We start from the raw sequence: 107331 nt of genomic DNA on the forward strand, positions 1-107331 counted from the left end.
GCTGTCCATGGATGAAGCTTGAACGTTTTTTCCATCAGAAATCAGAGGGGTGTTATGGTCCTTGGCTCTGCACCCTTCCCCCAGGGCAGGTGGTATCAAACTGCACTCTCCAGCCAGGAATCCCCAAACCTCTCTGGGACTGCAGAGATAAAAGCAATCCTCTCTGTAATTAATCAGTTTGATAATTAGTGGGCAACCAGTTAACACCCAGGAGATGCAAGTGATGGCAGAAGTGGCTGAGGATGGCAGTGAGGGAGGGCTCAGAACAGGAGCCAAGCAGGGACTGGGCTGGGATAGGAACTGCTTGTAGCTCACAGGGCAGGTTCACTGGGGCTCCAGAAGAAAGGGGCAACTGAAAATCAACACCCCAAGAGCTGTAGCTGACATAAAAGGGTCCTGCTGCAGCACCAGCACTGCCAAAACCTTACAGCACGGGCAGCCAGCACCCCCCTGGTTGGGAGGCAGGGGAGAAACCTGACCAACAGCCCCAGGATGAGCTGCTGTCCCAGCCTCACTGCTCAGACTGGACAGCAGCTTCAGAAGCAGCTGTCGTGCTTTGTCCCTGACCAACAAAACCAGACCAGCCCTGCTCTGATCGAGCTTCTAGTTGGTGGCTGGCTAAATAAGTGTTAGCTGCTGGCCTCCTGATCATCTGGTGTCACATTTCCCCCTAGAACCAGCCCAGAGGAGCACATTTTAATTTGGGGGGGGGAAGGCAAATCTCTTGGTTGTGTTTGACCTAAAACTCCAGCTTGGCTGTAATTCACAGGGAAGGCTTTGTTGTCCCCTGCTCCCAGAGCAAGGGCCCAGCTCAGCAGCACAGCACAGCACGGCACAGCACAGCACGGCACAGCACGGCACAGCACGGCACAGCACGGCACAGCACAGCACAGCACGGCACAGCACAGCACAGCACGGCACAGCACAGCACTGCACAGCACGGCACGGCACGGCACAGCACAGCACGGCACGGCACGGCACGGCACGGCACGGCACGGCACGGCACGGCACGGCACGGCACGGCACGGCACTGCACGGCACGGCACGGCACGGCACGGCACGGCACGGCACGGCACGGCACAGCACGGCACAGCACTGCACAGCACGGCACAGCACGGCACAGCACGGCACGGCACAGCACGGCACAGCACAGCACAGCACGGCACAGCACTGCACGGCACAGCACGGCACAGCACAGCACTGCACAGCACAGCACGGCACAGCACAGCACTGCACAGCATGGCACAGCACTGCACAGCACAGCACAGCACAGCACAGCACAGCACAGCACGGCACAGCACAGCACGGCACGGCACGGCACGGCACAGCACGGCACAGCACGGCACGGCACGGCACAGCACGGCACAGCACAGCACGGCACGGCACAGCACGGCACAGCACAGCACAGCACAGCACAGCACGGCACGGCACAGCACAGCACAGCACAGCACGGCACAGCACGGCACAGCACAGCACGGCACAGCACAGCACAGCACAGCACAGCACGGCACAGCACGGCACAGCACAGCACAGCACAGCACGGCACAGCACAGCACGGCACAGCAGAGCACAGCACGGCACAGCACGGCACAGCACGGCACGGCACGGCACAGCACAGCCCTGCTCTCTCTGCAGGCATGACCCTCACGTGTGCCTGCCACTCTTGTGGGAGCCTGAGGGAATCAGGAAGGAGAATTGGGGGAAGCATCCATTCCAAGCCTTGACTTCTGGAGAGCACCACGGGCTGACCGATATCCTCACCCCAAGAGAGGGCAAACCCAGCTGTCCTGGCTTCTCTGTTCAGATTTTGCCTGTAACTCATTGAAACACAGAGGGCTTAGACTTCAGGAGCCCATAATGACTGGAGAGAGAAATAAACACATTGTACTACAAACTTACACACTTTTGAAGTGTTACAGTTTCTCTACCACACCCTACCAGTATCAGCAAACACTAGGAAAAGAGCAAGGAAATCATCCCTTTCGTTTAAAGTACTCTGAATAGCCAGACCTGGTCTTTGTTTAAGAGCTGCTGAAGTTGGAAAAGACCTTAAAATTCATCAAGTCCAGCCTTTGACTGAATACCACCATAGTACTGGAATTTTAACCTGAAAAGGAAGAAAGATGCTTTGACTGTGCTTGTTTCACTTGAGTGCTTTTTGTGCTGTGGTATCAGAACAAGGCAAGGGGAATCTGTGGGATGACTTGTGCCAAAGATGCCAGGCAGTCCTGTAGAAGTCTGTGTGCTAAATTTACAGACTCTGGACTCCCTCAGCAAGTGAGGCAATCTTTGTTTCTGCTAGCGTGGCAGAGAACTGCCCGTTGTGATGTCCCTGTGTCATGTTGGGGTTAAGAACATCCCTGAGTGACTTTTCTCTTCCCCCCCCCCCCCCCCCCCCCAATGTTGCTCTCAGGTTAACTCTCCCTTTCCTCATGTGAGCAAACAGACTGAAAACATTTCCTACAGCTCCCAACTGTGCTTGCTCTCAGTGAAACATCAATTCCAGGCTCTTTAGGAGCAGTTCCCCCTCCGTTTGCTCCTTCCCCTGCTCTCCCTTCTCCCCAGGCTGTGCCTGTGCTCCCTGCCCAGAGTCTCCCAGCCCTGGCACCGGGCCACCTCACACCCCAGATGGTGCCACCTGCTGCTCCTGCCAGGGGCTCAGGCTCCTCATTCCAGACACAAATCCAAATGTTGGGGAAGATGAAACAGGAAAGCCTTATGAATATGATTGCCTGGCAAAAGATTTGAGAATCTGGAAGCTATAAGTGAGATTGAAATGAAAGCAGCTCTGAGATTCCTCAGTTACTGAACACCTGGAAAACAATGGTGTGGCCAGCTGAAGGTAATGCCCTTTGATGGAACAACACCCTGTGCTTGCAGACAGCTCCAAGGGGCAGAGCAGACCCTGCTGGCTTGGCAGAAGGGCCCAAAGAGGAGTTTTTGGGGTTTCAAATGTAACACAGTGTGGTAATGTAATGATTCTTATAGGCTGTATGTAAATGCTCTAGGATTTGTATCTTGTACTGGATTGGTTAGTGAGAATTAGAATATTCAACAGAGAAGAAGATTTATGGCATTGGAACGGGAACCTCTCTCTCATCCTCTTTACCTCACTCTTGCCTTCTTTCTTGTCACTGTCTTATTTTCTGAAAAATCCCTTTGCCCAGGATTCTTCTCCTGGGAAGCTGAGAAGCCTCAGAGAGAAATGAAAACAATAATTATCTGTTTGCTCCTCCTGTGTTTGCTGCTTTGGAATGTGTTTGGAGATGGTTTACCAGCAGGTGAATGTTTGATTGGTTTCATGTGAATTGTTTTAACTTAATGGCCAATCACAGCCAGCTGTGCCAGACTCTGAGGAGTCAGTCAGGAGTTTTTCATTATCATTCTTGTTAAGCCTTCTGTCTGTATGGATGTAATGTAATGTAAATATAATATAATATAATATAATATAATATAATATAATATAATATAATATAATATAATATAATATAATATAATATAATATAATATAATATAATATAATATAATATAATATAATATAATATAATATAATAATATCCTTCTGAGAACATAGGGTCAGATTCACTCATCTCTCACCTCCTGGGGAACCCTGCAAACACCACACTTTCTCTTTACTTCTCCCTCTTTGGGGCTGCTCTGAGCTGTGGCTGGCAGCTCCCAGCAGGGCCCTGCACCCAGGCCCTTGGCAATAAATGCAATAAATCACAAGTTCCATGAGCTGACCCCAGAGATCTCTGTCTCTGTCCATCTGACTGTCCCACCCACTGTCCCTACAGCTCTTGACATCAGGGAATGGTGACACCAGGAGGACCTGCTCCCTGCTTCCCTCCTGAAGGATGCTCTGGGATTTCCAGGGTGCCCCATCGTGGGGAGGAAAGATGAATCTGACTCCATGTTCTTAGAAGGTTAATTTATTATTTTATGTTACTATACTGTATTAAAGAATGCTATGCAAAAACTATACTAAAGAATAGAGAAAGGATACAGACAGAAGGCTTAACAAGATACTAATGAAAAACTTGTGACTCTTTCTTAAGAGTCTGACACAGCCTGGCTGTGATTGGCCATTCACATGTTGGATAAACAATCTCCAACCACATTCCAAAGCAGCAAAACACAGGAGAAGCAAATGGCATAATATCATTTTCATTTTTCTCTGAAGCTTCTCAGCTTCCCAGGAGAAGAAATCCCGGTGAAGGGATTTTTCCAGGAAAGATGACAGTGACAGGATGCCTTCACCCCTCCTGAGGACATCTTTGTTTAGCAACATCTGAATCTGCTCAGGGCTCCCTGGCTGAGGCACGGAGCAGGCTGCTGCTCACAAAGATGTAGTTGCACCTCTCCTCCTTGCAGCTGCTGTCCTGGTGATGACGGTCACTTTGGGGCTGGTTATTCTGGTTTTATCCACCCCATGGGTTGTGGGTTTTTTCCAGCTGGTGTGGTGAACATAAAGGAACCAAAAGCTCTTTTGCCAGCTGGTGTGATGCAACTCTGCCAGCTTCTGAGGAGCTTGCTGGTGGTTGTGTGGAATGGTACTGCTCCACTCACATTGTGCTCTTTGTTTCAGTGCTCTAGAAATGTGGGTTTGGGGCTTTAGGTCTTGTAAGTTGTGATTTTGCTTATGGATCCCATGGTACCCTCTGGAGGCTTCACAGCACCAGAGATTCTGCAATAGGGCAGCCAAACCAATGGATACTTCACAGCAAAAAAGTTATCCTGGAATGTAGGCACACAGTTTGTGAGGATTGGGATGGGGCTGGCCCAGCCTCATCCCTAATTGGCTCCAGCTGTGAGCAGCAGGTGAGCAGCACTGACAGCACTGAGCCATGGAGTGCCCAGGTGTGCTGAGCAACCACCCAAGGGAGCAGAGGGCACACAGGTGCAGTGCATCAACATGAGGGGTGTAAAAGGCTGGGCTGAAGAACAAGGGCAGATGCCTGCAGCCTTCAGAGGTAGCATGGAGCTGCTCTGTGCATTGTGGATCTCTTGACTGTGGTGTTTGCTGCAACACTGGAACCAGTTCTTATTTTTGGGAGAGGAAATGGAGGTGTGTGCAAAGGTCAGTGCACGGGCATGTGTGTGCAGAGAGTCTAGAAAATGGTGCCACTTTCTGGGATGCCCACATCCAGCTGGATTGTGGCTAAGCTGGAGGGAGGAGTTCAGGTGGAGAGTAGCAAAGTTGAAAGTGTGATGGGTGATTGTTTCATATTAGCAAGTATAATTTGGGTTTGAGCTCTTCATTCCTTTGGGGCAAAGGGATGTAGAAGGTGTTTGGGAAATGTAAGACAGAGAACAATTATTATGCAAAGGAGAGGTTCAGAGAGCCCCTGAAGAGTCATAAGATAAAGCTGAGCTCTACCTCCTCTGTAACTTGAAGTTGGTTTGAGAAGCCAGAATTGGGAAAAGCCCAGGAGACTGTGTGTGCTCATCCTGGGACTTGTCCAGCTCCTGTCACTGTGGCAGAAACACAGGAATGCCACCTACCACAGCTGTGAGCTGTGCCCACCCTGTCACAGCCATGCTCCAACACCCCCTGACCCAAGATGACCCCTGCTCTGCAGCACACCCAATGTGTGCAGTGACACAGCTGCCATCCACAGCCTTCTAAATCCTGCAGTGGATTAGAAATGTATGTATAGGAGCTGAGATGAATATTAATAAGTAGTTCCTCCCTGAAATCTAAATGTCTCCTAAAATCACCAGCTTTTCAGCCAACATAAATTAGCATAAAACTCCTGCTAATCTCTGTCCTGGGTGAGGGGTTGGAAAGCAGCCCTGCAGCACAGCAACTCAGTCTAATTAAAAGCACCAGCTCAATCAGTAGTTCAGTGGATGGGATCTCCTGTCTATTAATTAGCAGGATGTTGCTGCAATCTCATCCCTCACCAGACAGATCACTCATATCCCCTTTAATGGCTCCAAGTGGTCACTACAAGTCCTTCTGGATGTGTTTGCCATAGCAGCTGCTTTGCCCTGTGGGGGGATAGTCCTCAGTTTGTCTCTTCTCAAGGAAACTCACATTGGTGAAGATGTGCCTGGGTTTGGGGTTTGCTCAAGTCCTGGGAAGCCTGAGCAGTCTTCTCCATTTCAGATCTAAATTCTCCACTTTGTAATGCAGAAGCACAGGTTTAAGAATAGTCTGGGCTGTAATCTGAGCAGATATCTCTCATATAAACCCACAATCACCAGACAGAGCCCACCCAATGTGCCTTTCTCAGCACAGAGCTGAGCCATTGACAGGAACATGAGGGAAAAGCACGTGGGCTGTGGCTTGTTAGAATTCCTGCTCCAGCTTCAGTCCTTGGGGTCCTGCTGTGTCCCTGGGCACCCTGGTCCTGTGGCTATGAGTGAGAATTGCTCCTTCAAAAGGGGCAGCACAGCAAGTCTGCAGGGAACATCAGACCTGCTCCCTGACAGCCTCTGAAAGTCCAGGAGGACTCTGCTTAAAGCACTACTGAAAATGTTTCTGCATCTAAACCCTAATCAGTTGTGGCTGGAGGAAGAGGGAAATATGAACAGCAGTTCACTGCATAAAGTAGGAGCTCTTCTAGAGCTGGCTGAAATGAATTCCTGGGCATGGGGATGTGAGAAGATGGGCTGAGGGCAGATGGATTTATGCTGAAATGCCAGAGTGTGTGAGATCAACGCTGTGCCTTGGACAGCACTGCTCAAAGGAAACCACCTGCACCCCGCCTGCAGGGGTGGGAGAGGAGAGGGACTCTGACCCTGCTAAATGACAGTGATCAGTGACTTCCTTGTGCCAGCACTGAGAGGCCAGCAACAATTCCATGGGATGAGTTAAAGGCCATTGACATAGGTAAGAATTCCATGGGATGAGTTAAAGGCCATTGACATAGGTAAGAATTCCATGGGATGAGTTAAAGGCTATTGACATAGGTAAGAATTCCATGGGATGAGTTAAAGGCCATTGACATAGGTAAGAATTCCATGGGATGAGTTAAAGGCCATTGAAATGGGTAAGAATTCCATGGGATGAGTTAAAGGCTATTGACATAGGTAAGAATTCCATGGGATGAGTTAAAGGCTATTGAAATGGGTAAGAATTCCATGGGATGAGTTAAAGGCTATTGACATAGGTAAGAATTCCATGGGATGAGTTAAAGGCTATTGAAATGGGTAAGAATTCCATGGGATGAGTTAAAGGCCCTTGAAATGGGTAAGAATTCCATGGGATGAGTTAAATACCCATTACTGAAATGGGTATTTTGGGGCATACCACAAAGGTGTGCTACTGCAGAGTGGTTGGCTGGAGTCTAAAACACACAGGTGTTGTCTTCAGCCTCTGAGCTCCTTCAGAGGTTTGGCTGCAGTGGCACAGTGTGGGGTCTTTGCTTCTTTTTTGCCAGGGTTGGGATTAAATGCCTGATGTGAGATGCTATTTCTTGTCAGGACTCAGATGTTTGTTAGTTCTTATCTCTGTCACAGTCTCACAAACCCTGAGTTCTACAGCACTTCACTCTAACAAACTAAAAATGGAGCCCCATCTTTCTCTACAAGGCCTTTTAAGGATAAACTGACCAATTAAGAAATGACACCTAAATAATTTTACTTTTATGTAAGGGGATAGAATATAGGAAAATAAAGATAGTGTAGAAAGTAATCTCACCCCTAAGGAGCTGCAGCTGGGCCAATTATCAAAGATTAGGAGCAGGCCTGACTTTACCAGGCCACAGCTGTAACCAAAGAGAAGAAGAGAGCTATAAAAGAGAGTGGTGGCTGGTTGAGAGGGGAACTGGGGTCAGTTGGCTGCTCTGTGAAGAAGAAAGAGTCAGTGCTTGGAGGAGCTGCCCAGGAGAAACACCAAGAAGATGTGAAACCTTTGGGATAAGGAGACAACAGTATGGAGCCCCTGCAATGAGATGACAACACTTCTAACCCGATAACCAACCACATGCAACGGGGACTTTTTAATCCAATTACACAAAATCACCCAAATCCCAGGAGAAGAAGGTGAAGAAGAAGAATCAGCCTGAAATCTGAAACTCTCAGCAGCCAGGGTTCCAGCAGAGCTTGCCCCCTCTGAGGCAGGGAAGGCAGCTGGTCCCCGTGGCTGTGGCAGCTGCTGGGAGCTCAAACCCTTCTTGGATTGCCATCTGCTGGCACCGCATTTAACTGCTGGGGACAGAGGGGACGCTGCAAACTGGGACAGCAGGTAAAGCCTCCTGGGACTCCTCCTGCTCGAGTGTCTTCGCTTGGGCTGACCCCGTAAGGTGCATTACAGCTGTTTCAATGCAATATTGACTGAGCCAAAACTCCATCTCTGGAGGTTTTTTCCCCTGAAATAGCTCAAATTATAAACTGGTGTAGCCTAAGGAAGGGCTGTTCTGCTTCTGATCCTGGCCTGAGTAACCATTCAGAATGGTTTGAGAGAAGCTGCACGGGGAGAAAGATGTGATGAAAGGCTCGTTGGAGAGATAAGGCCAGGGAGATCACTCAGCAATTACTGTCACGGGAAAAACAGATTCGTCCTGGGGAAATTAATTATTACAAATCAAATCAGAGCAGGGCAGCGAGAAATAAAAGCAAATAATGAAATACCTCACCCCCCATTCCTCCCTTCTTCCTGGGCTCAGCTTCTCTCCCCCTCTCCCACATCTCACTCCTCTCGGAGTGCTGATGGTGCTGTGCAGTTTTTGGGGTTTTTTCCCGTTTTCTATGTCGTTATCCCGGAGCTGGTGGTGCCGGTGTGTGCCGGTCCCCGCCGCGTGCAGGGCCAGCCCAGCGCTGTGGTGAGCGCTGCCAGCCCGAGCCGTGCCCGCTCCCCGCGGGGTGGCACCGCGGGGTGGCACCGCTGTCCCTGGCGCTGGCACCGCGGGGTGGCACCGCTGTCCCTGGCGCTGGCACCGCGGGGTGGCACCGCTGTCCCTGGCGCTGGCACCGCGGGGTGGCACCGCTGTCCCTGGCGCTGGCACCGCGGGGTGGCACCGCTGTCCCTGGCGCTGGCACCGCGGGTCCCTCCGGCTGCCCGGCCCGCCCGGACCCCGCTCCCAGGGCACAGAGCTCACAGGTATTGGTGCCTCAGCAGTGTCTCCTGTCCTTTCTCCCCGCCACAGGGACACGGCGTGCGCTCTGTCACTGTCTGGGAGCGGGGGGTTAAAGGATCACTGAAATGAGTTCTTTGGGGTGTGCCCCCAAGGTGTCTCTGCTGCAGAGTGGTTGGTTAGGGTCTAAAACACCCCGGTATTCTCTTTAGCTGGGGTGTGTGACATAACTATTTAACAGAGTAATTAATATTTAATATTAAATACACAAAACCACCCAAACCCATGGAGAAGAAGGACCAGCCTCTGCCCCAAAACTTCCATCTTATTTTATATATATTATCATATTCTAAAACCTTCAACTCTGAGTTTTGCACTGTGTGATGTCACACACTTCTATTCAAACTCCACACCCACACTCCCAGTTCTATCACTCAGTTTTGGAAGCCTTCTCCACAACCTCAGGTCAAATTATAAATAATATCAATAATAATAATATCATTAGTAATAGTATCAATAATAATAACAATAATTTAATATTATTTAATATAACTTAATAGAAATATATTTAATAATGGTTTAATATAAATTATTTAACACAATAATTTAGCCGGGGTATCTGACATAATGATTACAATTACCATGCAGAAATATTTTATTAATATTTATAAAGATATAATAATTAGCACTGCAGGGAGCACAACCAGACCTCCCTGCAGGTCCTTTCTCCATGGAAGAGGTGAAGAAGGAGACCTGGAATTGATGTCCTGTCCCACAGTGAAGCAAGGGCAATGTGCCATCAAGAAAAAAATGAAAGCATCTCTGGCTTGACCAGCCTGGAGATGGCTGGGCCTAAAAGTGAGACAAGCCCAGGCTTTGATAGCTCCCTGCCAGGGCTCTGGCCACAGCCTGAGCCCACACACTGGAGATCTGGGCTGGTCAGCAGAGCTGGGGCTGCAGGGTGAGCACAGTGGAGCCAGTCATGGCCATGGTCAGGGCTGTTCATGCTGGCTGGGCTCACACTTAAACTGGGTTTAACTGGGCAGAGTGCTCCCTGTGCAGGGCTGTTCATGCTGGGTGGGCTCACACTTAAACTGGGTTTAACTGGGCAGAGTGCTCCCTGTGCAGGGCTGTTTGTGCTGGCTGGGCTCACTCTTAAACTGGGTTTAACTGGGCAGAGTGCTCCCTGTGCAGGGCTGTTCATGCTGGCTGTGCCCAGAGTTAAGCTGGGTTTAACTGGGCAGAGTGCTCCCTGTGCTTGCAGGGCCCAGAATGTAAGGATCAAATGGAAAATATTTGTTGGGTTGCCTGGAGAGTGGAAGTCCCCTAATCCAAGAGGCAGTTTGGGTTTCTAATGGGAGGCAGAACAAAGCCTGGGCTCAGAGCAGCAGAGCATTTCATGGATGCAGAGCCAAAGAACGGCCTGTCAGTGTTTGTGGCTCACCCTGGCTCTGCACTGGGGCTGCACTCAGCTGAGCTGCCTTCTCTGGGAGTTAGAGCAAAGCAGGGGCTGGGCAAAAGCAGTGCCTGGAGCAATTCTGTAATAATAAACCATTATCCCGTGGTGCAGGGTGGGATGGGCACGTTCTGCTGGGGTTTAGTGTGCACCAGCACTGGGAGCTGAGGCTGCTGCTGCAGGAGAGCCCTTGCCTTTCAGTTTGGCTGCTCTAATGAAAGAGATGACTGTGGTTACAGCCCACAGGGCCCTGGGTAAAGTCAGGCTGCTGCTGATACCATTTGCTTGCAGCTAGCCAGGATTGAAAATTGTCTTTATCTTTTTTTTTTTTTCCACAACCACAGCATTTCAACAGTTGATTTTCTGGCCTGAGCCACTTGCCCTGTGCATCCCCTGTGGAGGCAGGGCTCAAACCCACACTGAGTGAATTTACACACTGCACAGTCAGTGGTTCTAGGGCTTGTTTCCCTGGAGTTTGGGGCCACAGGAAACAGCCCTATTCCCTTGTGATTCCTTGCAAGTAGCTTCTTCAGCTCTGTGGTGACTGATAACTGCTCAGAATGGATTTTAACTGGAAACCTGCTGGTTTTTGGTGCCTAAGCAGCTGCTGTCCTTGCTCAGTGTGTGTTTACAGAGCTGATGTTGGGTAACCCCTAGGAGAGCTCGTGGAATCAGAAATGTGCTTGACAGTCCCCTCAGAGGAGACCAGGGGCTTCTTCTTGACCTGGCTCTTCATCCAAACTTTGGGATCCCAATCCTGATGTTCTGATAGGGCTGTCATTCTCCTGTTCAGTTACTCTGTTGTTCACAATCAAATAATCTGTGAGTAGTGTGTGCCCCTCTGGGAGGGTTTCCTGATGAACAGAACCTGCCTAACCTGAAGACAGAATAGCATCAGAGCCCTCTCTGTGGAGTTTGTGGTGTTGGCTGCTTGTCCAGTAGCTCCTACAATCATCTCCTGCCCCCCTGCAATGCTAGGAAGGACTTTTCCAGCAAGCTGCAGATGTTCACAAGGTAAGAGGGTGCTACTTTTTTTCCCAAAAAGCTGAGTGCCAAAGTCATTGTCTCCCTGCTGGATGATGCTTCTCTCCAGTCATCTGTCCAGGGGCATTAATGATGCTCAGTGCTTATCTCTTGATGGTCCCACTGTAGACAGGGAGAACTCCTGCCTGCAGCCATCTCTCACCTCAGCACAGCTCTCTGCGTGGGGAGGGAGCAGGGGAAGAGCTGCACCAGTTCAGCTCCGAGTTTCAGTACTTGAAATAAAGCTATTTAGAAGGCAGAGCGTCCCACAATGTTTCCATACCTTAACCTTTGCTTTAAAGATTAAAAACACACAGGGTTCCACCTCTGCAGGTCTTCAGGAGGTGATTTAGAAATCTCTGGGTGCTTCAGGAGCTGCTTGGGTCAGGGATTTGGATGTCAGGATGTGTTTGGAACCTGCTTCCTTCCTGTGCTCGGGGCTGCCTTGTAAGCAGCAGGGTAATGCTGTGTGCCAGACCCAGGAGTTACAGGAGGAGAAAACCAGATTTGGTTCAGTTTGAGGCAGAGTTTGCAGTGCTGGCTCTCCCTGCTGGGGAAGGGGGGCTGAAGATGCTGACCTTGTACTCGGTGTTTAATTGTTCCTCCATCCTGTCAGACTGAGATTCTGCGTCTCTCTGGAGGGAGGGGCTGCAGCTCTGCAGACAGGAGACCTCCGTTCATTGATGTTTAAACAATGGTCTTTCAGCGTGCTCCTGATTTGCATGAGACTTCGGGCAGATAAGCTTTTCTTTTGATGTAGCTAAATGAGTTTTCTCATTGCTCTGTCTACCTCTAAATGCCAGTACAGATGCAAAGCAGCGGTTTTCAATAGTTTATTGTAGGTACATGGTATTTGTGCCTGAGGAACAATAGCAAAATAGCTGGGGAATATTTGCTGCCGTGACAAAAATCACCATTCGTTAGTGCTGTCTGTATTTTTAGGATAAAACAGATTGGAACCATTTCCTGAAAAGAGTAAAACAGGCACAAAAGCTTTCTTTACCTGCTCTCCTACCTCTTCATTCCTACTCTGCTGCCCTATACTGATACAGCAAATCCTGCAGCCTCTGCTGGGCTTGGTCTGGGATGACATCTACTGAGTGCACTGAGTGGCAGTCTCGTGGAAAACAACTTGTGAAATGCTCTGTTGTTGGGATTTCTATGCTTATAGGATGAGCTGCTCGGGTCTCTTTTACAAATGCTTCCCCAGTGTCACCTGACTTCACTGTCACTGCCTTCAGAGTGACAGAAAGGATCTGTGCTTGAGAGGAAACATCTTGTGCTTCCAACTTGAACGTGACGTGATCCCCCGTGATGGCTTTGATGGGATTTCCCTTTCTATCACTTAGAATTCCATCAGGAAAGTTCTTCAAGCCAATGTTGCACTCAGCAGGCATTTTGAGAGAGGCTGGCAATCAGGTATTCAGTTCCAATTACTGTAAAAAGGAAATTACCAAGAAGTTATTAAATTCTTGGTCACAAGTCTCCGAACTGCAATGCTGCAGCCCATGGGCAACCTTGGAAAAAGGAGACTTTGGAAGTTTTGCTGTTCCATTTGTCATGACCTTGGCTGGGGCTCACAGACCATGTACCATCCATGACTTGGTCAGCACAAATGTACTGACAAGCTCGGAGGGGCTCTGCACATCCCTGGGTATGAGCAGTGCGTGAGGCAGGCACAGCCATGGATTTCTGCAAGATTTGCACTTTGATTTTCAGGGAAAATGCTGCCACTGAGCTGCCACCAGAAACTGGCTCCTGGAACTCACTGGCTCTGGCAGAGTTCACCCAAAATACACAGGGGTGTGCTGGGGTGGGGTGCTTCCCTTCCTGCTGTCAGGGAATTTGTTTTCAGCTGGCAAAGATTTATTAATTGTGGTGGTTTGTTGTAGAAGGGAGGGGATTGAGCCAGAAGAGATCTAGTGCAGAAGGTATTTTTCTTTTGGATGAGTGCTGTGGGGTTTAATGCTTTGTTGTATCTGGATGTGTTTGGAATATCTTGAGTTCATTGAGCTGTGCAGTTTGCAGATACTCAGCACAGAAAATGGCCTTTTCCCTTTCAGCCTGCTTCCCCATGCTCCCTCAGAGAGCCCAGAGGGCCCTGGCTCCCAGATTTCAGAAATACCCAAAGCTGAAGTCACCTGCTGAGGTTGAGGCCATCAGCCACGGGTGTGCCAGGGCTGCCATGGCCAGGCTCAGCACAGCCTGTGGGTGTGGAGGAGTGGCAGGTCCCACCCAGGGGACACTGCTGCTGCTCTGGGCACTCCTTAGCACCCTCACACCGAGGTGACCTCGGAGCCCAGCTGCTTCTTCCACCCTGTCCTCCTTCTCACCCTGAAAACTTTGTCCCTGCTCCTCCCTGGAGGTCCCAGTGGTTGAAGGGTTCAGTCCTTCAGCCTCAAGACCTGAGCAGCCCCTGCAGATGTTCCCAAGGCTCACAGAGGGGGAGCTGCTCTGGAGGTGACCCTCCACCCTTCTCTCCCCAGTGGCTGGGCTGACTTTGGCTCTCCAGCTTTGGTATTTAAAAGACTTTCAGATGTGTGTGGTCCCTATAAAAATAAATCTCCAAAGGAAACCAATGTTATGTGGTGAAAGTCTGCCAAGTCCCCATTGCTTGTTAGCTCATAGTATTCTGTAGGAGGAATTTAGCTCTGTGGCCTGATATAGGATAACTCTCTGATGAACTCTCAGCTCTTTTGAAGATTCAGATTTAAAGGATTTTACTCTGTAGGGTCAAGACTGAGCCACTGACTTGATGGGATTTCAGCTGTGAGTGCCTTGACACACTTGTCAGGTCCTTAAAATAACAATTTGTCATTTCTGAGAGTTTTGGTGTTTAAGTTACATCAAGCAGAGCTTTGACAGCAGTGATCAGGGATGACAATTTCCAAACAGTCCAGAACCACAGAGGTTAAAGAAAGAAATGTAACTAAACACGTGCATCCAAATAGACTGACTTGGAGATGCTGATCCAAGGCTTCCTTCTAACCCAGTGATCATTTGATTTTTCTGTGATTCTTGGTACAGCCAGACCTTGGCTGCTTATCACCCTAACTTTTCTCCTGTTCAGACAATGTGCTGTGCCATCAGAGGCAATTTTTATAGTTGCATAGCAAAGCAACAGGGCATTGACACAGAGTATTTGAGACTGCAGCTCCTAGTGATGTTAAAACCTGGATTTTCTGGGTGGATGTGAAGAAGTTAGCACACAGCATCACACAACCCCTGTCACCTGCAGTCTTCCCTTTCCAAAGTGTCACAGTTGCTCAGCAATGTCAACAGACATGTATTTAAATGGATTTAGTTACACAGGCAAAAGTCTAAATATTGCCTTCCTGAAGGAAAGATGATTCACCTGATTTGAAGCAGATAATTTAATGGGAAGAGCTAAATTTATCTTTCCTTTGCAGCTAGATAAAATTATTGATGGGAAGTGGAATTTTCTTTCCAATTCTCAATCACTCACGCTGCCTAAAATTGTTTAGAGTATGATGTCTCAGAGGGTGAGTGTCTTCTGATGTAAACATGTTTTGACTGGCATTAACTCCTTAAGGCCAGGGAAAAAGCTCTGAAGAAGAAATGAAGTCAGGAGCAGGCCCTTGCTTTCCTCAAGAAACTGCTGCTTATTTCTGTGGTCTCTGTTCTCACTGGGAGAGAAGCAAATATGGTGTGATTTCACTGAGGACATGTGAAATCAGTCTGGCTCCAGGCCTCTTCACCTCTGGCTTGTGAGATCCTCCTGGTCTCGTGGAGGGATTAAAGGAGGTGTTCTGGAGCACTGGAGGTGTTCTAGGTACTGCTCAGGAGGAACTCGAGGTTTTACCCAAGGTGAACATGACCATGATTTGCTGTAGAAACCTTATCCTACAGTCAGAGACAAATTCCAGTTCTCTTGTTGGAGTATTTAGTTTAAAATGCTTTTCAAAGGAAGTGCCTGTGCTTCAAAAAGCTTCTGTCCCTGTCCTGAGCAGAGGTGTCCGTGCAGACACGCTCATCTCACAGCAGGTATGGGCTGGGGGCAGAAAGAAGAGCCATCTGTTAATGATGCTTGACCCCCTTTGCTGCCCTCACAACTTCCCACACAAGTCAAATCTGGGAGATTGACACTTTGTGGTACAATTCCACCTGGGTCTACATCATCCTGCCTGGTTTACTTTGGTGTAGTACCTGGATCCTGAGCCACCATCCCAAAAATCTCCCTCTTCTCTGCCAAAGCTTTGTGTGCCACTGAAGGCTGAATGAGGACACTCCTTTTCTCTGTTCTTGCTGCTGCTGTACTTGGCACATGCTGAATGATTTATATTTTTGGCAATTTTTAAAAAGCACGGGCAGATTTATATTTACAGCAGTATTGTGTTAAAGGAAAGAATTGTTAATTCTGGACAGATTAAGCTCATGGGGATGAACAGCCAGGAATTATCTAATTCAGAAAACTGGACCAAATGGGAAGGACAAGGTTTGAAGTCCCACATACCCCTTGCAACTGAATCCAGAGAAACAGACTGAAATACACCCTGGAGAGGACAGACCCTGTTCCTCCTCTCCAGGGGGATTCCTGAGGGAGGAGAGCAGCTCTGTCTCCTCTGCAGTGATCTGACCATGCACACAAGGGAGCAGCCAAAAGCTCCAGCAGAGGATGTGTGGGAGCCTTTGAATAAATGCTGGTTTCAGGGAATAAGAAACTTTTTACAAATGTCATGTGTGAGAGTTGCTGGCAGACAGAGAGGAGCTCTCAGTGGGTTTGTGTCAGTGTTGCCTGGACTATCATGCACAGGGCAGACAAAGCTGGAATAAATGCTAACTCCTTCTGTGTTAATGTGATACTGCTGTGATGTGCCAAAATGACAACATCTGATGTTTTCACTCGAAACAGACGTAGTGGTGTTAGGAAAGGCTTCCTTCTACAGATGGGAAAACTCTCCCATTTCCAAATCCCATTCTTTTCTAATGCAAAGATGAGGCCAGCACCAGTGGGGTTAGGAGCAGGGTTAGTGGTGCTGCAGCATGGGAATCTCCACCCAGAAAGCAGGTGAAAGATTTTGCTGTCCAAGTGAAAGAGCTCAGGACAGTTTTTTAACAGCTGGCTCCTCCTGTAATGGAATCAGAAAATAAACTTCTCTTACAGTGGGATATGAGCCACGCTGGGTCTGCTGGGTTTAGCTTGTGCTGATGACTCCATCCCAAAGCCCCTGGGGATTTGAATGAACTGGGATTCAGCGCTCTGGCTTTGGCTTGTGTCCAATGTTAACAGAGAAAAAGTATTCAGGGGCACCTCATGCAGAACCACCAAGTGAATTCTCCCTTTCTGCTTGCCAGTGTAAACCACAGATGCTGTGTAAAACCAGCACAGGAGCAGGACTGTGCCCAGTTCCACTGGTCAGAGATTTTCTCAGTTGCCTTCCTAACGCACAGGAGCCTTGTGCCAGCACTGTGCCAGCACTGTGCCACACTGTGGGACTGTGACTGTGACCCCCCTGTACTGCTGATCCTGTAGGATTGGGGCCATTATCCTTTTTTTCCTTTTTTTTTTTTTTTTTTTTCAGTTGAACCAGATGATTTCTTGGTACCACTGAATTCAAGGGGAAATTTGCATCCTTCCAAACACCACCACCAACCTTGCCCCTCTAAACCTTTTGTTTACTGATTTGCTGAGCTGTCCAGAGTTGGAATCAGCACTCGTTTCCCCCTCAAACACAGCCTGTGAGCAGACAGCTGATGGTGAGTGAGATCACTGAGGCAAAGTTACCGTGAGGGGATGGAACAAGGCACTAGGACCTAGGAGGCGTCTCATCCACCCTGGCAGGAATTTCTTGCTTGGAGCGCAGACAACAAAGGCAGAGTGAGCCTGCTTTTCTTTCTCTGAGCATCTCCACCCTGCACGCTGAAAACCGGTGAGTAGAGCTTTCCCGAGCGACTTGCATGCAGAAAAGTAACAGAAAGGAGGAATCATTTCTTGGTGCTTTACAGCAGCTGCAGTTCATTTTAAAATGAAAACCCCTGCATCCTCTGCTTCATTCCCGAAGTTGCTTGGCTGTTTCATTGTTCAGTGCATGACACCAGACTGAATCCACCCCGGCTGGCATCGTGGGGGGAACGTTCCCAACTTGGGGTTTCTGTGTGGAATGCCTGCATTGTCATTTGCCTCCCCGCAGCCTGGGGACAATGATTTTTTTCTTGCATGGGTCACGCTGACATTGTGAAATACAGGGAAGGAGCTTCATTCCGGCTAGTGTAAAGGGCGGGGATGAGATAGCAACAGCTTTTCCTGGATTTGTACCTGGCTGCCAAGCGCTGTAATTCCCCTTTCAGCCCCGTGTTAACATGAGAACCGCATACATGAGGTGCATGTGCCCGGTGCTGCTGGGGAGTGGAAGGGTCTCTATTGCAGCGCTGGGGGGATTCCTTCTCCTTTTGTGTTGGGGTTTGGTGCGGAGGAAAGGTTGTTCTCGAGCATAAACTATAGAGGCAGTGCAAAATTCCTGCTCGCCGGGTGTCAGCTCCAGCCTCGGCTTTGCAGTGCTGGAAGCCCCCATGCTCAGAACAATGAAAGGTGAGGAGCAGGGGCGGCGTGTCCCTGGGGCACGGGCACTTCCAGCTATTAAATCACTTAGGGCTGCGAGCGGGGGGTGGAAATAGCCCCTTCATTTTCTCCTCCTCTTTAAACGGGAGCAAAAACGCGATTCAGAGGAGGCTCGGGCTGAAAAGAGCTTACCGAAGCTGCGTTTCAATGACAGATTTTTCTTTGCAGTCATTTCTTCTTGGAGATGTAGGCTGGTCCTGGGAATTGATTGATGGGCGAGGAGGGGGCTGCGGATAGGGGGAAGGGTGGGCTGGATCTCATTGCTAACCCTTATTGAACAGGCTGTCACAAAGAAACTGCTTATTCCCCTGTGACCATTCTTTCATAAATGCCAGTTTATTCTAATGTTAAACATTCAGATGCTCTGGGTCCTTCCGTGATTCGACAGATTGAAGAGCCCTTGTTTTCTGTTGCCAAAGGAAACCTCACAGGGCTCGGAGGTTTAATTCATTGCCAACTGGTGTTTGGATGAGTTGTTTTGGGGCTGAGCTGAGATTGCCATGTATCCCTTTGGCCCCAGGTCCCAATTTGCTGCACTTTGAAAACTCCCAGGTGCAGGAGCAGGCAGCTCTCTGGAAACGTGTTCCCTGCCCCCAGTAGTTGGATCCCTTTCAAAATGCGAGGACCCCTCCTACTCTCAGTCCCCAGAATCGATACAAATCTGGGTCAGGGGAGGGGGCGCTTCCCAAATGCATCTGTCCTGCTCCAGACACAGCCTTAATGTGGTTTTGCTCTCCGGATTGCGGCTCTAACCCGTCCCTTTGCCCTCCTTCTCTCCCCATCTCCTTCCTGCCCAGCTTCAGATCTTTAGGGTTCACCAAAATATGGAACTTGATTTTGGACACTTTGACGAAAGAGACAAGGCGTCCAGAAACATGCGAGGCACACGGATGAACGGCTTGCCCAGCCCCACTCACAGCGCTCACTGTAGCTTCTACAGAACCCGGACCTTACAAGCGCTCAGTAACGAGAAGAAAGCCAAGAAGGTTCGTTTCTATCGCAACGGGGACCGCTACTTCAAGGGGATTGTATACGCCGTGTCCTCCGACCGCTTCCGAAGTTTTGATGCCCTCCTGGCGGACCTGACCCGGTCCCTGTCCGACAACATCAACCTGCCTCAGGGAGTGCGCTACATTTACACCATCGATGGCTCGCGGAAGATCGGCAGCATGGACGAGCTGGAGGAAGGTAACGAGCATCAGCATCCCTTGGTGCAGGGAGGAGGAGGAGGAGGGAGTGGGGAGGGGGCTGCACCACTCGGGGCTGCCCGCAAGGTCACCTTTCCCCGGCTCTGGGGGTGCCGAGCCCCGCTGTGCTCGGCCGGGCGGGGGGCGGTGCGGGTGCCACCCCCGCCGTGTCCCCAGCGCCGTGCAGGTGTCCGTGCGGCCGGAGGGGCGTGTCCGTGTGTCCGGCTGCTGGCCGTGTCTGTGTGTCCGGCTCACGGCCGTGCCCGTGTGTCCGGCTCCTGGCAGTGTCTGTGTGTCCGGCTGCTGGTCATGTCTGTGTGTTCGGCTCGCGGCTGGAGGGGCGTGTCCGGCTGCTGGCCGTGTCCGTGTGTCCGGCTGCTGGCCGTGTCCGTGTGTCCGGCTCCCGGCCGTGTCCGTGTGTCCGGCTGCTGGCCGTGTCTGTGTGTCCTGCTCACCGCCGTGTCCGTGTGTCCGGCTGCTGGCCGTGTCCGTGTGTCCGGCTGCTGGCTGTGCCCTTGCCTCGGGGGCTGCCTCAAGGTGTCCCCATGTCTGTCCGGGCTGGGTTTCCCAGTGGGCTGGGCGGGGATGAATGGAAAGGGAAGAGGAGATGGGGTGGGAAGGGTTTGTGCCCTCTGTGTAGGGGTTTTTGGGGTACGGCACACGCGGTATGTGTGCCCAGGGGTGTGGGATGGGCTGGGAAGGGTTTGTGCCCTCTGTGTCGGGGTTTTTGGGGTACGGCACACGCTGTGTGTGTGCCCAGGGGTGTGGGATGGGCTGGGAAGGGTTTGTGCCCTCTGTGTAGGGGTTTTTGGGGTACGGCACACGCTGTGTGTGTGCCCAGGGGTGTGGGATGGGCTGGGAAGGGTTTGTGCTCTCTGTGTAGGGGGTTTTGGGGTACGGCACACGCTGTGTGTGTGCCCAGGGGTGTGGGATGGGCTGGGAAGGGTTTGTGCCCTCTGTGTAGGGGTTTTTGGGGTACGGCACACGCGGTGTGTGTGCCCAGGGGTGCGGTCAGGGCCGGGCGGGCACCCTGGGGGTGTGGAGAGGGGTGCTGGGGTGCGAGGGGTGTTGGGAGGGCGCGGGGGTCTCTGTTTGGGGAGCGTGTGCAGGGGTGTGTTGGAAGTTCGCACAGCCTGATTAGAGAGGGGATTTAATGAGCGAGGCTTGTGAACAGAGAAGGGCTTGTTGGACAGGTCGCGCTTGGTGAAATTTGGGGTTTGTGAGGAGGGTTAATGACAGGGAGCTGGGGGGGGTTCTTAGCGCTGGGGTTTGTGCTCGGGGGTGTGTGGGGCTGTCTCTAAGGGGGTCTGGGGGTCTCTCAGAGATGTGCCCGGAGGGCACGGGGGGTTCATGCGCTGCACATGCAGGGGTCCGTGCGGGGGCTGTGTGCAAGGGAGCGCCTCGCTGCCTTTGGGGAGCGGTCGCTGCGGTGGCTCTGGGGCAGTGCGGGAGCATCCCGGGGGTGCTCGGGGCAGGGCCGAGCGTGTCGCCGTGTCCCCAGGGGGTGTGGCTGTGCCTGCTCCTCTGCGTGTCACTGCGGGGTGAGGGATGAGCCGAAAATCGATGCTGCTCGCAAGGGTGCCCTGGGGGAAGGTTTGCTTCCGCGGAGCTCAGCTGCCAGCCGTGGGGCGCTGCCCTGCTTGCTGCCTTTCCCGGCAGGGTCAGCGCAGCCCCTGGGAAGGGATTGCAGGGATGGATGGCCGGTCCTGCCTCCCTGCCCGGGGCAGGACCGCGGGGCAGCTCTGCCAGAGCAGAGTGGGGTGGAGAGAGGGCACCACAAACACGCTGCTTTTCTCCTCCCCGAGGAGGATTCTTTGTTCGGACCTGGAATATCCTGTTGCAGGAGGGGAGGTGCTCTTTCCTTTTCCTTGGTGTTTTTCTCCAAGCAGACATCCCTGGCCAGTTTGGTAACTCCCGCAAATCCACGAGGCTTTTGCCTTTAGCGAAAGACAATGGATGCGAGAGCGTGAGGCACGAACTGCAGGGGCAGCCTCGGCTGCGAGTCATTGTGTGACCTTGACTGAAGCAGCTCTCCCTCGAATTCCTTCTCCATCAGGCAGGATACTCATCTCCCCAAAATACTTTGCGGAGATAAGGACGTGGCATAAATCTTGGTTTCCATAGAGGAGTTTTCCTGGGAAGAAATAGCTGCCTTTCAGAGCTGTGATGCTTCCTGGTGGAGTTATTCTCAGCCCGTTTACAGCTGTCGAATGGAGGTGTGGCCTCTCTTAATTTTAGAGATTCTGCCATGTTTCATTCTGGTCTCTTGATATGGCCACAGCCTTTCTCTAATGGCAGCTCTCAGTCCTGCTTGTCCTAGGTTTTATGCAAATCTTCAGAAATAACTCCAGGAGAAAAGGCTGTTCTTTATTCTCTTTATACACTCTTCCTCCTATACTCTTCCTGCTTTTTGTCAGTTAAGAAAGCTTTAGTTGTTACACCTGCTTTAAATGGGTTTTGCTGCAGGTAAGGAGGTACCTACTTTATGAAAACACCTTTTTCTGGTTGAGGTACAGACAGGAGATGCTGGCATTTGGGTTCTGGCTTTGTTCTGCCAAAATGGCATCTGGAAACAGTACCAAAGAAGAGGCACTAAAACCAAAATGGGATTGTCTGTGTGGCTGCATCCTCAGCAGAGCATCCTCTGTGAAAATAAAACCTGAGCAGAGTGAAGACAAAGGAATCCATTTTTGACCATGCCAGAGTAGGTCTGCACGCTGCTATTGATCCCACGTTTCTAGGGGTGACCTACACTTCTGCTGTAGAAAAGCAATTTACAACACCGTGGTTATAACCAGCCCTTGTGGTGAACTCTGCCCTCAGCCTGGGTGTTTGCATAGTTCTGTACAAAATACCTGTGTGCCAAAATACCTGCATGAAAGCCAGAATCTGGGAGTAATTCTGCTGTGACACACAAGAACAGTGCACACACAGCCAGGGCATGTCTGCCTTATAAATTGGCTTTCTGCTTGGAGACTGAGGGTAACCAAACCAGTGCTTGTTGCTATAATGGGGCTAATTTATCATTGTAATCTCCAATAAACAAGTAGAATCTAGGAAAAGTCATTAAAGAGGCTCATCTCAGTGGTTTGATGGCAAAAAACTTGTGAATTACTGACAATATTTCACATCAAGTTCTTAGTACCTGATTACTTCTGATTTAAAAATGTACTTACATGGTGCAGCCTGAGTGTTCTTCTGGAGGGTAGAGAATGATATTGCACCAATATCTAGAGACAGACATTTCAGGTGAGCAAAACCCACGTGGTGTGCTGCTAATGAACTGGGGCTTGGAATCACCCTTTTGTTCTCCAGACCCAGAGTTCTTCCCTGGCACTGAAGGGTTCTCCCATAATGAGAACAAGTGACCTTTTTCACACTCTTTTTTCACTTTCCTTCCATCTGTTGGGCTGAGCCTCTTGGTCCTTTCCTGTACTGCACCCTAACATGTCACATTTTGGAAGCCCTCAGAGCTCTGTCACACAGGTGCCTCTTGCTGCCAGCTGAGTTCTCCCTTACTGGTCACGGGTTGCTTTTTCCATTCTTTTCCAGGGAGCTGTCTCATCTCCCAGTGACCTCCTCTCAAAATCCTACCACCTGATCCTTTTTTCTTCCCCTTTTCAGTCCTAGCAGCCATCTTCCATCACTGTAGGCATTGTCTCAATCCTCACTTCCTATTTTCAGCATTCACCTTTAATATAAATAAAAAAATCTAATAAATAATAATAATAAAATATGTAATGCAATAATATAAAAAAAGCTGTAATATAAATAAATAATGCACCTGCTGATGTTGCTTAGGACTGCATTCCTCCTTAACCTCTGTGCTGGTCAAGTGCAGGGCAGCATCCTGTTCCAGCTCATCCTTCCACTCATGTCCTGCTTCCTTGGCTGGGTCAGGAGTGGATGCTGGCCCAAGGTGCTGCTACTTGTCATGGCAGATGGATTTTTTGGAAAAGAGCACCATGTGGGCTTTATTCCCCTTCATATAGGATTGGTTCCAGTGGCCAGGGCTTTAGGAAGTTGATTTATGTAGCTGCATTTACTGGTGAGTCACTTGTAGCTGATAATTCTGTGCCTTGTGCTGTGATCAAACTTGCATATGAAAGATGCTAAAATAATCATGTGCCATCCTTTGCAGCTTTTTCATGATGAACATAGAGCAATTCACATTTCATCCAAGTTTCAGCTGAAATTTAGTTCCTTTGCTATCTGGATGTGGTGGTTTGGTTCATTTTGAGCCTCTTCTTGCAGACTGGATGTGATGAGAAGTTGTCCCACCTCAGCTCTGATTATTTTTGGTCCTTGAATGGAGGGCTGGGTAGAGGTGGAAGCTGATGTTGTGCACTGACTTCAGCAGCTTAAGTGGCTTAGGAAAAGCAGCTCTTGGCTACTTGTTCCAGCCCACACTGTCCCATAAATGAGTTCTTTGTGGGACAAAAGGGTTTTTTTTAGCCCTCTCCATAATTTTGCTGCTTTCCCATATTCAGCTTCCTGACATAATGAAATGGACAGTGAGGCACAACCTGGTAAGGAAGGCAAGGCACATCCCAAGGTGGATTTTATGCCCTGTCCTGGGCTGCTTGTTTGAAATTTGCCCTTGTTTCAAATCAAAGCTTAGAAAAGGCTGAGTAGGATTTGTTTTGCTCAGTGTGGTTTTATTGCAAATGTTCTTGGGCTGTGTGAGATATTCCACAAAGTGATTCCAAGCTTTTTGTATCCTGTCATGCCCTTGGGAATATTTTCCAAAATCTTGTCCAGGAGCATTTAAAGTAATCATAGGAGGGGCTCCACCCTGGAACTGAAGAGTCTGGTGTGTGCTGGGACTGAGGGGTTTATAGGAAGCAGCCTGGAATCTCCACCCAATGTGTGTGTTCCAGTTTGCCTGGAAAAGTGAAGTTCCTGAAGTTTCATACTGAAAGCTGTGGAATTGTTTTCTGTGGGTGTCTGTTGGCCTGATAACTCAGCCAATTCTATCCTGCAGAACAACATTTCTCCATGGGGCTCTGTTTTATTTGCTTGCTCACCCTGGCTGGGTGCAGCCAGGACTGGTGTGGTCCCAAAATTCTTTAGGGGCATCGTGTGGTTCTGAAGGTGATTTCTAATCAAGCATTTCTTCCACTTCTCCAGCAGAACAAGAGGTGCTTCTGTTCATGGAGGAGCCAAGGGAAGGGAGCTCTTCCAGGGCTCATTTTGCCATGCTGGAGTAGGTCTTTCTTTTTAACTGGAGTAGGTCTTTTTAACTCATGAAGCAGCAGCAAGTTGATGCATTTGAAACTCAAGGCCTCCTCTAACACCATATGGAATGAGCTCTGCAAGGTGTTAAGTCCACTTAATTCCTGCTGCAGCCCTGGTAAATTCCATGAAACACAAAAGCTGGGCACAGTAGCACATTCTCAACTTTGCAACTGCAGATCTAACAGCCAGAGTAATTGACTGCTGCCCACAGAGACTGTTCCTGGAATAACTGTTAACACTTAGACATTCAAAATGGCCTCAATCCAGCTTTCCTGATTTTTCTCAAAAGACTTCTGCCCGCAGTTCATTATCCTTGGAAAGTTGCTGGTGCATGCTGAGGAAGGATAACTTTTCCTGAAAGCACAGCCTGTCATTTTTGGTATTGTCACAGGGAGCTGCTGTAAGAGGGTTGGAGGATTAGCACTCATCTGGAGCTTAGGATTTTTCTAAGGAACCTTCTCCAAGGCAAACCTTATCTTTGCTGAGATCATCCCTTCTTTAGGAGCTGAATAATCTCCTTGTGCTTCCATCGAATCGGTACCACTGGGATGTGCCACGCACTTGGAGTAATTCTGTGCGATGCAAGCCTGGCTTCACATGGCAGATATGATGGTCATGACAGCAGCTCTGAGGTCTGCAGCCAGCCCAGCCCTTGCTGAGGACAGGCAGGAGCAGTGAGGAAATGCCTTGGCTGCTTTGGTGGCACGATAGGAATTGTGACAAGTCTGGAGCACCCCGGCAAGGTGGCAGCGCTCACCCCGCCGTGGGCTCTGGCTCTGCAGTGTAAAAAGGGCATCATGCTCTGGGCTGGCCCTGCACTGAACCAGCACTGTCCTTGGCACCACAGGGGGTTGTCAGGATGGTGCTCCCCAGCCCCAGTGCATGAGTCTGTCTCTTTGGGGCTCCCTTTTTGGGGTCGGTTTGGAATTAGTGACGTGGCTGACCATTGCACCTTCTCATGGCTTGCAGTGGGATTTCTGCACAGCTGCCTGCTGGCTCGAGACGTGCCCCTGAAAATATCTGTGCACAGATTTTTGTGCTTAGGGCTGGGGAGCAATGTTCTTCTTGGAGTTGTTTCTTTTGCTCGTGACAAGATCTCACAACCCCTTCCCATCCCTTCTGTTATGCTGAGCACATCTTCTGCTGTCACGCTGTGTCTGTCAGTCATATTTCTGTGCCTGGCACAGTTGTGCACCTTGACTTCTCATTATAGGCTTAGCACAGACAGATGTGGCACAGAAACCCACAGAGAACCCACTCCTCCCTCCATGGCAGCTCTATTCCCTGTTAGATTTCTCTTCTTTATCATCTCCTGGCCACATTGTGCAGTTAAAAGGTGCAAAGTTCACAGGTCTTGCTCAATCCTGCTACCACCATGGTAAGGTTTGGGTAAAACTCCACTGTGGGAGGTGAAATACACTGGGGAAAGTGTGTTCCTGGCTGGCAGATGCTGTGCCTCAATGAGGAACTTGAATGATGATTTTGTTGCTTTTTGAGGGTCACAAACTGAGTTAGGGAAGACATTAATTGAAGTGGTTTTTAAATGAAGTTAAAGCTTCAGGTCACATCCTTAGGTCAGGGAGGAAGGGAAGAAAAGCTCCTCTTCCCTGGAGCTGTGCTGCTGTGACTGCAGGGATGATGCTGAGAAGAGCTGCTGCTCTGAACTGCTCTTCTGGAGTGTCTCTCCAAGGAAATTTCTCTCCAGGTTTAGAATCGAGTGCAGCACAGATTTTATTTGCTGGAGTTTAGGTTCAATGAGACAAAGGGAGAAAGGGCAGATTCCATTTTGCACTTGTGAGTGTGAGCACAGCTGGAGAGGCCAGGATCTGCACAGCTGCCTGAGATCACATCTGTGGAACAAACCCTGCAAGAGCTCTGCCTTCATGCCACTGCTGCCTTTGGTGTACGGTGGTGTAAATCCACAAACAGCTGGGGTGTGCAGTGAGCAGCTCAAAAGGGCTCAGCTGGAACTAAGGGTAATGGTACTGTACCAGACACATCAAGAATCTCTTCAGCTTACTCTAAAATATGCAACTTGTCAATAGAAAATATGCTCCAGCACCTCATGTGTCTACAGAACACCATGCAAATGTGTACTTTCTTTCACTGGGAAAATAATACAGATGGAGGTCAAATGCAGATGAAAGTCAAGCCTTGCCACACTTCAGTGGTTGATAGTTTATTTCTGTTTTTCAGGTGGGGAAGCAGAGGTGAATGTGAGGTCAGGAGCTGGCACAGGGGAGCTGGGGTGACAGCAGCATTCAAATCACTAATTCTTAGTGCTGCACTTAAACAGAAATCCCTTTTCTCAGAGGATAATGCACAGTTCTGCTGAGCACACTTAGGAGGGCTCTGCTGCCCGGGGATTATGGGCTTGGGAGGGCTCAGGTTCTTAGGATGGTTAATTCCTGGGAGCATTCCAGACTCCTTGCTGCCCTTCTCTCAGTCATGAAACTGGAGAGAAGCCTGGGCCTGCTCTGCACCAGGTGTTACTTGGCTGTAGCAGATGAATAAACCACAACTTATCACTTATTAATCAGAAAGATCTGAAGTATTCAAAGCTTCTGGAAAACGATATCCCCAGAGGGAATTTTGTATAATGCATGGTACTCTGGGGGGTATATTTGAGTTTTTATTGAGTCAGAGTCACAAAATGTTGGGGATTAAGGAGCTCCAGCTATGGGCAGGGCTGCAGGGTTGGTTTATTGAGGGGTGTTGCTGTCAGCAAATAGAGAATTTTACTGTTTGTTCAGGCCAACAGAACCTGCTGGTGGGGTTATTGTTAGTTTGGGGGCACTGACAAAATGCCCAGCTGAGTGTTCATCACAAACCTTGTCAGCTCTCGTCTGTATTTGTATTCCATCTTTAGAAGGGGAAACAGAATATCTGCTTCCTTTTGATCAAGGGTTTTGGTCATTTTTATACAATTGATGGAGAAGAGCTGCAGTTGGTGATGCAAACACCACGAGTGGGCATCATGGTGGCAAATTGGGTACAAAGGTGGGGTCAAACTAAGTGAGAATCCTTCATCTTTTCTATGGCTGCTTGTGGCATCACACCCTGGTCAGTAATAGGGACAGAAATACACAGAGTGCTGTTATAAGCCTGTTAAAATCTGTTTATTGTGGTCTCACCTGGGTTGTGGTGCCTCCATCAGAGAGGCAGTTTAGTCAGCAGAAGGAGCTCCAGTATGAACTTTGTCCTGGGCATATTACATGCCTGGGCCACGTGAAAGTCAGTGGGATGTTTGGAAATCCCTATTGTGCCAACTGGATGTCAAATCCTGTCCTAGAGATCCCTGGGTGTGAAGCCAGACATGGCTGTGGGATAGGCTTTCCAAAGATGTCTGAGCCTTGGAGTGTGCAGTCAGGGACAGACAAGGAAATGCAGCCAATCTGTTTTTGGTAAAGAAGTAGTTTCTTTTTTTAAAAAAAATTGTCTTTCAAAATAGTTGAATCTGTGTTTTGACTCCAAACGTATCGTAGTACATAAAGAACTTCATTCTGTAAGATCAGACAAAGAAAACACCAGAAGAGACTCTAAAGTCCTACAGGTCATGCCTTCAGTTCCTATTAAAATTATATCTAATGGCGAGACGAAAGCTTCTTCCTCCAGCAGTGAGTGACTTTTTTTCTGTGCAGCCTGAGTCATTTCAGACCAGACAGCTACATTCCCTTAGGGATACTGGTTTACAGTCTCATTCTAGTAATAACTCTTCCAGCATCCATCAGATTTGCAGGCCCAAAAGAAGCTCCTACAAATCCTTTAAGGTGCTTTTAAAACCTTGGATAGATAGGATCCTGTAAATTACAGACAAAGCCTGAAACTAATTTTGGGTGGGATAGGGAAGGGCTTTTTGGGAATTACTAAAAAGACCCTGTAACTCTTCTCTGCCATGTCTAAGTTTGGATTTAATGTATTTTTGGTTGGTATCAGCCATGTAAATCAAGGAGTGGTATTTGGTGCAGTGTTTAATCTCAGCTGCCACTAGGTCTGTTCCCTAATAAACCACTGATGCTCCAACAGTGCATATTTGTTATGCCTGCTCGATTTATCAAAGCTACTTTTAGTGGAGACTGTTCAGGACAAGATTTTGATTATTTTTCAGGCATGATGCAGAAGGCACTTTGTGGACAAATGTTGATATCCTCTTGGCAGTGAATGACACACTGAAGTAGCACCTAGGTCTGTAAAGATAAAGGGAAAACTGGCAAACTCATAAAATAATTGAGGTGGTCAAATGAATTTGGTGTTCTGAAGCTCTTAGAAAGCTTAGCTGCATCTTCAAGTACCTAAACACCTTTATAACTCAACCTCTCTCAACCCCTGGTTCATGATATGTATTTGCTGATGGCTGACTCGCTTACTTTGTGGAAATACCAGCAATATTTAAAATAACCATAAATATAGCATTAAAACAAGGCAGAATGTTTTAAGACCAAGCTGTGGTGGGAGTGCTAATGGAAACAATTATCAGTGGCTGGCATGATCCACGGGGGAAGAGCACAGAGCTGGTGCTGACTGCAGCATCTCGTTTCTTCCTCTAGGGGAGAGTTACGTCTGCTCATCCGACAACTTCTTCAAGAAGGTGGAGTACACCAAGAACGTCAACCCCAACTGGTCTGTCAACGTGAAGACCTCAGCCAACCAGAAAGCACCTCAGTCCCTGGCCAGCAGCAACAGTGCCCAGGCCAAGGAGAACAAGGATTTCGTGCGCCCCAAGCTGGTGACCATCATCCGCAGCGGGGTCAAGCCGCGCAAGGCCGTGCGCGTGCTCCTCAACAAGAAGACAGCCCACTCCTTCGAGCAGGTCCTCACTGACATCACTGAAGCTATCAAACTGGAGACAGGGGTGGTCAAAAAGCTCTACACCTTGGATGGGAAGCAGGTAGGAGGTTTTTACAGATGTTGCATCTTTTTCTTCCTCTCGTGGTGAGGCTTTGCTGACTCAGAGCAATTCTTGAAGGCTAAAATTAAGCTGAGATGATTGCTGCCATCTGTTGCCTTAGAAGTATGGCTTCTCATGCCAGTGGTTAGGTTACTAAATTTCCCCTGATATTAATACCAAGTAAAGAATGTAGCCGTGGGTCTGGGTGGAACAGATGCTCGCCCTGCACGCCAGCGTGCGGTGCGTGTCCTCTGGGCCAGCTAAATAAATAACAGGGGGGCTTGGGCTCACAGCCTCCAGCTGGTCTGGCTCTGGACTCACTGGAAGAGCTCTCCAGCTTTAGCTCCACTCAGTGAAAACGTGTTGCTTGACTTTCCTTGCCCTCTGGTGAAGGCTTGCTAGGATAAAGAGATTGATCCAAGCATGCTCTTCTGGCCAGCTCCAGAGCGAGCAGGGAAAGTGTGGAACTGTGGAGCATTTCCTTGACTGAATGCACGAGGAGGTAACGTGCAGAAAGAGTCAGAAATATTTAGCAGGTCATCAAAATGTGCTTCATGTCTACATGTTTCTGGAACTGAAGGAAACATCTGTCTCTTGTTAGCAGCTACACAGCAATGAGCCATTTTGTATTGCTGTATCTATGAAAAGCCTTAAAGGAATGTGGGGGATCATTTTTAGAGCTGGGAAGAGCTAGATTCTTCAAGGACAATTCTGAGCTTCATTTAACATTTCTGTTTATTGTAATTGAGGAATGATTTTATTTTTGTCACTATTTTTCCTGCTCCAGATTCTGGAGTCAGGCAGCACATCTCTTGTGCGGGTTTGGACGCTGGCTATTCTAGGGATGGATAGTTTTGCATTAAATTAACTCTGACCTGTCTCTGGAGAAAATGATTCAAGGACTGGCTCTGTCCAAGGAAATGCAGATTTTACAAATAAAAATGTTCATCCCAAATGCAGGTTCCTACAATGTCCTGCACAGTCCAGGAGTGCAGTGTAGTTCCTGGGAGAGCAGCATGTCACTCTGACCTGATACTCTTGGTCCCTGCCCATGGCAGGGGGCTGGAACTAAATGATCTTTAAGGTCCCTTCCAACCCATTCTGTGATTCTTGCTTTGTCCCACCCAGTGTCCTGCACATTAGTTACTCTGGGGTTCCAGATTTAGATACACAAAAAATCCCATCTGTCTGTCAAAGCTTTCCTTTCCACTTGTCTCAACACAGCACTTTTCCTTCCTCAGATGCACAGTTTGAACATGAGAGAGTACCTGTCCATAGCCACAAAAACCTGCTGGAAATGAGCAGTGGTACCAAGACAGGTACACTGGAAACCTTGGGAGAGACCAGGGAAAGAGGAAGGAGGTTCTCAAATGACCTGTGCTCCCTGTGTGGTCACACCTGGGCACAGGCCATGCCCTTTGGGTCACAGCAGCTTTGCAGAGGGTTCCATGGCTGGATCTGGCCTGAGAGCAGCTCCCTGCTCATGCTGACACAGAGTCCTGCTGTTCTTCCAGCTGGGAAGGGGGATCTTAATCTGAACCTGTGAGTGGCCTCAGTTCTTTGAGAGCTGCTGGCAGTCTGGGGCTGAGATGTTGCTTTGGATGGTGCAGAAATAGGGATGCTCCATGAACTTCCATCAGACTGCTCTCTTCTCCCCCTTTTAGCTGTTTGCAGGGGCAAGTGGTGATTCCCTTCCACCTCTGGCTGGAGAGCAAGACAGGATCAGCCATGATATGACATTTAACTTGTTCCTCTGGCTTTATAATTCACCATTCTATGAAATCAGATATTTGATTCCATGTTAGAGACGCAGCTGGGAGTTTCAGTGTGTGCAAATGTACACCCAGTAATGCAGTTATTGGAAACAGTGAGACTGATTTGGCAATAATGGGATGTTTGCTATTTGTTTGCAGCACCAATTGCTGTTGAAGCTTCCTGAGGAGCAAACCTGGTTCACCAAGGCTTTGTTTTCAGTGGTTGGTTTCCTTCAATGCTTGCTCTTTATTACAGATGTGTGTTCTTAGTGTGGAAGTCAGAGCTAGAAGCTGATGCTGGCTCTTAGGGTTTCCATGACATACTGCTCCATAAAATCTGACCTCCTGACATGACATTAGGGGGTTTTGCATGTCTGATGCTGACATTAGAAAGAGATTACTGCGTGCGTGGTTCTGACAAACAGCGCTTTATTTTCAGGAGGAAATATTCATGCAAAAACGCACACTGCTCAAAGCTGAAATACTGACAAGAATCCTGACAGTCTGTCTCTTTGAGTGCCATCAGAGGCACGTTGCTCCCTCCGTTGTGAAATGATAAAATTTACAAAAGGAACGTACAAAGGGAAATCATCCTGCCTCACTCCACGAGCTGGAACTTAATGAGGGGAGATGATTATTTTATTTATAGGCATTTCCATAGTGCTCATCAGTGCAGTAATCAAGATGCTTCAGAAGTACAGACAGTGGTGGCAGTGACAGGGTGGTGTGTGAATAATTACATTTCTGTGCACTGCAGACCTGCTGCAGTTGGAGTGCCAAAGCAGCTAATTGAGAGCTGGTGGGCTGTGTCTGAATAAATGGAGCACTCAAAACAACAGTGGGGTTAGGTTATTTTAATGAAATGGTGTCTTTTTATGTCTTGGGTTGGCTGGAGAAATATGGCCCTGGAAGCTGCTAAATTAGCATCTTGTGTTTAAGTAGTTTATTTAACTTGCACATATTTCTGATGTCTGTACTCAGGCTCCTTCCCTCCCTGGAGCACAGCATTGCCTCTTGATGCACACCTCTGAGCTCAAAAGGTTTTTTAAACAGCTGACCAAAAACGAGCGTGACAGGGGATCACAGCAGAGATTTAACTTTGGAACTTCCATGGCTCTACAGGAAATGGAGTGGGTAAGAGAATTCAGTGCATGAAACAAATGCTGTAATGGGCCAAATTCAGTACTTGGTTCTGTGACTACAACTGCTGTGGTGTTGAGATACACAAAACAGACAATTAAAATACATCCAGGATTTAATTTGGTCAGGCCTGTGGATCATGATCATAAACAGTTATTTTGGTCGATTCTTTCTCCTTTTTTAAACTCCTAGTTCTACCCAATGTCCCAAATAAGTCTGGGTTCCTGGGAGCACTGGCTGCTTCACAGACACACGATGGCAGTTCCTGTCCCACGTTAACAAACCAGATTAGAAAGCAGAATTTGAGACCGTGGATGGAGTTGCATTGGGATGTTTTGAATGCAGTAGGCTGAGCTAGACTTTGCAGAGGTTGTGTGGATTTCCTGTCCTGCTCATGCTTGAGCTCCCTCCTCACCGTGGTGCACAATGGGTCACAATGGTGTTCTCTGGGGCAGAGGAGGCTGCTGCACCCCTGGCAGCCCAGAGCTGCTGCTGTCAGCACCTTGCCTTGCAGCTGGGCTCTGCCTGCATTCCTCCCTGCTTCTCAGTGACCTGTGAAAGTTGATGTTCTGTGCACCCTGAACTTCTCTTTCCCTGCCCTGTACTTTATTCCAAGGTCTGTGGGTTGTTCAGCCAAGTGCCCAAAGAGATGCAGTGACAAAAATCAATCCTTTTTATTTTGGTCGTTGTCTAAGTTTGGTGATACTCTGAAATACATCAGGCATGTCCAGTTGTACTTTATGCACAAAAGATACTTGATGTACTTTTGTACTTTATGTACAAAAGAGATTCTTTTGTGGTGTGGAATTTCTTCTTTTTCTCCAGCTGTTTTATTGCCATGCCTTATTTATCTAAACACCCCATTGTGTGACCCAACAATTATCACCAAAAAATAAGCAGAATAGGCGCTGTTCAGAGCAGGGAGAGCTTGCATGCTTCAGCTGCACGTAAATAGAGATATTCTGGTCAACAAGCAGGGAGCAGATTGTGGTTTTAGCCATGATAACATCAGTGATCTGCTCTGGCCTTTGAAATCTTCAAACACGGGGAGAAGTCTCCCATGCTCTGCTCATTGGCTGTTCCCTTGCCCAGACACAGTGCTGCTGCTCCAGCTGAGTGTTGGCTGTCTCATCAGATGAAATTACATCCATTTCCATATGTCAGGGCACTTGTGACTGCACTCCCAATAGAATTCCCAGCCTTAATAAAATGGTCCCCTCTAGCAGCCTGAGCTTTGATAAGGATATCAAGTGGCAGGTGATGAGGGGAGTTCATCCTGTGTTTGCAAAGCTGATGCCAGTGCCCCGGGGGCCAGCCCACCTCTCCTGGCCAGGCAAGAAGTTGCCATTTCATTTTAGATTTCCTGCACTGAGGAAGGGCAGCAGCCACAGAGGGAGAAGCAGGATGACAAAGCTTACAGCAAGTTTAAGGTTGGGACTTTGTGATCAGAGTCAATAAATAAGTTGATAATAAAGCATCTCCTATTAGTTGATAATAGGAGATGTTGATTAGTTGATAAGTTGATTAGCATCTTCTAAATTAGTTGATAATAAAGCATCTTACTGCACTAAGGCATCCTGACAAGTCGCACTGGAGAAACCAAACTTTGGAGTTGCTGCACTGATTTTAAGCTGGAATTTGGTAAAAAAAGTAGTAAAAAATTAATCAGTCAAGTGTTGAAACAGCAGTGGACCAAACTCTTCCAGGATAACGTAGATCTATTGATTGTATGAATGAAATTGCTTCAATGAGACATGGAATAAGGTTTGTGCTGAAATAGAAAAATGCCTCCAACAGCTGTAATCTGTAATTGGTGCTCAGGAAGGAGGTGACACCTGTGTGACTGTGCCCATAACATCTGCACTGCTGGAAGATCAGAGGGAGCCTGTTCCCTCCAGAGCCCTGGCAGGAGTTAATTCACACCCTGAGGCACCAGGTTCAGGGTTACAAAGTGAGCAAATTGCTTTGTGCTGTTGCACACATTGAGGAGAAGGATGTCAGAACAACTCCTCCCTCTGGGTTGTTGGCTGCTCTTTAGGATGCTGAAGAGCTGCATTGGAGTGACTCCAGAACACTCAGTTCCATGCACTGGTGTTGTCTTGTTTTTTAAGTTTTTTTAAACTTTCTGATGTTCACATTCTTGTAAACCTTCTCACGCACTTTATGTAAATAACTTATTGGTTTGCATTCTTTTATAGAAGAGGAGAAATTTGATAGACTGTTGGTTTGTCCAGTGTCCTTGGAGAGGTGGCACTGTCACCTTCCAACCCCCTGTCACTTTTAGAAATCTATAAATGCTGGAGTCAGAAATTAAACGCCCTCTTTTTTACCTTAAGAGAGCTTCGTGTGCACCTTGTGTTATTTTGTGTCCCACAAAATAACTGGAGTTCAGCCTCGGTGGAAATGGGAGGGAAGAGCAGGAGAGGGGTGCAGTGTGTTCTGGCTACCACCTTCTGTAAAGCTCCTGCAGCAGCCAGTGCCAAGGGGAGTCCCACCTTCCCTCCCTGCCTCACAAAGCTGGAACAACAAACCCGGATCTGGTTTGCATCTGCTCCTCAGCCCTTTCCTCTCACAGCTTCTTCTGAGACTTGCCAGGCCCCGTGTAGATCTCCCATTTTGCTAGCAGAGTGCAGGTCTGGCTGGGCAGAGGAGCAGAGCAGGCAGGATCCCTGCCCACATCGCTCAGGATGGGGATGAAGCCCAGCCTCCCTCCTCCCCAGGGCTGCTGCAGATGCTCTGGCTCGAGGTGCTCGCGTGAGATCACTGCTCTGCAGCAGCAGGGAGTCATGCGGGGAGCATTAGTAATAATGTATGGGCTGGAGAACTTCTGAACCCAGCCACTTACAGAGCCAGACAGCACAGCCTAGTTCTCCATCTTCAGGGAGCTCTCAGTGCAAGCTGCAGCTTCAGCACTGCCTGATTCATGCAGTGACTAGACACCAATGCAGACAAAACCAATTAGTCCGCAGGTATCCCACGAGGATTTCAGCCCTCACTAGAATGAGCAAGCCCAGCTTCCATGAGTGTGTATCTAAGTACGTAGGATAAAATATTCAGAAGACTTCCTGAGATGTTATTTAGAAACCTTATGCTTATTAATTTCTGTTTCCTTTGGGTCTGTGGGCCACAGAATCTGGGTGAAGAGGGGCCTGTCTGGAGCACTGTGGATCCTAATTCCTGTGCTCCCTAAAGCTGGCACAGGCTGATCTCAGCAGCTGAACTCTCCACCAGACCTGTTCTCCTGTGACCTGGTTACCACTGGTGTGGTGTCCGACCACTCCTCAAGACAGGTAGGGATGGAAACAGGGGAAAATGGATTTAAACTGTCAGAGGGCAGATTTAAATTAGATATTGGGGGGAAAAAATTCTTCCCTGTGAGGGTGCTGAGGCCCTGGCACAGATTGCCCAGAGCAGCTGTGGCTGCCCCATCCCTGGCAGTGTCCAGGTGGCACTAAATGAGCTTTAAGGTCCCTTTCAAGCCAAACCATTCTAGAATTCTGTGTGTAGAGCCAGGGGAGGCAGTGGAGGACACCATCATCTTGCAGACTTTGCTGGGTGTTCTGCCATTGCTTTGCCTCACTCTCAGGCTCTGGAGGAGGTGTCATCCCCTGCCTGCCATGCACAGGGCTTTGTGTACTCACTGGCACAGCGCAGATCCTGGCTGGGCTAAACAAAAATCTCTGTAAATCCATTTTTCTCTCAGGGCAGCGAGGCTCCCAGCCCACCAGCAGGCTCCAGAGTTGCTGTTTGCTGGAAATGGTTGATTTTGGAGCCGTGCACTGACCACGCTCCACATGAACACCTGCTCCTCGTGCCACAGATGGCAGGCTGTCAGAGTTATTGAAAGATGCAGTCAGAGCTGACCTGGTGACCTGGGAGTGTTGGCCCCTGGTTCTGCATCCTGGTGCTATTCACACCCCGAAAGAGACGCGTGCTCAAAATTCGATCCTCAGCAGCATCTTTATTTTAGCAGCTCTCTCTGTCACACAGGGTGACACGTTCCCTTTTCACTCTGGTTCCCCAGAGAGAAGAGGATTATTCACTGTAGTGCCAGAGGGTTTATCTTGGAATAAATGGGCTGAAAATGAGCAAGGGAAATAAGGCTGAATATCTGGAGCTGTGGACAGGCCAAGAAAGCCTTGTTGTTTTTTCCATTGTGAGTTTGTGTCACTATATGAAACTTAAGTTTCTGGCTCCTTTTTGATGCTTCAGCATCAATCCCACCAATGTGAATGAGTCCCTCCTTCTCTGAGAGGGAGAAGGTTACACTTAAAATATCCTGAGCAATGATGTGGGTTCTTGTAAATGTCTTGTTTTGATCACCTGGAATAATCAAATAGGTGAATTTTCCCATTTGTAGTGGGGAAATATCTTCCTTATTCTGAATTCAGAGAATAAGCAGAATTCTGTGCTTGCTCTGCTGTGCCAGGGTCCTTAAAGTGAGGCAGTGAGTGGCATCACATATTATTTCTGCTCACCTCTCCTTACCTGCAGTAACTCAAAGATTGAGCAAACACCCCCTGAATTCCCTCAGGGGACACACCTTGAGGATGTCCTGGTGGTTGGTGCCACGTTCCACATCTTGTTGCAAGTTCACCTCTTTTTCTTGGCTGCCTGAAACCATTTCTTCTTTTCCCTTCCCTTCCCTTACTGGCCTTCAACCAAAGACCAATTCTTACTGGCCTCCAACCAAAAAGCTGTTTTCACTCCGTGGCAGGCAAGTTATGAGACAGTTCACACTTCTCTCGAGGAAAAGCCTGCTCTAGGTGTGAATAAAGGCAAACAACCAGGTAGCAGAGGCTGGGGGAAATGCTGGGATAGAGCTGTCAGCCAGCACAACAGCATTTCCTTCTCTCTTGCCTCTGAAACAGCTCATGGGCTGAGCCAGAGATAATCCACTTTTGTGTCTAGTGCCTGTATCTGGATGGAACTTTAATGTTAAGGGCTCTGTGAGTGTGAGAGGTTTTTAAAACCCTCCTCACCCTGTCTTTTGGCCACGATGCCAGTGGCCACACAGGGGTTTTTATGGCTCAGTAAGGGAAGCAGTGATAGCCTTGCTCTCCTGCAGAGGATGCAGCCTCCATCCACCCTCAGCTCTGCCAGGAGTGACAAAAGACATGCAGAAATGTGTCTCATAGCAGTGTCTAAAGGAGCTGAGGAGGAGAAAACCAAGTTGGATGCAATCCCTGGAGCTTGTCCTAGCTGGCTAAGGTAGCCCTGCACACGTGGGGAGGTGCAGAGAGGAGCTGTGAGAGCTGAGGGCTGTCCCAGTGCTCCTCAGGCTGCAGCACATGGAATAAAACAGAGCTGGAACTGCAGCCCTGCTCCTGGGGATTTGCTCAGGCTGAACAGGGAGGAACAAGCAGGGCTAATAACCAGAGCATTCCCTGCTCCCAGCCACAGGCACACCCTGTTCCCTGTAAATGTGCAGCCAGGCCTAGCTGGGTGTTAAATAGTGGATATTTAATAATAATCTACACTATTAAACCCAGTTCTAGTTCCCTGCTTAACTGCAAGCACTGTGTGTGTGAGTAAACATGCTTTTATCTGTATAAATGCATTTTACTAAGTGTTGTACAACCCAGCTCTGCAGCTCAATTTGCTGTCTAAGCAATCCTGATTCTTCCTGTAGTTAAAGAATCCCAGGGACTGGGATTGCTGGGCTCTGATATCCTCGAGCCACGTTATTGTTTTTTGTTCCCTAACCCTAATCAATCAAAACCAAAGGCATCTCACTGCGGTCTTTAACTGCACTTTGAAAATGTTTGCTTACCTTTACATTATTTCTTGACATAAACGCAAATCTCAGTGTTATTGCCAGTTTTTAAATTATCCACGTAATCTAAAAATAAGTAGGAAATTAATGTGTATTAGCTCGTGGTGCTTTTGTCATTTTTTATCTTGAAAAATACCTCAGAACAAGGATTTTTCAGCTAGAGTGGCTGTGAGATCTATCCTACTATTTTCCTGTTTTTTTTTTCTTTCCCCCCCCCCCAAATGGGGGATTTGGTTATGAACAAAACCTGACATGAGGAAGATGAGATAATATGCCCCATTCATTAGCAGGATTTTTCCAGGGGATTTTGCTCCAGTCAGAACTGGCATGAGAGGTCAGTCCTGCCAGTGCTCCCGGCCTGAGCTCTGTTTTCTGCAGGACAATGAGCTCAAGGAGCTTTGATTGGCTCCACAGAAATCATTACACAGCCCCTGAGCCTGCGGGGCAGCCGGGGAGAGCAGGGCTGGGGCTCCTTCCTCCCTGCCCTGCCCTGCCCTGGCCTCACCATCTGCTCCCTGCTGCTGAGCTGCTGCTGCTGCTGCATGCCCTGGGGCTGCAGGACCCACTGCTGGGGTCTTGTGGGCATCAGTTCCTGGCTGTGGGCTTCAGTTCCTGGCTGTGGGCATCAATCCCTGTCTGTGGATATCCATTCCTGTCTCTGGGCATCAATCCCTGCTCGCGGGCATGCATCCCTGTCTGTGGGCACCAACTGCTGGCTGTGGGCATCAATCCCTGGCCACGGGCATCAATCCCTGTCTGTGGATACCCATTCCTGTCTGTGGGCATCAATCCCTGCCCGTGGGCATCAATCCCTGCCCGTGGGCATCAATCCCTGCCCGTGGGCATCAATTCCTGCCTGTGGGCATCAATTCCTGCCTGTGGGCATCAATCCCTGCCCGTGGGCAAAAATCCCTGCCTGTGGGCATCAATCCCTGCCTGTGGCCTTCAATCCCTGTCTGTGGATATCCATCCCTGTCTCTGGGCATCAATCCCTGTCTGTGGGCATCAATCCCTACCCTTGAGCATCAATCCCTGCCTGTGGGCATCCATCCCTGCCCATGGCCATCAATCCCTGGCTGTGGGCATCAATCCCTGCCTGTGGCCTTCAATCCCTGTCTGTGGATATCCATCCCTGTCTCTGGGCATCAATCCCTGCCCATGACCATCAATCCCTACCCTTGAGCATCAATCCCTGCCTGTGGGCATCCATCCCTGCCCATGGCCATCAATCCCTGCCTGTGGGCATCAATTCCTGCCTGTGATCCCTGCCCGTGATCCCTGCCCGTGATCCCTGCCCATCAGCACCCATTCCTGTCTGTGGGCATCAATTCCAGGCTGTGGGCATCAACCCCTGGCCATGGGCACCCATCCCTGCCCATGGGTAGCCAGCCCTGTCTGTGGGCATCCATCCCTCTCTGTGGGCATCAGCTCCTGCCCATGGCCATCCATCCCTAGCTGTGGGCAGCAATCCCTGTCTGTGAATATCCATCCCTGTCTCTGGGCATCAGTTCCTGCCCACGGGCATGAATCCCTAGCTGTGGGCACCAATCCCTGTCTGTGAATATCCATCCCTGTCTCTGGGCATCAGCTCCTGCCCATGGCCATCCATCCCTAGCTGTGGGCACCAATCCCTGTCTGTGAATATCCATCCCTGTCTCTGGGCATCAGTTCCTGCCCACGGGCATCCATCCCTGCCCATGGGCATCAGTTCCTGGCCGTGGCAGAGCAGTCCAAGCCCCCACCTGAAGCACCTCCCTGTGCTCCTGGCAGAAGAGTTTCTGGCTGCAGGTGTTGTTTTTTCTGTCTTTATTCGGGTTCTCTGAGCAGGGAACAGAAATGGGTTTAGGAAAGCATCCTCTGGTGTGTGCACTCTTCTGTGAAAGAAGCATTTCCTCAGTTATTGCTGTGTCCCTGCACTCTGGACATCTTCTCCTGTGCCCTCCCTCACTCCCTCATGCCCAAAATAGTGCAGGAAGAGGAGCAGAGTGGGGCTAATGGTACCTGCTCTCCTCTGTGTGTCTGGCAGTGAAAATACACCAGGAAATTCAGCTTCTGTGCTAGATAAATCAGGTGAAAGACAAAATTGTGAAGGAAAGGTGCTACAACATGCAAAAACCCCTTTCAACTTCCTGATCTATTAGTATAAAATAATAAAACCATAGGTGGGGGACAGCCAGTAAACATTTGGACTTCATAATTCATGAGGAAGGAAAGGCTTCTTCAAGAACCTGTGAAGAAACCTGAGGTGGTGATAAGAAGGGAAAATGTCATCACAGATTTGAAGAAGAAACCAGGGTGGAAATAACTTCTTATCAGAGTAAAGAAAAATACCAATAAACAAGTGGTGTTTACTATCTGCTGCAGTGATCTGGAGGTGGGAGCACTTGGTGAAGATGATGAAAGGACTGTGGTAATAAAAAGCTTGGGAGACTGAGATGAACAGGCAGTGTAATGGACGATTGTAAGTTCAAAGCAAGCAGCACTGGTAGAAATTACTCTTATATTTGTCTTTTTAAGCTAAAAATAACTATTCTGGAGAGAGGATTGCCTTGCTGAGGCAGGCTAGTAAATAATATCTTAGCAGAGAATGAAAACAGCATGCTAAAGCATATGGTATCCATTCAAAATTCACACAGAAAGGAGCAGCTTTTTAAAATATTGCTGCATTCCCTTTATCTTTCCACTTCACCTCTCCACAGTCTCAGATGTGTCTCAGAGAATGGAAGGACATAAAGAGCTGCTCCAGTGGCTGTGCTGTGCTCCCACCTTCTGCAGCACCAGGAGGGCTGGGCTGGCTCCTGCAGGTGCTTGGGAACTCGAGTTCATGCAGGCTTTTGGAGCTTGGTGAGACCCCAAGGGGGTTACAGATGGTCAGAGCCTGTTTTCCCTGCAGTGCTGAATCACCCCCTGCTGCCCAGTCTTGCTGTATTTTTGTGCCTTTGAACCTGGGAGTTTGGCTGTGGCTGGGCTATGGAGGTGACCTGGCTGCCAGGTTCACTTATTTTGGAGACCCAAAGTTTCCAGTTGTGCAAAGATGCTGAGAGAAGCTCCAGCTGTAGCTCTGCAGATGGGGAATACCCTGAATTCCTACAGCCAGGGACACGTCCTATCCCCCTGCATGGCATGGCATGGCATGGCATGGCATGGTGCAGCCTTTCTGTAAATAAAGGGGGTTTATTATAAAATGGGGGCATCTTCTTAGCCTGGGACGAGCTGTAATGGTTTTAAACTAAAAGAGGGTAGATTTAGATGAGATAAAATGAAGAAGGTTTTTACAATGAGGGTGGGCAGGCCCTAGCACAGGTTCCCAGAGCAGCTGTGGCTGCTCCTGGATCCCTGAAGTGTCCAAGGCCAGGTTGGACAGGGCTTGGAGCAGCCTGGGACAGTGGGAGATGTCCCTGCCCATGGCAGGGAGCTTGGATGAGATTCCCTCTAAAGGTGCCCTCCAACACAAACTGCTCTATGATTCTCTGGTGGAACCTTTGAAATGGATTTGTCAAAACTGCTCTTTAAAGGAGGGACATAAAATTCAGTGCTTGTAGATGTCTTGGTCTTGATGGATATGGACCTGTCCATCCTTCAGTCAGATGTGCTGTAGAGCCACTAACTCAGCATCTGTGGCTTCTCTCAGCCACTTCTGTAACTTTTGCTTTCCTTTTAACTACCAGATAGTATAAATGGAGTGGAGAGAAAAATACACCCCTCACTTTCCTCCCCACCACCCAGTGTTAACAGGAACCCAGAAAATATTTTACTAATGGAAAAAAAGCAAAAATCCAGTGCAGCCATTTCAACTTGGTTGAAGAACTTTAAACTTGGCAGATAAATTATTTGGGGAGGAATGCTGGGAAGCACTTGCAGACAAGCAAAAAATCTGTGTGAAACCCTAGACCTGAGCAGCCTTCCATCATGGAGCTCAGCTTTAGCCCATCATGAACTAAAGTTCTCTCCCTCAAATGTGCAGATATCAGGAACCTTATCAAGTGCTGGCAGGCTGCAGGATTACATGTAAATGAAGTGTATAAAGAGTCGAGTTAGGTAGCCAGCATTAGGATCTAAGAACGTTATTCTTGCCTACTTGAAAGCCCTTCATAATGGATTAGAAACAAGAACTAACATCTCTTAATACCAGCTGAAATTTGAAGCATCTTTTTTTTCTGCTTCTAGTGAATTTTAATATTTTGAGAGTAAATGGTACTGGGGATTTCCTTCATTTTAGACAACCTCAGTCACGGAGGTTTGCAAAATGATGTGTTCATTTCACAATCAAAATGAAAGCCATAAGGCTGAATTTTGTGCAGGAGACTCTGTAGAGTTGTTGGCAAATGTTATTTTTAGCACTGTAGAGCAAGAGAGATCTTTACAGTCTTGGCATTTCTTGCAGTTTTAAAACGGAGAACAGCTCTTGAAATGTCTGCTTTTCCTTGAATTTTCATCCATATCTTGAGTTCCTTCCTGAAGTTTTTGCACTGCTCTTGGCAGCAGGGAGTGATTTAGTGCCAAGCAGTGCAGAACTGCTCCATTTTACACCATTTCTCCAGAAGGCCCTTTCTTCCAAAAGGAGATGCTGGAGAAAATGCTGTCTGATGCTGACATCCATTGTTTGGGTTGTTTCCAGCTGCATGTGTTCAGTGTAGCGCAAAAAGGACAGCAGATAAGGAAAAATAAAGTTGGGCCAAAGTGCACTGAGCACTGTTTTACAGTTCTCATAATGAGTGAAAACCAACTTGTTTTTTTCTTGTTTTTTTCTTGTTTTCATGTCTTTCAACTTGTTTTTTTCTTCCCAGCACAGCTGACAAAGCCCTTCTTTCTCTCCAAAGCAGAAGAAGGTAACAGCCCCAGGAAATATCTGATGTCCCAGATGAGTGGCAGTGTGCTGCAGGTATTCAGGAGTGGCTCTCGGGGCTCCTGGCCTGAGCCCAACTGCACTGTGTGACCACGAGCAAGGCAATTCATTTGCTATTTTCAGTCTGGGCTGCTGTGACACATTTAGACTCACAGGGAGCTGAAATGAGTTTGTCTATTTGTCTTTAATGTCCGGCTTGGAAGAGTTTTCATGCACCTCTTAGCTGCCTTTAGGTAAAACAGGACTCATTTGTGAGGCTGCTGAGAGCTGGGGAATGCTGGGGCTCAGGGAGGTGCCAGCCAGGGTTTCTCAGCCCTGCCTAAATTCTGCAGGAGGAATGTCTATTGCCCCTCTCTTAACAGTGCTGTACAGCCAGGAACAAGCAGAGCACACTTTGAATGGTCATTTACCCCTCCACTCCCCCTCCTCCCGTTTTACTCACTCCCTGCCTGTGTGCACGGGGATTTGCCTGTTTGCTTTGCTTTCCTTGCCATACTGTTCCAATTACCAGACAATCTTTTTTCACCTCCACTTGACTTGCACGTGGGTGTGCCTTACAGCTGGGACAATGCAGTCATTCTGGCAGCTGCGTCCTGGGCCACCTTCTGCTGCTTTTGGGACCACCAGCTAAGACTGCTGGAGAGGAGAAGTCTCAACAGCATCATAGCAGAGTGAACCCCCCTTCTTTTCATTGCACAGCTCACAGAATACCTGATCTTAGTTCTGCAAGGGCCTGGCTTCTAAATCAAAGGAAGCATCCGGGTTCTGCCCCCTCAGCGGGTGGGATGTGCTGGGGGCAGTCTCTGGTGCCATATTTAGGCAGGAGACAAAGCTGAGATTGATTCAGTCCCAGCCTTCACGTGTGCTTCCCTTCCACAAGTCATGCTTTCACCTCTCTGCAGCCTGGCAGCTGCCAGGGCTGGTTGCTTGGTGACGCTCTCAGCAGCACAAAGAGCTCTCAGCTGGGAGGCCGGGGCTGTCCACCACAAACAGCTGGGATAATTTTATTTATCTTTCTCTTGTTCCCAGTAATTGTGAGGACCTGAATCAAAGTCAACATAATAGAAAAGGGAGCACCAGCAGATACTATTTATGGCTTCTTTAGCATGCACCTTTTTCTCCCTGAGTCAGGGAGGTGACAGCATGTGCCAGAAGTGGCCTTTTATTTCAGAAAAAATGCAGGAATGAAATGAAAAGCTGTGATTGCCACTGCTGGTTCAGGCAGGCTTTCACCAGGTTCTGTATAAAAGCAACATGTGAGACGGGGATTTGGATTTATGAATCATTGTTCCTTAATCCAGTGTGTGACTGCCTGCCTGTTCATTCTTTGTAATAATCCTGTGCTGTGCAGGTCATATCTGTGAAATAGCCATGAATGGCTCCTCCTCTGCCTCTGAAGAGCACACTGCTCCTCGGGTACTGTGAAAGATAAAACAATGAATAATATGTTGGTTCTAGTCAGGTGTTAATGGCTTTTTGGTGATTTATTTGTGCAAGGTGCTAGGTGGTGACAAGTAAACCCTAAATGTTTACAGTTCACTGATGAAATGCACACTAAAGTGGATAAACTGATGTATGAATGCACTGAGGATCTGCTGTTAAACTCCAGACCAGGAGGAGTTGTTTGTTTCTGGCATTTTCCTCCCAGATCAAAAGCCCTGAGGTACCAAGAAGTAAAACTACCTTTTGAGAGTTTGGGCTGCTCTGCTCCCAGGGCTAAAGTCGAGAAAGATTGAGGAGCATGAGCTGAAGTGGAAGCATACCTGCCTCACTCAGTGCTCAATGCAGCATGCAGAGCTGCTGAGGCAAAGGGAAAGGGAAAGGTGTGATCTTCTGATTTGATTGTGAGAATGAGGACTCTGAGTTTTAGTGCCTCACACCCATGACCTGTCAAAGCAGGTGTTGTAGTGGACACCTGGAGGCTTTTGTTTATGCCCCCATGCCTGCACAGGGCATTATCACATGAACCTTTTCAGTGAATAAACCGCAGCCGGGGTGGAATTTCTTTCTTAAAAAACACATACTTAAGCCATAATCCCCTTTTTGCCCTGAAAACATGTTGTCACTCTAATACAGGAACTTATGGCACAGTTTTCATCCCTAGCTGGTGCTTCCCAGAGAATTTTTGCATGTGTGGTATTTGCATGGATTTTGCTGATTCTCAGTCTAGCAGTTCTCCTCACCGATTACTTTGGGACCATAATCAGGGCAATCCTCTAGCTCATGCTTTGGGGTTTACAGCGATCACTGAAGGGATCAGGGCCTTTCCAGGCAGCCTCATGCAGAAAGATGTAAGTACATTTGTGAAGGAGGAGCTTCCCTGTCTGCTGAAACAGGGAATTCAGCTCTTAGCCCCTGACAGAGGCTGTGCATGGGGCCGATGAACTGATCCTCTGTGTCAAATCCTTATGTAAATGCAACAGCCTAATCCCCCTGCCCTAATAGGAATTTCACACCTTCATCCTCGCTGTGTTCAGGGGCAAAGACATTCCTACCAGGCAGTTTGAGGAGCCCATCCTTTTTGAGGGAAATCACTGGGTATAAGTTTGTGGTGCTAGGGAAATAAAGTCTATGATTTGTAGGGAAGACTGAAGCATGTCACTAATAAAAGAGAGGGGATCATGCTCCTAAATTGTCAGTGGATTTCAGAGGATTTGCCACACCAAATGAGACCATTAGCCTTCCAAGTCCTTCATGTTGCCCCTGGCTGACTCATTGCTTTAGCTGGAAATGCTCCCTGGGCAATACAGTAGGGTGTGCAGGGGTGGGAGGAAGAGGGTTCCCTCCTGAGCCCTGCAGCAATGCAGGTTGTGCCCTGCAGCTTGACACAGCTCCCTGAGTCCTGGGCTCCCTCTGCTCAGCTTGGAGAAAGTGTCCATCAGTGCAGGTGGTGTCATTCTGAATAAACTGTGATTTACATTGTTATGTAACCTCGAAGAGGTACTAAAAAGGCTGGAGTACAGCACGTGGCAGGGACTGGGCAGTGCCTTGGACTCATCTTTTTCCATAGAGATGTGCATGAATCTCTCAGGCATGGAGAGTTTTATTTCTTGCCCAGCTGTAGAGCCTTGTCCAAAGCTCACTGAAGTCTACAGAACACTTCCACAGGCCATGACCTCAGTCTGATGGTCCAATGCCTGCCATGACGAGGGGAAAACCAGCACTGCTCCTGAGCTGTCACCTCTGGCAATAAGGATGTGCTGCTTTTCCCCCACAACAGGGAGGGGAAGTTGCCTCACACACAGAGGCTCCTTTTCTCTGTCTCAGAAGGGCCACGTTTGGATCCCTTGTGCTCCTGGTTTTGGGAATGATTTTGGGTGCCAGCTCAACACCTGGACGTGCTGCTGTGGAGCATCACCCCCCATGCTGTTTGCTCTCCTCCTCATGCCCTGAGCAGGGGGATCTCACCTGGGATCCCAGCATGGTGTGTGCCCAGCTTTACAAGCAGCAGTGCTTAGCTGGCCATTTGGAAGAAACCTGTGTAAACGTGTCCTGTTTTTCCCACTGCCAAAGCTTTCCCAGACCAGCCTTTTGTTTTACTTCATTCCTGACTGCAGAAGCTGGTTACTCCCTGCCTGCTCTCTTGCTGTGGCTCCAGCCCCTCTGGGCTGCTCTTTGTCTGCCCTGTTGTTACTCTGTGCTGCACTCTGGACCTGCTTTTCACCAGTGCACGAATGAGGCTCTTCAACAGTCCCCCCTTTATCCCCATTCTCAGCAGAGCCCATTCTCCCCTTGCAGCATTTGCATCCAAAATGCCAGCACCCTGACTCAAATCTGCTGCTGCACAAAATCTGCCTTGATTTTATGTTTTTTTTTTTTCCCCTCAGGCCAGCTGGCTGTGGAAAGTTTTGTTCTTTTGTAACTCCAAATGCTTGTGTTGTTTTAAATTGGATTTGACTGTAGCTCACTTAAAGTTTGTGGCTTTTCCTTAGGGATGATATCACTGTCCCAGCCAGCTCCTGTGGAGCAAGGACTGGAAAAACCTACTTAAAGGCAAACTGTAATTTAGGAATCAGCAATATCTGATGTAGCAAGAAATGCAATTTTGGAGGGGAAACCATTACCCAGTCATTTAAATGCTTCTGCCATTTGGAATAAACCCATCTGTAACAGCAAAGGTCACAGCATCCCCAAGAGCTACTTTTATTTTGTATTGTTTTACTCGTGTCTAGCATGGAGTTAGTGACCTGTGTGCAGGTCTGTCCCCTCCTGCAGATGTCCCTGCCCTGGCTGGGCTCAGTGTGTGGTTTTAGGGAACCCCTGAGAAAGGCAGAGGCAGCTGGGACAGTAATCTGGGTGGGTCCCCTGCAAATGCAGCCTTTTCTAATGGTTTTGATAATTGCATGTCCTTTTTTCAGCCCGACTAAAGCAGTTCTGATGTTTTCTGGTCTTGATGCCCTGCATCAGCATTTTCTTCTACTAAAGGTGCCCAAGCAGAGCCTGTTCTCTGCTGCCCAGTGCTGTTTTAGCACTTTCTGCTTGTTCTTCCATAAAAACAGTTCATCTTGTTGAATGCAGGAATGGACATGGCTGGAGCTGCCTCAACCTTATTTCAGATTTTCAATAATACCTGTAAGAGGGAAAATATCCAAGCTTAGGGAGAGATGCAGCTCTGTGACACCTTGCAGGTGGGGACCTCGGCCCCAGCCTGGGAACATCCCCAGTGCCACAGTGTGTTTGTAATAACTAGGCATGATACTCGAGGTTTCCATCCCTTTCCTTCCTTTTAGCTGGGAGCAAGATGCTGAGCTCTCAGAGAAGAGCTGGGGAAGGATTGCTTGTGGGTAGCACCCATGCAATTGATGGCACAGTGGTGGAGATGCTATTTCTGGCAGCACTCAAAACAAACATATTCCCAAAGCACAGTGCATGCAGGTCTAGACTTTGCAGAAACCCATTAGCAGGGCTGGTATGGGACTTGTCTGGCTGTCACATTTGGGGATGTATTTGCAAGAGAACTGTTAGAAAAGTAGATCCTTTTTGACAATGGAATATCCCCAAAGCATGAATTGGAGACGCTGTAAACAGGAAGGTCTGAGGTGCTATTTGCAGAGGAGGAACTCACATAAGCCTGGGTCACTCCATTAAAAACAGTGCAGATTTATTGACTTACACTGGCTGATAATCTGTTCCTAAAGCTGCTTTTAAAACCAAAGTAATGTAGCTCATATTGCTTTCCTCGAACTTCCTAGCAGTGTTGCTTCTGTCCCTTGTTTAAGTGCTAACAGTTTAAAAATGCATTTGGAAAGGGTGAACAGAGGATTTTGAGCATGATACTGTTAGCAGGAGCATTGTTCTGCCAGTCTCAGAAATTACCCAGTTTTCTCTTAGGGCAAATCTGCCATTTTACCCACTTGGGCACCAGACAAAACAACCTTTACTATTTTCTCCCTGCCAGCATCTGAGGCAGCTCCAGGCAGGAGGTTCAACGTTTGTCCTCTTCATGGCTGCAGAGGAAAAACAAAATGTGCAGAAGAAAAATCTCTCCTGATTTATCCCAGCCGAGCAGCTCAGGGTGATTTCTGCATCCTTGAAGCAGAGGGGAGGTGAGGGCAGTGGGGCTGAGCATGCAGCATCTCAGTGCAGCTGGGCTCTCCTATCTCCCCAGCAGCAGTGATGGAACCCAGCACATCCTTTGTCTGAGGAATTGCCTCAGCCCCGTGGAAAAGCTGAGCTGCTCAGGCTCTGGCAGAGGAGCTGCGTTGCACAGGAGAGAGCTCCAAGAAATAACTTCTCCTGCCTGCCTTAGAAGGGATATTTTCCTCAGAGGTGCTTGCCTAATTATCTTGTTTTCATTCTGTTTGTGCCACTGGCACGGGCCAGAGCTGGACTGTCAGCCACCCGAGCTCCTGCTGTCCAGGATGTGGCCCCTTTCCCTCTGCTGCATCATGGAGGGGAAGACAAACACCTTCTGAGATGCTGCCCTGGCTCATTAATTTACAGGGATGTACAGAGCAGAGTGACTGGAGCAGTCAGGAATACTGGGGTTCAAATCTCATCCGAGAATCTGTAAGCAAAACTGGACTTTATTAATCCAGCCAGTTGTCTGTTTACCTGCAGACCACAAAACAATCTCCCCGTTCCAGGCTTCCTCCACTTCTATGGGGGTAATTTTCAGATTTTTCTTTTGCTTACTGAGCAGACACCTGCTCCAGCTTGCACTTGGCTTCTCCACTGTGCAGGGACCATTGGCAGGCACGAGTGGTCAGCGTGGCAGCAAGTGACAGGGAAATGAACCTGGACAGAGGCACTGAGGTGGGGATCCCCTTAATGTGCTGAGAGGAAAATAGGAAAATGTCTGACTGGAGAGGAGGAGGGCATTATAGTGACCTTCCAAACACAAATGTGTGCACCAATAGGCTCTGTGTGCCTGCCCCAGAGCTGCCACCTGTAGCGTCAAGCGCTGCAAATTGAGGGCACGGCCCCAATCTGATTGTTTGCAAACTTGACACAGTTGTAATCTAGCAGGAGTTTAATCCTATTAGTGGAGGTGCTTGTTTATTGCCCAGCTGGCCACAGAGCCCCCGATTTTCTGTCTTCCTTTGCAGCCTGCCCTCACTTTATGTTGGTGTCAATGGCCGAACAAAGCCTGCGCTGCTGGCAGTGGGGTCTGAGGAGAGCTCTGCTGCTGTGAGGTCCCCAAAGCCAGAGCAGATCAGAAGTGGGGCCAGTACAGGGCTGTTCTGCCCTGCTGTGGCAGCTCTGCTCTGGAGACAGCCCTGGTTCACCCGGGTCAAGGCCAAGGTGCTGCACCAATTCCCATCAGTGCGGGCGGCTGCCAGGTCAGCAGCAGCTCCCACGCGTGCCTGTGGAGGCAGGCAGGTGAGGAAAGAGACATTTCTGCACAGCCCAGTGGGCAGAGGAGTCAAACACATGTCTGCACGGGTGAATGGAAGGGTGCCTGTGGGATGTGCTCCCTCCTCCTGCAAAAAGAAATGAAATTGTTGTGGGAGGGCAAACGCTCGGGTGCTCTAAATGCAGCACGGCCGGATAGACTGGAAACCTTCATCTTCTTGTGGAGCTCAGGAGGGGCATCAGGAGGTGCCAAAGTTCATTCCCGTGGTTATCAGAGGTATCCAGCCTGATGAGTATTTCAGCCTTATCAAACAGGTCGCCTGCATTTGCTGGCTGGGGCAGATCTCAAGTCTGAAGGGCCTTGGGTAAAGGTGAGGTTGGTTCTGTCAGGGGTCTGTCACTGGGGATAAGGGCACTGAGCAGAGCCATTTGCTTGGCATCTCTGTCTGTGGATCAGTGCTGCTCTAAAAACTGTCACTGGATGAATTATAACCAAGAGACCAGATCTTGGAAGTCACCAAAAAAACCCCCAACCACCCCCAAAACCTGTGGGAGGCAAGTATCCAGTGCCTTTTTAACCTACTACAGTGAATTTGATCAGATTATTCTCCATTGTATTCCAGCATTTATATAAAATAGGTGGACTGAAAATTAAGCTCAAACAGGATTTGGCCCTTGAACACCAGTAATAAAATTTACTTATATTAAAAAACCAACATTTACCTCCTGGGGAGATGTAATAATAATTCCTCTTGCTTGCTCTCCTTCTCTTTCTCCCTAGAATAAGAAAGAATATGGGTATTTTAGTCTACAGGTTACCAATGCATGAGGCTTGGATGGCTTTTTCTGGTATCTCTTCAGAAGAAAAAAATAGTGCAGGAAATTTTAAGTGTTGTACTAAGTTTGTGCAAACTAGTCTTGTTTATTTGCCCGATGTAATGGAATAAAAACAAAGCAGTGGAAAGGGAGCCAAGTCGTTTCTTGCAGTCTGCAGGAGGGAAGGTCAGTGCATCTGGAAGGCAGCAGTGAGGAGACAGAGTATTTGTAATTGAACTGGCACATGGCAAAAGAAATGCTGTAGCAAATCTGCCTCAAAATAAGGGTGGTGTCAAATTGGGCTCAAATTCAGTAATCACAGGCTCCAAATGGATGAATTTGAGTTCAAAGTTTAGAATTGTTGTGATTACTGTGGTTATTCTGGGTTCCTTTTTCAGACTGTCCCAGCAGGCAGCATGAAAGATTAAAAATTTTAATGTAAGGATGCTGATGGGGAAAGGCACTTGCTCCTGCAGGAATTCAGAGTGGGAAGTTCAGGGAATATTGATGAAATGGAGAAGTACTTGTGATTCAGTTCAATATAGGACATTCTTAAGTTTTCCAGCCCTCAAAAGCTAACTTTGGTAACTTGCATAAATGGATTTATGCCTCAACAAAACAGGATCACTTGGGCTGAGCACACCTTTTAATGTGGGGGGAAAAGAGCACCTTCCAAAACAAGCAGTTAGTCAAGCATAAGAACACTCCAGGGCAGCTGATGCTTGATTAAATTATTCCAGGGTGAGTCAGACCAAAACACAGGGAAATCAAGTTCATTTGGTGTCAGGTGTGGGAGGTGATGCTGCATCCTCAGGAAGGACAGTGCAGCTCAGGTGTGTTACAAATGAAGCCTGTGGGCTCATTTTGTGGGCAGGAGAAGTCACACTGGTCCTAAAAGCAGCCAAGACCCCTTCCCTCAGTGATCTCTTTTTATTTTACACCCTCAGCCCTCTTGGCTGGTCCAGGTCAGCCAGCAGGTACCACAGTGGAGAGGTTTCAGCCTTCCCCTCCTCTCCTGCCCAGCTCAGCGATCCTTTCCACACCTCTCTCACTTCCCCCCACTAAGGTTCCCTACAGTCCTTGGAAGGCTTATTTCTATTTTTCCTTGTCAATTAAGCAGGCTCCCAGCTGCATTGTGCTGAGCTGCTGCACTGTGTGCACTCCATACCTGCTGGAAATTGCTCTTCCTGGACAAAGCACGGAGGCAAATTCCATTTATCAAAGTAAGGACTTGGGGGAGAGCACAATTAATCTCCACTTATCCCTGGAGGACCTCCAGGTGGAAACAGGGCCTGTAGGTGTGAGCAGCTGGAATAACTTGATTTTTTTTAGCAGCTCCAAAATGGACAAAGAATTCCTTGTAGGGGAGGTGTGCATGGAGAGTACAGGATGAAATGAGGGGGCAACAAATGGGCTGGTGACCTGAAGCTTGGGATCATTACTTGTCCCATGTGTGGCTGGTAGAAGAGCCTCTCTTTATCATTATTCTGCCACAGGGAATGATTTGAAAGAGCAGGAGAAGGGAATTAGCTAAAACAGAGTCAGCAGTGCTTTTGCAGCATCCTTTGCAAGCACTGAAGCTCTGTTGGGTAGAAGATGCTCTTCAAGCTGCTTTGCTGGTTGGATAAATGGTAAGATACCTGTTCCTGGAGCACCTGGATGCACAGGGAATGTCCTGCCCCTGCTGATCCTGGGTGCAGGACAGGAATCCTGCCCTCCACCCCACCAGTCCTGCCCTCCTGCCCCCACCACAGAACCACATGGGGTGGGTGTGCCCTATCCCCCACGCACCAGCTGCAGGCAAAGAGGAGAGCTACCATGGACTGACCAAAACCACCTTGAAAGCATTGCCTGGGGGGTTTTTCAAAAACTGGGTAAACATCTAGCAAAGGCCACCCGAGGCTGGTGGCACTGCCTGTCCCCTGCAGGGGTGACACTGGGGCAGTTCTTTGCATTGTCAGGACACATCTCTGGGGCTGGTTTGTGCCAGTGCTCCTTATGCTGTGTGGATGGGGGATTGGAGTAATTATATAATTACATATCCTCTGAGCAGAGAGAGACATGGCTCTCCCAGGAAAATCCTGGGAAGCTGTGTGAAAGAAAGAAAGAATTTCAACAATTATTATCTCTCTCTCTGCAGCCATTGTTCATAGGTGAGGTTCTCCAGAGTGTGCTATTCACACCAATGTGTGCTATTCTCACACCAACAGGTGAGAGAAGATTCCTCAAGGCCAATCAGCTCTTAGGTCCACCACTGTCTCTATAAGAACTGTGAGTTTCTAATAACAAAGTGCCTTTTCATCCTTCTGAGGATGGAGTCTCTGTATCACCTCTGGCTGTCCCCGACACCCCTTTGGTGATAGGGGATGGTGGGAACCAGCTGGGTTACCTCACCCTCAGAGAGAGAGCAGAAGGACTGAATTTAGCTAAATTCAGCCAGTTCAGTGCCTGTGCTTTCCTGGCCCAAGAGCAAACTTTGAAGCCTGCCCAGACAGGATTGTGGCTGCAGCCATGGAAGGGATCCTGACCTGTTCTCCAGGCTTGTCCCAGGCTTTGTGTCCGTGAGATCCTGTGCCAGGGGCCTCCAGTGCCCATCTGCTCCTGGGAGCGGGGTCTCAGGATGCTGATCCAGCCCTTTGGAACCTGCCAGGCTGGGCTTTGTTCTCTGCTCTTCTGCCCAGAGAGCATCAAGAGGGGGAGAAAACCCTGCAAGGATGTCATTTGCTAAAACACTTTTTTCTTTCTGTTTTTCTTTCCCCCCTCATCTGCTACAAAATCGGGGTATTGGCTTGGATTTTCAAAACTGCAGATAATGTGGGGCATGAGCTCCTGAGAAGGTTTCTCTCACCTTGAGTGCTGAAGCACCAGAAAAGTGGGTGCTTGAGAGCTTCCCAAATCCAAAATCCAGTACCTCAGGGGTAACTTTACCCTCAGACTTGGAAGGCCTTGGAAGGCCCTCAGACTTGCACACTGCCTTCCCAGTGGCCTGAAACACATTGAAAAAATATCAGTGCTGCTCCTCACTCTTGTGTTTCCCTGGGCATCACTGGGTGTCCACAAATATAGTAATATATATATATAAATAAAATATATAATTTAATCTATTTTATAGTACAAAAAATAAATTAAAAAGTAATAAAATTAAATAATTAAGTGTAATAATAAAATTAATCTTAAATTTAATTAAATTATTGAATAATAATAGAATAGTAAAATATTTTCATTAAGAATTTTTATAATATATATTTATATGAACTATTATAAATATAATTTATTGTTCATATATTTATATAAAATATGTTGTTATTTATATCTTTATTTATATATTTGTAATGATTTTATATTCTATATAATATATATAGAATATATTTTATATATTATATATATATAAATGAAATATATTTTAAAATATATTTAAATAAATTTAAATTTTTAAAATATATTTTTGGAAAAAAAAATAGATAAAATTACCATATATGCACACACATATATGTGTGTATGTGTATGTTTCTTTAATTAGTTTCTGTAAATCTGCCCTGATGTGTGTTGGGAAGGGGATGTATTTTGTACTGCTGGAAATAAATAAATATGAAATTTGTTTATTCGTCTTCTCTGAGGGAAACGGCCTAAAATTCACGTGTTAAATTTGAGTGCACAAACACATATGGCATTTGATTAAAAAGACATCACTCTGCAAGTGGATGGATTTAAATTATTTTGATACATTCATGGAGCTTTATTCAAATGCACAAGTTCTAACATGGCTCATTAAAGCCATGAGTGATTCCTGCAGACAGGAATCTATTTCTTTCTAGGAACTAATTTAATGTAGGACCTTCAACAGCTGCTTTGACATTTTGTCCTTGAGGATCTGCTGGTGAAGCCACGTCCTCAAAAAATGTTATATTGTGTGTTCTTTTAAGATGTGAAATCATCTTTGGGCACTTGCACACACAGATATAAATATACATCAAATATATAAACAAAAGCACACACGTACAGCTCTGCAGACATGATCTTTTATGCATTTTTAGGTGGCTCTTTATAGGATTAGCTTGGGCTGTGGAGTGAACTGAATCATCAGACCGCTCTACATCCTTCTTGCTGAGCTCTTAAAATCTGGAGGACTCCTCTGGTGGGTGAAATAACTTGTTGGAAATAATATACTGCACAAATGTTGGTGGTTTCCACTGCCTGGTCTTGCAGAGTGTGGTGCACTGCCCTGGCCATCCTCAAGCCAGCCTCCTAACTCAGAAACAGCAGCTCAGAAAAAAATAAAAGAGATGATGAGCATTGGCTTCTCTTTTGTGCAAATATGCATTTTTCTTAGTATTTTACCAAAAAACAATCTGTATTTCTATGAATAAAACTTAGTCCAATCAGGACGACTGTGGGGGAAAGTAAAAATTCCAAGTTTTTTTGGTTTATGTGGTAGAGTGGCTGTGGATGTTGTATCTAAAAAGCTGGAGGGTGGAAGTTTGCAGGAACGGCCTGAGTGGAGCTGGGAATGGGATCATTCTTGTGATGGAAAATCATGGGCTGAGAAACCCAGGGAGGGAGAATTAAACTGGAAGCAATACACAGGGAAAGCAGGAGCCTGGAAGGATCATTCCCTCCTTGGGACAGGAGGGAATCACAGCAGTCACCAACACACAGGGCTCCATGCAATCATGGGTTATTAGGCACCACTGCAAAAGCAAAATGCTGGAGGAATTGGTACAAACAGTGCAATAAAATATGCATCAACATGATGAAATATGTATTGGAATGAATGCTAAGTGGGATGAGCGTTATTCTCAGCTGAGTGGTGGCCTGGGCAGGGCTGGGTTAGTGGCTGGACTCAGTGATCTAAAGGCTCTCTCCCAACATAAACCATTCTGTGGTTCTTTCCTGTGAGGAATCAGGCAGGCTGTAACTGTCACTGGCGGTTTTTTATGTTTCTTACTGCACAAAACACTCCTTCTCTATGCTGAGACTGGGAATTTAGCACCTGCTGGTTTCCCCTTCCCGAGGAGGGCAGGCAGGGGCTGTCACAGCCCCCTGGGGAAGGACAACGTGCTGATGCAGGGCTGTGCTGGAAGGGAAATGTCACATGTGTGCCCACAGTGAGAGTTGGTTTGGTGACAGTCCTTACAGAAAGAAGGGAGAGATGAAATATTTTCTGTAACTCATTCCCACTCCAACACATGGAGGGGAAGAGCAAGGCAAACCCCAAGAGGGGAAGCCCTGGGCTAAGTTCTGCCCTGCCTTATGTCATCATCAATTTTCATGAAGACATGAGAGTTGGACAGAGCATAAAGGAGGCAAGGCACTGCAGTTCTGGCAGTGAAATGCCACTGAGGTCACAGAATCACAGAATCACAGAATGACCAGGTTGGAAGAGACCTTCAAGATCATCGAGTCCAACCTGTTCCCTGACACCTCAGCCAAACCCTGGCCCCCAGTGCCTCATCCAGGCTTTGTTAAACACACCCAGGGATGGGGACTCCACCACCTCCCTGGGCAGAACATTCCAGAACTTTATCACCTTTCTGTAAAAAACTTCTTCCTGATTTCCAACCTGCATTTCCCTTGATGGAGCTTGAGACTGTGTGCTCCAAGGTTTCTATTACCAACTCTTCCCAGGGATGTGGAGGCTTGTCAAGGGCTCCAGTCACCATGGAAGGACACAGAGCTCTGAGTACATCTCCACCAAAGATCTCTTCAGGAAGGAAACCCCAAGCCCCTGTGGTTATGTTTCTTAGCAGCTGTTGAAGGGTTTGGCTGTGATCCTATTGTAACTATTACTAATAATCATATTCCTATCATATTCCTGCAAAGCACCAGGGAAGGTTTTCCTGAACAGATTAATCACTAATGAATCTGTAATCTGGCTTTGATCACTCATTCCTTTTGAATGCTGGTAGGTGGAGTTTACATGCCAAGATTTTCTGAATAATGAAGATGCTGCCTCTAAGGACCCTTTGGAATTAATTTTTTCAAATTTGGATCTAATATGTAAACTGGGCTCCCACAGTTATCAAGAAGGGACTCCAGGAAATTACACAGATACAGAGGTTTCCACATGCTCCTCTGGAAATAAAAAGCAATATTCCCTCTCCTTCTGGAGAAAGCTGGAGCAGACAGATAGAAGAACTGCAGTCACAAGGGCAGACAGGGTCTTATCAGAGGAGTTTGAACAAACAGCTCTTGAAAGGTTCAATCTCTGATCCTTCCACACCATGGTTTCCAGCACTGAGCCCTTTTGCAATGTCAGCAGCACCTGACAGCAAAGATCCAGCCAATAGTAATGGTCAGCTTTGACACAGCAAAGTATAAATCTCATGTCAAAGTATAAATCTCATGTCAAAGTATAAATCTCATGTCTGGTGAGGTGTGAGTGTCAGAATACGGTCTGCACAATAGCAAAAGGCAGTGCAAATTGTAATTAAAAGCATTTAATTTAAGTTAATCTTCATTAGAAACATAATTATGTCCGCACACAAATTGCTTGAATGTAATTGTCACAGTTGTAAATACCTAGTTCTATTAACCAGCTTTTCTTCAGGATAAACTGGCTGGGAGATTATCAACTGTTTTAGAGCAAAAACCCATTAGTGGGTCTGTGGCACGTGTGTGTGTGTGGAATTAGACCAAACTCAGCATCTTTTGTCCCTTCAGAGTGGGGCCAGCTCACACATCCCCCGGGGCTCCAAATCATCCACTGTGCAGAGACGAGAGGATTGCTGTCTTGGAAGTTCATTAATTTATTAAAACTTGGTTGTAGAGAAGCAGAACAAATGGCTCTCCCCCAAAACCTTGGCTTTCCAAGGGATGTTTTATCTTCGATGGCACCAGCTTCAGGCTTGTCCCTGTCTTGTAGGTCTGAGTATATGGGCAAAGTCCACTTTCCATGAAGTTTTCCTTTTCTGATCTGATTATCAATGAAATCTGAACGTGGATTTGCTGTCCTGATGCCCAGGAGAGCTGCAGGTTTTAGGGGAATGCTTTCCCTCAGGTCCTTGATTGCCATGGGGATTTGGGCCTGATCCCCCTGGAATTCAGCAGGGAATTTCCCCAGTGGGGTCGTGTGGTCAGAATCACATCTGCTGCAGAGGAGTGCAGAAAGTGACACACGTGGGGCTCTGCTGAGGGCAGCTTGACCTGGACCCAGAGAAGTTTGAGAGTGCAAGATTTATCTTAGGAAAGGAACAACTCAGCCTTCTTCACTGCCTCAAGGAACAATGCTGTGGATACGTGTAAGAAATCAAACAGCACTTGGGAGATGAGTAAAAATGATCTTGTAAGTGGAGTTGAATACTTCAAATGGATGTCCCAACAACATAGTTTGAAAGTAGAGGTAGTTTTTAACTCTTGTCAGTGCTCTTCCCAAATAATCTGCACTGTTTCTGCTAATTGGCACAAATCTTGCCCGTAATACCCATAGCAGAGATTTGCACAGAATCCATTGCTAATCCTATAAACTGGTGAGTTTGATAAAGTGGGTTGCTCTGGGCATTGCTAATTTTATTTTCATGCTTTCACTTGCTATCATTCATTAACCCCCAAACAGCAGGCTGGGCTGTGTACACAAACAAGAGAGCAACATCATCTTATTAGGGGCTGTAAGCATGAGTGGGAAATTACAACATGATGAATATGTACACAATTCAAATGGGATTCCTTTTCTTGTGTGTGACTGTGATGCTACCTGCTGAAAAAAAAACAAAACCAAAACCAAGTTGTCATCAGCACATTCAAAATTAAATCTAGTACAAGGGCATTTTACGTTGAATTTTTCACAGGTACCCATGCACCTCCAGATGGGACACAGCTGCTGTTTGTGTCCCATGACTTGTTTCACATTGTTCCAGTTCTGCCCCACACACAGCTCCAGGAGCAGCTCTCAAGCCTCGATCTCAAGGGCTCAGACTTTCTCTCTGGGTGTGCTGCTCACCAGGGTGAGCCCAAAATTCCCCCAAATTCTGGGACATCCCTCATCAGCATTAGAGGAGCTGCAAAGGATGGAATAGAAGCACCCCAGGGCTCTTCAGAGATGTCCTTTAATGCAGAATTGGAGTGGATGGCTGGAGCACAGTGGCAGAACTTACAAAAGTGATGCTTTATTTCTAATTCAATATAGGGGAGTTGAAATGGGATTAAATGGGCTCCTTAAATGGCATTACAAAGGCAAAGGCTCATCATAAGATAAGACTTCCCAGATTTCCATTTGAATCCTGAAAAATTTGAATTCAGAAAAAGACTGGGAACTTTTTCTGCCACTCACTGGCCTAAATCATACACACAGTAGCCAGAATAGCACTCTTTGTTATGAGTCACTATGTTATTGTGATATAATGGTTGGTTCTATGAACACCTGATGGTCCTTAAATAAATGTATATTTACACATAATGTGTAAATATACATTTATACATTTTTAATAAATGCGTATTTATACAGTCTCCCAGTGAAGGAGATCTGGGTGCAGAACAGCATCTCACTGAGTAACCAGGAGAGTTTGGTTTGCACACGTGGTCAGAACCCAGCTGAAGAAAACTGTGACTTAATCAAACACACCCAGGGACCATGGGTGCATCTACAGGACCAGATCAGAGAACCAGAGGAAAGGGACAGCAGAGTTCTCAGTAAAAACTGAACTGTAAGTCAGCTAGGATAAATGAATTTAATACTTGCCTTGCTGTTACAAAGAAGTGAAAAGGAGTTGCAAAGAGAATGTACCCTTCATTATCTAAGGCTGATTTTCTAGGCAGCCAGTATTTTTCTTTTGTCTAAGAAGGCTGCCTTGGAACTAAAACAAGACAATAGTGTAGATTATGTATTCTCTGGGGGAAAGAAACAAAATATTTAGCCTGGACTACAAAGGGAGAAGAGTGTCAGGTTTTTAAAATTACTTTGGCATGTTTGAGTTCAAGACAGCAAAAGCAAAATGCTTGTTAAGCTGTTGTAGTGTGCAAGTCTCACGGCTGAGTTGATGTTCCAGGAATTGACTGCACCAGCATGTTAATTGTCAGGACATGAGTCCCTAATTCTTTCTTAAGGATGCTGGTGTGTTGCCTTATTTGGTTATAGATGTTGCACTGCCTGGGCACACAGGGGGAAATTAGAGAAAGTTGTTTTAGCACTGTGACATTGTAGTGAACTCCAGCACCAAACTCCAGATGGAAATGTGTGTTCTGAACAAGATTTCTTCAGAGACACCAGGGAAAGCACAACACTGGGTTTGATACCACTACCTCTCTCCACTTATCCCTGCTCTCCCAAGCCTCAGGAATGCTGAATGTGTTTCTGCAGTTCTTGAGCCCAGCTGGAATTGCAGACATTCAGTGTTCCTTGAAACAGCTCAGCCCTGGCTGTGTGCGTGGATGCTCAGAGGAGGGCAGGAGCAAACTGAAAGCACACCACTGAGGGGAGGGAGAGGCTGATACTGCTGGGTTACCTGTCACAAGTGATCTGGCTCTGAGATGGAAGGGGAAGGCAGCAAAGGGAGGCTGTACAACATTTCAGGGGGAAAAACTAAAAATTCAAAGTTTCAGAAGTGCTGTCAGTATAATCAGGGAGCAAAGCCCGAGAGATGCTCTGTGGAATTCTCCCGTGGGTTTGCACCAAGAGGCTCAGGTGTCAGGGTGGCCTTGGCCCTTCTCTTTACATTCCTGCTCATGACTGCATCCTCAGCCTCTGTGCAATGCCTAAAAATCCATTTATGTATGAGCAGCACTCCCATCGTGAGCAGACAACAAACCTCGTTTCTTTCTTGGCACCCACAACAAAATTAAACCCTGAAACAAACAAAAAACTCCACAATTACAAGCCAAACAAAACACCTGTATCTTTAAATGGGTACTATTAATGTGTCAGCTTTGCTGAACCTAACAAAGGGTTATTCCAAATCCTTTTGTTTAACTGTAGTTGCAGAGTTTCTGATCACAGTCACAAAGAGGACTCGGAATGCTTTGGCCCAGGGCTGCTGGGCACTCAACTGAGATCAGAAGCTGACTCAAAACCTGCCAAGGAACAAGAAACTCTTTTGTGCAGAGGTGAGGATCAGCAGGAAGGGTCAGGAGAGGAAAGAATCTACAATATCCACCCCTGGCAAGGTGAAGAGCACTGTGAGGTGCTCCCTGTGTTCATTCCTGCCTCACAGCAGAGTGCCAGGGGATGCCAGCTCAGCCCATGCCCGTGGCAGGACAGGGAAGCACTGTGTGACAGATGCCAGGCTGGTGTCCTGCACAGCAGCAGAAAGGATCCATTACCATGGAAATGACACTCAGTCTCTAGGGGTGAGGGCTGGGAAGAGCTGGAGAGGGCAGGATGGGTGAGGAGCTGATGAATTCATGCACAGAGGAGTTAAAAATCCTGATGCATCATTCCTGTGGTTGAAACAAGCAAAGCAGCTCCCAGTTATCCCAGAGAGGGCACAAAGGGAATGTCAGGGAGTGCAGCCATCTGCAGCAGGCTGATCTGGGAGCCCTGCAGCCACCTCTGCACCATTCCAGGCGTGGAATGTGCTGTTTCCTAGAGACTGGCAAAGAAACAGATACACTTCTGCTTGTGAGTCTCTGGCCACCTCCTGTTTCCATCATATATCTCTTGGGGGATTCTCCTAGCAATTAGTTTCTAATTGCTTCAGTAGTCTACAACTGATTTGATGAGAGATGCCATGCAAATGTAATGGCTCTTGCATGTTTCACAGGAGCAGAAATTGATTGCATCATAATTTTAAAAACTCATGTTCTTTCCATTCCCCCTTTCTTCCATCACATATTATTTCATATTTCAAAAAGAAAGGTCAAACATTACAGAGTCATATTTTTGTTTCTCTAATCAGGTGCTCTTCTGCCACTGCTCAGTGGCACAGCTCCACCCTGATGTGCTCTGTGCTTTTCACTGAGCTATAATTGGTGTGGCTGCTCCCCAAAGCAGTGTGAGCCCTGTAATGCCTCTCCCAGGTGCTGTTTCATTGGGGTAGGAAGGTTTTGACCTTCTGGAATCTCTCCAGTAAATCAACTGCACCTTGGGATCATCTCCAAATGAGATCTGCTTGCCACGCAGCAGCGAGGAGACGTGATGGGAGTGTAAAACAGCACAATTTTTCACTGCAGAAATACTTGAACTCACTCCAGACAATTATGCAGCCTGCCATTTTACACATCATCTATTTCACTATTCCTGCATCAATTATTCCATTAACCTTGTTGCACACTAAGCTAGAACCTGTCACTGGTCCTGCAGGCATGGAAGGGATGAAATACATTGCAAAAAAAAGGCAAAAAAAAGGTATTTTCATGTGAAAGGCTTTGGGACATCCATTTCAGCAGCCTCTCTACATGTGCTATACAAAGTATTTTTATCTCCCAGCCTGCTTAACACTAATAATTTCTACCCTAACATGGTTTAGCTCAGGACATAAAGCTGAATTTTCCACTACTCTGTTCTCTGTCAGCTGAGTTGAAAAGACCTGTTAATTAGAAAAAAAAAAAATAATAGCTTTATTCAAAGATTAACAGAAATTAGGGTGAAAACAAAACTCTTCTGATAGGGAGAGGATATGCATTAGCTGTAAATTCAGGATATCTCCCAAAACACAAAGAACAGGTTCAGACATGTAATTAAGGAAGAAAATTTAGCTCCCTGGAAGAACAGCTTGATAACAATTGTTACTTTCCTTTAGATTTCATGTAGCATCTGTTACAATTTAATTTTTAAAGGCCGCCATTTTTAATTCCCATTAATCTCCAGAATTAACAGTGTGATAAAGATCCTGGCAAACATTGAAATTTAACGAGTCAAAATGCCTCTAGGAGCCTTTACAGAATATTTAAGGAATTGAACAACAGCACTGATGCTTTGAGTGAGATGAAATGCAAAGCCAGTGCTAATTAGACACAGACCAGTTGCATCTTCCCATAATTCAAGGATTTGGCTGACTTGGATCCATAGGCTGTAAATGAATTTATACTGCTGGAGGATGGGATATTTATCCCTCACCAGGTTTGGAGATGTATTAGGAAGATTTACTTAGTATTGTATCTGCAGGGCACCCCTGAGGAAGGCAGGAATCTGACTCCATGTTCTCAGAAGGTTAATTTATTACTTGATATTATATTATTTACTTATTATTTATATTATATTATTATGATATGATATTATTTAGTACTCTATATTATATTAAAGAATAATATGCTATACTAAAGAATCAGAAAGGATCCTTACAGAATGCTAAAAACATAATAATGAAAACTCCTGACTCTCTCCAGAGTCCTGACACAGCTTGGCCCTGGTTGGCCAAAGAGTGAAAGCAAAGAAACAATCCCCTGTGGGTGAACAATCTCCAAACACATTCCACATGAGCACAGCACAGGAGAAGCAAATGAGATAAGAATTGTTTTCCTTTCTCTGAGGGTTCTCAGCTTCCCAGGAGAAAAATCCTGGGCAAAGGGATTTTTCCAGAGAATGTGAATGCCACAACTTAGAGACTGAATACTTCACACTGGTGTCTTTTTCCCATGAAGGTTGCTAGCAGCAAGTAAAAATATCAACTCCTCAACATGTCCCTTGGTGGGGAGGTGTGTAGGATTGTACAGATGCACAAAGCAGAGGGGCAAACCCTGTGCTGTGCCCAGGCCCCTCACATCCCAAAGGATTGGGGCACACACCCTCTACTGGGTCTGCCCTGGATGGCACACATGAGTCCAAAAACATTTACCCAAGTGCCAAATAAGATGGAGGGAAACCATTTATCCTGTTGCTCTCTTGATTTATTGTGTTTTGTTGGCTTTTTAAATTTTTTATTGCCACTCTTGAAAAGAAGGTGATGCAGGCCAAACAAGGCCAGGCTGCTGTGTCTTTCTGAGTGAGACTTGTGGGGTTTTTGTGACTTTCTCAATCCTACCCAACATATTCTGTCTACCACAAGTGCCAAGGAGGACGAGGGTGTCCCTCAGGAAGTGTGTCAGTGTGCTGCTGTGCCAGGAGAGACACAGCCAGTGCAAAATTTGTTCCTTCAGAGGAGTCCTGGAGCTTGACTCAAACTGAAATGTCCCCAAACTCTCCTGGTGCACTGACAAAAACAGCGAGTCTGACTCTCATTTCTCCCCAGCACCTATTTTGGAAGGAAGTTGCTGTTGTCAGCAGGGCATGGGACAGCCTCAAATGACCCCATTTCTCAGAGAGGTGCCTCAGTGGGTAAACACATCCACGTGTTACAGGGAAACTCATCAATCAAACTTGGTGTCATTTCCTTTGTCACTCTGGGTGAACACTGAGGGCAGAATTTCTCTCCTGTCTCTCTACACCACATCACAGAGGATGTAGGAACAAATACAGCTATTTTCTGCAATCTCCATTTCCCAGACCTCTCTTTGTGCTGGGATGCTGCCCTGTCCCCCCAGGGCTGCGGGCTGGGCAGCAGCTGGGAAGAAAGGTGGTTTGAAAGAGAATGGCTTTCCCCTGGAAATGGAAATGCATGGATACATGAGTTTTGTCCCAAACCACTCCATGCTGGCACAGAGTGCTGTGTTTGTGCTGTAAGCAAGGTGAGGATCGATTTCCCAAGATCTCATCACTGTCAGTGCCTCAGTCAAGAGAGACCTGCAGGAAGCTGAAGAGCAGCCTTTCCTTTTTGTGAAACTGTGCACAACAGGACAGCAACCCCTACAGATTTTAGGGGGTTTTTGGAGTTGGGAATCCCACTAATGGATATTCCAGCTCACCTTTACAGCCTCCCTGTGTCCTTACTTTCAAGACTCCCATTTCTATCAGTCTTGCTCGACCTTGGCCATGTAGTTTTGCTACTTCCAAAGTCTCTGCTGCTCTTCTGTCATCCAAAACTGCAGTCTCTTCTCAAGAGTGATGAGGGGATGCAGTTTAGGAATTAAACTGCTGATTAGGATGCAGTTTTCTAAATTCCTAAGTGCTACCTGTTCTGGGGCTATTTGTGCTGGCAATCTCTCCTTTCAAAGTCAATCTGTCACCCAGAATTCCTCTTTTTATGGTTTTCCAATGGAGAAATGGTAATGTTTTATATATTGGTGTGCATGGCTGTGCTCTTTGTTCCCCCAAACTTCACAGCACGTTTGTCTCAGCGTAATACCCTCATGAATGCAAGAGCAAGCCTTTCTTCTGGTTAAAAAGAATCAACAGCCTGAATATCTGTCTCACAGTCTCCTCCATATGTATAGGCAATGGGGATAACAAACTAACCTTTCTCCCAGAGGCTAATTGGATTTCACACAGTTTGGAAGCACCACTAATTCATCAGAGATATTAAAATTCAGCTTTAACATTCCTGTTGGGTAGCTTGGCTGTTGACCTCCCTCCCTCCTGCTTTTTGTTCCATTCTGTTCCAAACTTACCCATTTCCAGCACTCAGATTAGCAGGCACTGTGTGCTGCAGCCCCTTGAGAGCAGCATTTCTTCATGCATGAAGCCTTACAAGCTGCTGTGGACACACATGCATGAATATTCCTTATTCCACTTAAATAAGCATCACAAATGCTTATCCTAGAAATAATGCATATTGGTCAGGAGCTGGTGTCCCTGCTCTGGTTTAGCTGCCTCATAAAGTGAGCAGAAGCACTCATGATCAGCCCAATTAAAAGGATCTGCATTTTCCAGGGACAAAAAGGTGTAAAGATTCCTTCTGGCATCAAAGGAAACATTTGATGGTCTTGACTGGCCCAGAACTTTCTCTTCTGTAGGTGAGAAAGGAAGAAAAAAAACCTCTGCAGGAGAGAGGAGTTTGATTGTTTCAATCAAACTGTGTAGGTAGGGCCTGAATGGTCTCTGTGAACACAAAAAAAGCTGAGATCTCTGAATAATGCATGAAGGAAAGGAAAAAAACATCCCTGTGTTTCTATTGAGAGGTCAGAGAGAAACCCAGATGGCAGAGGTGACTCCTCCTGCCCTTCAGGGTGCCTCACAGGAGTGAGGGGACAGCGTGGCCATGGTCTGGCCAGGTCTCCACGTGGACATTTGGTGGCCCAGGGGGGCAGAGATGGAAGAACAGGTGACAGAGGTCCCTTCCCTCACTGCTGGGTAGCTCACAGAGGGCTCCCCAAAGTGCAATTAAAATATTTGAATATTTGTGTGACCCAGGCTGGGCATGCAGGAGTGCTCTGGGTGCACTTTGGAATGTTAATATTTGTGGTTTTCCTGCTCCTCTTTTTATTGCTTATCAATTTTAAGCAGTTTTTTTTTTTTTTCAGGAAAGCAGATAAGTAATTCTCTTTCTGTGAATGCAAATGTGGAATCTATTGAGTGGGTGTGTGCCTACTTTAAAGAAATAATTGAATCCAAACATCTCTTATTTTTAAATGCAGGAAACCAGAATCTAATAAAATGTAAATCAATTCAGTGTCTGCTTTGGGCTCGCAGTCTTCAGACTGTTAAAAAGAAAAATGTATTAAGTGCTGTGCATTCCAATACCAACATCTCTATTTTCCATTGCATTGCCTTAACCCTTCAGTCTTCTGAAATCTTTTTCTTTGTGGGTGTGTGGTGAGGAGCTTACTGCCCATGCTCATCAATTCCCATCTTCCTTCTGAATCTTTCTGTGGGTCAGTCTGAGTGTTTTTGGGGTGGGCTTTGCTGATTGCAGACCCCCAGGTGACACATCATAAAGCACAATTTCCTTTGTGATTTAGGGCTTTGGCTCCTCAGACCTGAAACAGGCAGGCCACTGCCAGTCTGACTTGGAGTACAGCTGATGGAGTGTAAATAAATCCCTGAGACTGCTGGTGTGAGTTAAAGCAGGGTTTAAAGAGGTTTTAGTGCCATTTTCAGCTCAGTTAGCTCTTGGTGCCTGGCTGGCTGCTGGTTTGACTTGCTCAGCTTAGTGCTGAGAGAGAAAGGACAGGAGCAGGCACCTAAAGCACATTAATTGTATTTATCTGGTGATTGGACATGTTCAGTTTTACAGCTCTTATCTCAGCAGCCTAGACAAGAAGAGTGTGTCTTAATTCAGCCCTGTTCTTACAGGCATGCAATTGTCTGCTGGGGCATTTCTGGCCCTTTTTTGGCTTTTTCTGTAGACAGTTTTCCCCTGTTCTGACCTTTGGAAGCCTGCAAGCTGAAGAACTGTGATGATTCAAAGAAAGCAAGTGGGGATCTGTTTTCTTTGAACATAACCATTAGATTTGCAGAAACTTAGGGACTTTGAAGCTACTTATGTACTTACCACTGCTGTGCTGCCTAAATCCCTAAATGGGAAATTGCAGAGAGAATGGGTTACAAAATTATTATGACTGAGGGAGAGAGCTGAAAATAAGAACATTTCCTGACTAAAAAGGACACTTCTCTGAAGGGTGAAGAGGATGGTTCAGTTCACCCTCTGTCACTGCTGTGCCCACGTGTGTCCTGGAGTGACAGTGAGGGACAGTGAGGGACAGTGTCCATCACCTGTGAGGGACAGTGAGGGGCAAAAGGAGCTGGGCAATCCCCACCCTCCAAAGCAGCCCAGGCTCTGCACTGCTGGGTGAGTCGTGCTGAGGCTGAAGTTCTCAAATTCTTTATTTCTAATTCTTTTTAATTGTTTTAATTATGAATAAATCACAGTTTCTAAACAGTGCTGCTGCCTCCTGGAGGAAGCTGGGAACAGCCAGTTACTCTGAGCTGGGCCATGTAGATCCTGTGCTTTTACTGCTCCTTCTCCAGGTGAACTCAGAATTTCTCTCTGTGCCAGCAGAGGCACTTCAGCAAGCTGTGAGCTCACACCCAGGATGTGTGTGAGGCAAGCTCCATTTTGTCAAAATCCTGGAAAATGCTTAGTTCTACAAGTGCTGTATTAAAATGAGCTCTCACAAGGCTGCAGCTTTTCCTCTCTGCAATTAGAACTGCTGCAGTAGATGCTGGTGGACTGTCACTGCAGAAATCCCAGCTTGGCTGCCCTCTCAGGGAAGCTGTTTTTCATACAAGCAGAGAAGGATTTAATTTAACAAGGAAAACCTAAGGAATTGCAAACTAATCTCTACAACCTTCTATTTCTTCCATCATATCTATTATAAGGGTTTTTAAAGATCAGACCTTGGCACAAAGAAAAATGCTGCCATCAGATCTATTAGGAATAATGACTTTGTAAGAAATAAATTTGTGCCTCATCGACTGGGCTGTGGAGATGTGATTTCCTTCCTTGGAATTGCCTGAGCTACAGGAATTGGAGAGTAAACATTTCATGCAGTATGATCCTTTCCCAAGTCAATATTGTCCTTTCAGTCCTGAATTTCAAATTCAATATTATCCTCCCTTAAACAAAGGCATGCTTGGAAATCAATGCTATTTATCTTGTCTACTGTAGCCATAAACACCAGTTTAATTTTTGTTATAGATGAAAAATGCTTGTAGACTGAAATCTGCAGAAAGACAAATCCTTCCTATTTTGCTGGCTCCTGGTGTCATTGCTGAGGGTGTGTGACAACAGCCACCAACAAAGTCACCATTTTCAAGTGGCAGCATTGCTCCTTGGCCTATCAGGCTTCTATTGGGTTTTGTCCTGTGCTTTAATAAATTTATAACTAAAAGAAAAACACAGCATTTAAAAAATCTTGGGAAAATTTTTTGTTGCTATGATCCTTCTTTCAGGTTTTTTTTTTTCCCATGGAGTTCCAGGTGAATTATTTGATATAATTAGATTGAGCAATCAGAGTAAGCTAAAGCAGAAAATAGTCTTTCAAAAAGTCCACACTTATTGGGGGGAGACTCAGACTACATTTATTTATTTATTTATTTGTTTGTTTATTTATCTATTTATTTGTCTATGTATGTATGTATTCATTTGTTTAAATGGAGAAAAAATACTTCTGAGGAATGCAGAGAAGACCAGTAATGTTATTTGGGAGTCACTAAAAGCCTCTACAACATTAGTGCAGGTAGAGGTTTGGCCTTGACTGTCAAGAACAACCCTTAACCCATTCCATACTGGTTCATGAGGTCTCAAACCAGTTATTCCAGCATGGCCTCACTTCCCAGCTTCATGTCCTCCAGGGATGAGCACATCCAGGGCTTTTTCCTGGTGGGTTTCTTTTTTCCATGCCCCCCTCAGACAAGCTGGCTCTGGTGCTCTCAGATCCAGCAGAGCAGTCACATTTTTCCCAAAGAAAGTTTACTCCAGTGGCTTCCTGTGGGCAGGAACCCATCTGGGATGTGTTTCAGGGACTCAGAGCAGTGATCAAGGTCTGGGGTTGAATAAACAAAAAGTAAATAGAAAATACCACACACGTGGTGAACATAAGCAACAGAGCTACAGGCCCCACAGTACAGGAGCCCAGTTATTTTCTGAAATTTGCAATGTTTGGCACTATTTAAGGAGACTGGGGTTGGGTTTTGGCTGTGTTGTGGCAAGCTCTTAGTAGTGGAAGTTACAACAGGAAACCGAAAAGGAACAAATAGGGCAGAGGCAGAAGTGATTGTTTCCTGAATATTCAGAGTTCAGCAAGCAGATTATTGAATTCTCCACCAGCCTCCAGTGCTCACCAGCTCCTCATAACTATTATTTTATATATATTTTTTTAATATATATATATTTATATATATATATAAAATATATAAATAACTACTGCGTGTATTTACACACAATAACTGCTCTCTGGAGGGACAGGCAGGCAGAAAAGGGAATTGCAAGTGTCTCTGTTTAAAATGCAGTCAGGTTCCTGTCCTTGGGCACTCTGGGACTTCTCCACTGTGTTTGGACCCTTGGATCTGAGGATTTTCTTGACTGCCTGGACTTTCTTTTTGCTTGGGGTGGTTGTGGGCAGTCGAGGACAAAATCCACACTCGGACTTCTGACCTGGAGACAGCAAAAGCATCTGTGGGTTCTTTCTGGTGTTGTGTAAAAGGCTGGGAAATTTCTGAAGCCTTTTGATCCAAGTTTAGGTCACAGATTTAGCTGCACAGTGGAGCAGAGCAACCCGTGGGTCTTTTCAGTGGCACAAGTGTGGCACTTAGCATTCAGATGGGAACTGGGGTGTTGAGCCAAACCCAATTATTTGCAAATGAAGCAGTGCCACACATCCTCAGGGGGAGGGCTGTAGTACCAAGTGCTGGTTTGAAATGTCATCTTTTTCTGGGAGAATTCTCTATAGATGAAGTTAGCTATTTTCAATCTAATTTTAGACAATCAGAAATAGGAATTCACTGGAGTTAGCAGAGGAAATTCTAACTCTGATCATCAAAGCCACGGCAGATTTCAGCCTGCTCCATCTTGAAAGTCATGACAATGTGAAAAACATTCTTTTCACTGAGGTTTGGCATTGTAAGCAGAGCTGGCACTCACGGGCAGTGCTTTAATTATACATTATACTAACCAGTGTGAAATACTGAGCCTTATTAAGATAGCCAAAAGCCTTCTTTAGAGTTGATTTATTAGAGCTTGAAATTAACTTTTCACAGTCCAGCTCCAAGAGATCAGCAGATACAGGAGCTCAGCTCTGCCTCCAGTGAGTTCCCCATGGTTATCTCCAGTGCTCTCTGCAGTCCCTCCCAGTGCCCACACATGTAAAACCCTGGTCAGCAGCAGCTCTCAGCCTCCCACCTCCATTACAAACACCACAGCTGACTCTGGGCTTGCTTGGAAAGGTTTTCCTGGGAAAGTGGAGCTTTGGGAAGCCCCCCTGGGCTCTGCTGGGTGCTCGGGTGTGTGGCTGCCCAGGCTGGCTCTGCTGGAGCTGCTCCACAGTGGGGTGATTGCAGATGAGTGTTTGTGCTGCTCCTGAAACAACATTTGGTCAGGATATCTGGGCTATCAGGACAGTGTTAGGAATTGTTAAAGCAAGTCCATCATCTGCAGATCTCTGCCAGCTGATGATGGGGAGGGGCTCCCAACCTGACATGACTTTAAATTTTTCTCTCAGCAACCTGAATGCATTTTCACATTTCCAAACTCCCAGCTATCAGTTCTCTGAATAAATCCATGGATCTGGGGCTCCCACATCTTGTGCTTTGTTTCTGTTTGATGCTGCAAGGCAAGGCAGAGTTTGGAGCTCCAATACTGCCAGATAAAACTTCCTCCTATTGAGGCTGGCAAAAATGGGGAGCAAGGCACTCAGTGAGGGAGAGGCAGCCACAGCAGCTGCAGTAAATCTGGATTTAAATGGTGCTGGGGTGGGAATGTTGTCCTGTCATACTTGGGGTCTCTCCACCAATAGCAGAGATAAACATTTTGGCTTTAAAGTTTGTCACCAGGATTGCTCAGGAGGAGTCACAGCTCTACACCTGTGCTTCCCCCCAGTGATTCTTTGAGGGTTTAGGCTCTGTGGGTACCAGGACAGCCCCCAGCACAGGCAGTGGTGTCACAGCCCTGCCAGGGTGGCATGGGGGCACCTCTGCTCCTATTCTAGAAGTAGCTGTGTCATTCCCTCGGGTGATTGATGTCAGCTGGGTGGGAAATGCCACATCTCCAAGAACTTGCAAGGGAGTTGTTTGGGGGTTTTATCTCTGTTTTCTGGGGTTATTTAATGCCTCTGTTAGGCTTGACCTGCCCTGGGCAGTTGTGTGATGAGCACCAGCCCTAGGGAAAGCAGGACCACATTAACCTGGGGTGGGGGACGAGCAGAGAGGCAGAGCCCCCTTCTGCTTCACCAGGGCTGAGCCCCATCAGAATGCTGCTGCAGCCTCACATTTCTCTTCACAGAGAAAAGCCAGGCACAATTCTTCCCAAGAATATTCTTATCTCAATTGCTGTGCCCGTGTTTGTGCCACAGTAGAATGCAATATGGAGATTGTTTACCCAGAGTGATGGGGTTTTGTTTCCTTGGCCTGTCAGGGCCAGGTGTGTGTGTGAGTTGGGACTGTCAGGGGACAGTCATGAGATTCTGTGCAGTGTGTGCAGGGTTGAGTGTTGGGAAGGATGAAAGTTTGACAAGAAAGTCTCAGAGATATGTGTGCTTAGCAGAAAGATTTTTAAAGGCAGAATCTGAAGAAGAAATAGAGATGGAAGCAAGTTTTGATATAGAAGAAAAGAATTGCTGAGCCAGTGTTACTGGGTAACCAAGGAGGCAAAGGGTGTGTTAGTGAGAAGGGGTTTTATGGCTTAGAGCAAAGGATAAACCCACCCCAGACAAGAAGATGTTTTTACCAAGCAGAAAGAGAGCACAGGCAGACAAGCCTGCCCATGTGGCAAGTAGAAAAAAGGTCTCAGAATTTTCCACTGCAAGAAAACTGAAAAACAACTTCTGGCTTGAACTGTGATGTACTGACTGTGAGGGACTGGAGAACAGAAACATGAATATGGTAATTAGAGTAGTTATGACAGGCTATAGGTAAAAGTTAAGGTATAGATTGGTTCTACAGTATGAAGATGCTCAGCAAAGAAAAGTCTAGAATGCACTGTAACCAAAACCAAAGGGTCTCCAGGCCTGCCTGCAGCTGGAGCTGACAGCTGTGGGCACAGCTCTGTCACCCACAGCCCTGGACTGCTGTAACTCTTGGGTACCATAAGCTGCATTTTGGAGAGCCCCTGGAGTCCCACATCCCTCATTCAGGCTCTGACAGTTGAGTGCTTGGCAGATTCAGTTTAGATGTGATGTAACACAGTATAGGATAATATAGCATAATAAAGTGATTAATCAGCCTTCTGATAGGATGGAGTCAGATGCATCATTCACTCTTGTTGGGCTTGCCTGCAAAATACTCCAGGCTGCCAGCTACCACTGCAAAGCATGCCTGTGCTCTCTCTGCAGGTGACCTGTCTCCACGATTTCTTCGGGGATGACGACGTGTTCATCGCCTGCGGCCCCGAGAAGTTCCGCTACGCCCAGGACGACTTCTCCCTGGACGAGAGCGGTAAGCACCGCGCCCTGCGCCCTTGCTGCTCTGCCCGTCCCCCGCTCCTGTCTGAGCTCGGGGCTTGTCCTGGTTTAGGGCAAATTTGGGAGAGAATCCCCAAAAAGGGCTTCTCCAAAAAACAAACCCACACGCCCCTCCCCCAACCGGTTCAGGAAGAATTCCTCAGAGAGAAGTGGAAAGAACCTGTTTATTTGATAAGCACAGCACCCCCCAGCACACACAATGAACAGTACCGGATGACACCACTCTTCCACTGCTCTGACAAAGATGACAAATTCAGAAAAGTCTCTCCTGGGGGTTTGCTCTGTTATCAGTCCCTCCGGCGCTGAGGCAGCTGCTGCAGTCACAAGGTGTAAACTCTCTCTCTCCGTGTTCCAAATCCCAGTCCAGAGCAGTCAGCAGGTCCAACGGGGTGGGGGGAACAGTCCAGAAAGGAATTTGGACTGTTTAGCTAAATTAACTAATGGCGGGGGGAAAGAAAGCAAGAGCAAGCAAAGCAGAAGTGAAGCAGAAGCAAGAGCGAAAGCAAAAAGCAGGGGCAAGAAGCAAAAAGCAGCAACATGCACTGGTGCTATCTGGATGTCCCCCGAGTGGCTGATAAGAGGCCAAAACAAAACCTTCACTCCACCAGTCTTAAAGGCACAGAACATAATATCCAGCATAAATTACACACACACGAATGGGGATAACAGTCACCCTAGGACAGGGCTGCGTGCTTCTGTCTGGGTTATGAGCCCCAGTACATGGACTCGAACTATAGCGATGTGGTTTCTGCTGGGGGAGTGACAAATCTGTCCTTGGTCTCCTCAAAAAGGAAAGAGGCCCAGACGTTTCTCTCTTTGATTAAGTGAAAAAAGCCACTTCATAGGCGCAGGGGACTTCACCTCAAACTTAAGGGTAGCTAATTGGACAGGAGCCAAAAAGTCTCACTTGGGCAATTTACTAGACATGAACAAAGAAACCAATGGCTTTTGTGAGCTGTTTTACCAGGAGCAAAGACCTCCTGCACCTGGCTCGGTTTTTCTCTGCTATTTTGCCTTCTCTTAACCCTTTTTGTTTCCAACACTGCAGCAGAAGCCATCCTGCTGATTTTTATGCCTCCAAGGGCAGCTAAGCTATCTTGGGTGTGTTATAGACCTGGCTCAAGAAGGCTACTATAACATTTTACATCCTTTGGGGATACTTATCCAGTCAGCTGTATTATAATCAGGCAAATACAGACTGAGGTATAGTCAGAATAAATTAAGTCCTACAGCATTTTGACATTTACTGCAAAATCTGGGAGCGTTTATACCTCCAATTTTCTCCAGTCACATTCAGATAGATGCATTTTTCTTGAGAACTAATCATCCTTACATGCATAATAAAAATGGAAACAAGCAACAGCTGAAAAAAAAAAATCACATTTCCACTGCTTACTTCTGCTGATTCAAAAAGCAGGGCAATAATTCCCTTTTTGGGGGCATGACTGGGACAGCACCATTATTTTTCCTTGTCACCACTGCCAGCAGAAGTCTGTAACAGTGTGAGTCTCTGTGATCAATGACACCATGAAATGTTTGATTTTACAGAATATACAGAGCTTACTGGTAGGACTTACCACCCACCCCACCTAGCAACTCTACCCACCTGTCTGCAGGTGCCAGTGAGTGCAGCAAGAGGAAATTAATGTCATTTTGACCATTTAAACTGAAAAAAAAGTGCTCTCCAAGCACCTAGGCACACTTCCCAAAGCTCTAGGTGTGCTGTGTAAGGAGCACAAGCCCCATCCTGTCATATATGCTGCAAACTGGCTCTGTACTGAGGAGTAAAGAGGATTTTTGCTGGATGCCAGGAAGCCAAGCAGCCTCTAATCTCCAAGCACTGAGTTTTTTATTACTCCTTTGCAAGCCTGATTTTATTTTAGTGCTGGTACTTCTGACCTGTGTACTCCAGATGAACCCATTTGATGGTCTTGGGGTAATTCAAAGGAAGTTTCCAAGGTTCAACTGAGACTTTGCAGGCAGAGCATAAAGCCTGTGTCAGGCTGGGGAAGTGATCTGTAAGCTGAGCTTCACGTTGTTTTTCACCACTCAGCAGTTGAGTCAGCTCCACAGGGAGCTCCACGCTGGAAAACAGCTTGGATGCAGTGCTGGCAGAACAACTGGGTGGAAATCCCAGCCCTCTGCCTCCACTTCTGGGCACTGCTCACTTCTCCAGCTTGGATTTCTTGGCAGGAAGAAGCCAAGTTTGCTGTTGGGAAGGCAGTGAGCAGCTCCAGAGGTGTTTTTAGAGGAGCCTTGCAGCCCCCAGGGAGCAGATGAGGAGCCTCAGCAGAGTTTCCCCATTGCACACCCATCACCCTTCCTCCTTCCCAGGCAGATGCTGCCAGGGGAGCTGCAAATCCTGAGGTTTTGCAGATGAGTGTCACTTCATAAAATCTCCTCTGTCATGGGGAAATTTCTCTTGCCTGTTTGGATGACACACACCAGGATTGCTGGTTGTTATGTTCACTCTGGCAGGACGTCAGGAAACAAAAAGAGAAACAGCACAAGAGAGGATTATGTCATCTTTTTCCCCCTGGCTGCCCACCACAGCTTCCACCCTCTAATCCTGCTGCTGAGCACCTTCCAGATGACACTGCTCTGTCCCTCTTGTACCCCCTGGTTTCAGCGTGGTGGAAATGTCACACTTGGGTGACATTTAGAGGCCTTTTCACACCAGCCTCAGCACAGCCAGGTTTCCACCTCCTGCAAAAGCTCAGGGATTGCCTCTGACACTTGGCAAGGGCTGAGCTGGAGGAATTCCTCAGAGTCAGCCTTTCTGGGCTGGAAAATGCAAAGCCAGGTTTCCTTCCAAGGAATTCCTCCTCTGGGAAGAGCATAAGTTTGGAAGCTCTTGCAAAGACCTAGCATGAAGTGGTTTTACTTTTTAGGTTTATTTTTTTATTTTTTTTTAGTGAGTAGTTCGGGTGACTAAACACACTGCCTGACACCCTTTGAGTCCCCTCACAGCACCAGTACTGCTCTTCATCTATAAAAAAATTGGGCTATATTGGGGCTGGACCTCTACAAGCCTTTCAAGTGACATCATCTGTGAGAATTCAAGTATTTTTGCAGGAAAAAGAACCACGACTTTTTCTGTCTCTGATTTAGAATTTCCAAAATTGATTTAGCAGGAGAGAAAATAAGCTGACTGTAGGTTTAATTCTTGCCATGCAGCATCCCTGGAGCACAAGGCCTCCTCTCCTGACATTCTTGTGCTGCATGGCCCAACAGCAAAACTCTCTCTCAAACCATCCAGAAGGAACAGAGATGGAGCCTTGGCTGGCTGAGAATGAGCAAAGCCTGGCAAAAAATTGAAGGCAATTACATTTTCATAGATACACTGGTATATAATCAAATAACACATACATTTAGGTCAGACAGCTTGCTTTTGGTTGACCAATTATTTATCTGCTCTGTGCTGCCTTAATTCCTTTGGGGATTCCATTCCAGGGGGTCCTCAGTGTGGAGCATGTGGGGCTGAGCTGAACTTTTCCATAAAAAACTGCCTGCATGTGGAACACGTAACTCACATCTGTAAAAAAGACACATTTTTCACATCTTGGAGAGGACAAGCTGTTGGAAGAGATGAGGTGGAACCAGCTAACATTTGACAAAAAGGAAATCCCTTTTTTATTGCCTTCTTCTTAACTGGGTTAAGTTAATAACTTGAGGGATGGAAAGTTCTTTTTCTGTTAGCTCTCAATGTAAATAAAACCCAGTTCTGAAGATCAGGCACGCCTGAAATCCTGGGACACGTGGAGGTTTGTTAGCATTTCAGCTCCCCTCTGCAGGACTCTGTAGATCGTGTTTACATTTTCCACTCTTCCTGGCCTGTTTAGTTTTTAAGGAAGCACAGTTGGGGTCCTCATCTGCTCACATCTTCCAGTGCATAAATCTGCTGGGCTTGTTTATACAAACCTCGCTGAAAGGGAGGAGTGGCCAGGACAGAGGATGTGCTTTGTAAAACCATTTTGTCTCCTTTGCTTTCTGCAACTGAGAAGTTGCAGCTTGTTGAGGACAGAAGAGGCAGGTTCCAGCTGGGTGAAAGCCTCCTGGGGCAGCTGCCCCATCTGCCACTTGGAGGCTTCATTTACAGCACACCAGAAACTGTTTGCTGGCTTTCTGCACCTGCAGAAAGGGCACTCATCATTCCTGGTGCTGGCTCTTCACGGGAGGGTTACAGCAAATTAACTGGATTTTCTTGGCCTGAGTGTTCCCTCAGCCAGTGCTGGCCATTTTCATGGGGCTCAGGACAGCCAAAGGAAGGGGAAGGGCAGAAAATGTTTGGTGGGACACAGGTAGGTGCCAGCCTGACACCCACAGAGCCTCAGCACCTCCTCTAGAGGAGCAGAGCTGTTCTCTTTGCCCTGCCCTTGAGGAGTCTCCTTCCAGCCCTGGAGAACAAGGGATGATATCAGCTTTTCCCTCGCCCTTGGGATTTCCTGCACCTCTCCGGGGACCAGGCACTGAGCTGCCACGGCTGTTTCACAGCAGGGCCATAACCAGGTGGGTTTGTGTTCCCCCAGAGTGTCGGGTGATGAAGGGGAGCCCAGCAGGTGCCACGGGCAGCAAATCCTCCCCCACCCCTCAGAAGAGCTCGGCCAAGAGCCCCGCGCCCATGCGCCGCAGCAAGTCCCCGGCTGATTCAGGTAACCACCAAGATGGTGAGTGATTGTTTCTTGGTGTCTGCCTTTCACTGTGCTCCAGGGAATAGCACAGACCCTCTGTGCTTGCTAAGGAAACTCGGGTGTCTTCTGGAAACAAGAAGCTATTAAATATTGGGAAGGAATCTCCTGGTTGGTGAAGCGCGGTTGTGGTTTGAGGTTGTTCCAGCCACAGGCTCACAGCCTCCGTCCCCAGAAATATTTCAAAAGAAGTTTCTATTCCCCATGGAGGAAATCAAGGCCCACAGTGCTCCCAGATGGTCCCTGCAGATACAGAGTGATTTAGGGTGACCTCCTGTGCAAAGCAAATGGTGATTATTGCACAGGTCAGGAGTGGCTCCTCGCAATCATTATTTAAGGAGACCAGTGACCTTGCAACTGCAGGACTGCTGATGGCTTTATTGATGTGACACTGAGACACTCATTCAGTAATGGAGGAGAGGGAAAATGGGAATCCTAATTTGCTGCAGCAGCTTGCACCATTTGAAATGCCCCCCTCCTTCTGCAGCAGCACCTGGGTTGGCAGCACACGTGGGGAGCTGCAGGGCTGTCAGTCCAAGGCTGCGCTGCATACTGCAGTAATTCTGGTAATTGACAGTCTTTAGAGTCATGGAGAGTTTCTGGGCTTATGACTGATCTCTCACCTGCCTGCCTGCTCTGTTCCAAAAGAGAACCAGACATGGCCTCTCACTACAATGGCCAAATCATCAATTAAACATGTCAGAATTCCAGGAGAGCTTCACAGCTTGACTTCAGGTGTCCCACAGCATCAACACAGGTGACATAAACCAGAAATTCCTTTTTACCATCATGCTAATGTGCTGCATATTGCATGGGAGCATCACACGACAGCTGATCATCAGTAGAAATGGGATTATTAGTCAGAAAGTTCTCTTGGCAGTAATCAGAAGGATTTCCCCCAGGAAGCAGTTCATTTGTTTAGGGTTTGTGGGTGTTCTTCAGCTACCTCGAGGGACAGTGTGAAACTGGTTGCCACATGCCAAGACTTTGTATTTTTCATAAAAATATTTCTCTCTGAGGTGATTTTGCATTCATAAAGTTTTTCTTCAAGATTCCATTGTTGGCTTTTCTCAAACTCAGGCTTGCTGTAATTTCACCACTTCCACAGTCCCAAATGCCTGCTGGAAGCTGTGCAGGCACTCTGAAGGCACGATGGGAAACGTGGTGCTGATTTACAAAACCCCAGAAGTGACACTCAGTGACGTGGGAGTCAGCTCATGCGTGAGCAGCTCTAAACCTTCTCCACAAGCATCAGGTGCTGCTTCCCACCAGAAGCAGAGTTTACTGCATGAGCACAGAGTTTAATATGAAATGGCAATTATTGTGTGCCTGATTTTAACTGATTGAGCCACTCCAGGTCCAGGATGGTGACTCATCTGATGGGCTTTAATGAACACACTTAGCAGAGCTTTTCAGGGGGAGATTAAAACAACCAGAAAGGCTGAACAATAACCAGTTCCTGGAGTTAAGGTCAGTAATGAAGAGCAAATCAGGTTTCTTTAATCCGTCCAGACAAGGGGCTTTCGTGCTTTCCTGTAATTTCAATAAAGGAAAAAATGGCACTTGTCCTGCTTAATGAGAATAAAAAAGACTCAGCTCTTTTAGCACTGAAAAATAGGAGACTCTTGTTTTCTCAGGACAGAGAGAAAAAAGAACACCATTTTGTATTCTTGTGTTGAACTGGTAATAAATTAAGTGGATTTACACATCTTTTAAGAATCAATATTTACATTTAGATGAGATTTTGGAGTTTTCACATTCAAAAAGCAAAGAAAGCTGAATGAAGTCTGGTTAATAAAAGATGATCTGACCTATTTTTTTTTCCCCCAAAATCTCACTTGTTTAATGCGTGAAACTATTTAAAAGCAGTTTTACTTCAAATATATGCAATATTTCTGCTGTGTGTTTGCTCTCCTACCCATTTGTACCTTTTGTCTTTGTTGTCTTTCCCTCTGCTGTGTTTGTCATGTGGAAACTCCTGAGCATTTCCTTGGTTTTGTGTTGTTTTTTTCTTCCCAGTTCTTTTCTGTGCAGGTTTCTGTATCCAAGGTCTCCAAGGCCATTGTGACATATCTGGGCACTGATGTCTGGGCAGGTTTGGAGGGAAATCTTTGGGTGAGAGGAGTCTGAGCCCACCTCACAATGAGCCTCACTGTGGAAAGCTCAACCCCTTTAGGCAGCCAGAGCCCTTCAGCTCCCAGGATAGCCAAAAAAAGTGAGGTGGCAAATCCACAGAAGCAATTTAAACATTGTTTTCTTGGCACAGTGCTTTTCTCTTGCCATGCAGTCATTTAAATGAATGAATGAAAATTAAATGAATGAATGCAGAACAAAGAAATGTCTCCCTGCTCTGAGGAGATGGGAACTCACCCCAATCCTTTTATTCCCAAGGGAAAGCCTTTCTCCCTTCCCTCACTAACACCCAACCCATATCTGTCCTTCCTAAGCAATGCCAGTGGATTTCTGGCAAAATTGGAGTTACAAAGCTTCTGTGTATTTCTAAAGTCAATTTTTCTTCCTAGGGAGTCACCTTTGCTAAAAGACCCAGCTCAGAGCAGTGAAATCCATATTAAACCTCACCTGCAGGGCACCAGCCAATTCCTTCTCCTGACATGGCAGAGGAAAACTGGGAATGAGGAGAGGAGCCTCTGTGCTTCTGCTCTGATCCATGAGATTTAAACGGAGTAGGGTCAGCATGAAGTTTGGCAAAATTTCTTTAACAGACTGCTCCAATAAGGAGTCAGGCTAAGCAAAAGCCAGAGCTAAATCTCAGGGGAGAAATACAGGAGAGAAAATAATGATGTCATTTACCATTCTTTCTTTGTTATAAAAACTTGGATTTATCTTACACTAACTGACATGCCAAACAAAACATGTGCTGTGATGGGAGAGCTTATGATTATTAAAACCAGGACAGAGTCACAGGCACCTGAACTGAAATTAGAAAATGTCTTTGCCTTGATTTGGCCCGGGGAGAATACGAGCATGGCTCTGAGGCTGCTGCAGGACCTTAATGTCTTGGTCCACTAATGGACAGAGGGACAAAAGCACATTCAGCAGGCAGCAGCAATTAGCAAACAGACCCAGAGTGTCCGTCTGTCCTGGCTGCAGGGCTGCTCCCAGGGGTCATTATGGATGAGTGTGTCCAAAGGCAGCAGATGTCTGGGGAGTGCCATGATGCCTCTGGTTTGAGCTTTTCTATTTCTCAGGTTCTGTGCTGCTTTAGTGTGTGGGTCTGAGCTTCATATTATGGGATGGTGAGCTCTATGCACAGAGCAGGGAGACAAAACAATTCCTGCTCCAGCTGGGGACCAAGGACAAATGATCCAAATCTCAGCCCAAGAGCACAAACACCATGGGCTGGAGAGAGAAAAACAAGGATGGGACTGCATGGGCTAAAGCTGGAATTGGGCAATGAACTCTGGATCCAGAGCCCCAGTCACCCCAGCAAACCTAAGCAACACTCAGGGAACAATTCCATGTGAGAAAACTGCCTAAAAAGGGCCCTCAAAAAGGCTGAAGAGGGACTTTTGACAAGGGCTTAGAGTGATAGGACAAAGGGGGAATGGACTTAAGCTAAAGGAGGGCAGGTTTAGACATTAGCAAGAAATTATTTGCTGTGAGGATGGGCAGGCCCTGGCACAGGGTGCCAGAGCAGCTGTGGCTGCCCCTGGATCCCTGGAAATGTCCCAGGCCAGGCTGGACAGGGCTTGGAGCAGCCTGGGACAGTGGAAGATGTCCCTGCCATGGCAGGGGTGGAGTGGGATGAGCTTTAAGATCCCTTCCAACCCAAACCATTCTGGGATTCTAAATATCTGTGGAGGAAGCAGACAAAATTCAGTTTCCCTGGATCTCTCATCTCAAACATGATGGGAATATTCTCCATCCTCCCTCTCATGTGCTGGACAAGCCTGATTTATCTCCTGAGTACAAACTGCCTCATGCACAGGGGGAGGTGAGGATCCTGTGGAAAAAAGTGCACATGCTCCTGCAATTAAAGAATATTACATATACACTTTAAGGTAAATTGATGTTGCAGAGCAGATACAGTGCCATGAATAAGCCATAATGCACAAAGAATAAAATGGTGGAAAGGAAAATTGAAAGGAAAGCTGGTTCTAAAGAACAGTTCCTGATGGCTGAGTGTAGGTGAGATCCTGAGCTATCCTAAATCATCAGCAGGTTTTAGTGGAGCAGCAGTGTTATGCACCACCTGGGGCCTGCTCTTTGCCTCCTGTTATTTTTTTGCATTTCAGTTCAAAGGAAATGCAGGCAAGTTTGCTTATGAACACTATTCTTCATTAGCAGGCAGAGAAAATTAAACTGGGCTTCTTCATTGTTGCCCCTGCTGCAAAATTCTGCTGTCTTTGTAATGATATCCATCCATCTCATTCCATTTCTGATTGGGATGTCACATCTGTTTTTTTGTTGATGCTCATAAAATATTTACATGCCTGCTGTAGCACTTAAAACTCTCGTTGTATTAGGGAATTTCTGTGCTGCCCTGCAGCAATCACATCCATTTTGCTGCACACTAGCTCTGCTGTAGTTCCAGTCTTGTTTGTGGAAAGGAAATTGGGGTTTCTTGCAGAGTTGTTAGGTGGCATTCTTCAGCTTAGGAAGGATCATTGACAACTGGAGATAAAGAAAGAGGCATTTTAGAAATTGGAAATGAATTCTAGCTAATGGAGATTATATCAGTCCTCTTGTTCCCCACGTTTTCTTTAATAGGAAACACAAATTCACTCAGTGAAATAAAACATAAAATAGATCCAAGTTCTTTTTTACTGAATTGCCTTCATTATTTGGCACACAGTTAGAGAACTCTACTTTTTTTTCCCATCAGCCTGGAGGGCAGTTCATTTTGTAGAGTGGCACAGCTCAGTGCAGGAGCCAGCAGGAAACAGCTCCTGCTTTTCCAGAACAGATTTTTTCCCCCTATCAATAAAGCAAGGTTTGAGTAAGATAAGGAGGTGAAGTGTCACTCTGCTCCCCAATTATCTATAAATCATTATTTTTACCACCTTTTAAAAATATCCATTTCCTCACTTAGTTTCATTTGTAATAGGAAAAAAGCTGTGTGTGATGAATAACCTGCTCTTCCAACAGAGGAGGAAGTGCATGGAAATGGTGGATGTGAAGGCAGAGGAGCCACACCACCATGAATTTGTCATGAATTTGTTGCTTTAAGGTGCTGGCAGCTCCTCCTTTGTCCCAGGGCTTTGAGCACATGTTTCTTTTCACACCTGCTCGACCTCTGCTGCAAACCTGAGCTACCCCTTTCCTCACAAGGAGGTCCCAGCGAAGAGCAGTGAGGCTTTCTGAGGCATCACAGCAAGAGTTGTGCTGGTTTGGCTCTTAAAAATACAACATTCAAACATTTTACTCTGTGATCCTTTATTACACTTCCTCAGTCTCCTCCAGACACTCAAGTACTTGATGAGTTTTAAGTAACTGATTTGTGGTTTCAGCTGTTACAATTGAAAGCATAATTCCATCAGGCTCTTTGGTCACTTAATCCCACCCCCAGCAAACTACAGCCAGGGCTGCTGTTTGTCTAATTTTTAATGCCTGTCATTGACATTTCATATTGCTTGGGTAGGATTCAGGATATCTTCAGCCTGTGGTTTCCAGTTGTGCCCTTAAACAGTTTGAGACCACAGAAATTGTCTTTCTGTTTTTCTGGTGATATGTGCCTTGGATTGTCTTGGTGAATATTTGTTGTGTGCAATACTGCTCCCTTAGTTTATTTTGTATCTCACTGTATTTTGCAGCTGAAATCCTTGAGTTATGTTTATAGCTATGCTGTTCACTTGTTTTGGTTTGTTTTTTTCCTCCTGCCTAACATGAATAAACCATAGTGTTAAATGTTTGGAGACCTTCCATCTCCCCAAAGGAGAAAACCCTTCCCCTAGCTTGCCTGATTTGCAGCTTGTGTCTTGTTTTCTGCCAGCCAACGGGACCTCCAGCAGCCAGCTGTCCACCCCCAAATCCAAGCAGTCCCCGATCTCCACGCCCACCAGCCCCGGCAGCCTCCGGAAGCACAAGGTATTACGTTTCTTATACCTTACTACACCTCCTTCTGCCTCAGCCCCCCAGGTCTGGGGGCACTGAAGCCATGGTATTGATTGCTCTGTGCTAGAGATGACTGCTGGGGATGCTTCTCCTCAGAGACACCTTTAGCTCGCAGGCAGTTGCAGGCAGGCACTCAGAATGGATCCACACGAAGTAGGAACTCCATTTACCTCTAGGGAAAAAGTTCAGGCGATGGTGAAGAGAAAAGGAGTGGGTTCTGCTGGAGGGTTAAATCCAGAGTTTACTCCAAGGTGACACAGTTCTGAATCTCAGTACACCTGACAGACCCCACATGGCCTCAACGCCTTTTAAGCTCACCGGGAGGTGGGAGGGAGAGGATAGGTGAGCCACCAACCAGGTGGGAGGGGGAGGGTCTCAGGGGACAATGACACCTGGACAGGCCAATGACTCCAGGTCTGAAAAGCATCTTTTGAACTTCTGCCAATCACATGATGCCCTAGCTGGAATGTGGAACTGGACAGACAGCCATTAGGAAGAGGGCAGGGTTCGGGAAACAAGGAGAAAGCAGAGCTTCACACCACAACACCATGGCCATATCCTCTGGAAGAATAGCAACAACTGGTGTTCCAACAGGAGAGTTTGGCCCTTCACCTGTAAAAGTTGTCCTTTAGGGCATGGTGGTGAGCAAAGCACTGGCCTGACTCCTCCCCTGGAGGTGATAATGTGTGCTGGAGACCATCCAGAGGGATCAGAGGACACAACTTAACCATGAGCTTGTGCCATTTGAAAATATCATTGAAGGATGTGGTTTCATGTCAACCCTCCTGGCCTGAAAAGCTTCAAGTGTTGGCAAATCAGGCCCATTAAAGAGCCTGAAGAAGTAACACAAACGTTACTGGAGCTCTCAGACATCACTTTAATGATGCTCCTCAAGAATTTAAGTTTTTTAAATTATTTAAGGCCGTGCTCTGTTTTACAGGAATCAGGTGATTCTTACAGCTGGTGTGGTAATTGTGTTGTGGAACAGGCCAACAGGTAGCACAGCATCCTGGCAGGGACCAGGAAACCTGGGCTGGCTCATGGATAATTCATCTATTGATTTATTTAAAAGGTACAGCAGCTGTCACAGCTTTTTCAGTTCCTGTTATTCAGGGCCACTCTGTGCTGAGTTCTGCCTTTCATTTCTGTGGGCCTTTGCATTTCTGGAATAGCCACAATGCTGCTTCCAGTTTTTGCTTGATACGGGAATTGGAGCTTGGACACAAATGTAGGTGTGAGAGCAAGTCAGGAGGATTTCTCTTCAGTAAAAGAGAATGCACCTCTCAGCCCGACTCTGAAAGCATTGACTCAAAGATTTTGAAGAGTAATTAAAAAATTCTGGTGGTGCTGAGGTTTTGCAGTCAACAGCCTCGTGGAACCCAGTGTGGGGCAGCTTGCAGGGTTTGAACTAATTCTGTTTATAAAGGCATAGCTGAATCCAAATGAAAACTCTGTTTTCCTCAGGGCCTCACTCTGTTCTCAGCTGCTCAGTCTAAGTTTGAGAAAACACACCAAATTTAACACAACGTGTCCAGATGTATTATTCATTTATAATTGAGGACAGAATCTGGCCCGTGGTCTGAGCTCTTCAGTTCAGCAGAAGTAATGCTGCAAACTGCACCCTTTGCTTCAGCATTAGGAACACTTTCCATCTCATTGAGAACTTTGGAGGTGAGGGTTTGTTTCTTAGTCAAGACAAGCAAAACTCACCTTTTTAATGTTTTCTGTATGTTTTATGTATGACCTTTCCAGTGCAGCCCTGAGACCATTTGTAAAAGATGGTGACTGCTGAGGGCAAAGCCAACCCAGCTATGATTTTCTCCACTAAGTTAAGCCAATCAGCAAACACAAATTCAGCATTTTAGCTTACCAGAATATTCATGCATCATTGTCTTTCTCCCAGGAGCAATTTCCTGCTTATGATTAAATTGCTTTTCTTTTCTCCCCTTAAAGCTCAAGTGATAAATGCTTAGGTTGAGTTCACCACAAAGTCCTATTTTACCTCTTCTTTATCAAGATTTCTGTGAATTTCCTTCCTGAGTGTTTTGGTTTTTCTTCATTTTGCTCACAGTAATTACCTGTGTGTGGGTCAGAGTTCAAAAAAGTCCCAGGAGAGCTTTAGCTCTTGAGCTGGTTGCTGTACCTTGTCCCACACAGAACTTTAAACAAATGCAATAGAAAGGTTACTCCAGAAAGGGACGCTGGAAAAGCATTACATTGAGCATTTGATCCAAATAGCAAACTTGGGATTATTTTATTAACCTTTCCAACTGATTAGAAGTTACTTAAAATAAAGAATACACCATGGAACATGTGATTTTCCTGGAGATTTGTCCTGAGGGCAGCTGTCAAACCAAGGTAAGACTCTTTATTGTGGACTTGGGTTTAAAGAGATGTGTTTAAGGCATGATGCTGCTCTTTCATGCATGTGCTGGAATGGCCACATTGATCCAGAACAATAAAAAAACACTTCTGAAAGTTATCCCTGAGCAGTCATCAGGAACAGAGATGCACTTGCTGGAATGGCCACAATGATCCAGAACAATTAAAAAAACACCTCTTGCTCCTCAGTGCAAGGAGCCTGTCTTGATTTTAGGCTGGAGCTCCCTGGATTCTGGTGAGCCCAGCCCAGTCACCAGCACATTCCACCCTCTGGAATGTGAATTTTAACCTCTGAGCTGCCCAGAGCCACTAAGCTGTTTCCCTTTGCGTGGCCAAGGGTAGGAGCTGATGGTGAGGGTTAACATTTTCTCCTTTCTCCCTACAGGACTTGTACCTGCCTCTGTCTTTGGATGACTCGGATTCCCTGGGAGACTCCATGTAGAGTGAAATGTCCACGTTGCATTTGGGATACAGCAAAGTACCTCTGCCACACAAGCAGATCGGTGACTGGTGCTTTCAAGTCAAAGGACACACGGTTAAATGTCATTTTTGTTCTGTGATTTCTCCTCTCTGTGCCACAAACCAACACCTGCCAGTCTATAGAGATAGAGGGATACCATTCTTCTAAGTCACAGGGGTGCAAAATGGGCGTTGTGAGAAATTTGGGGCCTCCGTGCCAAGGATTCTGTGCATTTCCCATTTTCTTCTGTTGTTTCTTCTGCTGCTGCAACCATGTGGTTTTCCTAGTGTTAGTAAAGTAGTTTCCCTGGAGGTGTGCAAATGGACCCCTTGCTGCACAGTTTGCAAGCTGGAGCAGGGCAGATGATGTTCTCCACCTGTGCAAACTGCCAGCTCACCTGCTTCTCATTCACAGCCCCAGTTTTGGCACCTGCATTCTAAAGAGTCTTGGTTTTTTTGTGGAGGGCAGGAAGGGAATTTCTAGTCGGATGCTTAATATGCCAGCAGAAGCTTGGATGAGATTAGGAATGATTGTGTCAGATGCTAAGTAAGGTTAGTACAATAATTCAAATTATTCAAATATTGTTTGGGATTATTTTTAATGATTACACAAAAAACCATAAATCAGCTGAGTTATCTGGAGTAGAACACCTTCCACATTCAATGCTGTGAGCTGGTAACAAATATTTATACCTCCCCTATGGTATCTCTCTATCTCTGTAACAGTAATGCCTTGTGAACAGCCAACACTGAAAACACTGTGAGAATTTGTTTTCAGGTTTGACACCCTATAGGTCACTTTTTATAGCAAAAAAATCAATACGCTTTTTATAATGGAAAACCTTTTATCTGTGTTTTGGGAGTAAGGATTCAAGCTCCTTCTTTTTTATAAAAGCTGGTAATTTTCTTTTGTTTAAAAAACACGTTCAGAAAAAAAAAAAGTACAAAAAAAACCAACCACAACTGCAGAACAATAATAACAGCAAGTCAATTTAGAAATCCTGTCATCACTGCCAAAACAGACACGTGTAGGGGGGGAAAATGGTCAATTCAAAATATTGAATGTTTTGATAGTTTTTGTAATGTTTAAGACTACGTATTTGGTTTTTTACACTTCAGTATTCCTAACTATGGCCAGATTCTCTACTTATATAACAAATGAAGTTTTGTGGTGTTCTAAAAACCTGTATTTTAAGAAACTCTTCTATCTGAGAAAAACAAACTCGCTGTATTTAGAGAAGCTTTTGCTTTTATTAATCAGTAATGCCTCCTCCAGAATGCAAAGTTCATCTCCTCACGCAGGGCTGGTGGTTTTTACTGCTCCAAAGCTTTGTCCTGGGCCAGCTGCCATTGCCTCCCTCCCTCATGGAATAAGCTTTGATGAAACTGATTCTTGCAGAACTTTACCTAAATGAAATCTGTGCAATCAAGCCTTTCTTTGTTGCTCTATTTGCTTTTTTCTTTTTTTTTATCCCAACGTAGACACCTACTCCCTGTTGCCTTGCAACCCCTTGTGGTTAGGATGGATTTTATCCTTGTGATGTTTGATGCTCCATGAATGCTGGGTTGTTCCCAAAGCCACTCCACGTTTTGTTTGCTTGCATTGCTGGGATGAAACAATCTGTGCAGGCTGCATCTTTCAAGGCTCGTGTGATCATTCTTATAATGCAACTTCTTAAAAGAGATTTATCAGAGAGAGGCCAGGATTGGGAATTGTCAAGGGGTCACAGTTATCATGCACCAAATTTGCACCCAGTAGTCTTAGTGCATGATCATTTACAGCCAGAGTTTTCCACAAGGAGCCATTTGTTCTCACTGATAGCTTCATTTGATTGAAAAACTCTCTGACTGCACAACTGCTAAATGGTCATTTTAAATATTGTAAATAGAATCTGGGGTTAGTTCACAGTTTAAGGGCTCGTTGAGGGTTTGTGGGGGGAAGGATGGTGCTGTGGACAAAGCTTGGGTGCAGCAGTCAGCACACCTCTCAGCCCTTGGCATTGCTGAATTTTGTGTCTGAATGGGAGCAGGTCTCTGAGTAACCCTGTGCCTCAATCTGTCTGTCTGTCCCTGCAGGGACAGCTCTGTTCTACCTCACTGGGGGTTGTGAGGCCAAATGTTGGTTAACATTTGTCAAGTGCTTTCAGATCCTCTAACAGAAGGTGCTGAAATATTCTGGGTGCAGATTTGGTTATGGGTGCTAATTTTTGGCTGTTTAATCCTGTGAGTGCTACTGTTGACACTGGTCATGAGCAAAAAGGACTTTCTTAAGCATAAGGATGTCAAAGTCCTTGGTTATGCTAATAACAATATCATTCATCAGAGCTTTTGTCTTAGGGAAAGCTTTAGTGGGACAGATAACTTGATGTGCTTTTACCCTCTCCTCTGTTCTGTTGGTGGAAATCTCAGGGTCCCTCTCTGAGTCTCTGCCTCTCCAGGGACCCTGAGCAGTCACCATGGATGGACTGGAGCTGCAGTCCAGGGTGTTGTCACACGGTGACAGAGGCCATTCCTGCCACAGTCAGGGTGAGCCTGTCCTGTCCTGACAGCTTTCCTCAGATAAACCAGGAGACCAGCCATGCAGTCCCACCCAGGTTCTCGTGCTGCTCAGTGCAGGACACTCACCACAGCTCCACCAGGAAACCCAAATCTGGGCTGCCCTCTGCTCAGCAGCCTGAGCTGTGGGGGAGGAAAGGAATGTGGGAGATGCTCTCACCCAGTTTGTGTAAGAGAAAGCAGGATGCCAAGGGAGGAATGATCCTTTGTGTAAGAGAAAGCAGGATCCCAAGGGAGGAATGATCCTTTGTGTAAGAGAAAGCAGGATCCCAAGGGAGGAATGATCCTTTGTTGGGATGGTTGTTGAGAAGGGGTTCCTTTCCTTCCTGCCAAAAGCTCTGTTTGGTCATTTGGAGATGCTTTTCCTGGTGGAGCATCACTGAGGAATTACTGAGCTCCTCCTCCTGAGCTGCACCTGGTGACATCTCAGACCTGATCTTGCCAGCTCTTCCTTGGGAATGCAGCTTTGTTTGCATGAGGATGCTCCTGTGGTGGGGCTGAGCCCAGCAATTCCTTCAGGGAATTAGGGGGACCTTGAAAAGGCCTAAAATAAATTGTTCAGTGGGAAAAATAGCCATTCAAACCAGCAGAAGCCACAAAGAAAACAGGGTATGAGGTCAGACTCCCAAGTTTTAAGAAGCAATTTTCTAGGTAGAAATGCCTGGGCAGTAGAAGTCAGTGAGCATTTCAGCTGTAGCATAGAGTGAAGTCTGTATTAATGCCAATATTGCATGAGTTCTTGTACAGAAATGCATGTGGAATGTTACATACATTCAGAACTAGTTATCTTTGGCTTTGTAGGATCCCTCATCTAGATTTGAATACAAAGAGAAACAGTGCACAGGCATCAGACCTTTGTTACTGAAACAGAAGAACAGCTGTGATTCAGGAAAAAAAACCCTAAAAGCTTTAATTTTAGCACGTGCTTTACTCCTGTTGACTTTTCATGAGATTAAGCTTGGGTTTGGTCAGAAAGCTTTCCTGAACTGCTGTGAATTAGTAATTACTTCCAATTTACTATGGCAATTCCAGACCCTGTGAGATCCTGGAGCAGATGATAGTAATTCCACTATATACTCCACAGTTCACCTTTCATATTTATTTTTTTTTAACATTTACAAGCACATAAAGCTCCACATGATATGAGGATTTGCCATATTAATTCTGCTATAAAAACCCTGTCTAATTTGCCTCGTGAGGCTGCCTTTAGTGCTTTCAGAGACTAATTGAATCACTGAGACTATATTGTTTTAAAACAATACAGTATTTAAAAACAAATTGCAGAAACTCTTAAAGTAGCAGGGCTTTGTTTCTTTGAAATCTGTCTTTATTCAGAATAATTTAGCAAATTTGCATATTAAGATCCCTGTTTCAGACACAGTCCTTAGGAAGGAATAGTACAGGCAGAAGGGTTTAGCATTTTTACACTCAGGTGATGGTCTTGACTGTAGAAGATGAGTAATGCAGCAAAACCTTCAGCCTTGGGATTTTTATCACTTGTAAAGCATTTATAATCCTGAAGTTTCTGGTTTAAAGCCTCATCTGGTATATGATTTGGAGCTAGTTCAGTTCCACCAGCTAAATATCTTGAAGTGATTTGAAAAGAGTTTGATAATGAGATTTTATTATGTGGTGGGAGTTGGAAGCAGCTTTTCCCTACCACTGTCTGTGTTTCCAATATCTGCACATTATTTATTGTCTTCTCAGGAGCTAGAAACCCTAATTGTGTTATTTCCATGGATAATAGAAGAATCCTGCTTAGAAAAAGACTTCCACATCTCTCTCACCCTCAGCTAACACACGTGGCCATACAAAAATCCACACGCTTGGTCGAGCTGCTATTTCTCTCTCATTTGCTTGTTCAGTACTTTTGAAGGGGAAAAAAAGGAGGCAGAACCAAAAGTTGTGGCAAACAGCAAAGCAGTGTCACACCCAGGCATTTTCCAAGGGCATTAGTGTTAGTTTCTCCTTATCCATGTGGGTAACATTTCCTAGGATGCCTTGTCTTTGCCTTTTCATGCCTTTGAGGGCAGTGCTGCTCTTCCTGCTGCTTCCCAGCACAGCCCGTGGGGGTGCTCTGGGATTCCAGGCTGAATCCCCACCCAGACACTGCTCCAGGGACAGCCATCCCTGGAAGTGATGATTTCTCTGCAGGGGTCCAGTGTGGATTTTGCAGCCTGAGCCTCCCCCAGTGTGCTGAGAGCACTGGAGTGATTTTGGGGCTGACCTCCATGGTGCCCCACAGCCATGCAAAGCAACCAAGGGTTCTCTTCCACTGTAGTAGAGGCAGAAACATTTTTAGGGAAAGGGATAAAAAATAGCCAAGTAAAGTAGATATAAAATTAGCCTAGAAAGTGTCTCCTCAAGCTAAGACAATCCATAACCAGAGAACAGCTCTGTAGAGGTGTGTCTGCCCCACGCCAGGTGCTGATCATGGCCATGATGGAATAAAACAGCTTTTTTTCCATGCAGTGACTTAGGCTCCAGGTCAATTTTCTGGTTGCTGATGGAAGCAGGCTGGGACAGTGTTTGGGACTGGTGAGGTTCTTTGTAGGAGCAAATGGGTGGCACGAGATGAGGATCTTTTTTCTGTGTATCTAAAGAGTCAGGCCAGTCCATGCAACAGGACGAGTGCTCTACACAAGACCCCTGGAAGGAATCCAGCTGGAAACCCACCCTGGTGTGATGAGAGCAGGAAGGTGAAGACTTTAAGTGCCTTCTAACATCCCTTGGGCTTCAGAAGCAGGACTGTGCATGTGCCCAGCAAGGCCTGAGGTTCAATAGCCTTGACCAAAGGAGACAGGGCACACTTTAACTCTCGAGGTATTTAGCACATCTCTTGAAAATTGCTGTCTCCAGAATCACAGAATTCTTCTGTCCCATCTGCATGAATCTGAGCCTCTCCACAGTACCTCAGGAAACGTAAAAGCTGAGTCTTGTGTCTCACAGGACACAAGACTGCTCCTCACTGTGGAGTGAACAGGGCTGGGTGCTGCTGCAGTGGCTGGTGATTCTGCTGTTCAGATGTTCTTCATCTCCTCCTCTGCTCCTGGCTCGAGAGCTGCTTTCTCCTGGTGCCTGCAGGTGAAGGGCTGGGAGCAGCAATGTACAGACCCCTCTTTGCTTTGTTTTGTTCCCTCTGGAACAGTTCTAGTCAGTGATGACTGAAGGTCTGAGGCCAAGATGACAAACCCACATTTTAACAGGGAGAGGGGAGATTTTCAGGGAATATGAGAAGGTGGGTGGAAAGGCTTTTTCCAGCAGTGCCATTGCACAGCTGCTCTGACAGCACCCCAGCTGCAGGGCAGGTGTGAGTACTACACCTGCAGAGGAAAATGTGGAGTTTTGGGATCACAGACCACTCTCCATCCCTTGGGACACTGCTTCGAGGAGGTTAAGCACATCAACACCTATTTTTGGCCAACAGATGAGCTTCTGAGCAAATGAGAATCAAACCTAGTGGATTCAGCAGTGGGTTTCAGAGTTGTTGGGATGTGGCACAACTCTGGACAAATCACTTCTCCTTGTGCCAGTGCACAGAGGGCTGGTCCCAATACTTCCCTCCACCTGTAGGGTGCTTTGAGATAAGCTGCTACAAAGGGCTTGATTTTAAAATGTATTCATTGCTCAGCAAAGTCTGAACATGTTACAGGAGCAAACTGGAAAGTCTCTCACAGAACTCTGGCTCTCTCAAAACTCTCCTGTAAAAATGCTGAAGTATTTCAGTCATGGGGAAAGAGAGACACCTCATTTTTAGTTTGCCATTGAAACCATGGGGGAGCCAGCAACATCCCTGGGAGGAAGGAGATACCCTCATCCAGCAGCCCATTTCTCTCCTGCCTGAATACAGCCCCCACTGCCCCTCTTTTTGTTAGATGCACGTGCACATATCAGGGGCAATTTGTCCTAGCAGTCAAAATATGGGCCTTCTGTTTACAAAGAGTGAATAAGCCTAATTGTTTCAGTGGCTTTCTACCAAGAAAACAGTGGGCCAGGTGTTGAAAACCTTCTCGTTTAGAAAGTGTTGGTGGCCAGATGTCCACATGGGAGAGAGCAGTGTCCTTGCTTAGTGCACCTGAACTCACCTCTTGTGACTCTTGCTCTTGATCTCCCTGAACTCAGGGCTCTTGAGCCACTTTGGAGGCTCCCTAGGTCTGACAGTTTATCACTGAAACTGAAGAAAAAGGAGGATGCCCAAAGGGAATTAACAAATCTTGGCAGTAATTAATCTGTCGGCTGAAAAAGAGAAAGCTGGCATCACCAGGGAAGGATGCCATGATGGAAAACACAGGGAAGGAAGGGGAAAGCCTGTTCCTTAGAGGAATGGTGGGGGATGTTTGTTAGCAGGTAGGCACTGAGTCATGGAATGAGCTGGAGCTTCAGAGAAAATCCAGTGGCAGGGAGAGCACGAGGCACAGCACTGGACATGTCAGTGCCACTGATGTGTGGGAATAATGAAAGACAAAAGGCAAGAAATTCCAGGGACAAACAGAGAATGAGGCTGGGTCTAGCTGAGGATCTGTGGCTTGGTGGGGACAGAAGAGCAGCAGAGCTCCTGGCTGTTTGTTGAGAGTCATGTCCCTGCAGGTACCTAGGCCAGGGGGTGGTGTCTGTCCACAGCAGTCTGTCCCTCTCCCCTTGGCAGAAATAAGGCCAGACCTGGCTGCAGGCAGGAGGACTTGCTGTGAGGCTCCTTCCCTGCTGCTGTTTGACTCTCCTGCCAGCATGTGCCATCCCTCAGAGGGACAGGGAATATCCAGCCCTGTGCTGAAGGACAGCACCAAGCTGTGGGCTGGGTTTATTTACACTCCTCCCTGTGTCAGATCAGAAATAGCAATCACTGATCAGCACGCCCTGGCCTGGGGAGGACAGACCTGGCACTCTGGGGGATGTAAGAGAATAATGAGGGCACCTCAGAGCCTCCCACCCCCTCCCACAGAGCTCAGCAAACTCTGGGAAAGGTGGCAGCCAGGGTGAAAAGGCAGGAGAGACTCCTCAGGGAGGGTTTGCTGTGTGGGCACAGAGGTGATGCTGATCTTGCCCAGGAAATGCCCAGCCCCTGTGTGAGAGCTGCTGCAGCCACACAGCAATGGGAAGTCTGTGCTGAACAAGGGCACCTGTGTTTGCACTGCTTTCCTCATGAGATCTTTTCCCTAAATTCAGTTGAGTTGCTTGTGAATTTAATCCTAAACCACAAAATAACTGACTCATCCAAACACTTTCTTGCTGTACAGTCTCAGATTTTTTTTGATGTTGTTGCATAAAGATTGCATCTCTTTTATTTCCATAAATTCTCAGACACTCAATATAATGCAAATGGAGCCCAACACACCCAATTTTCTGCTGTTTTAACCAGGCAGAAGCTCCTCTGTAATTAATTTATGAATCTATTTGGTCCAAGCTTGGGCTCCTATTTCAAAGATTGATTACTGTTGATAATTCTTGTGTGATTGATTACTTGAGTGCAGATTCAGTTTCCTGGGTGACAGCTGCAGCCTTTGCAGAGAAAACCTCACTGACCCCAGTTTTCAAATGATCTCTTCTATGGACCTTGAATAGCAAGTTATAGATGGGAGATATTTTGTGTAGTTTAATTATAGTTACTGATAAAGCTGAAATAGTTTGCTGGAATACCTTAAAAGTTTTAGAATTGAAAATTAAACAAGGAACCTCAGCAAATCAGGGCCTCCTCCATGTTTTTTGCTTCTAAAGAGTGTTGACTTTATCTCACTTCACTCTCACTCAGTCTACCAACAGACATGACCTGAGCCCAGCAGGTTTATGGGACTAGAAGTAGTATTTCTATTTTTACCAGTATTTTTCTGCTCCAGTCCCAGCTAGTACCAGGCAGAATAGAGATTTGTGGTTGGCTTGGTTTTTAGAGAAAAGCATTGCCAAATGTCTCTGAAATAAAAAGGAAGGTTGGGTTCATTTTAGGTGACTCATCCAAACTCAAGGCTGCTTTTGAATTTTATCCAAGCTGGTTGTTCCATCTCTCTTTGCAAGAGTTATTTCTAGGAAATGGAGCTGAATTGGAGTCCCATTTGCACAGGGGGGGTGTTGCAGAGCACTGGGACTCACCTGGCACGTGCAGGCAGGATGGAACACGGTGGTGGCACCTAGTCAGGGAGAGCCAGAACCAAACCCTGGCTCTGAATCCCTCAGCTCTGGGAAACCCATGCACAGGGTGAGACTTGGGAAATACCTGAAAGGGACCAAATGGATCCCAACCTTGGGTCCAGGCCCAGTTCTCAACACGACAAATTTTATTTTCAGAGAATCCCTGAGAAACATTTTGTGGGGTTTATTTTTGTTGTTTCTTGGGCTTTGGGGGTTATGTTGGTGGAGTATTTTGTCTTTTTTTTTTTTTTTTTTTAATTACATCATGGCTGCTTTTCTCTATCTGCTTCCACCACTGCAGAGCATGTATGGATGGACTTTTTTTCCTTAGCAGGTGGCAGGTGAAATCCTGTGATATTCTTTTTCCTTCTCATACTGACCATACAGTCACAGGGAGGTTGCAGAACACACAGATTTTTCTCCTTTCTCTCCCTCTCTTTAAGACAGAGGTGCTTTTTCCAGATTTAGTGTGATGTCTAATGATGCATCTGCCTAAAAGGAAGAATGTCTAGGGAATTAATTGCACTTAATTGGTGTTTTTAGATATGGTGAAGCAGGAGTATTGAATGTAAGAACAAGGAAGCCTGTGAGTGATAATTACATGCTGAATTCTGAAATTGTTGTTAGTTTGCTTCTTATTTAAATGATGGGTGATCCAAGCAGCTTGAGCACTGTGGCAGTCCTAGTACAGCTGTGATTAGCAATTAGAAGGCACCCAGGGTCTTTTGGAAAGAGGAAACCTGTCTAGCCAAAACTTTTCTGTTCTCTGAAATGACACATTCCCCTCCATAACCCTATGGATTTTGTGACACAGCCTAGACTGGAAGCACAGGAAAGGAGGATCATCCTGCTGGCTTTGCTGTCACTAGCCTTTGTCTGCTCTCTCAGTTACAAATCCTGCCCCAAGCTGAGGTGAGCAGCTGCCAGCCCTCAGCCTGAGCTCCTCACGCTGCTCTTGTCTGGAGAGCAGGAGCTGCCTTTGCTCAGGACCCTGCAGCTCCCAGAGCTGCAGAGCCACCACCCAGCAGTGCTGAGGGAGGGAGATGTGCAGCTGAACTGGAACCTGATGGTGGATTACTGTCTTAGGCCATGCATTGAGTTCTTATGATTTCCTCACCAAGGACAAAGCTGCAATATAATATAATATAACTGAGAGGCCACGATGTATTTTCTCTTGTGGTTCAGAGGGTGGGGGTTGGAGGGGCAGCTGGGTTTAAAGTTTAGCTGGTATACTTTAAACTCTGTGTACATAACCTTGGAGGACACGGGGGTGGGAAGGGGTCCGTGGTTATTTTGGTGGGATTGGTAAACTTCAGGATGTTTTTGTTTAAAGAGTAAGGTATTTAATTAATGACATTGTACAAAGAGTTATTAATTTAAATGGTGCTTTTGTTCTCCTACCCCAGACCTGTCTAACCTTTCTTTTTGGCAAGCCTGCAGCAATGCTGATCATGTTGACTTTTGTACCTTGGGGGAGTGTGTGAAAGGGGAGGGGAAATGCTTTTCTCTTCAGACAAATAACATTGCCCATAGTTAACTTCCTGCTTGGATACGTACCTTGAATTCCCTTGATGCTGAATTTTTATGTGAAGGTCTCTTCAAAGGGACAGAACAAGCAGAGGTTATTCCAAAAGATCTCCACTGTATCATCTTGTAATATATTGCAGCTTTATGCCAATGATTCCTTGCTTACCTGTACACAGTCCATGCATGTTTTGAACTAATTTTGCATTCTCCATTTGTGGTGAGTTATTTAGCATTTTAACCACCTTTTGTGCCATTCAACTTGTACAGAAAACATTTTTATTGACGTTTTAAAGGGAGGGGGAAGAAAATAAAAAGACCCCTTCTGCTCTCTAGTTGTAGGTAGAACTCAGTTACTTAGCAAACAGATGTAGATGAGTGGTTGTAGTGTTAGAAATGTTGGCTTGCTCGTGAACAAGCTCTTGAGAGTAAATGCATGGTCCTGTACCTCTCTTTTCTTAATTAGCTCTTCCTTTCCTCCTGGAAAGATTCTCTCTCTCTCCCTCTCTCTTACTCTTTGTCTCTCTCTCTCTCTCTCTCTCTCGTGGTTGTAAAGTACAGATTTGGGCATAAATAAAAGGATAAACGACCAGGTTTGAAAAGCAGTTCTCAACAGGTTCTCTCGGGGAACGTACTTCTCGCAGTGCCTTGCCTTGGCACGTTGATCAGATCCAGCTTGCAGGATACAGCAGGAGGAGATCAGCCCCCAGTGCCTCTGCCCGAGCCGGGGAGCGAGTGCAGCCTTTGGAAATTTGGCTCTGCTGGAGGGTGAGGTGCTGCTGGGCCACTGCAGCTGAGGCAAGAGGCACGAGCGGCGTCAGCCGTGGCCTCCACTCCTGGTGATGTCCCTGGGACTCGTCCCATGGCCCCTGATTTGCGGAGTTTGCACACACTTTTGATTTTCCTGGATACACAGCAAGGGGGTGGGGATGGGATATGGGAATTATGCTGTTGGGGGGTCTGTAAACAACTCCTTCTCCACACTCCTGAGCTCTGAGTTGAGTACAAGGGGCTTCTTGATTATTAGCTGTGGTTCTGTTGGCAGTGGAGGACGGAAAATGGGCAAAGTCTTGGAAAAGATGGGGTCACTCACAAAGACGCATTTTGTAAGAAATGGACTTAAAGAAACTCCAAAAAGCCGTGCCACAAAATCACCAAGTGTACCTAGATCCACACCTCTATTCCCTATGGCTCTTCTCCCTTAACAGAATTTCCTTTTGTCAGAAGATTTGACTAGGAAAAAATTCCATTTTTGTGAGGTGTTGTGAACTGTTTTTACTACTTGTAATAACCATCCCGGGTCTGAGTATTCTTGTAATGCAATGCCATGCAGCAGAGAACCTGTCCACTTTATAGCTTTGCTCTCAATATTTGTTACTCATTGTTTTCTCATCTAAATGTACATTTGCAAGATGTGTGTAATGTCATTTTCAAAAAATAAAATTTGGTTTCAATATTTAGGCCGATAAAAACCTTTCTGAGGCTTTTATTTGTCAAGTGTGTGCCGACCGTGACTTGTGAACTATAGAACACTCATTCATTGTGATACCTCAGCTTTCCCAAATCTGCCCTACTTGTATAAATGCAGAAAAAAAAGAGGCTGGGGAGTGAATTTGATGTCCCTGAATTAATTAAGATATAAACCTGCCTGACTGAAGCAGCCCAACCTGTGCAGGGCCCATCCTTTTGCCGAAAGGGATGAGCTCTATGTGGGTCCTACTCTGGGAGAAAAGGGGAAAATAAAGGCAGCTCCTTCCCTGTGTGAGCACTGCAGATAAAACTGCAGATTCAGAGCAGCAAATGTGGCCCCCATCTGAACTCTGCCCTGGCATCCAGGGCCTGGGCAAGGGCCGTGCAGTCCCACAAGAGTTTGGGGAAGCTTGGTGAGATTTGAGAGCTGCACTGTGTTTGTCCTGCCTTCCCACATGGGCCTGAAAAAGCTCCAAGTTTTCCTTTCCCAGCCTCTCTGTCAGAACCACAGTGAGGACAAAAGCTTTTTTCCCTGTGAGCCCTGAGAAATGACAATAAAGCTTGGGCTACCAACCCATCGCCCCTCTTGGCAAAGTGCTGGCACCCACTTGTGCCTGCACAGGCCAGAGCAGCACAGACAGTGCAGGGAAAGGCCACGAGGAAAAAAATGCAGTTCCCATCATGAAACCAGGAGAAAACCACACTCAGGGCAGCCTTTATGTGAATGTGCATGGGCTGAGACTGAAGGAAATGTTATCAGAAAAGCAGAACAAGTGCTCTAGAAAACTCTGCTTTAGTCCCTGTGCACTCGAGGAGCCAACAATAAAGCAGCCTGGTGTCTCTTTCAGGGGCTGTGTGTTGGATCAGGTCAATAAAATCCTGGAGGAAGCGCTCCTGCCCATGCAAAATGTTCTGCAAAACCTGCTGTGTGCATCTATCACAGCTATTCCAGGGACTCTGGAGAGAGAGTTAAAAGGAAATCTAAATGCTGGTAGTGTGGCACCCCCAACCAGCACTGCAAGCCATTGGAAATGATGCTGCTGTCCTAGCAGGAACTCCTCTGGCACATATGGAATCACTCCAGATTTATTGTTGTGTCAGTGAGAGGAAAATTCAGCTTCCACAGCCTGGCCTTCCTGCTGCATCAGCCTGGACCTAGACAGAAATGAACACCAGGGATCCTGGAATATGTTGGTATGTAGGGGGACACAATATAAGAAAATAAAGGTAGTATAGAAAGTCATGTTACCCCTTAAGGAGTTGCAGCTGAGACAATTATTAGAGATTAGGAACAGGCCTGACTCTAACAGGCCACAGGTGTAGCCAATAAGAAGAAGAGTGTTATAAAAGAGTGGGGTGGTTAATTGAGGGGCAACTGGAGTCAGCTGGCCCTGTGAGAAGAAGGAAGAGTCAGTGCTCAGAGGAGCTGCCTATGAGAAACATCAACGAGGTACAAAACTCTAGCAATATGGAACCTTTGCAATATAATGACAACATTGGTACATCAGAGCAGCAAAAGTTTGTGCTCCTGAAAAGTCTCAGTCCGAGTGTGTCAGCCCTTATGTGGCATCAGTTGCTTGGACTGAAGTAACTTCTGGCCTGGTTCAAAACCCCCTGGCTGCTGCCTTCTGCTTTTCCTGGTTTGTGAAGATAACACAGAGGAGGATTTTAGATCCCTGGAAATGATGCTAAGCATCTGTGTTCAGATTTTGGGCTTCCTGAGCCAGGGCCATCAAATCCAGCCAACTTTCTGCTGCTCCCTTCCACTATCTGCCATCACATTTTGTTATTTAAAAAGCTTTTTTTGGGTTATCACCCCAGGCTGGCTCTGTGCTGTGCTCCAGACAACACACCAGGGAGTGCTGGACCACCATCTAAAGCAGAGGTGTCCCAAAGGATGGGAGTGACCATAACCATGGGGAGATTCTCCAGGGAGCTGTGAAAACCCCTGAGTGGGATGAACACCCCAGTGGCACTGCTTCAATTTTATCAGTGCTTTGTCAGCCTCGTCAGGCTGACCTGCATCTTTAGCTGCCTTAAAAACTCAAGTAAAAGCTTTTAATATTCATATATTCTGAACATGAGATGAGAGACCTGACTAAGAGTTCCCTGGCCTGGTTTTGGCTGGGAGAGAGTTAATTTTCTTCCCAGTAGCACCAACTGTTGTTGTTTGGAGTTGGTGTGAGGATAATGATAACACACTTGTTTTCAGTCATGGCTAAGCAGTGTCTGTGCTCAGACTTTTCAGCTTCTCATGCCCTGCCAGTGAGGAGATTTGGGGCACAAGGAGCAGGGAGGGGTCATAGTCAGGACAGCTGACCCCAACTGACCCAAGGACATTTCAGACCATCTGGAGTCATGCTTATCCCATAAACTGAGGGAAAGCCATCCATGGGCTGGACAACTGCATTGTGCATCACTTGCTTTGTACATTGTAATTCTCTTTTATTATCATCATCATGGTTAGTTTCTTCCATTCTGATGCGTTAAACTGCCTTTATCTCAACCCACGAGTTCTCTCACTTTCACCCTTCTGTCTCCTCCCCATCCCCTGGGAAGGCAGCGAGTGAGTGGCTGTGTGGGGTTGGGGTTAAACCAGGCCACCTGAGATCATCCCCCAGTGTGACAGGGCAGGGGCTGAGCCCGGCAGCACTGCTGGGTCCTGGGGGCAGCACAGCTCCCTCGCTCTGATGTGGCCTCAGTGTCTTTGGGGACATGGCAGGGTCCCTGTGAGTGCCACAGCCCGTGGAATAGAGCACTGAGGGAAGCAGAAAGACCTTCCTGGGGTCTGCTTAGGTCTTCAGGGTTGGTGGAGCAGGAGAAATCGGGTGCTCTTCTTGGGGACAGGAGGGGGACAAAGATGCCACTCTGACATGGCCTCAGTTTTGCTGAAAAATAAGACACCAATCCCAACATAAGGTTGAATTAACACAGGACAGAGGCCTGGAATAACCTGCAGCCAAATCAGCCTGTAAATGGTGTTTCTTCCAGTGCTGCCTAGAAAGGTGAGCAGCACCTAGAGCAGGGTGCAGCAATAAAACCTTGATTTTAAATTAACACATGACCAGCCTGGCCTCTGGAGAGAGACACATTTGTGCAAGCGGGAAAGAAAAATCTTTGGAATCTGCCATTCTGTCACAAATTGTCCATGCTTTAATTAAGAATTCCTCATCAGAGAGGAAGATAACTATGAGATCCATGAGGGGAGGAACACGGTTGATCTATAATGAAATCAGCTCTCAAATGAGGTCGCCCACCCATGCACTGCTTGTGCACAGGAGCAGGAGCCAAGTGTGGGGAGATGAAGCCAAGCTTTTGTAGTTCTGCAAATGAATGGGTCACGCTCTGGGTGGGGAGGGGACACGAGGGGGGGAATGCAGTTACGTGCTGGAGAACTTGAGGACAAGGGCAAATGTGTCCTCCCGTGCTCTCCTCTTATAGGACAATTCCTTTGTTCCTGTGTTTCGTGACAAAGTACCCTGGAACAGGCTCCAGGCACACACAGGCCAGTGCAGCATCCCCACAAGGCATACCCCATTAAAGCAGAAACTAAAAAACACCTTTCTGTCCCCTTGACACAGATTTAGGTACATAAAGCCAAGCCTGCCCTTAATATCCTTAAATTTTTCAATGACTCACCTTACTCTGCTTTTTTGGTCAGAAAAGTAGATCATCTAAATGCCAGGCACCAGAACTAGGAAAAGAATATTTAGAGCAGTAGGCTAAAACTCAGGAGACTTTCAGCTCTTGATGTGGCCACAGGTTTCTGTCACCTGGGGAATCACCTGGGACCACAGAAAAAAACACAGCAAGTGCCCAAAATGGGCTTAGAATTTCTTTGGTCTCCAGGCACCAGCAGGAGGGGGATAATCACACCTTCAGACTCCATGTGAAGAGTTTCACCTGGGAAACTACAACAACTGCTAAGAGTTACCAGTACAAGAAATCACCAGCACTGTGAAAGCAGAGCTGGCACCTGAAACTGCAAGAAGACAGACTTTCACTAAATAAAAAAATGGCACAGTATGATCAAGTGTCCAAGGTGAAACATGCTGGGGTCCAAAGCAGATATGAGCTGCAGTGAGCATGGCCTGGGCACTGCAAAAAACCCTAACGCTTGGTGCAGTGGGTTCTGTCTGGGAGTGCAGAGCTGCTCCCATGCTGGGGGAGGTTTGGACAATGTTCCTGCAGCAGCATCATCCCACAGACCACGAATGACAGGACAAACATGGGCCAAACCCCATCCAGCTCCTGCCAACATTAAACAAGGCTCTGATTTCAGGCTGTGTGAGAGGGGCAGCACTCCTGGAGGCCCTGGAATCTCTGTTGGAGAAGGGGAACACGCTAAGCCTGAGCACATTTCTCATGACCCTGAGACAGGAATGGCTTTATCCAAATCCCACCGTGAAACAAGAGTGCTACAGGCAATGTTTTAAATATTTAATGTTTACACAACACTTGGAATACGAATGGCAATTCAAAGAGAAGGGAACTCCTGTCTCTGTGAGCTCCTCAGGGAGTTTTCTCTTCATGTGTGTTTTTCAGCTTGATTGACGCCTGCCCACACAGAAGGTGAATGGCAGCAGGGGATGTGTCCTGTGTGCCCCAAAAACATCCATCCTGCTCCACTGCACGGGGCCCTCACTGCCAGAGAAGTGGGGAAGAACTGGTGGTTTCAGCTCCTTTAGTCCCCATCCCAGCCCCACAAGCTTTATATCACTGCCAGCTGTGCCCATTCAGCTCGTTCCACTTCTTCCCACTGCCATCAGGTTGTGGGAAGAAGTTGGTTGTGTTGATGGTAGGTTCTCACAGCAGGACCTTTGCTATAGCTCCAGCCCAGCCCCACAGTTGTTATGGACTTGGTTCTGCTAGTTTTGGGAAAAGAGGGTGTTTGTTGTGGATGGGTTTGATGTGGATGGTCCAGGATTTGGTGGGGCAAACGGGCAAACCGGGGCGAAGGGTGATTGGACAAAGACACCAGCCAATCATTCGATGCCCTCAGGAAACGATTGGCCCAGAATGAACCCCGTTAAGGGCCAATCGGGGCCCCGAAATTCCACCAATCAGGGCAAGGATCCAAATCCCACCAATCCTGGGCCAAGGTGTGCTATAAAGGGAGGGGTTTTCAGTTGGGTGGGGTTCTTTTCTGTTCTACGAGTGGAGAGTGCTGCTCGTGAGGGAGAGAACCCAGCGTGTTCTGTACACATCGTCATTTTGAGCTGTTGTGAGGGGGTCCAAGCCTATCTTGGACCCTCCATTCTTTTTGGTTTAATTTTTTAAATAAATGAGAGCCTTTTTCATCCCTTTTTGAAATCTGGGCTCGTCTGTTCATAACACCATGAGCTCCACCACTACAGCTGCTCTCCCATCCCAGGCCCACAGTTATTTCAGCTCCAGCCTCACAAGCTTTATTTCACTGCCAGCTCAGTTTCCACTCCAGCTCTCCATCTCCCCACTGCTGTCAGGTGAAGCTGCTCCAGGTTCTTGGCAGGATCTTCAATTTATCTCCTACCCTTCAGTCCCTTCCTTGTCCCTGCCTCACAGGGGTTTCACCCCCAGCCATACCATGTTTGTGTCTTGCCAGCTGTGCTGCCTCAGCTCCAGCTCCTCAGCTTCCCTCTGCCTCCAGCTAAAAGCTGCTCCTTGTTCTCACTGCAGCCCAGGGCTGTTAACAAGGACACAGATCAGTCCCTCCATTGCCACTTCAGTATCTCCATGAGCTGTCATACCCATCCCAAATGGGCTCTGCTAATGAGACCTGATTCCAAACACACGCCCTGGGCTCTCACCCAGCCAGCAACAGGGGCAAGGAACAGCCACTGATGCCAAGGTTTCCCGTCCCAAAATGTGCCCTTGGGCTGGTTCTGAGCCCCAGGAAGCCCCTGAGAATCCACCCCTGGCTGGGCTGGAAGCCCCTGGGCAGCTCCTGCAGCTCCATCCCCTTCCCTGTGGCATTTATTTCAGCTCCACGTGGGTTTGGGTCTGCCTCCAGTGCCAAGCCTTTATGTTCCCTGTGACCCCAGCCCTACAAACTTTATTTCATAAACACTACTTTCCTAGTAAAAGAATAAATACAATAAAAATACTCTACTGCAAAATATTAGTGGAACACAAAAGCAACATAATAATGGAATAAAACAACTTCATTGCTTATATTTTTAATATTACTTCAAGCTCTCCTGGGCCGCATCCTGCAAACCCCTCATTTGAGGACAACTCTCCCCACACAGCCTCTAGTGGCACTGAGGGTTAGGGTTAGGGTCACACCTAGGGTTAGGGTTAGGGTCACACCTAGGGGTAGGGTTAGGGTCACACCTAGGGTTAGGGTTAGGGTTACACCTAGGGTTAGGGTTAGGGTCACACCTAGGGGTAGGGTCACACCTAGGGTCAGGGTTAGGGCCACACCTAGGGTTAGGGTTAGGGTCACACCTAGGGTTAGGGTTAGGGCCACACCTAGGGTTAGGGTTAGGGTCACACCTAGGGGTAGGGTCACACCTAGGGTTAGGGTTAGGGTCACACCTAGGGGTAGGGTCACACCTAGGGTTAGGGTTAGGGTCACACCTAGGGGTAGGGTTAGGGTCACACCTAGGGTTAGGGTTAGGGTCACACCTAGGGTTAGGGTTATGGCCACACCTAGGGTTAGGGTTAGGGTTACACCTAGGGTTAGGGTTAGGGTCACACCTAGGGGTAGGGTCACACCTAGGGTTAGGGTTAGGGCCACACCTAGGGTTAGGGTTATGGTCACACCTAGGGTTAGGGTTAGGGTCACACCTAGGGGTAGGGTTAGGGTCACACCTAGGGGTAGGGTCACACCTAGGGTTAGGGTCACACCTAGGGTTAGGGTTATGGTCACACCTAGGGTTAGGGTTAGGGTCACACCTAGGGTTAGGGTCACACCTAGGGTTAGGGTTAGGGTCACACCTAGGGGTAGGGTCACACCTAGGGGTAGGGTTAGGGTTACACCTAGGGTTAGGGTTAGGGTCACACCTAGGGTTAGGGTTAGGGTCACACCTAGGGGTAGGGTTAGGGTCACACCTAGGGGTAGGGTTAGGGTCACACCTAGGGGTAGGGTTAGGGCCACACCTAGGGTTAGGGTTAGGGTCACACCTAGGGTTAGGGTTAGGGCCACACCTAGGGTTAGGGTTAGGGTTACACCTAGGGTTAGGCTTCTGAAAACCACAAAGCCCAGAGCTCCAGGCACACTGCAGCTGCAAAAGGCATCCCAAGGGGAACACAAACCTGCCACAACTTGGCTTCCTCAGCAGCCTTTTACTTGGTATCAGCCTTAGCCCAAGGCTGGGTTTAGTGCCCAGGGTTAGGGTTGGGGTTACACCTAGGGTTAGGGTCTTGAAAACCAGAGCCCAGAGCTCCAGCAACATTATGCAGGATGCCTCCCAGAGCTAAGCCGCCACCAGTGCCAACTTGGGCTGCTTTGACAGTGCCAAGTGCCTCCTGCAGTCTGCCATCAGGAATCTGGAAGGGTGAGTTTTGTTTCCTGAGGATAAGGCCTGAAGAGTTGTTCGGGGTCTGAGGCCCAAAATGGCCGTCTGCCTGATGGAATTCCGCATTGTGCAGGATGCCTCCCAGACCCCAGCTGCCACCAGTGCCAACTTGGGCTGGTTTGACAGTGCCTAGTCCCTCCTGCAAACTGACACCAGGAACCTGGACTGGTGAGTTTTGTTCCCCAGGGAAAAGGGTCAGCCTTGGTGCTCAGGTGCCTGTGCTCCGCAGTGCCTGGCTCCTGAAATTTCAGTGATGGCTCCTGAAATTCTGCATTGCACAGGATGCCTCCCCGACCCAAGCTGCTGCCCATGCCAACTCAGGCTGCTTTGACAGTGCCAAATGGCTGCTGCAAACTGGCACCAGGAACCTGGGCTGGTGACTTTTGTTTCCCACGGAAAATGCTTGTGTTTTTTTCAGGGGCCTGTGGCTGTGGGTGTCTGCTCATCTGCTAGTGTTCTGAAAACCACAAAGCCCAGAGCTCCAGGCAAACTGCAGCTGCAAAAGGTATCCCAAGGGGAACACAAACCTGCCACAACATACCTTTCTCCACAGCTTTTTCCTTGGAACCTGTCTTGGCCCAAGGCTGTGTTTACTGCCTAGGGTTAGGGTTAGGGTTATGCCTAGGGTTGGGGTTTTGAAAACCACAAAGCCCAGAGCTCCAGGCACGCTCCAGCTGCAAAAGGCATGCCAAGGGGAACAAAAACCAGTATGCCTCCCAGACCCAAGCTGCCACAACTGCAAACTGAGGCTTCTTTGAGAGACTGAAGTGTAGTGTCTTTTGCAAACTGACCTCTGGAACCTCACTGGTGAGTTTTGTTTTCCAGGGAAAAGGGCTGGCATTGGTGTTCAAGGGTCTGTGGCCCCAAGGGAGTGGTGGCAAGGCAAGGCAAGGCAATGAAGGGCTAGAAAAGGCAAGGGAAGGGTAAGGCAGGGCTTGGCAAAGAAAGGCAAGAGGTGCAGGGAAGGGAAGGCAAGGCAAGGAAGCAGTAGGCAAGGCAAGACAAGTGGTATGAAGGCAAGGGAAGTGTAGGCAGGGTAAGGCAAGGGAACACAAAGCAAGGGAAAAATATGCGAGGTAGGGCAAGGGAGCTATCACACCCTAGCTACTCATCCCTTCCCTTGCCTGTCCCAGCTCTCCCTTGCCTGTCCCAGCTCTCCCTTGCCTGTCCCACCCCATCCTTGCCTGTCCCACCCCATCCTTGCCTCTCCCACCTCTCCCTTGCCTGTCCCACCCCATCCTTGCCTGTCCCAGCTCTCCCTTGCCTGTCCCACCCCATCCTTGCCTTTTCCACCTCTCCCTTGCCTTGCCTTTCTCACCCATCCCTTGCCTTTCCCACCCTCCCATCCCTGGGCGATGCCGCCACCTCGCGGCCACGTTTCCCCTTCCCTGGGCTCACAGGAGGGAGGGAGGATTTCGTGTGTCCGGCAGGTTAATAAATCCCGGGGCCCTTCCCTCGCAGAGCTGTTCCCCTGCTCCTCCTTCCCCCTGTGATCAGTCTGCCTGGAAAATAACTCCAAACCCCACTTCAGACCCTACAGGGTAGTGCTGCCTTGTCTTTTTAGAATTTTTTCTTCTGATTGTGGTTAAGGTAGTTGAGGGATAAAGCCTGCTCTGTACACTTCAGTTTCTGTTACAGCTGTAGACTGGGGCAAAGCACAGCCTCTTCTGTGACTTCTGTTTTAGGGATTGTCTTCCTTTAACTCAGTGCTAGCAAGCCACCCGTCTGGGACTGATCCATTACTCCAACCCCTCTTGTCATTTATGCTTTAGGACAAAGGAGGAAGGAACCTGTTATCAAAATTCCACAATGTGAAGGATGAGTGATCCAGGTTCAAAATGCTGTTGTTGAGCAAAATCAGGCATGACTGGATGCACAGCTCTGGAAATTTTCAGTGACTCTTGCTTAGTTTTCAGATTTCTTGGGCTCTTCTTTATTCAAACTGCTTGAATTAAAAAGGGTAGAGTAAACATGTAGGATTTAAGTCAAATCTCTGCTGGAAACCACCTCATGTTTTATTAATAAATTGCCCCATGAAATTAAGTGAATAATAGATGAACATATCTCTGGTGGGACACAAGAACCTGGCAGTAGAGGGTGTGGTGATGGGCAGGAATTTCTGAAGGTATGATGGGCTCTGAGCTCAAGGTGCTGAACATCCAGATATGGGGTATAGAAGACCTTGTGAAGGAGCAAGTTCTGGTGGTTCCTTGAGCTGTGGTGTCTCTTTACAAA

At 47.1% G+C, this 107331-nt stretch overlaps 1 protein-coding gene across 3 annotated transcripts; it reads left to right on the forward strand.

The window, feature by feature from the left end:
- Positions 1-17325: 17325 nt before the first annotated feature.
- Positions 17326-97596, forward strand: DCX (doublecortin). Of its 3 annotated transcripts, XM_059859258.1 has the most exons (7): positions 17326-17393; positions 18880-19270; positions 29055-29395; positions 72192-72294; positions 76850-76987; positions 82962-83056; positions 85851-97596. In XM_059859258.1, the coding sequence occupies exons 2-7, from the start codon at positions 18907-18909 to the stop codon at positions 85905-85907; spliced, it is 1098 nt and encodes a 365-aa protein (XP_059715241.1). In that variant the 5' UTR covers positions 17326-17393; positions 18880-18906; the 3' UTR covers positions 85908-97596. The 3 variants fall into 3 exon arrangements, with proteins under 3 accessions (XP_059715241.1, XP_059715240.1, XP_059715242.1); XM_059859257.1 differs by lacking the exon at positions 17326-17393 and having other exon boundaries at positions 18788-19270; XM_059859259.1 differs by lacking the exon at positions 17326-17393 and having other exon boundaries at positions 18788-19270; positions 76850-76972.
- Positions 97597-107331: the final 9735 nt, after the last annotated feature.

The sequence above is a fragment of the Haemorhous mexicanus genome, chromosome 14 (genome assembly GCF_027477595.1).
Source record: "Haemorhous mexicanus isolate bHaeMex1 chromosome 14, bHaeMex1.pri, whole genome shotgun sequence".
In the NCBI taxonomy this organism is placed as follows: domain Eukaryota; kingdom Metazoa; phylum Chordata; class Aves; order Passeriformes; family Fringillidae; genus Haemorhous; species Haemorhous mexicanus.

What these genes read in the sequence shown, in the direction of transcription:
- DCX (XM_059859258.1), top strand. Translation starts at nt 18,907, where the DNA reads ATGGAACTTGATTTTGGACACTTTGACGAAAGAGACAAGGCGTCCAGA. An exon ending in ACACCTTGGATGGGAAGCAG is followed by an intron (nt 29,396 to 72,191) that starts GTAGGAGGTTTT and finishes CTCTCTCTGCAG; the next exon opens with GTGACCTGTCTCCACGATTT. An exon ending in TTCAGGTAACCACCAAGATG is followed by an intron (nt 76,988 to 82,961) that starts GTGAGTGATTGT and finishes GTTTTCTGCCAG; the next exon opens with CCAACGGGACCTCCAGCAGC.